We start from the raw sequence: 141,218 nt of genomic DNA, 5'->3' as shown, positions 1-141,218 counted from the left end.
GGGCTCCGAGCTGCTCCGACAGCAGGTGGATGTGGTCGATTTCCGACACGGAGGCCAGTGGACGCAGAGGGTGACTGTTGCTCATGGTCGACGGCTGTCAGAGTTACATCTGGCACAGGAATGCACACGTTAAAACGAAAGCAAAACAGGCAGTGACGGAAAAAAATTAACCTTATGTTAGCTGAAGGTAAATGCTAACTGGAATGCACTGAAGGAAAATGGCTTCTGTAATCAAACACCGCTGACGTCAAATCTCATATTTTTAAAGTGTACGTTAAAAACACTCAGTCAGCAAAGTAAAACGACAGCAGTGAAAATACGATGTGAATAAACAGCTAGCTCGGCTGTGTTGTTTACAGCCGCTGGTGTCGCGGATATTTGACGCCTCGACTAATCGTTAGCTCGAAGCTAATTAATGTCTCTTTTCTCGCTTTAATCTGTGTTATAAACTTACTGAACAGCAACCATTAACTCCGGTATTGAGATAAAGTCGATCTCAAACACACAGTCGTTGTTATTTTTTCCAAAATGCAGGAAAAAATCAGCCGTTAACCCCCTAGCTCTTCCAACATTACACCAGCGGAAACCTCTTCGGGGGCAAAGGAAGAAACATCCGGTTCAGTTAAGATAGTTTCAAAATAAAGGCTCCCAACAAAGCGTGTGTATCATCACATTTAATAGTTTTATTTTCATATACTTGACAGTTACATTTTTAAACATTTTATTTAAAAAAACGTATTGAAAAACAAAAATCATGAGATCATACTGTACATGCATAAACACACTCAGAAAACATAAACATAAATACTGAAACATAAAAGATGCAAACTTCTAAGGAAAAAAGGAAAATAAAATTAACAATGTCAATCACTGATTCTAAAATAAAAATACTACATAGCAGCAAACTTCAGGGTGCACGGATTTATCGACTAATTCGAAAAAGTTGATTATAAAACATTGTAGAAAAATTCTATGCTTTGATGCTTCCTGTAATGCACGGCTATGTGTGCCGGTGTGTTAAAGATGTAGACGTGGGCGTTAAACTCACAGTTGCAATACAAACGTATTCAGGAGCATGTGAATAAAACGAGTGTTAAACAGAAACACGGAGAACACACCAGCAGCATTAATGATGATGACGCGGCCACAGTTTAACGTGGAGCTGGAGTCTGTTTACACACCGACAAAAGCAAAGAGCCGTTACCGAGACAGTGAGCTCAAACAGAGTGAAAAACGTGTGTATAGCGTCCAAAGGGAACCGTGTAGCTGCTCCATCCATCGCCCTTTATTTTACACTGTGTAAAATCAGCAGTTAGCCTCCAGCAGTTGTATTAAAATATTTAGATGAACTGTTAAGTTAACTTAGTCTGATATATGTTTATGTCAAGGACTGCGCTGGCAGACCGTGGGGATGTGGGGAAATAGGACCCAAAACTCAGGACTCTTCAGTGTAGACAGTGTATTTACTTGATATTATTTATATATTTTTTGCATTTAATACAATGTTTTCTTTAAAAATTTCAATTTCAATATGGCATATAAATATAATCAAAGGGTTTTGTTGGCAGGGTCTTTGTATGCAGTTAAACTTTAAAACATTGCATTTTCTAAAATGTAAACCAATGAGCAGTTTATTCTGAAAGATGTCTGTTTTTTCTCTCTTTTGAATAATTAGAATAGAATAGAATACAATAGAATAATCCTTTAATTGTCCCACAAGGGGAAATTTGGTTGTAACAGCAGCCAGAAAGACACGTATACAAACAAACAGTACACAGGACACAGAACAGAAACATGCACAATTTTTCTTACATATTTACATATGGACAATGGTTACTATAAACAGAGTACTGTAAATTGTTGTAAATTTACAGTAAATTATTATTGGCCATTAATAAAACAAAAGCATTTCTTATCCGATCACTCGATTAATTGATGGAAAGATAGCTGCAGCCCTAACATACTTTAAAGCTAATTCTGAGACTTTTAATATTAACTATTACATTTTAGTAATAGAAATAATAGAATAAAATAATAAAGAGCTATAGAATTCCAAACAGTCTGACCATAGTCACTAATTTTCATGATCTATCATAAGTGACCCTGTGAATGTGCATTCTGTAGGCTGTTCAACAACAAAGAAAGCAACTAAGGCAATAATTGAGACATTTGATATTGCTGTGTTCATTTTAGGCATAATGAGGACAGATGATAAACATATCCCCTATGAATTCCAAATTAAAAATTAATATTAATCCACAAAAATTATGCCATTTTACCTGCAGGTGGCATCACAACACGCTGAAACAGACATACCGCTCATTTCATTGTGTCTCATGGAAATGTCTCCAAAATAACAGAAAGGCCTAATCTATCTGCAGTGTTACTCATGTGTGCATGTAACTTCCTTCTTACTTCCTTATGGTGACATGATTCATATGGCCTTTTGATTTTCAGAGTTTCATTCATTCAGTCATTTTACTTCTTCTTTTTTTATTCTTAATTGCCTCCATCTCGCCCCATCCCAAGCATCCTCTTCTGTCACACCAATCCCCTGCATGTCCTCCTGCACTGCATTCCTAAATGTCCTCCATGCAACATTATTTATTCTGTTCTTGTAAGTCTTATATCCCTGACCCAACCCATGATTCCATTTCATTTCCCCTTTAAATATTAACGGAAATAAGACAAAACGGTTATATCATTATACACGTTAATATCTATTTTTTTTTAAATCCGTTTTCATAAATTACTGCCAATTTACAGGGACTCACACAGCTGAGTTGTTGCTTCCTCTTTTTAAATTGAGGAAACCCAATTTTCTTAAAGATGAGAAGCTTTTTCACAGAAGCAGCAATCTGATGTTTAAGTTCTCTTTTTCTTTACTTGATGGTAGCATAGAGGCTGCTGGCATCCGTGGAGGAAGCTTTAACAGTGGCGTAGGTAACTGTCTCACCTTCATCACTGTCATTTTTACCCCGAATCTGGAAGCACACAGAGCACAGGATAGTTCACCAGATGTAACACAACACAGTGAAAACATCATTTATAAATGCACCAATGAAGCTGAAACTCTGATCATATACATTACTTTGTTTTTATTGTGGGTCTTGTTGGCATAGGTGATGGAGGCGTAGGAAACACCATCTTCTGGATCCACCTACACAGTGAAGAGTGTTACTACTACTTTTAGCTTACTGCAATTACACATTCTTGAACAAATTGAAACAACAGCTGCTCTGGGTGTGGTGTGGGCAATCTTACTGTTTCCTGGCTGGTTTCTGGTGCACACTTAGTGACTGTAGGGTTTGAGGTCAGGCCCTGAAGAAATAAATATGTAAGAACTGATTTAATTCTGGTCTCTGAAGAATTTAAGCATCACTCGTCTAGTGTATGCGTTACATCTCCGCAGCTTTTAAGTTGCGTGAAATATAAATATATACAGTGGGGCAAAAAAGTATTTAGTCAGCCACCGATTGTGCAAGTTCCCCCACCTAAAATAATGACAGAGGTCAGTAATTTGCACCAGAGGTACACTTCAACTGTGAGAGACAGAATGTGAAAAAAAATCCATGAATCCACATGGTAGGATTTGTAAAGAATTTATTCGTAAATCAGGGTGGAAAATAAGTATTTGGTCAATAACAAAAATACAACTCAATACTTTGTAACATAACCTTTGTTGGCAATAACAGAGGTCAAACGTTTACTATAGGTCTTTACCAGGTTTGCACACAGTAGCTGGTATTTTGGCCCATTCCTCCATGCAGATCTTCTCGAGAGCAGTGATGTTTTGGGGCTGTCGCCGAGCAACACGGACTTTCAACTCCCGCCACAGATTTTCTATGGGGTTGAGGTCTGGAGACTGGCTAGGCCACTCCAGGACTTTCAAATGCTTCTTACGGAGCCACTCCTTTGTTGCCCGGGCGGTGTGTTTTGGATCATTGTCATGTTGGAAGACCCAGCCTCGTTTCATCTTCAAAGTTCTCACTGATGGAAGGAGGTTTTGGCTCAAAATCTCACGATACATGGCCCCATTCATTCTGTCCTTAACACGGATCAGTCGTCCTGTCCCCTTGGCAGAAAAACAGCCCCATAGCATGATGTTTCCACCCCCATGCTTCACAGTAGGTATGGTGTTCTTGGGATGCAACTCAGTATTCTTCGTCCTCCAAACACGACGAGTTGAGTTTATACCAAAAAGTTCTACTTTGGTTTCATCTGACCACATGACATTCTCCCAATCCTCTGCTGTATCATCCATGTGCTCTCTGGCAAACTTCAGACGGGCCTGGACATGCACTGGCTTCAGCAGCGGAACACGTCTGGCACTGCGGGATTTGATTCCCTGCCGTTGTAGTGTGTTACTGATGGTGACCTTTGTTACTTTGGTCCCAGCTCTCTGCAGGTCATTCACCAGGTCCCCCCGTGTGGTTCTGGGATCTTTGCTCACCGTTCTCATGATCATTTTGACCCCACGGGATGAGATCTTGCGTGGAGCCCCAGATCGAGGGAGATTATCAGTGGTCTTGTATGTCTTCCATTTTCTGATGATTGCTCCCACAGTTGATTTTTTCACACCAAGCTGCTTGCCTATTGTAGATTCACTCTTCCCAGTCTGGTGCAGGTCTACAATACTTTTCCTGGTGTCCTTCGAAAGCTCTTTGGTCTTGGCCATGGCGGAGTTTGGAGTCTGACTGTTTGAGGCTGTGGACAGGTGTCTTTTATACAGATGATGAGTTCAAACAGGTGCCATTCATACAGGTAACGAGTGGGGGACAGAAAAGCTTCTTACAGAAGACGTTACAGGTCTGTGAGAGCCAGAGATTTTCCTTGTTTGAGGTGACCAAATACTTATTTTCCACCCTGATTTACGAATAAATTCTTTACAATTCCTACCATGTGAATTCATGGATTTTGTTTTTCACATTCTGTCTCTCACAGTTGAAGTGTACCTCTGGTGCAAATTACTGACCTCTGTCATCATTTTAAGTGGGGGAACTTGCACAATCGGTGGCTGACTAAATACTTTTTTGCCCCACTGTATAAATAACATGGGAGCGTTGAAACATCTGCAACAAACTTTTTTTTAAATCCAGAGTTTAAATAGATAAAATGCAACACAACAGTCACACAATACACACCATATTTGAGGCCTTTAATATAATCTTTTTTGCAGTCAGAGAGAAATTCATCAGTTAGCAGGTTGTCATTTGAAGCATTAATAACTATAAAAGCAAAGCAAAAATGCTTTGTTCCCTCTTTCGTTCCTTTTCCTGATCTTTTGCTGCAAGAACCAGTGAGTTTTAATACAAAACCATTAACACTGTTTATCTTGCTGCATTGTTTCTCATCTAGAGAATACAAAATGTCTAAAAAAAAAAAAAAATTTCAACTCACAGCATTTCCATTTGCTTCTATTTTGTTCCCTGAAAAGATAAACAAACAAACAAACAAGGTTAGATGCTTCTCCACAAAGAAAATTCAGCCTTATTCAGATTTCTCACTAAGAGACATTTAATTTAATTTATCTCACCTTTGAGTCTCTTCAAACAGATTAGTTTCACAGCCACAATTAAAACTGCAACTAAAATGACAACCACAAGGATGTACGGCCACACCTGATCTGCACCTGAATACAAAAATATAAAGTATTTAGTTACACTAAATATTTTAATTATCTGAGATAATTTAAAACAAATAAAAAACAACATGTGCTTTAAAAAATGATAGATTGACATTCAGTTATTATTAGGAAAAGCAGAAAAGAAAACAAACAAATGACAAAACTCACCTGGGATACTAGGTGCGTATAATGTTGTTGCTGATGTTGTTGTTGCTGATGTTGTTGTTGCTGATGTTGTTGTTGCTGATGTTGTTGTTGCTGATGTTGTTGTTGATGATTTTGCTGTTACTGCTTCTTTACCTGAAAAAAGAACAAAATTCAGCCAGGTGTTTATTGTGTATATCAGTTTAAAAGGATTTTGAAAAGTTCTTCAGAATCTCTCCGGGTTTCTTACCTGATGACTGAGTGCTGAAGGTAAAAAGCTGCTCTTTTTTTTCTTCTGTTGTTACGCTACACTTAAAGTCATAAGTTGATATATGACTGTGTGCATCATTCAGAAAAGTCACAGCAGCAGAGCAGGAAGACTCCGATGTTTTTAAATTTGAGTAATCTCTATCCAGAGCTTCACTGATATGGATCCACTTCACTTTGTGTTTGCACCGTTCATATGTCCACACAGAGCAGTTTAAAGTCACCTCATCAGCTTTCTTCTGTTCAGTCACTGGTGAAGATGAAATTCAAGAGAAATACCAAATAAATATAAGTTTCCTTTTTTCAAAATGTAACTTGTCAGCATGTTGTTCTAACAGGATGGTTTGAGCTCAAAATATAGTGTTGCAAATACTCACTGCTAACAACAGACAGATAAACCACAGCATCTGGACCTTGCTGTTTCCCTGGATTGCCTCTAAACTGTCTGCAGGTGTAACGACCAACATCCTCAGCTGTGACCTTCTTTATAACCAGTGAGCATTCTGCTGTAACACTCAGTCTGTCTGATTTGGCTTTTTCTTTGATTTGTCCAAGATTAATCAGCTCTACTGCTGGTGTGCCTCTTGAATCAGTGAAGAGCCAGGTGGTAGTGTGACAGTTGTGATGATTGTTGATCACGTTTTTACAAGGCAAAGTGACATTATCGCCATCTCTGACAGTGAAGGAGAGCAAAAGATCTCCACTTAGTGCTCCTGAGGATATAACAGAGAATCGAAAATGTTACATTACACGAGTGCAGATAAGTTACACACTTAACATGTATTTACTTTTCATTTAATCTTTGTTTGCTTTGGTGAAATAAACAGCATCGCTGTCTATGCTACATAAAGATTCCATAAAGCAAAATTAGAAAGAAGAGTTTAAAAAAAACCCTTCTCTATTGTACATATTTCTTACCTGTAAACTGCAGTATGAGTATAAAAGGCACAGCCATTTTAATCCATCTAGATTGAACCGCCATGTCTCTCAGTCTCGCTTTTCTTCTTGAGCTTCTGAAACACAAATGTATCTTTTTCCTGTAACTGTGGAGCCATGACTTCCTCATCATGACTTTCAACATTCTTTTCTTACATTTCTGCGGTTGTTCTTATGCAACCGCTTTCATGTTCCCTATTAATAAAGAGCTACAGTTAGTATTACGTTTACACTGACCTGCTGTATCTGGAATGAAAATTAGTGAAAACATAGAAAACACACTTTGAGTTTCTGTGCTAAGTGTATTTAATTCAACTCCCAAACATGTTTTTAATCTGTCTACACTTTGCTGTAATTACATACAAACTTGAATGAATGTATTTATATTTATTTTCACATAAGTGTAACAGAATAAGGTTTATTACTACACACAATTATCATACAAAATTCAAAAATATATATCATGAGGGTACTTTATTTTCATACTTTACACACACACGCACGCACGCACGCACGCACGCACGCACGCACGCACACACAGTGACAGTTTGTTTTCAGTGTTTAAATGACTGGTTATCAAACAGAAACAGCTGATATCACATGTGGCCTTTGTCACGTGTGCTTGTGTTTAGAGCAGTTGCATCACATTAGATCGGTACCTCCCCTGCTTTATTTTGAGCCTACAGCACCCTCTGCTGGACAATAGAACTCGTTACAACAACAAACCTGGCAAAAGCAAAAGTCAAGATTCAAAGATTCAAAGTGTTTATTGTCATGTGTACAGAAGAAATAGCATTTCTCTGTGCAATGAAATTCTTCCTTTGCTGTCCATAAACAAATGCCAAATTAGGTTGAAGGAACAAGATAAATAAGGATAAAAATAAGACAAGACATTAAGATAAATAAAGATAAACATAAGGATAAAAATAATGAAAGATAAATAAATAAGTACAAAAGTAACTACGTGAAGACAAGTGAGGTATGCAGATGTCGATGTAGATGGATGTATAATGTATTTATGGAAATACAGTGGGTTGAAATAAAACGTAACATTATATTATTACTTTAAATAAAAGTGGGGAACTTGATCCTAAAACTAAACTTTTTTTTATTCTTTTATACAATCTGACAGAGTTAAACTAGTTATCAATTATATATATATATAAAAAAAATGAGGGCACTTGTAATTTAGCTATTCTGTGACAGATGTTTCTTACTTTTTGGTTTGTTGATTAGAGGCGGTGTTCATGGTGTAGCTGATGGAGGTGTAGGGAACAGCATAATCAGGATCAGCCTGCACAGTGAAGACAACATAAAGATTGCTCAGTAATGTGTAAAATGTAGAATCAACATATAAGAGAACAAGTACTAGTGGTCAGTAAAGTCAAAGTTATTCAGATTTCTTAACTCGTCTTGTGTAACCCCAACACTACGGATGTTGAGGATGTGCCACAAGCACTTGTTTATGAAGATCTGTATCTTGCTCGTAATGGGGTTGGTCATCCGTCACGTCTTGGACCCATACAGGAGGACTCCTTTCATATTGGTGTTAAAGATGCGGATCTTGCTGCGCTGAGATAAGGCTTTGGAGTTCCAGATGGGTCCCAGGACATTGAATGCAAGCCTTGCTTTGTTGATCCGGCTCCTAACGTCTTCATCTGCGCTGCCATCGCTGTTGTCTACACTTCCTAGGTAGGCGAAGCGGTCGGTTTCCACTAAGTCTTCTCCCTGTAGCTGCAGTGGATGTTTTTGTCGGTTGTTCAGCTGCATCACCTCTGTTTTTCTAAATTTGATCTTCAGGCCAGTCTTTTCTACCTCCTCAACGAGCCGGGTAAGCTTGGACTGTGCATGTTGCTGCTTATGGCACAGAAGGCTGACGTCTTCTGCAAAATCCAGGTCCTCCAGCTGTTTGGTGAAGGTCTACTGGATATCAGTAATGCTGCCTTCTGTGGTTCTTCTCATGACAATCAGGAAGAGTGTCAGTGACAGCATGCAGCCTTGCCTCACTCTGGTTTTCACTGCAAAGTGGTTGGTCAGTTTTCCGTTGGGGGTGATCTGGCAGGATGAGTCTTTGTATAGTTGTTTGATGATCTTTTTGAGCTTTTGTGGGATTCCATAGTGCTGCATCAGTTTTCAAATGGTCTCCCTGTTGAAGGCTTTTTCAAAGTCGATGATGATTGTGTACAAGGGAGACTGCCATTCAATAGACTGCTTGATGATGATGCGCAGAGTGGCTATGTGGTCTGTACATGATCTGTCTTGTCTAAATCCTGTCTGCTCTGATCTGAGTCTCTTGTCCAATGCCTCCTTCAGTCTCTCCAAGATGATTCTGGTCAACACCTTGTTGGGGATGCCTTTCCATTTTTCAAGGACTTGATGGCTTTGGTGATCTCTGCCTTGGTTGGTGGACAGGTGTTGATACAGAGGGGCTCTTTTGCTGGTGGTATGTCAGGGACTGTTTGCGGTGTTGGTGGATTCAGGATCTCTTCAAAATGTTCCACCCATCTTCTTCTTTGTTTCTTGTTCCTTGTGATGGTTTTCTCACTCTTGTCCTTGACTGGCTTACTTGGGTTGAAACTCTTTCCTGACAAGGTCCAGGTGATCTCATACACTCCCTTCATGTTGTTCTGCTTGGCTGCTGTTTCTGCCTCTTCTGTCATACTGTGCACAAATTGTCTTGTGTCCCGTCTGGCACTCTCCTTCACTTCTCGGTTCACTTCACAATATTGTGCTCTGAGGTGTGTTTTCTCCTGATAGTCTTGACATCTGTTAATTTTGTGCTTCACCTCCTTCCTCTTAGGATTATTTTGTTTAAATAATCCGTTGAAAATCCTGCAGCTCTATCAGGAAATAAATAATAAATCAAATATAATTTACTATGGCGTAGGGTAAGTTCATTATTCCTAGTAAAATAAAATATGACTGTATTCATCACTGTAACTTTACTGAAAGACTCTTTTCACTGATTTTCATGAAGAAAGCAGAATATGAACAGCGGCCTCTTGCGCCAAAGTCCAGCATCTGATTGTTGCTCTGTAGGAACATCAGACTTACCTCCCTCTTTCCTTCTTACACATCACTACATCTCTACATGATGTTGTCTACTGAATGCAAACAATTTAGTTTTTTAAATTTTACTTATTCTTGGAAAGAAAACTTTAGTATACTTATTATTTTAGCCTGTTTTCTTTTACTTGTTCGGCGTTAGTGATCTGATCATAGCCAAAGTAATCCATCACCGACCACTGATAGGCGCAGGGTACTGTTCAACACTGACCAGCACTGTTTTATCTTTTGGGGACACTCTCCAAGTAAAGGAATGGAAGTGACATCATCTTAAAATTACATCACACATTTTTTTTTTGTTTTTAATAACAGGATGAAGTTATTGTAAGAATTAAACTTCAAACACATGGATTATCTTTAGGCCGTTTTATTGTAACACTGAGGGCTGAGGAATTTCAAATTCCCGTGTATGATCTGTACATATGGTTTTTGACAATAAAGCTGACTTTGACTTTGATTAGTTACTTTTCCAATATACAGGTAAAATGAGCCACAAACTCAGTTTAAAAACAATTTCTTTAATTCACAATTACTCAGATTCAAAGTAAAATATTACAGAATACAAAATTAAAATAGATAAATGATGTTATGCAAATTAAGCAGCTCAACACAGAGATACTAAAAAAAGAGTTACAGTGACATCACACAAAGACATTAAAACATTCTTACCACTTATATTTCTTTAATTGTCTAGACTGACACTGTGAAATACACTGTGTGTACTGCATAGTCTATGTTAAGGGTATCTATTTAGAGTTTAATGCTAACTTGATGGCTAACTATTATACTGCATTACACAAATGTTTCAATGATAAAACACTAAAATGGGCTTTCCCCTTCAAACAATATTATGAATATACCTACTTCCATATATTGGTCATTTCAAGTTTATTCTCAAAACGCTCAATGTGCTTCAAAAAGAGGAAGAAGAAAAGTCCTGAGATTATACAGTGCATGACAGTTACTTAACAAACATATAAAAAAGCTATAGGATCGGTTTCAGATCAAACCAAATTTAATATTAGATAATCAGAATAAAATTCGAAAAATTTTAAGTCTTTAAATTAAGTCTTTATTTATTAAGGGAAATAAAGTCACCCAAGCCTACTATGTTAAATTAAAAATTTCTTGTTAAATTAAAAATTAACTGTAACTGCTGGTTACTCCCAGTTATCATCTGTCTGACAAAGTGAAGTAGATTAAAAGATCCCAAAAGGCAACGCATCATGCCACGATCTAAAGAAACATCTGAGAAACAAAGTCACTATTAGTCTCTAAAGGACTGCAAAGCCATTTCTAAGGCTTTGGGAGTACAGCGAGCCATGGTAAGAGACAATATCCACAAATGGAGAAAACTTGGAACAGTGGTGAACTTTCCCACAAGTGGCCAGCTGACCAAAGAGCTACTCCAAGAGCACATCACCAACTCATCTCATTGTCACAAAGGAACCAAGAACAGCATCTAAAGATCCACAGGCCTCACTTGTCTCACTTAAAGTCAGAGCTCATGATTCAACAATAAGAAACACACTGGGCAAACATGGGAGATTTCCAATGAGAAAACCACTGCTGACCAGAAAGAACATGAAGTCTCACAGACTTTTGGGAAACTATTCTGTGGACTGATGAGACAACAGTTGAACTTTTAGGAAGATCTGAGACCTGTTACACCTGGTATAAAACTAACACATTATTTAATAGAAAGATCATCACACCAACAATCATACACGGTGGTGGCAGTGATGTGGGGATACTTTGCTCCTTTAGGACGACTTGCTGTAATTGATGAAACCATAAATTCTGCTCTCTACCAGAAACTCCTGAATGTCTGGCCATCAGTTCATGCCTTGCAGCTCAACCTTACTTGGGTTACACAGCACGTTATGCAAACAATAATAAAAAAAAAACATTCACAGTGATGTAAATAAAATTTTTTCAGTTATCACAAACTCTCGACTGCCAAAGTAGATTTGAATAAACTTTCCCCTTAAAAATGAAAACATCATTTAAAAACTGTATTTTGTATTTACTAGGGTTGTCTTTGTCCAATTATTATATTATATTATATTATATTATATTATATTATATTATTATTGATGATCTGAAACATGTAAATGTGACAAATATGTAAAAACCGAAATGAAAGTTGAGAACATATATAGACAAGATAAACTTTCCCTCCATCACTGCCAAATCTGACATGGCATCAACTCCCGAGCAACTATTTCATTTCACCTGCAGATAGTATCACAACACACTGTAATAAATGTATGTAACAATATGTTTGTTTAATTGTCGTGCCAGCTTTCTCTTTTTCAACTGAGCAACCCAACAGCTCTTTTAGATGAGAAGCTTTTTGTTTACTTGATGGTGTCATAGAGGTTGCTGGGATCCATGGAGGAAGCTTTCACAGTGGAGTACGTAACTCTCTCACCTTCATTTTTGTCTCGAACCTGGAAGCACACACAACACAGGAAATATAATCACATCTCAGAAAGTAAAGAAGAATAAAAGATCTCCACTTAGTGCTCCTGAGAACAACACAGACAAACAAAAATGTGACCGTTAAATGTCTAAGCACAGATTATTTATACACTTACAACGCACGATAAAACTGGAAAAACCAACTGACGTTTTTAATCCTTCTGTTATAAACATGTTCATTTTATTTTTACCTATAAACTAAAGCACAAGCATAAAAAGCACAGACATTCAAATCTGTCTGAATGTAAACATCATATCTCTCAATCTCTTTTCTTCACGAGTTATTGACACAATAATTTAATGTTTTGCTGTAATTATACTGTAATATCACTTCCTCAATGTGAGTTTCAGCCTTCTTTCTCACATTTCTGCTGTTATTCTTATGCAATCAGGCTGTCACAGGTCTCATGTTCCTCATTTGGTAACATCTAGAGTTGGCATTAATCAATTAGGATGGTTCTCAGGAGGTTATGATGTCAACTCATTACCTCCATGTTTTGTGTTTTAGTGTATATTTTTTATACAGCACCTCCTTCTGAACAAAAAGGGGTTGTTACAACAACAAATCCTGAAATAAAATCCTAAAAAAATAGAGGAAATATCCTCCTGAGAACCAGCTTATTCATTTATTGTTATTAACTGACATCAATTGTACAACCAGCAGGACAGCTTACCTGCGTTTTACTGGTGGTTTTGTTGGTGTAGCTGATGGAGGCATAGGGAACAAGGTATTCAGGTGCAGCCTGCACAGTGAAGACAACATAGAGACTGCTCAGTAATGCTCAGATTCAACATATAAGAGAGCAAATACAAGTGCTGAGTAACTATTTAATCTCACAGATTCCTGAATGGTTCCTGGAGCAGACGGAGTCACTGCAGGGTTTAAATTCAGTTCCTGAAACAAACAAACAAAGAAGCCTCATAAACACAGCAGACTGTAAGCACACCAGGTCAGTTGGGTAAGCTGACAAAAACACTTATCTTCTGGCCTCATGATAAAAAATATAACACAGTAACTGTAGTGAACGGCCGTGGTATGAGTACACTAACAAAGTTTAAGAAATTATGATATAACTCACAGGATTTTCATTAGTCTCCATTTTTTTTCCTAAACAAAGAGAGAAATCAATTCAAGTTTTTAGAATTAAATTTCATTCTGGTTTTTCATTCCATTTGTTCATACAAGTTCAGGCTGGTGAAATCTCTCACCTTTAGCTCTCTTCCATCTGATGGCTATAACAGCACTTATTATCAGTGCTAATAACCCCAGCAGTACAACAATAAACATCCACCATCCTGGAGAAAAAGAAAAGCATTAAGATAATTTCAGCTGCAGATTCCTGTCTGTTTAGTGTCCTGCAGGTAAAAGAGAAGAGAACACTCAGCTATCAACAAATAAATAATAAATCAAATATACTTATTTTTATTTATACACTGTTGTGGTTGTGTTAAGGTCTGGAAACAACCTGCTTTAGTTCATTAAAAGTTCATCCTTCCTGAATAAAATAACATGCTGTCATGTCGCTCAGTCTTGAATACAGGGTTTATTGTTGTTTCTGGGATGTTCATGTTCTTTAGTTTTATATCTTTGATCATCTTTGCATTATGGTTCTGTATTCTGTGTTGCTTTCTGTAATTTCTTACTTTTCACTGGTTTTCTTTCATTTAACTCATATATAAGTTTGTTTGGTTTATTTCTTGCCTTTAGTGCTGTGCTCCTGTTTAACAGTTCTTTATGCTCATTCTGTGTGTTTGGTTTTGAGATGGGATTTATGTTTGAGCTGTTTATAGTCTAATGTTTACGTTCCTGTTATCTGTGCCTTTAGTCCCCTGACTGTTGATGGTAGGTTGTTTTTCCCACTTGCATTCCAATTGCGTCCCTCCGATCTTGTCTCCATGTTTGTTTATCCTCTCTGTGTATCAAGTTCATATGACTTAGTCCTGGTCTCATTGTTTGCTATTTGCTGTCTTATTTCAATAGTCTCTGACTGCTAGTGCTTTGTATTTAGTTCTGCTTCCCTTGTCTCTTCTTCTGTGATTGGTTTCAGCTGCTCTTCCACCTCTTGCATTGTTCCTTCATTATGCTGTATGTATATGTTGTATCAGTTTCCCTTTGCTGTTTGTCGTGTTCTTCCTAATGTTCTTATGTCCCTGTCCCAGGACCACCCAGCACAAATGTTCTCGAGTATATTTTTTTAGAAGGTTTCTAGTTGTTAGACTATTTGCTCCTGACCTGCTTTTTTTGATTTTGTAAGAGTAATAAATAAACTTTTAAGTTTATTCTTTATCTTCTGAGTCCTGTATTTTGGGTACAACTGCTGCCACACAGCTCGTTCCTGACATATAGCTATGGTCGTGGTCATGATTGTAACTTCACTGAACAACTGTTTTCACTGACTTTTAGTAGGAAGTAGAATATGAAGTTCAGCCTCTTGTGTCAAAGTTCAACATTTGGTTGTTGTTGTGGAAAAGCATCAAACTACCTTCCCTCTTTTCTTTTGTCCCATTACTACACATCTACAGGATTTCTTGTCTTCAAAACAAACAATTTAGTTTTAAGAAATGCTAATGGCATTTATTTATTTTTATTTTATTTTTTTCACAGACAGCAAATGAGTGCATTATTTTTTTACCATGTAATGAAATGTAATGATAGTTTGTGGACTTTTCCAACAAAAACAACTGAAAATATTAATCTTTTGGACGTGCACTTAGGCAACCTTATTTTTGCTTTGTTTTTGTTTTTTGTTTTTTATTGTGAAGACTTTGTGATCCTTTTATTAACAGGTGTTATATGAATAGAGTTTTACTTACTTTTCAATTCATCTTAGTATTTAATGCTCCGTGTGGTTCTTAGTTTATTTATTCTTGGTTAACATTTGTTCAAGTAGCTTGAGTCTCAAGTCTAGTTAAGGTTATTTGGTTTAGTCTGTTGTTCTTTTTCCTTCCCTTCTCTGTCAAGTTCATATGTTAGTCACTGTCTCAGTACTTAGTTACTTCCTGATTTATTTTGCTAATCTCTATTGTTATTTGGATTGGGTTTAGTTTTTTTACTCAGACCACACTTTCCACATTTGCAATCCATTATGACAGAACAATGTGAGCAAATAATAGACCAGCAGCCTTCAACCCCTCAGAAGTGATAAAGAGAGTCATATTTTGTGTGGTGGTGCCACGTGAGGAAGGGCTGGTGGGGTCTAGCGAGGAGTACAAAGAAGTAGTAGCGCATAAGTAACACAGCCTGATTTCAGGGATTCAATATCCCTGCCTGCTCAACAAAGAATTTGTTGTCACAACCATGCACCTCAACTCCCTGCTATTTTATCTTCTGAAGACACTCTCAAAGTAAAAAAAAGTAAATGAAACCTTAAAACACACAAAATAGTTTACTTTTTATAACAGATAAAGTTATCGTATGAACTGACTTGCATTCTCATGTGTTTCTTGATCAAATGATAGAATCCTGAAGATAAATTCCTGCACGTCTCCACCATGTGTCACTTGGCACTTCAACATCTCAGAACTCTTGGATGTGTAAATGTGATCAAATCTTGTAAAGATCACACTGGCTGAGCAGGCAGACTGTGACATCCTCAGGTCTTTGTTACCATAGAGCCACTTCACAGTGTATTTACATTCTTGATATGTGGACACAGAGCAGTTTAATGTCACTGTGTCATCATCCTTATGTTCAGTTACTGTTAAAGAAAAGAAAAGAGAACAAGAATAACATTTACAGTAATCATCACTGTAATTATAGTTATTGTAATGTTTCAGTTTGATGTTCAAACAATTTGAAAACATTATGATGAAATACTCACGGTTAACAACAGACAGCTCAGCTACAGAGTCTGAACCTTCTTTTTGTCCTGATTTGTTGAACCTTCTGCAGGTGTACTGACCAACATCCTCAGCTGTGAGCTTCTTTATAACCAGAGAACATTTTGCTGTAACACTCAGTCTGTCTGATTTATTTTTGGCCTCTTGGTGAATCTCCCCGTGTTCAAACAGTGTTATTGTTGCTGTGTTTGATTTACTGAAGAGCCAGGTAGTTCTGTCACATTTATCTTGATCATCTGTCACATTTTCACATGACAAAGTGACCTCACCTTCATCCCTGATAATAAACTCAACTGCTGCTGCTGTGAAGATAAAATCAAATCAACTGTGTAAACTTGACTTTTCTAATTTCATTTATAAATGTATTTGTATTCTTACCTGTTACTTGAAGCATTAGTAAAACTGATGAAAAGAATTTAATCCATTTGAACTGAGTCGTCATTGTCTGTCTTTCTCCTTCCTGCTTTTCACAAAAATGACAGTCACAGTCTCTGAAACAGAGCTTCATGTAGAGGCTGTGCTGACTTCCTGTGGTTATCATCTCACCACCTCACTGTAACTGTTAAAACGTTCAGAGTCCTTTCCCTGAGAATTCTAATTCACAGCATTCTGTTGTTTCTAATAACTACATGAACCAAAGAAAATTAGAGGTCAAAGGTCACACCAGACTGTCAAAAACCCTGCAAATTTAAAATGAGTCATTTGTGACGTGTTTGATGCCTTAAAAAAGGAGAAGATGATACATGCAGTTGTGTAAATACTTACTGCTCTTTTTTTTCCTGAGAACTGAAGGGGAAGTGTTTTGGTGAGAATGTGGGCACAACAGCAGCAGAGCTCTTTTACAGATGAATTTGAGTGGATTTCTGATTTCAGACTAATATACAGCACAGCTTAAAATAAGCTGTTCAACAGGAGGGAAAGTCTACAATCAACAAAAGTAAAACTGATAATATGATGCTAATGAAAGTTATAAGAGTGTTAGCACACAATGTCCAAAAACAGAGTAGAAGTTTGTTTATTTTAATAAAACACTAGGCAGGCAGAGTGGAGTGAATGCACACATTTATGCACAAGATCCAACACAGGCTCGGAAGCCATCCTTTGCTTTGGTTTGGAAAATACTTTCTTTTTTTTCCTCTGCAAGAGGATACTAGTAGCCATGACTGAGTTTCCATAGCTCCCCTCAGGTTAGTGTTCATTACAGAAGAGACTCCAGCCCAAACACTTATTAAGCTACCAGTTTAATGGGATTTTGTTCTTTGAGCCACCAATGTCCTATAAGTAGAGGTGTGTGTGGAGCATCAAAGGCACATAATTGATGTACTCGTGATGATTTCAAAAAATCAGAAAAAATAAAGATGAGTTCAGTGTGATGGGTGATCTGGGTTCTGAAGAAATTTCAGGTTGTTTAGCTAACTTGGTCTACAAGAAGCAGAGAAATCTCAACAATCATATGACCTCCTATGAACAAGCATACTAAGGGAGGATTCAGGGTCACTTGATTCAGCCCTAACTATATGCATTATCAAAATGGAAAGTTTTAAGCCTAATCTTATACGTAGAGAGGGTATCTGTGTCCTGAATCCAAACTGTGAGCTGGTTTCACAGAAGAGGGCCCTGAAAGCTAAATCTCTGCCTCACATTCTCCTTTTTAATACTCTTGGAATCACAAGTAAGCCCGCAGTCTGAGAGCAAAGTGCTGTAATGTGGTCATATGGTATTATAAGGTCATTAAGGTACGATGGGGTCTAATCATTCAAGACCTTGTATTATTGGTATTCTGATCACTTCCATGGCCACAAGTGTAACAAGTGACGTAATTGAGAATGACAGCAACTCAGCCACACATTGGATCAGCGCACTGAGGCACAGAGGTAGAGTCAATGGCTACTTACTTACAAATTTCATGTAGCCTTCAGATTAGGTCAAGAACAGTGTGTAGAGATCTTCATATTCTGGGTTTCCATGGCTGAGCAGTATCCAAGCCATACATAAGTGCAATACAAAGCATCGGACAGGGCTGGACTTGTAAACTGCCATACAGAGCATTTGTCTAGTTGGCCGACACACTTTTGACCGATGGGTCAATGAAAAGCCTCCGTGCACTGGCGCAGAATGGGAAGTATTAACCCCGATTCTTTTTCAATTTAGTTTCAGTCAGTTTGAAAATGTTTATGTTTTGTCTTTTTAATAAACATGGAGGCAAAAAAAATCAGCAAATTCAATATAGGTATTACACTGTATGTCCTCTGAGAGACTCTTGATGAAACTGTTCCTCAGCTGGGCGATGAGATTATCAAATAATAATCTCATCGCCCAGGTTTGAAGGGTGGTCAGCACCACTGACATACTTTTTGTCAGTGGGAAGTGTTTGGTGAGAATACAGCAGCTCTGGAGGTTTAACCCTCTAATGTTTACCACATATCTGAGCCATAAAGGATTAGCACACTAGTGATGGGATTTCCGGCTCTTTTTAGAGATCTGGCTCTTTCGGTTCATCTCACTAAAAAGAGCCGGCTCTTTCGGCTCCGAACCGGCTCTTCAGGTTGTTTTGTTGCTTTAATTAATTTATTATTAACAATAATATAAAATTATGCACAAAAGGAATTACTAATGTAAAAAAAGTGGTTTTATTTATATATGTTTATATATAAATATATGCGGTGGCCCCTAGAGACAAAACACGTACAAACTCCAAAACACATTTCTAGCATGAACTGAACTTCCAAAGCAGAGCTACTAGATCACTTAAATGACACAATTGAAAGCATATGTGTGTTGTTTGTGTATTTATACACAAGCATTCATATATATTCAAATAATTTTTAAAAAAAGTTCATTTACCCGTTACTACCACACACCAAATCCGGTCGTTGGTACTTCCTGGCTTGTGTAGCCACTAGGTAACAAAAGCTCAACACTGCGCCCAGCATCCTGGAGCACTTCTGTTGTCTTTTGTACGTGTTTTGAGTTTTTATATGCTTCTGAGTTTTTACGTGCTTCGGAGTTTGTACGTGTTTTTACGTGTTTTGAAGTTTGTACGTGCTTGAGGGTTTGTCCGTGCTTCAGAGTTTGTACGTGATTTGAAGTTTGTATGTGCTTTGTCTCTAGGGGCCACCGTAATTATACTTTTATTTATTCACTCCACATAAAATGTAATAAATAAAACATATAATACAAAAATCAACTATTCACATTTCAACTTTTAACTATTTAAATTTTCAGCTTTTTCGTTTTACAAATTTAAAGTGAAACAACACAAAACACTGCAAACCACAACACAATGAAATATAAATTAAAATATGAAAAAAAAAAGACGCGATGGCTCGCGATAAGGAGCCGGCTCGCGTCGTTCACGTCAAAGATCAGACTCTAAGAGCCATTTCGTTCGCGAACGACCCATCACTATAGCACGCTGAGTGTGTGACTGAACTGGTTTCCCACCATTTTGAAACACTCAGGTTAGTGTTGAGGAACAAAAATGAACTGTCAGAGCTTGATGTGTACTTGAAAAAGAAGTAGTGGTAAAGGGATGTGGAAATGTTAAAGCACTAGCTGTACATCAACTTCAAATAACGCCTTTAACAATAAGTGTGTGTGTGTCGGGGGGTGGGGGAGGAGGCATTTTCCTATATGGTTATTTCACACTCATGGGGGTCTTGTGGTTCACTTTGGCTTCATCCTTGCTGCTCGTTCAGGGCGGCATAGGTCAATGTGTGCACATGAATACAATAACAATATTTATAATTATAACAAAGTGCAACAATAATTAATGTGCAATAATAACAGTGTGCAATACACATACACTTATTCATAATTTTATTACTATTATTACTATTAACACTTGTTAATTTAAGTTACTATATCGTGTTGTGTTGTACGTTTTTCCCAAGGTTATAAATGTCCAGTTACTTCAGTCTGGTGCACGTAATCTCGAAATCCCATCTTGTGCGGCTGGAAAGGCTGCCTTCCAGAATGATTGGTCGCTGCTTTGTCGACCCCAGTCAAACCCAGAAATCACTGACACAAGTTTGTTCTGTTAATTTGAAATAAATCAGTCTTCACAAACAGATTTTCTGAGGTTTTTTATTTGCCGTTGCAAAGACAAACAACAACACAGAGTACAGCAGCAGTCTGTATTTCTTTAGATTAAGAATAAAAACAAGAATCGAATCATTTATAGAAACACCTTATCTACCTGCCACAGTCACAGAATACAGTCAGAACATTACATGTAGCTGAGTACAGGGAGTGCAGAATTATTAGGCAAGTTGTATTTTTGAGGAATAATTTTATTATTGAACAACAACCATGTTCTCAATGAACCCAAAAAATTCATTAATATCAAAGCTGAATCAAAGGAGCTTGCAAAGAAAAGCGTCTGGACTTCTTTAAGTTGCTTGAAGACGTTTCACCTCTCATCCGAGAAGCTTCTTCAGTTCTAAGGTCAAATGGTGGAGAGAAACTTACCCTGGATCCAGATGAAACCATGGTGTCCTTTGATGTAGTCTCTCTCTTCACTTGCATACCCACCACGGAGGCCGTGGAGACTGTCAGAAAACGACTACAAGAAGACAGCTCCTTGGAGGACAGGACCAACTTCACACCCGATCAGATCTGCACACTGTTAGACCTCTGCCTCACCACTACATATTTCAAGTACAACAAAGGCTTTTACAGACAAAAACATGGCTGTGCCATGGGCTCCCCCGTGTCACCTATTGTAGCCAACCTTTACATGGAGGAAGTGGAAAGGAAGGCTCTTGGCTCTTTCAAAGGAAGAGTACCCAGCCACTGGTACAGATATGTAGACGACACCTGGGTCAAAATCAAGACACAAGAAGTGGAATCCTTCACTGCGCACATTAACGCTGTGGATAAAAATATCAAGTTCACCAGGGAAGACACAAAGGACAACTGTTTGCCTTTCCTGGACTGCGCCGTGCACATTGAAGAGAATGGCAAACTCAACATCGAAGTTTACCGGAAGCCCATACACACGGACCAGTACCTCCTGTTTGACTCCCATCACCCTTTGGAACACAAACTTGGAGTAATTAGGACCCTACACCACCGGGCAGAACATGTTCCCTCTAAGCCTGAAGGAAAAAAGAAGGAACACACACATGTAAAGGAAGCACTCAAAACATGTGGCTATCCTAAATGGGCGTTCTTAAAGTCAGCAAAGAGGCACAGAAAAGAAGACCAGACACCAGCGAGGGAGGATAAGAAGGACAGACGAACAACATTGTCATCCCCCATGTAGCCGGTGTATCAGAGAAACTCAGGAGAGTTTTCTCCAAGCATGACATCCCAGTGTATTTCAGACCCAGCAACACGCTCAGACAGAATCTGGTTCACCCGAAAGACAAAACGCCAAAACACAGACTTAACAATGTAGTGTATGCTGTACAGTGCAGCGAGGAATGCTCAGACCTCTACATTGGAGAGACCAAACAGCCACTTCACAAGCGCATGGCACAACACAGAAGAGCCACCTCCACAGGACAAGACTCAGCAGTCCATCTGCATCTTAAGGATAAAGGACACTCTTTCGAGGATGCCAATGTTCACATTTTGGACAGAGAGGACAGATGGTTTGAAAGAGGAGTGAAAGAAGCCATCTATGTCCACTGTGAGCGACCATCTTTGAACAGAGGCGGGGGTTTACGACACCAACTCTCTGCCATCTATAATCCAGTTTTGAGATCCCTTTCCAGACGCCTTAACGCCCACTCACATCCTGGGCCATCTGACCTCAGGAATTCGCATGATAAGGTGGGGCCAGGTTTCACAATGAACACACCCGAAACTCTGGCTGATTGGGACCCACACCCAGTTTCACACCTTGGCTCAGGCGATTAGAGGATCATCAGGGGTCCTTTTGTCCCTCTGTGGGGGGATACTCCCACTAGGTTTATATCTGGGACTCTCCACCATTTGACCTTAGAACTGAAGAAGCTTCTCGGATGAGAGGTGAAACGTCTTCAAGCAACTTAAAGAAGTCCAGACGCTTTTCTTTGCAAGCTCCTTTGACTACGATGACCTGGATGACTGAGAACCTTCACAGACATCAAAGCTGAATGTTTTTGGAAGTAGTTTTTAGTTTGTTTTTAGTTTTAGCTATTTTAGGGGGATATCTGTGTGTGCAGGTGACTATTACTGTGCATAATTATTAGGCAACTTAACAAAAAACAAATATATACCCATTTCAATTATTTATTTTTACCAGTGAAACCAATATAACATCTCCACATTCACAGATATACATTTCTGACATTCAAAAACAAAACAAAAACAAATCAGCGACCAATATAGCCACCTTTCTTTGCAAGGACACTCAAAAGCCTGCCATCTATGGATTCTGTCAGTGTTTTGATCTGTTCACCATCAACATTGCGTGCAGCAGCAACCACAGCCTCCCAGACACTGTTCAGAGAGGTGTACTGTTTTCCCTCCTTGTAAATCTCACATTTGATGATGGACCACAGGTTCTCAATGGGGTTCAGATCAGGTGAACAAGGAGGCCATGTCATTAGTTTTTCTTCTTTTATACCCTTTCTTGCCAGCCACGCTGTGGAGTACTTGGACGCGTGTGATGGAGCATTGTCCTGCATGAAAATCATGTTTTTCTTGAAGGATGCAGACTTCTTCCTGTACCACTGCTTGAAGAAGGTATCTTCCAGAAACTGGCAGTAGGACTGGGAGTTGAGCTTGACTCCATCCTCAACCCGAAAAGGCCCCACAAGCTCATCTTTGATGATACCAGCCCAAACCAGTACTCCACCTCCACCTTGCTGGCGTCTGAGTCGGACTGGAGCTCTCTGCCCTTTACCAATCCAGCCACGGGCCCATCCATCTGGCCCATCAAGACTCACTCTCATTTCATCAGTCCATAAAACCTTAGAAAAACCAGTCTTGAGATATTTCTTGGCCCAGTCTTGATGTTTCAGCTTGTGTGTCTTGTTCAGTGGTGGTCGTCTTTCAGCCTTTCTTACCTTGGCCATGTCTGAGTATTGCACACCTTGTGCTTTTGGGCACTCCAGTGATGTTGCAGCTCTGAAATATGGCCAAACTGGTGGCAAGTGGCATCTTGGCAGCTGCACGCTTGACTTTTCTCAGTTCATGGGCAGTTATTTTGCGCCTTGGTTTTTCCACACGCTTCTTGCGACCCTGTTGACTATTTTGAAAGAAACGCTTGATTGTTCGATGATCACGCTTCAGAAGCTTTGCAATTTTGAGACTGCTGCATCCCTCTGCAAGATATCTCACTATTTGACTTTTCTGAGCCTGTCAAGTCCTTCTTTTGACCCATTTTGCCAAAGGAAAGGACGTTGCCTAATAATTATGCACACCTGATATAGGGTGTTGATGTCATTAGACCACACCCCTTCTCATTACAGAGATGCACATCACCTAATATGCTTAATTGGTAGTAGGCTTTCGAGCCTATACAGCTTGGAGTAAGACAACATGCATGAAGAGGATGATGTGGACAAAATACTCATTTGCCTAATAATTCTGCACTCCCTGTATGTCTTGTATTACGAAATAATATGGAGACAAACACACTGAGATGCATCGTTCATTTCAGTTAGGCCTGTATAACAAAGAGAAGCACAGAATCTTAACATTTTCCATCACATTACTGAAGTCTGACAGACGCAGAAGGATCAGTCAGTGTCCATCAGATCTTCTACTTCCATATTTCACTGTCGAAATTTTCATCATTACATACCTGTGACATACAGCATGATGACAAACTCATTCACTCTCTGGACATTAGACTTCAACATGATATAGCTTTTGTGATCTTTGGGCATCAATGTAGCACAAACTAAAAGTGATAAACTGTAAAGACATCCATGACATTACATTAACACCATTAAATAAATCACATTTTGTGCCTAAACTATAATGAACATGAGCATTGAATAAATAGAAGAATTCAACATGAAAACTGAACCCGTTATGAGTGTTGCTACACCCACAGCCACAATGATGAACCTCCACCAGCACCAGCCTGGAAAGAAAATAAAAAAACACATTAAAATACTTTAAATATAGTTTTCTGTTCTTTTCTCAACAAAAGCCCCCTCAACAATCAAATGGAAGATTCTGGTTATGTTTAGATAAAATCTATGTTGCTGTAGATCTATAACATCATGAACCTGACTTCTCTTTTTGCTTCTGCCCCCATTACAACCTCTCTGCAGGATATTCCTCAAAGTGTATAAATGCAAATGACATCTTAAAACCACACAGAATAGTTTAATAGTCGTAACAGATGAAGTTATTGAAAGCGCTGAATTTTATGAATACAGGTTTACTTACTTTTGAATTCTCTGTAGTATTTAATGCTCCGTGTGGTTCTTAGTTTGTTTGTACTTGGGTAACATTTGTTCAAGTAGCTTGAGTCTCAAGTCTGTTTTGAGGTTATTTGGTTTAGTCTTTTGTTCTTTTTCCTTCCCTTCTCTGTCAAGTTCGTATGTTAGTCATTGTCTCAGTACTTAGTGTCCGCCATGATATGTTGAGCTAATCTCTATTGTTTTTTAGATTGTGTTTAGTTTTTTTTGCTCAGACATCACACTCTCCCCATTGAATCCATTATGACAGAACAATGTGAGCAAATATTAGATCAGCAGCCTTCAACCCCTCAGAAGTGATAAAGAGAGTCATTTTTTGTGTGGTGGTGCCTCGGGAAGAAGAGCTGCTGGGGTCTAGCGAGGAGTACGAACAGTTAGTAGCACTTAAGTCACACGGCCTGATTTCAGGGATTCAATAGCTATTAGATTCCCTGCCTGCTCATAAGGAACACAAGACTAGTGTTTCTCTATCATGATAACGTAAGCCTGATTAAACACAGAACAGTGCTGCTATTTTGTCTTTTGAGGACACTCTCAAAGTAAAAATCAGTAAATGAAATCTTAAAATCACATAGAACAGTTTACATTTCATAACAGATGAAGTTACTGTAAGAACTAATTGCATTCTCACCTATTTCCTGGTCAAAAGATTGAATCCTGAAGATAAATTCCTGCACGTCTCCACCATGTGTCACTTGGCACTTCAACATCTCAGAACTCTTGGATGTGTAAATGTGATCAAATCTTGATCACACTGGCTGAGCAGGCAGACTGTGACATCCTCAGGTCTTTGTTACCATAGAGCCACTTGACAGTGTAGTATTTGCATTTTTTATATGTGGACACAGAGCAGTTTAATGTCACTGTGTCATCATCCTTATGTTCAGTTACTGTTAAAGAAAAGAGAACAAGAATAACATTTACAGTAATCATCACTGTAATTATAGTTATTGTAATGTTTCAGTTTGATGTTCAAACAATCTGAAAACATTATGATGAAATACTCACGGTTAACAACAGACAGCTCAGCTACAGAGTCTGAACCTTCTTTTTGTCCTGATTTGTTGAACCTTCTGCAGGTGTACTGACCAACATCCTCAGCTGTGAGCTTCTTTATAACCAGAGAACATTTTGCTGTAACACTCAGTCTGTCTGATTTATTTTTGGCCTCTTGGTGAATCTCCCCGTGTTCAAACAGTGTTATTGTCGCTGTGTTTGATTTACTGAAGAGCCAGGTAGTTCTGTCACATTTATCTTGATCATCTGTCACATTTTCACATGACAAAGTGACCTCACCTTCATCCCTGATAATAAACTCAACTGCTGCTGCTGTGAAGATAAAATCAAATTGTGTAAACTTGACTTTTCTAATTTCATTTATAAATGTATTTGTATTCTTACCTGTTACTTGAAGCATTAGTAAAACTGATGAAAAGACTTTAATTGTCACGGATTGCCGTGTGGAATTGTAGAAAGGGACCAAAAGGCGGCAGCTCTGGTGCAGGTGAGTGTTTATTCACAGAGGTGGGTAAGTACAAACAACGGTGGCGACAAAACATGAAACTGGAAACCTAAACTGGGTAAACTAATAAGACAAACCAGAAACGAGGATGCAGGGAGGTCCGGAGAAATACATACGGGAAGACGCAGGGAGACCGAGGGGAAACAACACAGACGAACCAGCAATTACTATGACAGAAGACACAACTTAAATACACTCAGAGAACACAGGGAGATTACATACAGGTGGGAACACAGCTGGGAGTGATCACGTGACGAGAGTAGGGAGACAAACTGAAACACTCACATAAGACGCAGACCTTCACAATAAAACAGGAAACACATACACGCAATGACATAACACACCAACTTAACACAGACTGGGGGACACAGAACATAGGAACATGAACCATGAAACAGAAGAGTATAAACACCCAAGGTAACCAAAACCACAGAATACTAATAAACTAAACAAACACGGAGTCGCAGACTCCGGATCATGACATTAATCCATTTGAACTGAGTCGTCATTGTCTGTCTTTCTCCTTCCTGCTTTTCACAAAAATGACAGTCACAGTCTCTGAAACAGAGCTTCATGTAGAGGCTGTTCTGACTTCCTGTGGTTATCATCTCACCACCTTCATAGCATTCTGTTGTTTCTAATAACTACATGAACTAAAGAAAATTAGAGGTCAAAGGTCACACCAGACTGTCAAAAACCCTGCAAATTTAAAATGAGTGTGTAGCTTATTTGTGACGTGTTTGATGCCTTAAAAAAGGAGAAGATGATGAATGCAATTGTGTAAATACTTACTGCTCTTTTTTTTCCTGAGAACTGAAGGGGAAGTGTTTTGGTGAGAATGTGGGCACAACAGCAGCAGAGCTCTGATGGTGTTAACCTCTAATGATGGCCAAACATCTGTGAGAAACACAGATCTGCCACAAACTGAATGTCCTCTAGACATTTTAAAAGTACACCAAGAGATAATTTGCATTTGCTTTGAATTTTACCAGTATTTGTATATTTGCTGATTTTTTTTCTTTTACAGATGAATTTGAGTGGATTTCTGATTTCAAACTAATATACAGCACAGCTTAAAATAAGCTGTTTGACAGAGTGAAAGTCTACAATCAACAAAAGTGAAACTGATAATATGATGATAATGAAAGTTGTAACAGTGTTAGCACACAATGTCCAAAAACAAAGTAGAAGTTTGTTTATTTTAATAAAACACTAAGTCCATATATGTGAATTAGCAAAAGTCATGACACCAAAGCAAGAGCAGTACTCACTCACAAGAGCAGGGCATAGAAGAGCATTTGTCTAGTTGGCCGACACACTTTTGACCGATGGGTCAATGAAAATCCTCTGCACACTGGCCCCACACACACTGACAGCAGCCCATTTGTTAATTTTCATTAGCCACAAAGGATTAGCACACTGAGTGTGTGACTGAACTGGTTTCCCACCATTTTGAAACACTCAGGTTAGTGTTGAGGAACAAAAATGAACTGTCAGAGCATGATGTGTACTTGAAAAAGAAGTAGTGGTAAAGGGATGTGGAAATGTTAAAGCACTAGCTGTACATCAACTTCAAATAACGCCTTTAACAATAAGTGTGTGTGTGTCGGGGGGTGGGGGAGGAGGCATTTTCCTATATGGTTATTTCACACTCACGGGGGTCTTGTGGTTCACTTTGGCTTCATCCTTGCTGCTTGTTCAAGGCGGCATAGGAGAGGGGGTCAATGTGTGCACATGTCCTTGTCTTTCTGTGTGCCACTAGTGGGTGTGTGACAGTGAATGAATGAATGTTGTGTGTGTTTGTGTGTGCATGGCTAGTCGTTGGTCTTAGGCTTGCTGGACCTTGGCCCAGGTGGGACATGGTCACCGCTTGGCGCTGGATGCTTTTGCCCCTCCCTGGGATGCAGATGCGTGTTGGTGGGGTGCATGGCTGTTGGTATGCTTCCTTGGTGGCTTGGGTTGGCCTGGACTTCGCCCTTGTCGGGGGCAGGTTTGTGCTGGGTGGTCCTGGGACCCCACTCTTGACTCATATCTGGGGCCTCCATTCTTCTCCTGCTGGAATGGGATCATGGATGTCCCTGGGATGTGTGGCCTCAGATCTTTGTTACTCTTGGGGGCTGTGGATGGCATGTTTGTCCTGGTTCCATCTCTTTCTGCTTCCAGGCTTCTGAGGGGCATCGCCGCAGCTTCCTGTCCTCATTATCATGTACATTTGTGACAAGGAAGCAGGAATTCTCTCTCTCTCACTCACACTCTACAGGAAGAATTTTGATTAATGTATTTGTGTATTTTCTCATTTTTTGTGTTCCAGTTGCTGTATGTGTGGATTTTTTTTGTCTCTGACAGATACAGCAGTTGTATATGTTGTGCATTTCTATTTGTTTCTATTCCACATAATGTAATATCTGAAATAACACAAAAAGATTAAATAAAGGTATAAAAAATGTTTGGCACCACCATGCATTTAGATCACAATTTAAAGCACATGGCACGATGGTGCCATGTGCTGGAGCCACTTGGGGGGCAGAGTCAAGGTTTTGATCCAAACAAAGATAAAACCTAGAATTTCACTGAGAAGATTTATCCATTTCATTCCCAGTGCAGTACATTATAGCTGGGGACTTCAGCCATGCCGACTTAAGGTCAGTATTTCCCAGATTTGAAGAGCATATTAAATGTGCAACAAGGGGGGAAAACACACTGGATAAAGCCTACGGCAACATCCAAAAAGGCTACAGAGCAACCCCTCTACCACATCTAGGTTTGTCAGACCACATGTGCATGCTGCTAATCCCTGCATACACTCCTGTTAGGAGGAGAGCCTCCCCAGCCACAAAGACTGTGAAAACCCTGTCAGAAGGTGCATCACATGCACACACAACATCAGTGCTCTCATATATTAACTTCTGTGTCAACAGTGCCACTGCGGATAAACGTTTCCAGGTGTATTCCAACCAGAAACCCTGGATGACTAAAGAGATCCAGGTCCTGCTGAAGCAACGTGATGTTGCTTTCAGATCCGTTGATGGTATGCAGTACAGTGCAGCCAGATCTGACCTGAAAAAAAAAAGGTATCAGAAAGGCCAAGGCAGCATACAAGTGGAGGATTGAAGACCACTTCAGCAACAACAACTTACAACAAGTATGGCAGGGAGTTCAGCACTTAACCAACTACAAACCTGGCAGTACCACGTTGACTGAGGGCAATGTGGCACTTGCAGAGGAGCTGAACCACTTCTTCACATGCCTTGAGGTGAAGGTACCAGAGGCAGCAGCAGCTAAAACATCGGACAGCAGCAGCAGCCCAAGCCTCATGGTGCAGGATTATGAGGTGGTGCGCACACTGAGGTCAGTGAACCCCAGGAAGGCCGCCGGTCAAGATGGGGTGACCGGAAGGTTTCCAAAAGAATATGCAGACCAGCTGGCCCGGGTCTTCACTAAGATCTTCAATGTTTCACTGTCTCAGTCCTGCATCTCGCTAAAGTCGGCCACAATTGTCCCACTGCCAAAGAGAACCAACATTAGCAGCCTCAATGTGACATTGCAACTGGTCCAACAACACATCATGTCCTGCCTGCCACCCACACTTGACCCGCTCCAGTTTGCATACAGAGCTAACAGATCAACTGAAGATGCCATTCCTACAATGCTCCACACCTCCATCTCTGACCTGGAACAACAGGGTGTTACGCCAGGCTGCTCTTTGTTGACTTTAGCTCTGCTTTCAATACGATACTCACAGACAGACTGATAGTTAAACTGCTGGATATCGGACTTCCTTCTACTACCGGCCGCTGGATCGGAGACTTCCTGTCAGACCGTGTACAGAGAGTTAAAGTGGGGCCTCATCCTTCCTCAGCCCTCAGCCTTAACACTGAAGGAGGAAGTCTGTGCTGCAGCCTGTCAGCATCAATGGGGAGTGTGTGGACATAGAGTCAGACCTCCAATGGAGCTAAAACACCTCGGTGGTTTTAAAGAAGGCCTAACAGTTTCTCCACTTTCTGAGAATCCTCAGAACAATGGACCTGAAGAGGGAGCTGCTGCTCGTCTTCTACCGCTGCTCCATTGACAGTGTACTTACATACTGCATCTCTGTATGGTTCTCCAGCTGCACCACCGCACACAAAAAGGCACTTCAGAGGGTCATTAATATGGCCCCAAAAATAATTGGACATCCTTCCCTCTCTGAAGGACCTGTACAGCACTCGCTGTCTCAAGAGGGCACGCAGCATCCTACGGGACTGTACACACCCAGCACACCGGGTGTTTAAGCTGCTGCTTTCTGGCAGGAGATTCCTGTTCAAACAGACTAAAGGACAGCTTTTACAGCAGGGCAATAGCCCCACAGTAATTGCTAACAGCTGACCTGATTGGCTACCTCCCTGGACTCCCTGGGGGGGGGGTAACAACAATAACTATAATAATATTTATAATTATGCAAATATTTATATATACAAAGTGCAACAATAATTAATGTGCAATAATAACAGTGTGCAATACACATACACTTATTCATAATTTTATTACTATTATTACTAATAACACTTATTAATTTAAGTTACTATATCGTGTTGTGTTGTACGTTTTTCCCAAGGTTATAAATGTCCAGTTACTTCAGTCTGGTGCACGTAATCTCGAAATCCCATCTTGTGCGGCTGGAAAGGCTGCCTTCCAGAATGATTGGTCGCTGCTTTGTCGACCCCAGTCAAACCCAGAAATCACTGACACAAGTTTGTTCTGTTAATTTGAAATAAATCAGTCTTCACAAACAGATTTTCTGAGGTTTTTTATTTGCCGTTGCAAAGACAAACAACAACACAGAGTACAGCAGCAGTATGTATTTCTTTAGATTAAGAATAAAAACAAGAATCGAATCATTTATAGAAACACCTTATCTACCTGCCACAGTCACAGAATACAATCAGAACATTACATGCAGCTGAGTATGTCTTGTATTACAAAATAATATGGAGACAAACACACTGAGATGCATCGTTCATTTCAGTTAGGCCTGTATAACAAAGAGAAGCACAGAATCTTAACATTTTCCATCACATTACTGAAGTCTGACAGACGCAGAAGGATCAGTCAGTGTCCATCAGATCTTCTACTTCCATATTTCACTGTCGAAATTTTCATCATTACATACCTGTGACATACAGCATGATGACAAACTCATTCACTCTCTGGACATTAGACTTCAACATGATATAGCTTTTGTGATCTTTGGGCATCAATGTAGCACAAACTAAAAGTGATAAACTGTAAAGACGTCCATGACATTACATTAACACCATTAGGCACAAAATGTGATTTATTTAAACTATAATGAACATGAGCATTGAATAAATAGAAGAATTTAACATGAAAACTGAACCTGAAGCTTCAGTTTGCTCTTTTTTTATATTATCTTTCCTATATGGAAATTTAAACATGCAGATGCATTTTGGTTTTCCACTGAAAATGTGATTTACAAATATTAGAGCTGTAAACATTTTTCAGAGATAAAAAGACAGAAAACACATTCTGAGTTTGTTTAGCTCAATGCAACAAAAACTCACCTCATTTTGATACGGCTGAACTTTTATTCCCTTAAAAAGACAAGAGAAGGAAACAAACTTAGCTTTCACAGAGAATATCCAGGTTTATCAAATCTTCCCATTTAAATGTGAATGTTCTCACCTGCCGATCTTGTCCAAATGTGGATGACCACAGCAGCTGTTATGAGTGTTGCTACACCCACAGCCACAATGATGAACCTCCACCAGCACCAGCCTGGAAAGAAAATAAAAAACACATTAAAATACTTTAAATATAGTTTTCTGTTCTTTTCTCAACAAAAGCCCCCTCAACAATCAAATGGAAGATTCTGGTTATGTTTAGATAAAATCTATGTTGCTGTAGATCTATAACATCATGAACCTGACTTCTCTTTTTGCTTCTGCCCCCATTACAACCTCTCTGCAGGATATTCCTCAAAGTGTATAAATGCAAATGACATCTTAAAACCACACAGAATAGTTTAGTCGTAACAGATGAAGTTATTGAAAGCGCTGAATTTTATGAATACAGGTTTACTTACTTTTGAATTCTCTGTAGTATTTAATGCTCCGTGTGGTTCTTAGTTTGTTTGTACTTGGGTAACATTTGTTCAAGTAGCTTGAGTCTCAAGTCTGTTTTGAGGTTATTTGGTTTAGTCTTTTGTTCTTTTTCCTTCCCTTCTCTGTCAAGTTCGTATGTTAGTCATTGTCTCAGTACTTAGTGTCCGCCATGATATGTTGAGCTAATCTCTATTGTTATTTAGATTGTGTTTAGTTTTTTTTGCTCAGACATCACACTCTCCCCCATTGAATCCATTATGACAGAACAATGTGAGCAAATATTAGATCAGCAGCCTTCAACCCCTCAGAAGTGATAAAGAGAGTCATTTTTTGTGTGGTGGTGCCTCGGGAAGAAGAGCTGCTGGGGTCTAGCGAGGAGTACGAACAGTTAGTAGCACTTAAGTCACACGGCCTGATTTCAGGGATTCAATAGCTATTAGATTCCCTGCCTGCTCATAAGGAACACAAGACTAGTGTTTCTCTATCATGATAACGTAAGCCTGATTAAACACAGAACAGTGCTGCTATTTTGTCTTTTGAGGACACTCTCAAAGTAAAAATCAGTAAATGAAATCTTAAAATCACATAGAACAGTTTACATTTCATAACAGATAAAGTTATTGTATGAACTGACTTGCATTCTCATGTGTTTCTTGATCAAATGATAGAATCCTGAAGATAAATTCCTGCACGTCTCCACCATGTGTCACTTGGCACTTCAACATCTCAGAACTCTTGGATGTGTAAATGTGATCAAATCTTGTAAAGATCACACTGGCTGAGCAGGCAGACTGTGACATCCTCAGGTCTTTGTTACCATAGAGCCACTTCACAGTGTATTTACATTCTTTATATGTGGACACAGAGCAGTTTAATGTCACTGTGTCATCATCCTTATGTTCAGTTACTGTTAAAGAAAAGAAAAGAGAACAAGAATAACATTTACAGTAATCATCACTGTAATTATAGTTATTGTAATGTTTCAGTTTGATGTTCTAACAATTTGAAAACATTATGATGAAATACTCACGGTTAACAACAGACAGCTCAGCTACAGAGTCTGAACCTTCTTTTTGTCCTGATTTGTTGAACCTTCTGCAGGTGTACTGACCAACATCCTCAGCTGTGAGCTTCTTTATAACCAGAGAACATTTTGCTGTAACACTCAGTCTGTCTGATTTATGTTTGGCCTCTTGGTGAATCTCCCCGTGTTCAAACAGTGTTATTGTTGCTGTGTTTGATTTACTGAAGAGCCAGTGAGTACTGTCACATTTATCTTGATCATCTGTCACATTTTCACATGACAAAGTGACCTCACCTTCATCCATGATAATAAACTCAACTGCTGCTGCTGTGAAGATAAAATCAAATCAACTGTGTAAACTTGACTTTTCTAATTTCATTTATAAATGTATTTGTATTCTTACCTGTTACTTGAAGCATTAGTAAAACTGATGAAAAGACTTTAATCCATTTGAACTGAGTCTTCATTGTCTGTCTTTCTCCTTCCTGCTTTTCACAAAAATGACAGTCACAGTCTCTGAAACAGAGCTTCATGTAGAGGCTGTGCTGACTTCCTGTGGTTATCATCTCACCACCTCACTGTAACTGTTCATAAAAATATAGAGAGTCCTTACTTTGACAATTTCAATTCTTAATCTTCTGTTGTTTATAATCATCATCTGAAGCAAACAATATTACAGAGGTCAGCGGTCACACCAGGCTGTCAATGACTCTGTAAATTTAAAATGAATAACTAACCACAGCCAAACAGTGCATTTGTCACAGTGATGTATTTGGTGCCTTAAAAAAGAGAAGATGATAAATGCGATTGTGTAAATACTTGTAGCTCTTATTACTTTTTCACCAGGATATGTTCTTATTTCGTTTTCAGAATTTATGCTGAGGAAGAGAAAACTTCAACAGAAATTGGCTGTTGATGTCTAAGAGTAGTCATGAAGTTAAGATGGCATTTCTTTGCTGTGACACATGTTTGTTCCTCATTGCATTATTTTCTTCTGAGAAATGAAGGGGAAGTGTTTTGGTGAGAATGTGGGTACAGCAACAGCAGCAGAGCTCTGATGGTGTTAACCTCTAATGATGGCCGGAGCAAAGTCAGAAACACAGATGCATCATACACTAAATGTCCTTTACACATTTTAAAGGTACACTAAGAGATAAATTGCATTTACTTTGAATTTAATGTGTGCATGTTTGCTTTTTTTTAATAGGTGAATTTAACTGGATTTCTGCACTCAAGCAAATTTAGAGCACAGCATAAAAGAAACTGTTCAACAGAGGGAAAGTCTACTATCAACAGAAAACGGTCTAGAAGTAACATTAGATTGTTGTTTATTTTCATAAGAGACTTTGACAAAGGTACCAGGTCCACAAATTACCCACTCCTGACTCAGGGAGTTAGTGATGAAGAATAACAATATAGCCACTGCCTGTGCTTTCAATGCTGTAAAACAAGCATGGAATAATTCACAGAATCTTGTTATCTGCCATCATCACAAAATACAATTAGAATATTCCATGCAAAGGATAATTTGTACAGCTGTGTGTATATTATAGGATTATATGGCGACATATTCTATGTTCTATTCAGCTTTATCACCTTTGGGATGAAATAGAGTGGAGACTCATAAGATCATAGATCATAAGATGGCGCCGGTGAGGTCGGCTGCCGTCACGACTGCTCCGACCACTTTTTCTTTGTCTTTGTTTTTTAAGTTAGTTTTCAGCGTTTCTAAATCGGCAAAATCATCACCATTGGGTACATTAGGTATGACAGTGACACTCTTGTTTCTATTGGTATACAATGTACTCACAATTCGAAGTTTTTAACTCCGGATCCGAGCTGGCCGAGTGAGATCTCGAGGGAGAACAAAGGGAAGCGGCGGCGGCCTAGAGGGAAGCGAGCCGGCGTCAGGAACAGGCTGAGAGCTCGTGCACACCGCACACCTCTGCCTAGCATCCTGCTCGCCAACGTCCAGTCACTGGAGAACAAGCTTGACGACCTCAGGGCCAGGATAAAGTTCCAGAGAGACATTCGGGACTGCAATCTCCTCTGCTTCACCGAGACATGGCTGAACCCAGCGGTGCCGGACCACGCCATCCAGCCGGCCGAGTTCTTCTCGGTTCACCGCATGGACAGGACACGGGACTCGGGGAAGTCAAGGGGAGGCGGCGTGTGTTTAATGGTGAACAACAACTGGTGCAACAGTGCGAACGTTGTTCCTCTCACACGCTCCTGCACACCAAATCTGGAACTACTGTCCATCATGTGTCGTCCTTTTTATCTACCTCGGGAATTTACATCGGTCATTGTAAGTGCCGTTTATATTCCACCACAAGCGGACACGGTCACCGCCTTATGCGAGCTGCATGAGGCACTCACACAGCACCAGACACAACACCGGGACGCTGCGCTTATTGTGACGGGGGACTTTAATAGCGCCAACCTCAAACGCGCAGCGCCGAACTTTTATCAACACATCACCTGCCCCACCAGGGGTGAAAGGACACTGGACCACTGTTACACTACGGTCAAGGACGGCTACAAGGCACAATCCCGCCCCCCGTTTGGCAAATCTGATCACGCCGCCATCTTCCTCATGCCAAAATACAAACAAAGGCTAAAACAGGAAGTTCCGGTTCAGAGGAAGGTCGCGCGCTGGACGGATCAATCGGTGGCCGCATTACAGGACGCACTCGATGACGCAGACTGGGGCATGTTCAGAAACAGCTCCGACGATGACGTCAACGTGTTTACGGAAGCGGTTGTGGGATTCATCGGGAAACTAGCGGATGATACCGTGGAGACAAAGACTATCACAACGTTTCCCAACCAGAAGCCGTGGGTGGATAAAACCATCCGCAACGCTCTGAGATCCCGCACCGCTGCCTACAACATGGGACTCATGACGGGGGACATGGACCCGTACAAAGCCGCGTCATATAACGTGCGGAGGGCGGTGAAAGAGGCGAAGCAGCGCTACGGGAGGAAACTAGAGTCACAACTCCAACAGAGTGACTCTAGGAGCCTGTGGCGGGGACTAAGGACAATAACGGACTATAAAGCACCAACAACCGGTATGACGAACGCGGCCGTGACTCTGGCAGACGAGCTGAACACTTTCTATGCTCGCTTCGAGGCTGCAGCTAAGGTCTCCAACAATGCTAGTGTTAGCGGCGCTAACGGCTGCAGACAGGAAGATACTGCCAGCACCGGAAACGTGCTCGTCATCTCCGAGCATGAAGTAAGGAGAGCCTTCAAGAGAGTGAACACCAGGAAAGCAGCAGGACCAGACGGCATCCCAGGTCGTATCCTCAGAGACTGCGCATACCAGCTAGCTCCTGTGTTCACTGAGATATTCAACATCTCTTTATCTCAGTCGGTGATCCCCACATGCTTCAAAGAGTCCATCATTGTTCCTGTCCCGAAGAAACCCCACCCTGCTTCTCTCAATGACTATCGCCCTGTAGCCCTCACCTCAGTAGTGATGAAGTGCTTTGAACGCCTGGTCAGAGACTTCATCATTTCTTCACTACCAGACACACTGGACCCACTACAGTTCGCTTACCGTCCAAATCGTTCCACAGACGATGCCATCTCTCATCTCCTCCACACATCACTCACTCACTTGGACACTAGAAGGGGGAATTATGTTAAAATGCTCTTCATAGACTACAGCTCTGCATTTAACACCATAATTCCCTCCACACTCACCACCAAGCTGGAGCATCTGGGACTCAGCTCATCTATGTGTCAGTGGATCTCCAACTTCCTAACTGGCAGACCACAGGCAGTAAGGATGGGCGGACATGTCTCAGCCTCCACCACTCTCAGCACTGGAGCCCCCCAGGGGTGTGTTCTGAGCCCCCTGCTGTACTCTTTGTACACATATGACTGTGTGGCCACTACCAGCTCCACCACCATCATCAAGTTTGCTGACGACACCGTCGTGGTGGGCCTGATCTCTGATAACAACGAGACGGCCTACCTGAAGGAGATTAGGAATCTGGAGAACTGGTGCCAGAGGAACAACCTCCTTCTAAACGTCAGTAAGACAAAGGAGCTGATAGTGGACTTCAGCACTAAGCAGGAGAGGAACTACCAGACCCCCGTCATCAACGAGTGCCCAGTGGAGAGAGTGGACAGCTTCAAATACCTCGGAGTTCACATCACGCAGGACCTGTCATGGTCCTGTCACATCAACACCGTGGTGAAAAAGGCCCGACAGCGTCTCTACCACCTCAGACGCTTGAGAGACTTCCAACTGCCCTCCAAGGTGCTCAGGAACTTTTACTCGTGCACCATAGAGAGCATCCTGGCGGGAAACATCTTAACCTGGTTCGGGAACAGCACCATGCAGGACAGACGAGCTCTACAGAGGGTTGTGCGGTCAGCTGAGCGCACCATCCGCTCCGAGCTCCCTGACCTGCACTCAATCTACAGCAGGCGGTGCCGGACCAAGGCCAGGAAGATCGTGAAGGACCTCAGCCATCCCAACAACAGACTGTTCTCTCTGTTGAGGTCAGGAAAGCGATTCCGCTCCCTGAAGACCAACACAGAGAGACTGAGGAGGAGCTTCTTCCCGCAGGCGATACGGTCTCTCAATCACACCACCACACAGTACTGACCCACACATATGGTTCTTACACACACACTGGACTTTCTGGACTTTGGTTTTGCACAACACTGGTCACTATATTCTTCATTTCCGGTTAATACTTGTACAGCTGCTGTTATTGTGTATATATTTATTTATATTTAGATTTCTTCATACATTCTTATATAGTTCTATATTGTGTATTGTGTATTTTGTTGTACAGTTATTTTATTTTCAACTTTAATTTATATATTTTATCTTATTCTCCCAGTTAAATTTACCCTTCATTCTAATTTGTGTTGTACAGTTATTTCATTTTTAACCTTAATTTATATTTTATTCCTTCCTAGTTAAATTTACCCTTTTTAATTTTTCATATTTATTTCCTTTCTTATTCATAGCCTTTTCCTTTTTTGTTTTCTTTAGGTCACGAGCAGTTGTCCAAGCATTTCACTACATATCGTACTGTGTATGACTGTGTACGTGACAAATAAAAATTTGAAATTTGAAATTTGAATTTGAATTTGAGACTCTTAGCCAGGACTTTTCATCAAACATCAATGTCTGACCTCAAAAATGGTCAAAAATTCCCAGAAACACTCTTAAACCTTGTGTAAGAATGCAGCGGGTTGCAGAGAGATGCAGAGAATCTTACCAAGGAGACCAGCATCCAGATAACTGAGCTGCAGGTGACTAAAGCGGCAACTTGACAAGGAAACTAGAGGTAAGTACAGTGAATGAACACAGAAACAGGATGCAACAATGCCTGGTTACCACCAGAGGTAGCTGACAAACTGGCAGAGAATAGATGACTGCGCTGGGCTTAAGCGCATTGTCATCAATGGATGGCAGGTGAGAAACCAGGGCAGACACAGGTAGACACAGGATGAGAGCGGAAAAACACCACACGCTTCCTCGGCTCATGACAATTTGGAGAGGAGAGCCGTGCGCTGGAGCATTCTGAAAAGTGTATTTTGGTAGTCAAGTTTCCTGTTGGTATCTGGATTACACCTTTTGAACAACATCTTTGTGATGCCCCTGATGAGGCTCAATATGTTAATACAGTGGGGCAAAAAAGTATTTAGTCAGCCACCAATTGTGCAAGTTCCCCCACTTAAAATGATGACAGAGGTCAGTAATTTGCACCAGAGGTACACTTCAACTGTGAGAGACAGAATGTGAAAAAAAAAATCCATGAATTCACATGGTAGGATTTGTAAAGAATTTATTCGTAAATCAGGGTGGAAAATAAGTATTTGGTCACCTCAAACAAGGAAAATCTCTGGCTCTCACAGACCTGTAACGTCTCCTGTAAGAAGCTTTTCTGTCCCCCACTCGTTATCTGTATGAATGGCACCTGTTTGAACTCATCATCTGTATAAAAGGTGTCTGGCCCATTGCTACGGGCCATTCGATCCCTATACAACCGTTGCAAGAGCTTGGTTCGCATTGCCGGCAATAAGTCGGACTCGTTCCCGGTGGGTGATGGGCTCTGCCAGGGTTGCCCTTTGTCTCCGGTTCTGTTCATAATTTTTATGGACAGGATTTCTAGGCGCAGCCAAGTGGCGGAGGGCTTTCGCTTTGGTGGCCTCAGAATCTCATCTCTGATTTTTGCAGATGATGTGGTTCTGTTGGCTTCATTGGGTGAGGGCCTCCAGCTCGCACTGGAATGGTTCGCAGCCGAGTGTGAAGCAGCGGGAATGAGGATCAGCACCTCCAAATCTGAGACCATGGTTCTCAGCCGGAAAAGGGTGGAGTGCCCACTCCGGGTCGGGGATGAGTTCCTGCCCCAAGTGGAGGAGTTCAAGTATCTCGGGGTCTTGTTCGCGAGTGATGGGAGAAGGGAGCCGGAGATCGACAGACGGATTGGGGCTGCAGCTGCAGTAATGCGGACGCTGCACCGGTCCGTCGTGGTGAAGAGGGAGCTGAGTGTAAAAGTGAAGCTCTCAATTTACCGGTCGATCCCTACCCTCAACTATGGCCACGAGCTGTGGGTAGTGACCGAAAGAACGAGATCGCGGATACAAGCGGCAGAAATGAGCTTCCTCCGAAGGGTGGCTGGCCTCTCCCTTAGAGATAGGGTGAGAAGTTCGGCCATCCGGGAGGGGCTCAGAGTAGAGCAGCTGCTGCTCCACATCGAAAGGAGCCAGCTGAGGTGGTTCGGGCATCTGACAAGGATGCCCCCTGGGCGCCTCCTGGGTGAGGTGTTCCAGGCATGTCCCACCGGGAGGAGGCCCCGGGGCAGACCCAGGACACGCTGGAGAGATTATATCTCTCGGCTGGCCTGGGAACGCCTTGGTATTCCCCCGGATAAGCTGGAGGAGGTGGCTGGGGAGAGGGAGGTCTGGGCCTCTTTGCTTAGGCTGCTGCCCCCGCGACCCGGCCCCGGATAAAGCGGATGAAGATGGATGGATGGATGGATGGATGGATGATAATCTCCTTCGATCTGGGGCTTCACGCAAGATCTCATCCCGTGGGGTCAAAATGATCATGAGAACGGTGAGCAAAGATCCCAGAACCACACGGGGGGACCTGGTGAATGACCTGCAGAGAGCTGGGACCAAAGTAACAAAGGTCACCATCAGTAACACACTACAACGGCAGGGAATCAAATCCCGCAGTGCCAGACGTGTTCCGCTGCTGAAGCCAGTGCATGTCCAGGCCCGTCTGAAGTTTGCCAGAGAGCACATGGATGATACAGCAGAGGATTGGGAGAATGTCATGTGGTCAGATGAAACCAAAGTAGAACTTTTTGGTATAAACTCAACTCGTCGTGTTTGGAGGAAGAAGAATACTGAGTTGCATCCCAAGAACACCATACCTACTGTGAAGCATGGGGGTGGAAACATCATGCTATGGGGCTGTTTTTCTGCCAAGGGGACAGGACGACTGATCCGTGTTAAGGACAGAATGAATGGGGCCATGTATCGTGAGATTTTGAGCCAAAACCTCCTTCCATCAGTGAGAATTTTGAAGATGAAACGAGGCTGGGTCTTCCAACATGACAATGATCCAAAACACACCGCCCGGGCAACAAAGGAGTGGCTCCGTAAGAAGCATTTGAAAGTCCTGGAGTGGCCTAGCCAGTCTCCAGACCTCAACCCCATAGAAAATCTGTGGCGGGAGTTGAAAGTCCGTGTTGCTCGGCGACAGCCCCAAAACATCACTGCTCTCGAGAAGATCTGCATGGAGGAATGGGCCAAAATACCAGCTACTGTGTGTGCAAACCTGGTAAAGACCTATAGTAAACGTTTGACCTCTGTTATTGCCAACAAAGGTTATGTTACAAAGTATTGAGTTGTATTTTTGTTATTGACCAAATACTTATTTTCCACCCTGATTTACGAATAAATTCTTTACAAATCCTACCATGTGGATTCATGGATTTTTTTTTTCACATTCTGTCTCTCACAGGCCACCAAAGCGAAAGCCCTCCACCACTTGGCTGCGCCTAGAAATCCTGTCCATAAAAATTATGAACAGAACCGGAGACAAAGGGCAGCCCTGGCGGAGCCCATCACCCACCGGGAACGAGTCCGACTTATTGCCGGCAATGCGAACCAAGCTCTTGCAACGGTTGTATAGGGATCGAATGGCCCGTAGCAATGGGCCAGACACCCCATACTCCCGCAACACCTCCCACAGGACACCCCGAGGGACACGGTCGAATGCCTTCTCCAAGTCCACAAAACACATGTAGACTGGTTGGGCAAACTCCCATGCACCCTCAAGTATCCTGGAGAGGATAAAGAGCAGGTCCAGTGTTCCGCGACCAGGACGAAAACCGCATTGTTCCTCCTGTATCCGAGGTTCGACTAGCGGACGAACTCTCCTTTCCAGCACCCTGGCATAGACTTTCCCAGGGAGGCTGAGGAGTGATTATCAGTGGTCTTGTATGTCTTCCATTTTCTGATGATTGCTCCCACAGTTGATTTTTTCACACCAAGCTGCTTGCCTATTGTAGATTCACTCTTCCCAGTCTGGTGCAGGTCTACAATACTTTTCCTGGTGTCCTTTGAAAGCTCTTTGGTCTTGGCCATGGCAGAGTTTGGAGTCTGACTGTTTGAGGCTGTGGACAGGTGTCTTTTATACAGATGATGAGTTCAAACAGGTGCCATTCATACAGGTAACGAGTGGGGGACAGAAAAGCTTCTTACAGAAGACGTTACAGGTCTGTGAGAGCCAGAGATTTTCCTTGTTTGAGGTGACCAAATACTTATTTTCCACCCTAATTTACGAATAAATTCTTTACAAATCCTACCATGTGGATTCATGGATTTTTTTTTTCACATTCTGTCTCTCACAGTTGAAGTGTACCTCTGGTGCAAATTACTGACCTCTGTCATCATTTTAAGTGGGGGAACTTGCACAATCGGTGGCTGACTAAATACTTTTTTGCCCCACTGTATGTAAATATGATCTCTGTGACTGAAAACACTACAGTCAGAGATGCTATAAGAGAAAGGCTTTATTGATAATGAAGGAGGAAAACCATTTAGGCTTCAGTCTATTCAGCTCAGCCGTACTGAACCGCAGAGCCAATGAAAAAGTGTAACTGTAGACTTTTGTGCTACCATACACTCCTGTTACAGTGTTGAGAAGTGCACTATAAATACCGAATAATCCTAATAATGGATGTGTCACAAAAATTAAATGCATCTTTTAATCCACTCCTAAACATTGAAAATAATTCACAATCACAGATTTTATTATATCATTAACATTTTAAATTTGACATGAAACACTGTGTTTATAAATGCTAATTTACATCCTAGAGGTTCACAGACAGTTTTAAATCTATGACAGTTTTTTAGAGCAGGGCACCATTAACTTTTATATATGTAGTGTTTCATGTCCACTGTAAAAGTGTTACTGCATGAATGTAAATATATTACCACCCCTGCCTACACATGCAGTGAAACCATATCAATATTGCTATTATGCCAATACCATTAGTCACTGGGATTTTAAGTCTCTTGGGATTGGGATCAAAAGTCTAATGGAAAGTGAAAGAGAAAGTTTTTTTGCTTTTTTGTTTTTGCTTTGAGCGGCGCAGCGGTTCGGCTTGTTCTGGATTCGATTGTAGTGGGAAATGAAGCTCGTCCCGGTGTTTGTGATCCTCGCTCACAGTAAGATCAGCTGGTCCTTGATTCATGATGTTTAGTGTAAAAATATATCAGCTGTTTAAATAGGAGTAAGAGCTTTCTGTCTCCCTCCTGCTGCTCCGCTCCGGTTTTTGTATCTGATTTAGAGCAGCTGTTCACAGGAGAGGGAAACGGAGAACGGCTTACATATGATCAAACCTTCAAAAACAAACTGAAATGATTGCTCAGAATTACTGAGAAGTTATTGATACAAAAAATCAGCTGTATTATTATTATTATTATTATTATTATTATTATTATTATTATTATTATTATTATTATTATTATTATTAAAATACATATTTGGCACAGGCCTGCTGGGTCAGTATATAGTGCACAAAGTAAGCTCCTTAAAGACTGGATGATCTGCTTCTCTATGTGTTTTTTTAGGTGGTACTCTTGTCTGTATAGTGTATTTGCCATACTGACTTCAAGAAATAGTGGGAAATCTCACACGTACCAGACTTTTTCCCCTGTTGTGTGCAATTCAGTGAGTTATTTCTGTTTTTGTTGGCTGCATTGTCAGTCGCTACAGAACAGAGGTCACGTTTTAATGCTTCTACTCATGAACTCTGGTGAACATGGTGAAGTCAGAATTACTTTCTCCAGCTTTGTCTTCATAATTAAACGTCTGTGACTGTTTTGACAGTAAGACAGGTTTACAGCCTGCTCCTCCTCAATGAGACATTTAATGCACATTACTGTGATCACTGTTTGCTTTAGCCGCATACTGTAAGACAATGATCAACACTGATCTTTGTCATGGAACCAAAAGTCAGATCTGTTTTCTGGAACAGAGCCCAACTGTTCTTCAGACCCAGGAAATCAGAACAGCTCAAGATTCCTATGGAAGTTCACCCACCCAGATCATATTTACAGATGGGAATTGATAAGAATTTACCTGTTCTGATTCCATTATTGATTCTTATTGGCTGCACTCTGAACAAACCTTTTGTAAACCAGTGTGGCTGTTTTTGTTGTACCATTGCTGCTCTTGCATGCTTTTTTCTATCTGTCTCTGTCTGACAGCAGAGTCTGTTTTTTGCAGTATACTTGGGTATCCACTGACAGCAATGTAATGTCATGCCAAGAAAAGCACTTCTCTGTAGTGATCACTGTTATTTGTGATTGAACTGATGTAATTTCATGACACGTCACAAAGTCAGAGTCTGTCTCAGCACTGAATTTGTGGTCATTTATTGGTTTGAATAACAGTAGGAAAAAGTAGCAGAATGCAGTTTCTCTGGAAGGACCTTGTGTGGGTGGGTGAGGTTGGGTGATGTTAAAGCTTGTTTGTCCAAATATGCCCTGGATTCAAGATTCAAGAAGTTTACTGTCATGTACACAGCAAAACACAGTAGTTGCACAGAGAAGTGAAATTCTTCATTTGTGGGTTCCCTTCACACAACTAAATAGCAACTAACTAAAATAAAGAATAAACGTAACTCTGAGCATAGAAAATAATAAATAACGTAAAACAAGTGATATGTTTGCATATGATAAATATGCAATAATAAGATGTTTATATTGTATGAAGTTGTGTTATGTTGTATATAAATGTACAAAATTGCAAATTTACAGGTTAAAGATAATTACAGTTCAACAATCAGTCAGTGATTCAGTAGCCTGATGGCCTGTGGATAGAAACTGGTTTTTAGTCTGGTTGTCCCTGCTTTTACCCTCCTGTAATGCTGCCAGATGGCAGGAGTGTGAACAGTGTGGGTGGGTGCGGTCCTTGATGATGTTGTGTGCCCTCTTCCTGACCCGAGTGTTGTAAATGCCCTGTAGTGGTTCCAGTTCTTCTCTAATTTTTGCATTCATTTTTCATACTGAAAGAAACATTTCTGAAAAGTCAGGTTCATTCATCCACACATTTAATTCCTATAATATTTTGACTATTTTAGGTTGAAGCGAAATGGAAGCAAAAAAGAAATTAAGCAAGAAATCCCCCCCCCCCCCCCCCCCCCCCCCCAAAAAAATAAAATAAAATAAAATAAAATAAAACAAACTGAGCATTGAAACCAAACTGGATTGTAGAGACTTGTACAGACAGACTTTATCTTATTAGATGCAGATAGTTTTCTTCTCACAGTCATGTAGGCACCAGCCTGAGATGAAGACACAACGTGCATCATAACTATTAACACAGCTTACAGTGAGTTGTTTTCCATCCGCACACTACAAGGTTACACACACACCAACAGTACACAGAAGTTAAATAAGGTGAAACACAAATTTTTCCCTATAGTGACAGAGAAACAAGAAAACTGGATGTACTTATTGTTTGTTAGTTAGTGAGCCTGATCTGGATCTCCTCGCCTCTAAATATGTGTTTTCTGTGGAACAGAAACTGAGTGAACATGTTTCTGTATCCCCAGTTTCCCAGCATGCCTCAGGGGTGGAGGTGGAGGTCTATGAGGGGGAGGACTCTGCGCTACTGCCCTGTCAGGTTCCTGCTCCTTTATTTAAAGACGATGTAGTTGTTTGGAGACGTGATGATCTGAATCCTGCAATCATCCACACTCTCATCAAGGAACACGATGACATTATAAACCAAAACCCTCGTTACACCAGCAGAACATCAGTCCAGAAGGAAGCCCTGCAGACTGGAGACCTGAGCCTCACTCTGAGAAACCCTACAGTCTCTGACAGTGGAACCTACATCTGCACCACCCGCAGCTTCGGAGAGGACAGGAACACAACTGAAGTACAGTTGAAGGTCAAAGGTCAGGCTATGAAAAGTGTCTTTGCCCATCAACAGTGACCAGAGCTGATGAAAAAAACTACCCAACAACAGTAATAGCCTGACAAACAGTTTTCAACCAACTGCAACGTTTATTGAAGGTTCCCTCCAGAAAAGATGTCATCATGCTTACCTCTGAATAAAAGAGGTAAGCGTGATAAAAAGTAAAAAACAAAACAAAACAGTAGCCTTAGGAAAAAAAACAGAGTAGCAGAACATTTAATCTTGATCATTTAATGCGTTTTAATAATTTACAAATCAGTGTTCATCGATATAATATACAAACAGACAATATACATGTCTGATAAGTAAGCTAGAAGTTTAGACAAAAACATGCCAGTCCTTTTTCTTGCTGGCAGTCAAAACAACAAAACAAAATAGGTCCCAAAGTGGAATCCTGCAGGATGCCACATTTCCCCATCGAATCTAAAAAATCATTTTTTAAAATTTCAGAAATCTAAAATACTGCTGGAACAAGTGAAACTACTGTGGGTGATGTTCAGGTTGCTTGTGTTTTTTACAGGACCTTCTCCAGTCTGGGTCAAAGTTGTCCCAGCTGTCCTGATTCCCCTGGTTCTCTTGGCTGCTGCTGTTGCTGTCTTCATGAGCCTTGTATATAAAAGGATGAAGAAAACTGCAGGTAGTGTGTGTGTTTGTGTGTTGCAGACCTGGCCAGCTCCTGTGGGGATGTTGAGAGTTTCAATTTAAAATCTGATGACACGTACTGGTACTGACTTTCAGGAACAATGGAAATGTGCAGAGCTTCAGTAACTACAGAGCGATACTATGAAGATATGGGAAATAGTTGTTGATGCTAGGCTAAGAAGAAGAGTGTTGATCAGTGAGCAGCAGTAGGACTTCATGCCAAGAGAGAGTGCTATAGATGTGGTGTTTGGTGTACGCTGTAAGAGGCAGATGATCCATTTTGAGACCCCTAAAGGAAGAAGACTAATTTATACCCACAAGCTCTGCCTTCAGTTCCTCACTGATGTTGTTTACAGTTTTGTTTCTCAAGTTATGAATGTTGTCCGTGCAGTTGCCTTCACAAGAACAAAAGCTGCCCTTGATAAGAAGCAAACATATTCATGGAGGAATGCTATACTGATAAAATCTCCTACAAGAGGTCAAAGACATGTAGAATGAAGTGGGAAAATTTTTTTTTTTTAAACTAAAAAAAAAAGAAGACATCTTTAAGCTTGAATGGAGAAGACAGACATTTTCTGTCAGATATCAATAAATCCAGCACCAGTCAGGCATTATATGTATCCTATACTTTTATCTTCACACATAAAACCTGAATATATGATAGGATGAATTAACACATTGGTTATGGTTCTTTCATTTTGTTTTTTTTTTACATATCTGATTAACAGATTTTTGGCACGCCTTTCCTGAAACAGTCTTCCCACAGATCTCTATCCCCTCCCAGTCTTCCGTGCAATAGGTGATTATGTGAGCTCCACTAAGCCACACAGCCTGCTGTTATCCACATTATAGAAAGACGTTTCTTTTTTTTTATTTTTTTTTTTAAAGTGATTTACTGCTGCTGTTTGCTACAGTTGATGTTCTTCTCTGCTCTCTCAGTTTGCCAGCTCAAAGCAGTGGATGTGACAGAGGGTGCAGAAAGTGTCCTGCACCTGAGAGAGGACATCATAGTGGAGTGGAAACGTATCCAAGATAAAGAAGTCAAGGCAATCGTATATGAGCAGGGTCGGACACAGCATCATAAAAACAACAAATCGTTCCGACGCCGCACAGAGATGAAGAAAGACCCACAGACTACAGGAAATGCCAGTCTGACTCTGAGAAATATTAGCTGTGAAGATGGAGGTGTTTACATCTGCACCGTCTGCGACAATGAGGGAAAGACCCTGGAGCAGCAAGTGGTGGTGCTCTTGGTTCATGGTCAGTATAAGAGAATTTGACCTAAAAGCTCCTGCTGAACACATTCATGTCCATTAGTAATATTGACAGTTATATTTCTGTGAAGGTTAGTGACCTCACATGAAAATGCTGTTAGTGTGATAAAAACACAAGAACTGATGTATACTTTGACAGAAAATAAAAAGAGCAGTCACCTTAATCGGAGTCATGTGACTTCATGCATTTACCAGGACTCTGTGATCTGACTCACTGTTGTGTTTCTCCTCTGCAGAGGGATGGCTGAAAACCATCAGAGGTTTGTTCCACATTGGCACAGAAAACAATGAAGACTCCGCCACTCCACTTTCTCTTCTTCCAAAGTAACTCTGTTTACTGCAGTCAGTATGAGTTATCTGAAGCTTTTGGTTGATTGTTGCTTTGATTATCAGAGAAACTACTGTTTGATTTCTTCATTCAACCATTTCTATTTACACTCTGTAGACAGAAAGTGTCTTCTGTGGTCTGTGCACTACATTTTGGACTGGCTGTATTCTCTTGACAAGAACAACTTGTTACTTTAACTTATCCAAAACATTAATTTGCCTTTATAGGCTATAGTGTGAGTGTGTGTGAACAGATAAAAATGCTCAGATTAGAGCACTGCAGAAATGTGTGTGACTGGTAGAATAATGACTTGTAGTAGAAAGCTATTTAATGCTCAACTTGAATATAGGAAGGTTCTGTATAAGTACCAGTTCACTATGCATAAATGCACAGGAAAGCTCAGATGTCCAAGTTTTCCAACAGCACTTGAACAAAGCTTGAACAGTCAGAGTCTTAAAAGAGGATTTTTAAAAGAAAGAAAAGTCAGTAGATAATAATTGATACTAAAAAGACCAACAGCGCCTCCTTCAACTGACACATTCCAACAGACAGGCACACAGCCCCGCCCCTCACTAGCAGCTAAACAGTGAGGTTTCAGCAGTGAGTAAAGCTCCTGTTTTAATAGTGTTGAAATATTGAAGAGTTAACATAAATGTTAACCTGGCTGCTCATTAGCAATTACCTGATAGCCACTTTACCTGTCTGTTTTGTTAAGGTAGTGGCTATGGCTACTAAATTAGATCATTTTTAATAACAATATACTATATAATGTTAAAACTGCACACAAATATATTGTAACCTGTGTGTGTCTGGTAACCCGTGCACACATTTTTTACCAATCTGTAAGTGAAAGAAAAGAATGTCACAAATATTTGTAGACATTTGTATCCACAGAAAACCTTTTAGCAGTTAGTCATCACATCTGTGTAAAATCTGTTTGAGTCATTCATGTTTAATTAGTTGGTGATGTGTCAATTTTTAATAATAGTTACACAAAAATCACTGCACATGAGTTGTATGGGTCATTTTTGCACATTTGTTACTAGCCTAATTCCTCTCTGTATGGCTCTTCATCCCCAAAGCAGCCTAAAGTTTTGTGTTTAAGTGTAAGAAATATTCTATAAGATTGAGAAAACAAAAACTGATTGAAAGACTAAAGTGCTTCATGTTAGGGTTAAAAGACAAACGGGATAATTAACAAAGATACTAACAACACAAACTGTGCACATTAATTTATAAAATATATGTAAAAAACTGCGAATGGGGAAAAAATGGCAATGAATTGAACCATTAAATGTTGGACAAGGGTCATATAATTGGCTATTCATTCGAGGCTATGCTCCTTTTTAATCAGTGGAGTAGATATGGACATTGTTTAAAAAAAAAAAAAAAGGTCAATGACTCTAACTGAAGTACTATGTAGCTGTCACGGTTCTGTGTCCGTTGGACCCAGTATTTTGAGTTTATTATGTTTTGGATTAATTTTGCATCATGGATTGTTTTCTTGTTCTCTTGTTGTGCTTGTGATGATTATTATTTGAGTTTCATGTTTCTGTTATCCATGTTTTAGGAATTGTGGTTTCTTGCATAGTTCAGTTCATTTTTCAGTTAGAAAAAGCATGAAACTTGTTATCAGAGGTAGAGATTCCTAACAAAGAGTTTTGCACTTTCATTTGATAACACATACTGTTTATGTATATTTAACATCACATGCTGACACAAAGGATTATGGTATAACTATAATTAACACAGCTTGTGTAGTCTTTAAATAGATGAGTGTTTTTAAGAGCACATTATTTTTTCTAATTCAGCAGTTAATATAAGCACTGTATGTTTATTTCAAAGATAATAATTTATAACACTCCTTGTAATTCATTAAAATCAGATCAACTTTTATTTTCAAAGGTAAATAAAGTATATCAGCCAACATACTGGACAATGTTCTGCTGAACAACACACATATTACCAATATTGTAGCTGGTGTTATCTGGTAAGATGGTGTTGAGTTTTTTGGTCTAAATAACCCAAAATGTGATGTCCACATATGTGGACGTCAGGTCCAAGGAGGTTAAGGATGGTTTGTTTGTCCGTCTAGGCATTTCTGCTTGAATTACTGTCATGAATTTAGGTCAGGGGTCCCCAACTCCAGGCCTCGAGGGCCAGTGTCCTGCAGGTTTTAGATCTCACCCTGGGTCTACACACCTGAATCAAATGATTAGTTCATTACCAGGCCTCTGGAGAACTGCAAAACATGTTGAGGAGGTAATTTAGCCATTCGAATTAGCTGTGTTCGATCAAAGACACATTTAAAACCTGCAGGACACTGGCCCTCGAGGCTTGGAGTTGGGGACCCCTGATTTAGGTGATCCAAATACAATTGCCTGAAGAAAGTGTTTAACATTGTCCAAACTTCCCTCAAGTACAGTGGCTATCGATGTGGGTTGGAGATGCAATGACCTTGAACCTGCAGGTGACCACACCATCTGTGACGAAGGGCTCATCTCTTCTTTTTGCTATAGATTTCCTGCATGGAAACAATTGCATGCTTTACAAACTAAACTTGCTCTACCCATTTCATTTATCTGCGACCGGGTCGCGGGGACAGCAGTCTAAGCAGAAAACTTCAGACCTCCCTCTCCAGCTTATCCATGGTAACTCCTTCAGGTCCTGGGTCTGATCGAGGGCCTCCTCCCGGTGGTACACGGCCAGTACACCTCACCAGGGAGACGCCTAGAAGGAATCCTTGTCAGATGCCAGAACCACCTTAGCCAGGTCAGGAATCAGGATGAGGAAGAAATTAGGTCAGATCAGTGCAGGTTTTCGCACAGTACATTGCACATTTACTGTGATATTGTCAGGTATGTTGTATAATTTATGTACACCTTCTCCATCCCATTTCATCTGTCTGTTTTCTGTGCCAAGTTTTTTTCTGTTTAAATGGAAACACAAAGACGTACTTTTGTTTATATTTAGTGTATAAAGTGTATATCTATTTTCTTACTGTTCTTATATCTATTTGGTTTTTTGCACTGATGTAATTGGAGCCTCGTAGTCTCGTCTCTCTATATACTATACTGTATATAGCGGAAATGACAGATGTTTACTTTGACTTTTTTTTAAAATCTTTTGTACAGAGCAGAATCCCTTTTGTCACAGATATGTTTATTAATATACATTGGATGTCCCTGGGCACACAAAGTAGGCTTAACTAGGAAAAACAGCAGCTTAAAAAGGATTTTTGACTGAGGATAATGGTGTCAGACTTTCCCATTTTAATGCAGACATTTAAAGCTATTGCAAAGCTTGTTGACTTTGGGAATGATGCTGTTCAGCGGTGGCTGCAGTTCCCTGGCAGAGAGGGCTCTGTTCCTGATGGAAGAGATGAAGGAACAACCTGTTAGTCCATCAAATGTGTGTAGTAGCACTGAGACAGAGACAAGAATCTCAGTCTGCAGCTGTGACTTAATGTCATGGTCCTGAGTCTGAGGACTCAGTGTTTTGTGTTTCCTTATGCTTTTGTTCATTCCGAGTGTGTATTCTGTTGTGATTTTGCCATTTGTTAGGTTTCTGTTCTTTGCCTGCCTGCTCCCACTTCTCTGTGTTCCCTCTGTCTGTCCATGGTGTTATTGTGTCTGCTCATGAGTCTGCCTGTCAAGTTCAGTGTCCTGTCTGATTCTCTGTGTCTGTTAGTTTCCTGTTTTATTCTGAAAGTTCATGTCTCATGTCAGTGTGTTCAGTTTTACCTCTCCCCTGTCTCGTTAGCCTTATTGCTCCCAGCTGTGTCTCCCTCCTGTGGCCCATTCCCTGATTACTCCCCGTGTATTTAAGCCCTGTGTTTTCCTGTGCTCTCTGTCGCGTCGTCTGTTTAGTTCCATGTCAGTCTGCATTATTCTGTTACCTGGTATTCATTCTGCGTCTCTCTGCCATCTCTTTGTGCATTTCGCTCCTCCTCCCGTGAGTGTTTGGTTTAAGTTTTGTTCTTTAGTTTTCCCAGTTTAGGTTTGTTTACTCCCCGCTCTGCTCTTCCTTTTTTGTCACCTTCTCACCGCTGTAAATAAACACTCACTCGCACCCCAGTCGGTACCTGCATTTTGGATCCTTTTTTCAATACACCACACGACTGCTGTGCAGCCGTGACACTTAAGACATAATACCTGTCCGGGTTGCATGTGTAAACTTTGTGAGAAAGCCATCGCTCAGGGAAATGTGTAAAAGCTGGTGAGCCTTTAGAACAAGTGTAGCTATTGTGTGGCAATCAAAACAAAATGTGAATATTAAATCAAAATGCCTGACTTTCATAAAAATGTGTTTCTCTCAAGTCTCTTTTTTTCTAATGAAAATGAGCTACATTCAAGTCAAAATTATTACAAAATAAATGAATAAAGTTGTATTTTTTGTTTAGTTTTTGTGTGTTTGAAGTCTCCTCTTTGATGTGTTGACTATGCGTGTACAATAGAAGGACAGCCTTTCTAAAAGGGGGGAACAGCAGGGGGTAATTACGGAAGCAGAAAGATGTGTAGTTCTGATTAAATCAGCTCTTCCTCACACAGAGTGATAAAACTAAGCTCAAGGATTCTGAGACAAAGCACATAAATGTTGAAAAACCATTAAAAATACTGGTCACTTCAAAAAACAAAACAAGAAGCTTTTTACAGCTGATGCAGGAAATTATTTTTATAAAAGTCACTTTGGTTTTCAAAGTAGGAGAGTATCACAGTTTCAGTATCCAAACTGTGACTGAAGCAAGAGCACGAGTCTCTGTTTAAAAGGTTGAGTATGAAGGTAAAAAGAAATATACAGCATGTTGATGTGCTGATATGTGAGATCTGCCAGAAGCAGGAGGCTCGGTCAAACTTCATCAGAAGATTGGACATTTTCATAGTTCACTGCTCCATCATCAACCTCATCTTTGCACATCTGTAAAATACAGAACAATGAACGTCATTAAAACTGTAACTGCATTTTGCATTTAGCACAATCAGACTAATAAGCCGACAAAGTAAAGATTTTCTTTTATCCTGATGGGTTCTACTTGTTCATGAGCCAGAAAATACAGTTTTATCCAAAATTCAGTGTGATCGCCTATTTATTGTGTATACTTTGTCCGAAAAAAGTTAACAAACTCACCGTGTTTTCCTCCATCTGTGCTTTTTTCCCTAAAAGGACCAAGTAAGGAGTCAACTTTAGCTTCCACAAACAAAATCTTGTTCATATATGATTATTCTCACCAACTCTTATCCAGATGTTGACGATCACAACAGCAGCATTAAGTGCTGCTAAACCCAGAGCCACAATGATGAGCCTGTACAAGGACCAGCCTGGGAAGATAAAGAAAACACGAAAAGCATATTTGAAATGTATTTTTCTTTGCAAAACACACAACACAAACCTCAAACTTTTCGTTCTGAAATTCAGAAAGCGGAGGAAAAATGATACAGAGGACAAGTTGGCATTACTTTGTAATTTTCTTGAACCTTCCATGCTTTCCAACTCTTTTGTCCCCAGACCTGCTCTTACTGTATTTCCAATTGTGATTTCCAATTTAACTGTTGTTGTTGTAATTGTTTGTTTGTTCACCTAAATGAAAAAAGAAGACTCAGTGGCCCTTTCACTAATAAATTGTCTGTATAAATTGTCTGTCAGTTAAAACTTTAAGTTGTTAAAATAAGCAAATAATGTGAAGTTACTTTCAAAATTTTATCATAATCATTAAAATCTCTCCTCGGTCACTCAGGCGCAGCTGGGGGCCGGCGGAGCTCACGGGCGCGTCACTGCAACCCCCCCTGGCTTCTGCTCCGCGGCTGCTGAGTGAGCCCTCATCTGGGACTCTCCTCAGCTCTTACTGGAACAGTGGCGCGGCTGCCCCTCTGTTGGTCTTCCATGGTCTCTTGTGTTCTGGGGGCCTCTGGATGTCTGGAGTTTTGATCTCCTCCATACCCGCTTCACACCCTGGAGGACGGGGCTGTGGCCCCCCCACACTCCCTAGCAGATCATTACATGGAGAAACCTTTGGAATGCAAGCATGCTGATCCACACAGGTATGCACACATGGGTATTCACAGACGCGGACTAAAGCTTTCTTGGCTGCTGCCTCAAAGCACACTGTGCGCTGTCTATCTTGCGTGCTGCACAATATCGTTTATTACTTAGTAAATACTGATATCTATGACTAGCTAGTTTATTGTGATGGTGCTTTGCTTTCTCTATTATTATGTTGCTCTTTGTTGTTTGCTGTCTCCTCTGTTTGTTTGTTTGTTTGTTTTTTCTCCATACAGGTGACCCAGGAGTTTTTTTTTTTTTTTTGTCTCTCTTCCCCCCCCTTCTCACAGTCTCTTCTCCCCTTGGGTTTTCTTTCTTTCTCTCCCCCTCTCTCTCTCATTCATTCCCCCTGTCCTATTTATTAAAAAAAAAAAAAAAAAAAAAAAAAATGACAAAGGATGAACTGAAGCTCTGCCATCACGTAATGTCGCATACTGCTGTTTCTGATGTCATTTATAAAAAAAAAAAAAAAAAAAAAAAATCTCTCCTCCTTTCTTACCTGATGAATGAGGGCTGAAGGTAAAAAGCTGCTCTTTGCCATCTTCTGTTGTTACGTTACACTTAAAGTCAGAGTTAGATATGTGACTGTATAAAGAATTTACAAAAGTCACAGTAGCAGAGCAGGACGACTGTAATGTTTGTATGTTTGAGTAATCTCTATTCAGACCTTCACTGTAATGGATCCACTTCACTTTGTGTTCACAATGTCCATGTACCTGCACAGAGCAGTTTAAAGTCACCTGATCCCTGCTCTTCTGTTCAGTCACTGGTGAAGATAAACGCAAGAAGAATTAAAAAGTATGAATACATTTCTTTTCACTAAATGTAATGTTTCATGATGTTGCTCTAACAACACAGTTTGAACTTCAACATATTGTGGTGTAAATACTCACTGATGACATCAGACAGATAAACCACAGCATCTGGACCTTGCTGTTTCCCTGGATTGCCTCTAAACTGTCTGCAGGTGTAACGACCAACATCCTCAGCTGTGACCTTCTTTATAACCAGTGAACATTCTGCTGTAACACTCAGTCTGTCTGATTTGACTGTTTCTTTGATTTGTCCAAGATTAACCAGCTCTACTGCTGCTTTTCCTCTTGAATCAGTGAAGAGCCAGGTGGTAGTGTCACAGCTGTGATGGTTTTTGATCATGTTTTCACAAGGCAAAGTGACTTTATCTCCATCTCTGACAGTGAAGGAGAGTGAAAGATCTCCACTTAGATCTCCTGAGAATATAACAGAAAAAAAAAACCAATACTTGTCTGAACGGAGACGATTTACATTCTTATTACAAAAGAACTAACAAAAAACTTGATTTGGGTTGTCAAACAAAAGCACAGCTCTCTTGGATTTCAAAATAAAGTAAAACTCAAAAGAAGAAAAAAAATCTCTTACGTGTTACATGTATCCTTACCTTCAAACTGAAGCACAAATATAAAAAAAACACAGACCTTGTAATACATCTAGATACACGGAGAGCTTCCTTTAATTAGTGAATCATAATGTCCTCATAAAGACTTTCAGCTTACTCTTAACAACCAGTTCAAAACAAGTTCAGCTGATTTGCTCCACAAAGACTCCAAAGGAGGAATATAAAAATAAATGCAGAAAGCAAACAGAAAGTATCACAGCATAAAAGCTAAAGTAGGTAAAAGAAAATTGATGTAGAAATTACACCTAATAATTGAGACAAAACAAGAGTTTGGTGACTATTGTAACTGAACATACTTATCAATATCAGACGTCTATCATTAAGACAGTGAATTATTCAAAACTACTTCATGCATCTGTTAATCTTAACAATAATCTATTCAGTAAGTTAGATGCTGATAAAGTGTTACAGTAGGAAGAGGTTTTCAAAGCTAATTAATTTTCATATCTGAAAATGTGTGTTTGAAATTTGTTGTTGAGATTAAGTAAAATAGCAAAAAGGTTTTAGTTGTAAATAAAGGTTTCCTTACCTGAAAAAAGAAGCAACAGAAACAGAGAAATGTTGAAGAATTTGTGTTCAATCATCACGTTTTGTTCTGGTTTTCCTTCTCATTTTGTCACATCTATAACTGGCAAACTCTGTTGTACTTGTCAAAGACACATGCCTATCTAGTTTACTTCCTGTCTCCTCCTCATTCAGGCTGTGGTCATTTTCAATGTTATGGTTATTTCTTGTATTTATTTTTTAATGTAGATCATATGAATTCCCTCAGTTTTTCAAATGTGTAGACCCCTTTTCAACCAAACTGACACTGCAGTCTTACTAATTTTGGTGGAGGTAAATAAGAGTAATTTTATAGGATATTAAATAATGTGTTGTAGAGTTTTATCTCCACTAAAGCCACAGCACACTTCCTGTCCACTGCCATATATCAAAGTATGTATTTGTACCAATTGTCTTGTGCAAACTCATATTGCTTGTTCAGTGTTTAACAGAATCCATGTTGGTGATGGTAAGCAAGACTTTGCTCTTAATGATTTAGCTTGTTTAATTCATTTTTAATGAGCAGCAGCAGAGCGGGGGAGGTGTTATCCACAAATGACCAGAATAAACATAAGTGGGAATATTTTGTATTTTAGATTGTTTTACTTTCTTGCAACCTAAAAAAATGTATTTAGTTCTCAGGTCCTAGTTGCTTTGGCTTTATTCCTCCCTTAGTGTAAAAGCTAGTTCTGTTCATGTGGATGCAGTGGCATGTTTTCACATTTTCAGTGCCACTCATTCAAGTGACTGCTTTAGTCTCATCCTTTCCCCATCCTTATAACACTGGATTTGCATAATGACTGAAACTAGCACCCCTGTTTAGCTTTCTCATTTCCTGTCTTATTTTGTTGAGCATGTGTTTGTATAGGAATTTCTTTTACTTATGTATTAATCACATTATTTTATTGTATAATGCCTTGGTGCCACTGGATTTTAACATGTCTGACACCCATACTGTAAGACAAATGGTGGAGGTGTTGTAAGGAAGTGTGAAGGGAGTGTGAACCTTAATGTGTGAAACAGCTGTGTACTGCCTTTTGTTCCTGAAGAAGGTATTTGAAGAAGAACTGAGAGCCATGCTAGGCTCAGTGAGACTCTGCTGACCTGCCCCGCGGTCATGTAGGCTCTCCACAAGCTTGGTTTTCTGTTCTTTGTGTGTTTGGATTAAAGAATGTTTGCTACCGCTCACCGCTCGTCTGCAGGCTTTATTTAAATGGAAAACCTCCACATGTTCCATGTGTGCATCGTCTTGGGTTTTGCTTCCTTTGTTCCTTTGTTTTCCTTTACTCCAAAGTGACCTTATCTCCGTCTCTGACAGTAAAGGAAAGAGAAAGATCTACTGAGAATATGCCAGAGAAGTAGAAATGTCACCATTACTTTTCAGAGTGCAGATTAATGACATACTTAAGCAGAGAGAGTTTGAATTTGGATGTTTATTTTTTTCATTTTTTGGACTGCAACAATTTTAATTTGCTTTGCTTAAAGAAACATCACTGGCATCTTATTTACATAAAGAACACTCATTTATGAAAAAATAAAATATGAAAAAAAAAGTTCTTCATTTTCTATTGTATTGTTTTTTTAAACCAGTTAGTGTATGTGTCTATTTGGTAGCTTAGTTTCTTGCAATTATTATACAGCACCTCCTTCTGGACAACAGTAATTGTTACAAAAATAAATGAAGCTGGTTGTTACATGGGGAACTTCAGCCTAACATCTTCCATTATACACTCCAGTAGACATAAAACTAATAACAAAACAGTGATGTTGATTGAAAAGTGTGTATCCAAAACAAAAGCCAAACTTTTATTGGGGCAAGGAAAAAACCAACAGGGACCAGATAACAATATCCATCAAACAAAGCTGAATATACAACAGGAAATCTCATAAGCAGACAGACAGTAAGCATCGAACAGAATGAGTGGTTATACCCACAGGAAATGAAAGGGAAACAAACACTGCCGCAACTAATCGATTAAGCAAGTATACACTCCAGTAGCAACGTGTGTTTAAATACACAACAGGTAATGAAGGAAGGTAAACTAGATGGGAAAACAAACACTGCTGCGACTAATCAAGGAGGCAAATACAAAGGAAGTGAAATTTATTAGAAAGTGCAGGCAACAAAAATAAAACTGTAAATAAAAGAGAACAATCCAAAAAAGACAGAACAGAAAATATAATAGAAAATATAATATATAAATCTAAATAATATAATATCCAATATAATTCCAAACTGAAAACACTGTTGTTGGGTTTCCTATTGTTGTATTTTGTCTATACACCCTTGTGGTTAAAAAAACACCTAAGGTCCAAAAACGTTTGCAGGTTCAGGGAAAGTTCATTAGTCCTGGTTAAAGTAATATACTTGGGTATGGTTGTGGTCATGACTGTAACTTTACTGAACAACTGTTTTCACTGACTTCACAGATGACAATAAGCTTGTCATGTAATGAAATAAATGTATTTGTTCAATGTTATTGATCTGATCAAGGTCTAAATAATCCAACACTAAACTTTGGTCGGAGCAGGTGCTTAAATCTGTTCAACACTGACCTGTGCTGTTATTTACTTTTTTAGGCCACTCTCCAAGTCAGTCAATGGGAAAAACATCCACCGTCCACCTTTTCCACCATGTGTCACTTTGCACTTCAAAATCTCCAACAATTGTTGGATTGGTAAATATGATCAGATGTTGTAAAGGTCACACTAGCTGAGCAGGTAGACTGTGATATCCACACGCCATTGTCATTGTTATATAGTCATTTCACAGTGTATTTGTATTCTTCATATGTGGACACAGAGCAGTTTAATGTCACTGTGTGTGTAGCCTGTGTGTCCTTTAGATATTCTAAACTTGCAGTGGATATTGTCTCCTTTCACTTTAACTCTCATATGTATGTGTCCTGATTTATGATCAATCTCAGGTGTCTTGAACTGAATTTCTTCATTTAGATAAGTTTAAGCCCTTTGTGAAAAAACCTGCTCACCAGAGGGAAGGTTTGTTGTCAGTAGAGAAATGCAACCAACATAATAAAACTTTCTCATTCATTCATGTAAAATTGTGTTTTTCATACAGGTAAAGACATATCCTCCCACTCTGATGCCTGATTCCATTTAATCCTGCTTTTGATGCTTAGAGCAATGAGACACAAATGTTTGAATAATTGTTTATGGAAAAAATGAAACTAAACTTATAAATTACTGCAGTTTTAGAAAATTTACAGGCAAATAGCAAAATAAACACATCTATGTACATCATTTCAAAACTTTGAACAAAAGATAAAATAAAACTGAAAGCCTTTCAAATGTTACAAATTCTGCTCTTTAAGCACTCACACAACTGCTTCCTCCTTTTAAACTGAGCAAACCAATAATTCTTATAGGGACGAAGCTTTTTCACAGAAGCAATGACCTGATGATTAAGTTTCCTTTTTGTTTACTCTATGGTAGCATAGAGGCTGCTGGGATCTGTGGAGGAAGCTTTCACAGTGGAGTAGGTAACTGTCTCATCACTCTCACATTTATCCCGAACCTGGAAGCACACAGACCACAGGATGTTTCACCACATGTAACACAACACAGTGAAAACATCATTTACTAATGCACTGATGAAGCCAGAAACATATCATATGCATTACTTTATTTTCACTGTTAGCCTTGTTGGTGTAGCTGATGGAGATGTAGGAAACACCATCTTCATGATCCGCCTACACAGTAAAGAAAACATGATTACTGCCCTCTGAGATGCAGGAGGATCTACACTGACCCGTCTCTGCCAACGATGTCAAAATGTTTTACCACTTCTTTTGGCTTAGTTTGACAGCAACAGTTCACTTCCCTTCAGTTTGAAATCTATCTCTTGCACAGTCTCATGTTGTAAAGTTAGTTTTATAATGTTGAAGAACAAATGCAAACAGCAGAAGTTGTGAGTTTGACCTTATTATTTTCTAAATGACTGAAGGATTTGAAGTCAAGCCTGAATAAATATATGCATTACATCAGTGCAACTTCCAGTTACTTTTGAGTGTTTAAACATCTGCAACAATCATAGATAGATAATGATATAAAACACATAAAATGCAACACAAAAGTCCAACTACCAGTACCATAGGGTCTTTTTTGTGACCAGAAAGGAGTTTGCACATAGGCTGAGGTCATTTTTGGAGTTAATAATTATAAAATCAAAGCAAAAATGAATTTTGCACCCTCTTTTTTCTTTTCTTGATCTTTTGCTGCACCAACCACTGCATCACTTCTGATCTAGAATTAAAATGTTTAGTAAAGATTATTTTTAAACTCACATTTTCATTGGCTTGTGTTTTGGTCCCTGAAAAGAAAAGAAAAACAGGATTACACACTTGACCACAGAGAAGATTCAGCTTTAATATTTAATGTGGGATTTTCTCTCACCTCTCTTCAGTACAATCAGTTTCACAGCAAAGATTAAAAGTGCTGCTGAAATAACAGCCACGAGGATGTACGGCCACACCAGAGCTGCACCTGAACACAAATATCTGAAGCGTTTCATTTACTGTTCAATGTCTAAGAGGTAGAAAAGTTGCAAATATGACATGCATGTGACTTAACAAAAAACTATTCAATCATTGCTTTGAACCCCCCCCCCCCAAAAAAAAAGAAAAAAAAGAAAAATCACCTGGGTCATCAGTCTGTGATGTTGTTCTTGATGTTCTTGTTGTTCTTGTTGTTGCTGATGTTACTGTATCTTCATCATTCAAACAAAAGATCAAATTCAGCTAATTAAAAGTTCTTTCCTCACATCAGTTGAAAGTAATTTTCTCAACCGAATCTCTCCTGGTTTCTTACCTGATGACTGAGGCCTGAAGGTAAAAAGCTGCTCTTTGTTTTCTTCTGTTGTTACGCTACACTTAAAGTCAGAGTTAGATATGTGACTGTATGATGACTTTATAAAAGTAACAGCAGCAGAGCAGGACGACTGTAATGTTTTTAAATTTGAGTAATCTCTATTCAGACCTCCACTGTCATGGATCCACTTCAGTTTGTGTTTACACCGTTCATATGTCCACACAGAGCAGTTTAAAGTCACTTGATCAGTGTTCTTCTGTTCAGTCACTGTTGAAGATTTGAAGAAAAAAGCAAACAAACAAACATTTAAAAAAAAAAATAAATGTAAGGTGTTAGCATATTGTTTAGTTGTTCACAGCTTGTAAATACTGGTGGTCTGGTGTGGTGTGGTGTAAATACTCACTGATGACATCAGACAGATAAACCACAGCATCTGGACCTTGCTGTTTCCCTGGATTGCCTCTAAACTGTCTGCAGGTGTAACGACCAACATCCTCAGCTGTGACCTTCTTTATAACCAGTGAGCATTCTGCTGTAACACTCAGTCTGTCTGATTTGGCCTTTTCTTTGATCTGTCCATGATTAACCAGCTCTACTGCTGGTGTGCTTCTTGATTCAATGAAGAGCCAGTTGATAGCGTTACAGTTGTGATGATTCTTCATCACATTTTCACAAGGCAAAGTGACTTTATCTCCATCTCTGACAGTGAAGGAGAGTGAAAGATCTCCACTTAGTGTTCCTGAGAACACGACAAAGAATCAAAAAGGTAACACTGCATGTCAGAGCACAGATAATTTTGCACAGTTATGCACACATGTATGCATTTGTATCTTTTTCATTTTCACTAGTGCACTGAGCTGGAAATGTTTTTAAATCTTTCTCTTATACACATGTTGGATGTATCCTTACCAACTGAAGCACAGGTACAGCAATAAAAACACTTTAAGCTAAATCGATTTAACCATCATTTCTCATAGTCTCTCTTTTCTCACTTTCTTCTTGAGCTTCTGAAAAATAAGTGTATCAGCTTCCCTGTTATTAGTGAGGTAATACATTCATAGAACTCAGAATCTGCTGAGATGATAATAATAATAATGTCCTCAGTGTAAACTTTTGTAATCTCATTTATAAACGTATCTGTATTCCTACCTGTTAATTGAAGCATTAGTATCACTGATAAAAACATGTGAATCCATCTGAATTCAGCCATCATGCTTCTCGGTATTTCTCCTTCCTGTTTCTCACAGTAATGACAGTCGCAGACTTTAAAGTTGTGCTCCCTGTGGCGGTTCCTGTGGTTGTTATCTCACTATCTCACGCTAACTGTTCAGGAAGTCCTTTCTCTGACAATTTCTGTTGTTTATAAAATGGCTGGGGAACGAAACAATATTAAAGAGGTCAAAGGTCACTGCAGGCCATCAAACCCTGTAAAACTAAAACGAGCACGTAGAACAGACAGCCGAATGTTGCTCAGTGACTTATGATAATCCCACTGTCCGTTTGTGAAGGTAAGATTATGTCTTCTTGCTCTGATACTTGTTGGTCCCTCACTGTGTCTGTGAAGTGTTGTTTTTCTGAGAAGTGAAGGGGCAGAGTTGGTGAGAATGTAGAAGTGTTACCGTCAGAAACAGACGCTTCACACACTAAATGTCCTTTAGACATTTAAACTAAGTGTAACAGCAAACTGTTCTCACAGCTGAGGGTGTTGGTTATTACACTTTCAGAAAGTTCAACATATTGTTTTTTTTTTTTTTGTGGCTCATGCCTATGTTGTTAATAGTAAACATTTCAATCATATAATTTTCAGCTCAGACTGTCTCATTAAAACACAAACTGGAAGATTACTGTAAATTTCATTCTCTCTTTTTTTATTCGTGACTGAAAGTAAGGCCAACAGGGTAGAAACATTAATCTGCATAGATGTGCAGAAGCAACAAACTCACAGGCTCAACTGTTGTCACTTCATTGGTACATCATTTCTTCCTCATTACATCTTATTTAAGTGTCTCTTTCTGAGAACTGAAGGGGAAGTGCTTTGGTGCAAATGTGGATACGACAGCCCCAGCATAACTCTGCAGGTTTTAACCTCTAATTGTCATGTACTGGCTGTGTGGAGGCAGGAGAAGACCCAAACGCAAAACTCACAGAGACTGGAACTGAACTCAAAAATGCTGCTTTATTGCAGAAGTGCAAAGTAACAGAACAAAACCAGGAATATAAACTAAAGCCCGAGGGAACAGAAAGCCACACAGGTTCGGGGAAGAGACATTGACGACGCAACACTGACCTGATGGAGACACGCACATAAATACACAGAGGGTTAACGAGGGAAGTGGGAGCACACGGGGAACACAGCTGACACAGATAATCATAACGAGACAGGGCAGGAGTGAACACAACATACTGACGAGAGACTGTCAAAGTAAAATAGGAAGTACACAGAGGTACAGACAGGAGGAGAGAGAGAGCACGGGGAGAACACAGACATAACGGGCTGGGGAAAACATGGAATAAAACACAAGGAGAGACGAGGGCTCACAGATACACACAGGAGGTAACCAAATAAGGAACATCTTAACTAAATAACCTAGGAACCAAGGCATAAATAGGGAACAAAATACAAAACACACAAAAACTTAGAATACTGGGCCAACATGGCCCAGGACCATGACACTAATGACGACCAGACACAGGTCAAAAAACCACAGAGTGTCTTTTAGATATTTTAAAACTGCAGAAGATGAATGATTCTTTATGTTTAAACATTTCAGTATCCAATCATGCTTTTTAGGGGAAAAGTTTACAACAAGTGGGACATGCAAAGTATAAATTATCACCTTCTATTCCAGTTTACAAGAGATTTATTTTCAGTAGAGCAATGCAATCCACAGAATGAAATGTTCACACTCCCCAATGAAAGCCTTGACATGAGATAGGATACACAAAGCTGCCACATAAACACTGCAGACAGTCCAAATGAGTTGTTTCAGATATCACAGATATGTTTTTATTCATGCTTCCTCTAACTTCCTCAGAGGTCACTTGTCCTTGTATAGATGGAGATAAGCTTTTGGGCAGTGCTTTGAGTCTTTAAGTTATTCCTTTAAATATGTTATGTAATAGGATTATCATTTGGTTACCTTAAGTTTAGTTTATGTTTTACTTAAGTCATCTGTGTTAGTCTGTCATGTTTCTTGTCTTCTTGTTCATATTGTCAAGCTTGTGTTGCCATGTCTGGATTCCACTCTGTTTCTTGTTTTACTGTGAAAGTCCCTGTCCTATGTGCAGTGTTCCTTGTCTCGTTAGGTCTGATTTGTCCCAGCTGTGTTCCCACCTGTTCCACATCCCCTCATTATCTCTGTGTGTACTGAAGTCCTCTGTCCTACTTTGTTCAGTGTCAGGTTGTCTTTTGTCCTTTGCACCACCATGTTCCATCTATCATGTGTCACGTATCCACGTCATGTTTTGGGTTTTTTATGTTTATCTTTAATTTCCCCAGTTTAGGTTATTGTTTAGCATCACCTCTGCCTTTTGTTTTGCAATGTCTTACCAGCCTTAATAAACGTCTCGCTTTCTGTTAAGCTTGAGTTTTGTTTTAGAGTGTCTGCGCTTGGGTTCACCTCCTTTATTCACACAGTCAGCTTTGCAGCCTGACTGTGACAGGCAGGTCTCAAAGTTGTGGCTGAATGGCATATTTAAATGTACTTTAAAGTCAAATAGAGAAGCTAACAGGATAGGGCAAAAATCCAATCCAAATTTACATTTGTAGTCATGAAAGCACAAACCGGTCACAGGATGCTGGGAAGGGTTGTCAAAGAGTTCAAAGGAGAGAAATGAACGAAGATAGGGTGTACTTATGGAACTGGGACAGGTAGAAGTGGTTGTTCTTAAAATAACATGAGAGTTAAAGACTGGAAACAAGACACCAAAAGTGACTGAAGTGAGAGATGCAAAATAGACTTTCTGCTTAGAATTTTTATTTATTTTAAAGATTGCATTATGTTCAAACCCATTAAAGATAACAGTGTGTGTGATTACATCATCATCAATCAAAACTCATTTGAGCGCAGACCAGATTCGACCACATACAAATGACTTTGTATCCAGGCTCAGGCTCATAAAACTAAGCTCAAAACTCTAAACTAACTTTCTGCAGCTGAGAAAGAAAGAAATGAAAAATGGCTTTGAAATCTATTACCCAAGATTACCCAAGTGCCTATTACCCAAGTGCCAACAGGAGTGTTTTGGAAATAATAGTGAGAGCATGTTTTTCAAATTCAGAAATGATCAGCAAATGCAGATGTAAAAGAAAAATATTTGTATGTGTATTTCTTTTTACAACAACCATGCTGTACAGGAGGCTTCTGCAGAAAGAGAAAACAACATGTCAAACGTGTTTCTATTTTTGTGGTCCAGAAAACCCCCAAAAGCTACCCCTGCCTGCTGAAAACTGATGAAAAACAATGTACACCTCCAAAAAACACAGTACAAGGAGAAAGAGCTTTTTACCGCTGATGCAGGCAGGTATTTTAGAAAAGTCACTGTGGTTCTAAAAAGATCATATCAAGATTTCAAATTGTTGTCCAAACTGTGACTAAGGCAAAAACAACGATTCTCTTTTTAAAAGCTTCTGCTCCTCGTGCAAATATAAAGCTTGTTGATGTGCTGATCAGTGAGATCTGATAGAAGCTGGAGGGTTGGTCAAGCTACTTCAGTAGACTGGACTTTTTCATTGTTCACCATCTTTACACACCTGTAAAATACAAAATCATAAACCCGTGCTTCTTCAGAGCTTCATGTCTGGTTTATCAACCCTTCTTGCTTATGTGTGAACATTCTCACCAGCTCTTGTCCAGATGTTGATGACCACAACAGCTGCTATAAGTGCTGCTAAACCCAGAGGCACTATGATGAGCCTGTACCAGCATGAGCCTGGAGACAGAGCATGAAAAGCATGAAAATAATATTTTAAATGTCATTTTCTGATTGTTTTTGTTTTTTAATGTAGATGAATACAGAGGAAAAAAAACATGTATCTGAAATTAAAACATTTCATTCTAAAATAAAATATTGAAAAAAAAAAAGCTGAATATTGTTGGTTACCTTGTAATTTTGTTGAATCATCCATGATTTCCAGCTCTTTTGTTGTGTTTCCAGTTGTAGTTTCTGATTTTATTGTTGTTGCAGTATTTGATTTCTCACCTGAATAAAATTCAGTGGACCTTTCATTAGGAAACTAAATTCAGTCAGTTAAAGCTTCAGATCAATAAAATGAGCGGATATTTTAGGTAATTAGTCAGATTAATGCAAAGTTATTTTGAAAAGTTCTTCAGAATCTCTCCTGGTTTCTTACCTGATGACTGAGTGCTGAAGGTAAAAAGCTGCTCTTTGTTATCTTCTGTTGTTACGCTACAGTTAAAGTCATAAGTTGATATATGACTGTATGCATCATTCAGAAAAGTCACAGCAGCAGAGCAGGGAGACTCCGATGTTTTTAAATTTGAGTAATCTCTATCCAGAGCTTCACTGATATGGATCCACTTCACTTTGTGTTTGCACCGTTCATATGTCCACACAGAGCAGTTTAAAGTCACCTCAACAGCTTTCTTGTGTTCAGTCACTGGTGAAGATGAAATTCAAGAGAAATACCAAATAAATATAAGTTTCCTTTTTTCAAAATGTAACTTGTCAGCATGTTGTTCTAACAGGATGGTTTGAGCTCAAAATATAGTGTTGCAAATACTCACTGCTAACAACAGACAGATAAACCACAGCATCTGGACCTTGCTGTCTCCCTGGATTGCCTCTAAACTGTCTGCAGGTGTAACGACCAACATCCTCAGCTGTGACCTTCTTTATAACCAGTGAGCATTCTGCTGTAACACTCAGTCTGTCTGATTTGGCTTTTTCTTTGATTTGTCCAAGATAAACCAGCTCTACTGTTGGTGTGACTCTTGAATCAGTCAAGAGCCAGACAGTAGTGTCACAGTTGTGATGATTGTTGATGAGATTTACACAAGGCAAAGTGACTTTATCTCCATCTCTGACAGTGAAGGAGAGCAAAAGATCTCCACTATTTACTCCTGAGAACATGACAGAATCAAAAATGTTAACACTACATTTTTCAAGAGTGCATCAAACTCAGTTTTCATTGTTCACAGAAACACCACAGCTTTGTGTGCTAAATAAAAATGATATTACTAAAATTAAAAAGAAGAATAGTTTTCAAATCCTAAGACGATGTACAGTGTACAAATCATCCTTACCTCCAAACTGAAGCATGAGTACAAAGAACAGAAACATTTCTATCCATCTAAATGTAACCATCGTGTCTCTCAGTCTCTCCTTTCTTCTCAGGCTTCTAAAGCATAAGCGTGTCTTCTTCCTGTAGTTTTCGATCTATGACTTCCTCATTATGACTTTTAGCTTTCTTTCTCACATTTCTGCCATTATTCTTACACAACCAGACTGTCACAGCTTCCATGTTCCTCATTTATTAACAGCCAGTTGTTGTTAAAGTGACTCCTAAAATTCATCTCTTAGATAGTTAAGTAAGGTTTGGTTGTCCTGTCCACTTTACTTTATTTACTTCTGCAATATGAGAAACTGAATCATAATGCTCAGAGTTTACGCACACCGCCAAACCAAAAGGGCTCATATCAGACGCCACAGATACAATTGCAATGAGAAGCAGCACACACTTTGAAAACCATGTTTTTTCTTTTCCTTGTGTGGTGGAATAACAGTTTTCCTGCTGCATCGAGCAGAGGGAGTAGCAGGAAATGCATCTTGAGTGGGTGAAACCCCTCTCTCCCATTTGTCCAATCGAAAAGTTTACAGAGACGAACAAATCATAAATCCCAAAGAGATGATTTTCACAAAGCACAGGGATTTAGAGGAGTGTTAATCACAGGATGTTTTCCATTGCGATTCTATATTGTTGAATACGGAATAATTAACTAATTCAGCTTTGAAACACACACTCAAACAGTTCTGAGATATAGATGTTTAAATGACTGCAAGCAGAAACAGCTGATGTAACATGTGACTTTTATTATGTCTGGGGATGTTAGATCATTTCTTCCACTGCTTCACATTTTGTTATAATGAATATACAGCACCCCCTTCTGGATAAAGGGATTGCTACAGTAATAAATTCTGAACTTTGTCAAACTGGAGACAATTTATGGATAAAACATAGTGTAACACTCTGTATTAGAAATGTAAATGAGCAGTATAATATCCTTTTTGTTAAACATGGAGAACTTAAGCCTATTAGAAACATTTTTACACAATCTGATACAAATAACAGGTTGAAAAGGGCCTGAGCGCAACCATAACCAGTGTAACGTAAGAAAGCTTGTATGAGCTGTAGCTGTTTCGTCAACACGTGTCTCTCACTGGTTTGTTAACGGCAGCATAGAGGCTGCTGGGATCACTGGAGGGTGCAGCAGAAGTGATGTGACTTTTCATGGTGATGTAGGTCACTGTGTCATCATCTTCATCATCATCATCTTGACCTACAACCTGAAAGTGAATACACAAAAAACAAAATAATTAAGACCATAATAATGTAGGGTAAGGCAGATATGATAATAGTATTATAATCTTAATATTTATTCTTAACACTCAGATATCAACATTTACCTTGCTCTTTCATGGGAATTTTTATTGTTATTAACTGACATCACCTGAATAACCAACAGGACAGCTTACCTGAGCTTTACTGGTGGTGTTGTTAGTGTAGCTGATGGAGGAATAGGGAACAGCGTATTCAGATTCAGCCTGCACAGATACGACAACATAGAGACTGCTCAGTAATGCTTAGATTCAACATATGGGAGAACAAATACAAGTGGTGAGTAGGGATGGGTACCGGTGTCCGGTGCCATGATGGCACTGGTTCTGTCATAAACGGTAGTAACCAGACCGAAAAGCAGCGCACATTTCGGTGCTTTATTTCGGTGCTTTTTTTTCCTGAGCTGTGATACACTTCTAGCCAATCATTTTACGTTTCCGAGGATAGTAGGCGGGCCCAGGTACGTACATTCTTTTAGAGCAGAGCTACAGATTAAAAATGTCCAAGGCGAAGCGGTCAAAAGTCTGGCTGTACTTCACAGCAAAATATGCAAACTCAGCAGCAACAAGTGCTTTAAGCTGATACTGGGATACTGTCAAAGGAAGTAACACATCAAATCCGATGAAATACCTGGCGACGCATAGCGTTTTTTTTTTAAAAGGCCAGAAATGCGCTGTATTTGATAGCTTGCTGCGAGACCTCACACCGAGCACATCTACTGTGGGTGTGGTGCCTGTTATCAGACCCGGAGTTAGCAACATCCCCAAAAAACACGAAGAGGAGAGTCCTGGCCCCTAGCACTGCCAGTGTAGCAGAAATGATGAGGATGATGATGGCAGCAGCAGCAGCCGTTCGTCTCTGCGTGAGTAGCTTAATGTTGTTCGTGTATAATTTATGTTGAGTAGGCTAACCACGTTATTAAATTAATGCATGTAAGGTGAACTAGCAAACACCATCGTAGCTACATGCGGCTGTCTTCTTGTTTGATGGCAGATACTCCCTTCACTCTGGCCAAAAAGGCTAAAATGACCAAAGAAAAAGTGGAAAACAGCTAAACATGAGAGGTTTTTGGATAAAGTTTGTGTTTTTTCCATTGTTTAAGCACTGCTTCCAGCCAAGAGTGATACCATATATGCCCCATAGCTGCAGAAAAGGCTAACATTGTTATCTTTTTACAAAAAACCAGCTGAACATGAGAGGTTTTTGGACCAATTTTGTGTTCTCCATTCTTTAAGCACTGGTTTGAGCACCGTTTGAGCACCGGCACCGTTTCAAAAGTACTGATTTGGCACCAGTATCGGATAAAACCTAAACGATACCCATCCCTAGTGGTGAGTAAGTATTTGAGCTCACAGAGTCCTGAATGGTTCCTGGAGCAGACAGAGTCACTGCAGGGTTTAAACTGAGTTCCTGAAACAAATAAAACAGACAAAGAAGCCTCATAAACACAGCAGACTATAATCACATCAGTGAGAAAGACTGATTACTCGTATATAGCATGAAAGTGTTATAACTCACAGCATTTTCATTCATCTGTGATTTGTGTCCTGAAAAAGAGAAAAATCAATTCAAGCTTTTAGAATGAAAGTCCATCCTGGTTTCTGCAGTCTCCCTGGTGATGAAAGCTCAGTCTTGTGAAAGCTCTCACCTTTAACTCTCTTCCATATGATGCCTATGAAAGCACTCATTATGAGTACTGTTAACCCCAGCGCTACAACAATAAACTTCCACACACCTGAAGAAAAAGAAAAACATTAAACACATTATGTCTGCAGGTTCTTGTCTTTTTAAAATCCTGATGTATAAAAATCAAATGTGTTTTAGGTTGTATAAAATTACTCGGTTAAGATCATTGTATTTGCTTAAAATGACCAACAAAGAAATATTGTTCTGGTTATAATGTTATTTCACTGACAGAAATGTTTTTTAAAAAATAAGCTTTTTTATAAACTGGAACAGAAAATGAACAGCAGCCTCATTAAGCTGACTTCCCCTTTTCCTTCTTTCCATTAATACATCTCCACAGGATGTTTTCTTTTACAGCTTATTTTTGGGAACTTGCTGAAGTGAAGTAAGTGTATCGTGTATAAGAATCCAACGCTGACTGTTGGTAGGAGCGGGCTTCTGCAGTCTGTTAAATTGTGCTTCTTTTGCAGTGCTTTTCTACTTTACCTGACTTCAAAGCGCTTTATACAACTCGCCTTATTCACCCAATCATACAAGCACTTTTTCTATGATCATATCCCCCAAAAAATTCTTTGTTTGTTTATAACAGGATGAAGTTATTGTAAGGACTGAAATGTTTACGTATCCCTTCTCTGACCAGAAGATTGACTGAAGATAAACTCCTGCACGTTTCCACCATGTGCTACTTGGCACTTCAACATCTCAGAGTTCTTGGATGTGTAAATATGATCAGATGTTGCAAAGGTCACACTGCAGGCAGACTGTGACATCCTCAGGTCTTTGTTACCATAGAGCCACTTCACAGTGTATTTACATTCTTTATATGTGGACACAGAGCACTTCAATGTCACTGTGTCATCATCCTTATATTCAGTTACTGTTAAAAAAGAGAGAACAAGAATAACATTTACAGTAATCATCACTGTAGTTATAGTTATTGTAATGTTTCAGTTTGATGTTCTAATAATCTGAAAACATTATGATGGAAATACTCACGGTTAACAACAGACAGCTCAGCTACAGAGTCTGAACCTTCTTTTTGTCCTGATTTGTTGAACCTTCTGCAGGTGTACTGACCAACATCCTCAGCTGTGAGCTTCTTTATAACCAGAGAACATTTTGCTGTAACACTCAGTCTGTCTGATTTATTTTTGACCCCTTGGTGAATCTTCCCGTTTTCAAACAGTGTTACTACGGCTCTATTTGACTGACTTAAGAGCCAGGTAGTTCTGTCACATTTATCTTGATCATCTGTCACATTTTCACATGACAAAGTGACCTCACCTTCATCCCTGATAATAAACTCAGAGTAGTCAGCTGCTGCTGCTGTGAAGAAAAGAATAAAATCAATAATGTCAACAAACTAAGCTTTTGTAATCTCATTTATAAACGTTTAAATATTCTTACCTGACAATTGAAGCATTAGTATCACTGATGAAAACATTTGAATCCACCTGAATTCAGCCATTCTCCGTCTTTCTCCTTCCTGTTTCTCACATTAAAAATTAATCTCTGAAATAGTCCTTCTTGTAGAGATGCTGTGTCCACTTCCTGTGATTTATGCTAATATTATGCTGATAGAGAGGGCCAGGTGAAGAGGACAACTATCTGCTGTTGATGTCCAAGCTGTAACAGATAAGATGTTTTCTTTCTTGCTCTAACACGTGTTGGTTCCTCATTGCATTTCTGAAATAGTTTTTCCTCTGAGAAGCAAAAGGGAAGTCTTTTAGTAGGAATGTGAGTACATCAGCAGCAGAATTTTTAGCACTTAATGATGACCAAAAAGAGAAACACAGATCGTTTCCACACTCAGTGTCCTTTAGATATTTTAAAGCTGCAGGAGACCATCTGCATTCACTTTGGACTGTAATATATAAAAAGATCATTTGTGTGGATTCTCAGGACTGTTTGATGAAATGTAACTGAAAAGGTATATAGACAAGCTAATGGGACAAACCTTTCACTGGAACAGCTGGTACAACATGTGACTTTTATTATATTACTTTCACTGCAGATTAAACATCTTCACTGCTACACCAGTCTGTTAAAATGTGGGCTATATGCTTTCAAATCATGGCTGGATAAACGTTCTCAAACACTCTTTAATGTTTTTGTTAATTTATATGCTTTTAAAAATATAACAATATTTTTTAATCAAGACAGTTACCATAACAGAGCAGGTAAACTAACTCTAGCCTCCAAACACGCTAAACGTCACTAATGTCTCACATATGAAAACTCGCTCTCTCTCTTTCTTTCGCTCGCCCGCTGTCCGTTGCGGGTGTCACCCCTAAAAACTTCCCCTTCTCCCTAAACAACCAAATGTCACATGTTGCCTTATCATTTTTTTTGATTGGCTGACATGGTAAACTGGTATATAGCTTGAACTCCGCACTTTTGACCCAAGTTGAAATGGAGACTCTGACGTGCTGCATCTTGTAGCTGTGTCCTCTTAAACTGGTCATGTGATTTTGACGCGTCCCGCGACCCCAGAGGGTTAAATTAGTTAAAATGAATTCACAGATGCAGAATTTGTTCTACAATTCATCATTTAAGTAGAATCCTTTATTTCAATGTGTGTGGCTCTTGTGGTCCTCCATACTTTACACCCATAATGGTAACAGGCAGTGGCGAGAACATAACTGCTAGCGACCATTTCAAATATCGTTAAAAAGAGTAAGTTACTTTGACCATTTTTAACGTAAGTTAAATACAAAAAATTCCCACTAAAACTCAAATTAAATGATGCCACAGTAAATAGCCCACAAAATGACGATTTCCGTTGAACAGTAGTGCCTTTTATCCGTATGTTAAAAACCGGTTAATTCTTTTAGGAAAAAACAACAACAAAACAACGTTAAATAAAGCTTACATTTCAAGCACTTACAGATTAATTCCTAAAGGCAAATTTAATATCGAAACAGCTGGTATTTCAGTGCTCTAATGGAAACTTGTTCATGTCACATAACATTGACATCCACTTCTTAACCCTCTTTATAAAAAGTACACACAATCTTTAAACCCTTGTTTAATATAATCACTCACCACTGTAGACGGTAGATTTTTCACTACATACAAGCTTAACTGAGAAGCTGAAGCGCAGTCGATGATCTTTTAGGGAGCGGAGTCAGATTGATGTACTGTTAACGTGGGGATGTGTCGTGAGGAGGTGCCGTTCACACGTCTGGAGTTTTTCTTTCTTTATCCTGAGTCAAGATTGTTCTACTTTAAGAGAGATGAGTGGATAACTGAATGGGGGACAGAAAGCCCGTCATCAGTTGCCTTTAAGGCTAGCTTCACATATAGCAACAGCAAATGGATGCTCTAATTCCCCTGCACAATGTTGCTGAAGTCAATAAAAATGGCAACAAGGCAAATTAATCACTGTGGAAAAAAAGAAAGACAAATTTATACCGTTATTGGAACAAACTATGGAAAATAAAAACATTTAATGGCAGATTATTATTGCTTTTACTTACACTTATTATTTAATCTACTCATCTGTTTACTGAGATTATATTTTGGCCTTTATAATGGTTTGGATGTCAATACCAAACATTTAGAATCAGAAAAATAAAATGAAATCTTACAAGTTTTTTCTGCTAATTTTTATTTCCCAATGTATTAATTATTGCCAGATAAACCTTGTTCCTTTCCTCCTTCTTTTATTAGGTACACTTCCTTTTTCTTCATGCTTGCTTCTTTCTTGACACACATGCAACACAGCCGAGCCTGAACTGTTATGCTCGTACGAAACAGACAGGCAGCGCTTATGGTGACAATTCTAGAGTCTATTAGGGTCCTTCAACCAACAAAATCCCATGTGAAGTGTGTGAAATGGTAGCTGACATCGCTACTGTTTTCAAAATACAAATATAAAATATGACAAAAATGTAATTCATGAATGGATAAGTTGTCCTAATGTAGTTATCTTAAGCAAACATTGCTTATTTGCTTGAGGCAATGAATTTGCATATATATATATATATAAATAAATACCAATTTTTATTTAAAATAAACAAAACATAATAAATGTCATGAACTAGCTGTGTGCTGGTAAGAGAAGACCCAAATGCAGACTCACAGAGGCAAAGAGCAAACTCAAAAAAACACAGCTTTATTTGCTGGCTGGGAGAAACAATACAAAACTACACTGGAAAAATAAACTAAGCACTAGGGATGGGTACCGGTGTCCGGTGCCATGATGGCACCGGTTCTGACATAAACGGTAGTAGCCAGACCGAAAAGCAGCGCACATTTCGGTGCTTTATTTCGGTGCTTTTTTTTCCTGAGCTGTGATACACTTCTAGCCAATCATTTTACGTTTCCGAGGATAGTAGGCGGGTCCAGGTACGTACGTTCTGTTAGAGCAGAGCTACAGATTAAAAATGTCCAAGGCGAAGCGGTCAAAAGTCTGGCTGTACTTCACAGCAAAATATGCAAACTCAGCAGCAACAAGTGCTTTAAGCTGATACTGTGATACTGTCAAAGGAGGTAACACCAAGAATTAAACAGCTGGCGACGCATAGCGTTTTTTTTAAAAGCCCAGAAATGCGCCGTATTTGATAGCTTGCTGCTAGACCTCACACCGTGCACGTCGGGTGGGTTGCCAGTTATCGGACCCAGAGCAACATCCCCCAAAAACCTGAAGAATAGAGTCCTGGCCCCTAGCCCTGCCAGTGTAGCAGAAATGATGAGGATGATGATGCAGCAGCAGCCGTTCTTCTCTGCGTGAGTAGCTAATTTACGTTGAGTAGGCTAACCACGTTATTACATTAATGCATGTAAGGTGAACTAGCAAACATCATCATAGCTGCATGCGGCTGTCTTCTTGTTTGATGGCAGATGCTCCCTTCACCCTGGCCAAAAAGGCTAAAATGACCAAAGAAAAAGTGGGAAACAGCTAAACATGAGAGGTTTTGGACAAAGTTTGTGTTTTTTCCATTGTTTAAGCACTGCTTCCAGCCAAGAGTGATGCCATATATGCCACATAGCTGCAGAAAAGGCACACATTGTTATCTTTTTACAAAAAAAACCAGCTGAACATGAGAGGTTTTTGGACCAATTTTGTGTTCTCCATTCTTTAAGCACCGGTTCAAGCACCGTTTAAGCACCGGCACCGTTTCAAAAGTACCGATTTGGCACCGGTATCGGATAAAACCTAAACGATACCCATCCCTACTAAGCACACAGAGAGGTGCACACAGGTAAACACACACCGTACAACACAACACAGAACAAGGAAAACACAGGGCTTAAATACACTGAGGGATAACGAGGGAATGAGACACAAGAGCAAGGTGCAGGTGGGAGTAATCAAACATGAAAAGATCAAAGCAAAACCACAAACACTGACATGAGACAAGGGAACGTCACAGTAACAGGAAATATAACACAAAGACGCTGACTTGACACTGAACAAACTGAACACGGAGCAGAGAGACAGGAGTGACAAAAGACACAACTCACTGGGGAGGCAGAAGGAACATGGAGACAAGGGTAACTAGACACGGGACACAGGGAAGGCAAAGTAACAGGAAACCTATACATGAACTACAATAAACAAAGAACATAACTAAAACCAACAAAAACACTGGGTCAGAGACCCAGTACCGTGACAATAAAACTCACGTGCTGGAGCCTTTATTGGCTGCTTGGGATTTTACATAATGGAAAAACACTTTTTAATATCATAAAATCATCAGGCCTAAACTGCAGATATACAAACACATATATGTACACTGATAAAGCAATAAACAATCTATGAAAAAATATAGTGCAACATTCTGGGTTGGAAATTAAAAATTAAAATACAGATTATATTATCACTGTTGTTAAATCCTGGGAACTTTAACAAAACAGAAACCGTCTTTCATTACACAAGAATGGAAAGAAAGAAAGAAGTTATCAAAGAAAAAGAGATTCTGTGTTTTTTCCTGTTTTTTAGTCTTTTGGTTTGTTGATGCTAGCATAGAGGTTGCTGGGAGCAGGTCCAGGAGAAGAGACTGGACATATAATGTAGGTCAAAGCTTCACCTTCTTCATCGTCTTTATGGGGAGCCTGAAAAAGAATACACAGCTTTTTTCTTTTTTTCCTTTTTGTTTCCTAACCTGCCCTGTCTGGGAGCTTTAACAAACCTTTTTGTTACAAACACATTTACTTTCCCAAGAAGAATTCTACTCTCTACAGCTCCTCTTGTGAGCCAATTTCTTTTTATTTTAATATTTTTTGTTTTTACATATGAACAGATAAGGACAAAATTACTAGCCTCTCGATGAAATGTAAAATTTTTGTCAAAATTTCCCAAGGGTTTTTCTTTAAATCAAACATAAATAATTTCCTCTTGCACACCATAACATAACTATTTCAGAAAAACACAAAAATGTCCATGTTCAATATTTTCACTTCACTGAAAAGCTTTGAGCCAGAGGCCGGCTGTCTAGGAATGTAACCACAGCAGACCCCACTACATGAACATGCTTTGCATTATCTTTATTCATTGGTTGCTGTACAAACCCTTAGCTGCAGTTTCTTTGCGCACAGCCTGACACACCAACAACCACGACAGGAGTTAGCCCACACTTTAAATTGGCGAGGTGTGTTGCCACTCAGGTGCATCCACCACCCCTGCAGAGGCACTGCAGACCACGCCCTGCAACAAGGTTCTTACTCCTTACTATATATGGATGCTTGGCCAGGGTTCCTCTGCTTAAAGAGTGAGAACGTGTTGCACCAGAGGATACTCCAGGAGATAGGTCAATAACTACGCCAGATCTTCCAGCCATGTGCCCTAAAACCAATGGGTAAGCAGTAACTACTGACAGGGATCAGTAGGAGGAGAAACCCCGCCACCTTAACAATCAAATTACCTGAAGACCTGGACAGCTGTAGGTGGTCTCAGTGTAGCTGAGGGAGGTGTAGAGAACAACATCTTGAAGATCAGCCTGCACAGTGAAGACAACATAAAGACTGCTCAGTAATGTATAAAATGCAGATTCAACATATAAGTGAACAAATACATGTTTGATCTCACAGATTCCTGAATGGTTCCTGGAGCAGACGAAGTTACTGCAGAGTTTAAATTCTGTTCCTGAAACAAACAGGCAAATATGTGTGTATATATATATATATATATATATATATATATATATATATATATATATATATATATATATATGGCATAGATATGGATATTCATTGATCCTTATGTGAGCTTTTATCAGGTTTGCCATGAATTAGTGTTTTGATCCTGATGAGTGCCGCCTCTTCATGAGGAGAACTGTGAGCTCTAAAATTTCTGTATAATCCGACATGTTTGTGTTATTGGGAAAGGTTGTTTTATTGCAGACATTCCAGCTTAATTTTCTATTTATTATCTGTCTTGTCCTAATGTGTCGTGCTGTTTTGTTGTTCTCATGGCACAAATGAAGGAAAAAATCTAAAATTATCTGTTTCATTCTGATTAATAAACTCACCATGTTTTCATCCATCTGTGCTTTTTTCCCTAAAAAATAGAAAATAAGGAGTCAACTTTAACTTCCACAAACAGAATCCAGGTTTATCAACCTTTCTGTTTATATGTGAATAAATCCCACCAGCTCTTATCCAGATGCTGACGACAACAACAGCTGCTATAAGTGCTACTAAACCCAGGGCCACAATGGCAAGCCTGTACCAGGACCAGTCTGGGAAGAGAGTGAAAACATGAAAAGTATATTTTAAATGTATGTTTAAGTACATGATCTGAAATATCAGAGCATGCCTTTAATATTTACTGAAGTCTGTAGAAAGAGAGAGATATTGTTGCCATTACCTGGTAATTTTCTCAAACCATTCATGATTTCCAGCTGTTTTGTTGTCAGACCTCCTTTAATGCCAGATTCAGTCATTATTTCCAATTTAATTGTTGCTGCTGCATATATTTCTTCACCAAAAACAAAAGAATAAAATCGAAAGGATCTTTCATTCTGTATGTTCTATAACAGTTAAATGATTTGTTTATGTATCTTCATCTGAACAAAGAAACAAAACTCTGGCAACTACTCATTAGGAAGCTGTAAGAGTTTGCTTTGTATATGTAATATTGTAAATTAAAACCCATAAATGAAGTCATTACTAACACCAGTCTGAATGACTTTTGATTAAACTTTGCTCATTCACTAACAACAACTAACATTTTCTCCTAAAATTCAGAAAGAAAAAGACTTTGCTGAAAAATTGATACAGAATATTGTTGACATTACCTGGTAAGTTTGTTGAACCATCCATTTCCAGCACTTTTATTGTAGTCACTGTGTCTAATTTAACTGTTGTTGCTGTATTTGTTTCTTCACCTGAACAAAAAACAAAATTCAGTGGCCCTTTCATTAGAAAACTTTCTGTATATTCAGTCGATTAAATCTTCAGATTAATAAAACAAGATAATATCTTAGGTATTTAGACAAAATAATGTGAATTCATTTAATAAGCTCTTCAGAACCTCTCCTGGTTTCTTACCTGATGAATGATGGCTGAAGGTAAAAAGCTGCTCTTTGTTATTTTCTGTTCTTTTTAAGCTACACTTAAAGTCAGAACTTGATATGTGACCATATGTAAGGTTCAGAAATGTCACAGTAGCAGAGCAGGAAGAATGTGATGTTTTTAAATTTGAGTAATCTCTATCCAGATCTCTTCTGTTATGGATCCACTTCACTTTGTGTCTACACCGATCAAATGTCCACACAGAGCAGCTTAAAGTCACCTCATCAGCGTTCTTCTTTTCGGTCACTGGTGAAGATGAATTGCAAGAGAAAAACGAAGCAAGAACACATATTTATTTTCATATATAATGAAAATATGCTGTTCCAATGACACCACTTGAACTAAAATATATTGTGGTGTAAATACTTACTGACAACAACAGACAGATAAACCACAGCATCTGGACCTTGCTGTCTCCCTGGATTACCTCTAAACTGTCTGCAGGTGTAACGACCAACATCCTCAGCTGTGACCTTCTTTATAACCAGTGAACATTCTGCTGTAACACTCAGTCTGTCTGATTTGGCTTCTTCTTTGATTTGTCCAAGATTAACCAGCTCTACTGCTGGTGTGCCTCTTGAATCTCTGAAGATCCAGGTGATAGTGTCACAGTTGTGATGAATGTTGAACCGATTTTTACAAGGCAAAGTGACTTTATCTCCATCTCTGACAGTGAAGGCAAGCGAAAGATCTTCACTAAGTGCTCCTGAGAACATGAAAGAGAAACAAAAATATTACCATTACTTGTGCAAATGCAGATAATTTACATTCTTGTGCACAGAAAAAATGTGTGCACCAAACTCAGTTTTGCTGTAACAAAAGCACAGCTGTCTACATAAAGATTTCAGAATAAAGTAAATTTGAAAAGAAGTTGGAAAAAAATTGTTACATGTTAAATGTATCTTTACCTTTAAACAGAAGCACCCCCCCCCAAACATTTTAATACTTGTAGGTACATGTAGATCTTCCTTTCCTACAGTTGCATTATGCATAATGCACTGTGAGCCTGGTTTGAAGTAGAAATGCTGAGTAGGGAAAACAGTGTCCCATGGGTCACAGTGGCCAAAAATATATTATATCAAATGGTAAATGGGCTAGTTCTTATATAGCGTTTTTCTACTCTGAGTTCTCAAAGCACTTTATATGCTTTTTGTGGTTTAATACATGAAATAAAAAATTTTTTAGGGTGGTTTACCTAAACAGTTCTCATATTTCGCATAAATCGCATCATTTTGTGCAATTACTGTTGATTTAAAAAGTAAAGAAATATAAATAATGAGACTGGACTAAAATAAAGTCTTTACTCTAATATGCAGTGTCTTTGTTTATTTTCAGATCTGAAAATGTATTTTTAAAATTTGTTGTTGATATTAAGTAAAAATTATGTTTTAGAGTATTTGTAAAGGATACCTTACCTGAATAAAGAAGCAACAAAAACAGAGAAATGTTGAATAATTTGTGATCAATCATCGCCTTTTGTTCATCTTGTCACAACTGCAACTTGCGAACTCTGTTGTACTTGTCAAAGACAAATGTCTATCTTCTTTACTTCCTGTCTCCTCTTCATTCACGCTGTAGTTATTTTTAATGTTGGTAGGTCATATGTATTCCCTTAGTTTTTACAAACGTGTAGATATGAAAGAAAAAATGAACATACATCCTTCTTTAACCAAACTGAGACAGCAGTCTTACTTACTTTAATTGAGGTAAATTAGAGTAAATCTACAGGATATTAAAATATGTGCTGTAGAGGTTTATCTCCACTGAAGCCACAGCACACTTCCTGTCCACTGCCATATATAGAAATATGTACTTGTACCAGCAATGACATTACATTGTGCAGTGTGACATTCTGTCTTGTGCAAACTCATATTGCATATTGCTTCAGTGTTTATTAAACAACAGAATCCATGCTGATGACAGTGATCAAGACTGTGTTCTCAATGATTTACCTTGTTTGCTGGTGCTGATGTAAAGACCAGTGGTAACCGTAGCATCAAATGTGTAAACCTGAGATTGTGTTGTAACAATGTTACATTGTACATGAAAGCTGTATTGGATCTGATTGCCTAATTCAGTAGTGTTCAGCATGGTGATGGCTTGCTTGGGGATAAAAACTGTTGCTTAGTCTGTTAGTTTCAGGTAGACATTCAAACAGTACATGACCAGGGTGAGCTGGGTCTTGAAGGATTCGATTAATGTTCTTGAGACAATGGGAGCTGTGCAATTTTTCAAGTGAGGGGAGAGGACAGCTGACTATCTGCTAGGCCAGCGGTCCCCAACCTTTTTTGTGCCACGGACTGGCCTTTAAGGTGTCGAGGATAAACACAACAAAATAAAACCAGTACCGGTACCAAAAAAAAGAAGATTTATTCATAACACACAGGGAAAGACCCAGGGTAACCCAGTTAACGATAAAAATGATGAAAAAAAAAAGAAGATAAAACTGATAAAAACCATGAAAACCATAAACTTCACACCTGAGTCTCAACTCTCGCGGCTAGGTACCAAATGACTCACGGACCGGTCCCGGCAGCGATAAGAGGACACCAACAGTTTCTCAGGGATGTTATTCTTTCTGAGAACCCTCAGAAAGTAGTTTGTTTGTTTGTTTGTTTGTTTGTTTGTTTGTTTGTTTGTTTGTTTGTTTGTTTGTTTCTTTCTTTCTTTCTTTCTTTCTTTCTTTCTTTCTTTCTTTCTTTCTTTCTTTCTTTCTTTCTTTCTTTCTTTCTTTCTTTCTTTCTTTCCAACCTCAGTAGTGTGTGTTTGGCAAGTCTGGTCCTTCCTGCTGTTGACTCCCAAGAAGCAGAAGTCTGAGACTCTTGCCATACAGACCCTGTTGATGGTGACTGGCAGGATGTCATCTGCAACAAGTTCCTTGGTCTTTACGGTGTTCAGGAGCAAGTTGTTGTCCACGCTGTCAGCCACTGGGCCATAGGCAGATGCATCCCCCCCAGAAATTAGTCCTCAGGCTACAATCAGTCTTACGGTCAGTAAGACTAAAATAGTGCTTCTACTTAGAAAAATCCAACATTTCACTTCCTTAGTCACTTCCTCATTTTATGTTCCACTTCTATTTTTATTTAAAAGGGAGTTGTTCCATCTTTGCTGGATTGCTCTGCTCGTTTCTCTGCTGGAGAAACTCTTGATGGAGAGCAGTGGGCTGGTTTGTGTTCTTAGAAGAGAATCTGTGTGGACTTGTGGAAAACACTAACTTGTAGAAACCAAGAACTTCTCTAGTGTTGATCTTCTATTTGAACTCTAATTTAATGTAAATAAATGGCCTGAACTTCTATGATCGAGTCCTGCATTTGAGTGTTGCCTGTTTAGTGATCCCTGAAAGTTTTCTTTCTGAAAGCATCCTGATGAGACTATTCAACACTGTTTATTTCTTTATTTGCATATTACATTATGTGTGTACACTAATATTCAAAGCCCAATAAGCTCATCAACAAATACGAGATGCAAAGGAACAGATGTAAAGCATAAAACAGATACATTTATTACTGATATAGTTGATATAAAGACAAACTAGCATGAGTTATAGCCAGTGTTACCAGTCCCATTCTGAAGAAATCACGATGTCAATGAAAGCTCCACAGAGGCAAAAAATAAATTGCTGAAGAGGAGCTGGTCAGGTGCTCCAAAAAAGCACTACCATCCCTTTCAGACCTCAACATTGGAGTCAACTAAAATTGTCCATAACAAGAACACATAGATTTTAACAACTGAACAAAAAATAATTTGCACAGAGGTGTTCTAACTAAGAGATAAAATGAATGTTAACATGGTTGTCCAACTACAAAACAAGAGTTGATGTTGACATTGATGTTTTTGGTCAGTGGGTCTGACAGAAGCAGCACGGTCAGTCAAACTCCATCAGAAGAGCAGACATTTTCACAGTTTACTGCTCCATCGTTTTCATTATTACACACCTTTAAAAAACAAAATGGCATTCTCACACATCAATACCATCTGACAAGTCTACATTTTGTGATCTTTGGGCATCCATTACTCTGCTTTTAGTGATTATTACCCAACAAAATGAGATTATAAAGGTATATTTGTCATTACAGTTTATTCATTTTGTAGACAACCTTGTCCAAGTCACTTCAGAAAATAAGTGCATTAAAGGTCAAGTTAGCATGCACTTGGTCCACAAAGAAAGAATGTAATAAATATTTAATAAGTCTACTTTAAAAACTCACAGTGTTTGTATCCATTTTTGCTGGTTTCCCTGACAAGACAAGACAAGACAAGGACTCAACTTTTGCTTCCACAAACAAAATTCAAGTTAATCCATCCTGCTTGGTAATATTCTGACACTTAACTCTTTTGTATATGATGATGATGACCACAACAGCTATTAGGAGTGCTAAACCCACAGCCACAATGATAAACATCCACCAGTCTGGTAAAGAATGTAAACAAGAGTCTAAGGAGCTTGGAAATAAAGCGACTGGATGTAAAATTCCTTAAAGATGTTTCAACTCTCATCTAAGATGCTTCTTCAGTTCATGCAAACAATATAACACAAACAAGAGAAATCTGTTTGCTGATTTATGTTCTGTTTAAAACAAATTAACATAAGAGGGGGAAAAGAGGCAGCACATGTCACAACTCGGGCTACATCATCAAATTACTGTTTTATTGATCTGCATCTTCTTCCTTAATAATGAATATTGGCTAATCCTGTATTGCAATCCTTAAGCTTAAATTTCAAACTAACATTTTAACTACTGATTTTTAACTACTGATTTTATCTATTGTTCTGATTTTATCTGTTTTGATTTTACATACTGTTTTGTTTGTTTGTTATTTAGTTAGTTTGTTTGCTTGCTTGTTTTAATCAATTTTAAATCATGCTTTTTATTTGTTTTTGTTTCTAATGTCTCTGTAAAGCACTTTGAATCACCTTGTTGTTGAATTGTGCTATACAAATAAACTTGCCTTGCCTTGCAATGATATTAAGAGCTACTTATTAATATCAGTTTGAAGCTACTTCCACTTACATAGATACAAGCAACATAAAACATTGCATATAAAGGAGTGACATGAATACACGAACAAAAATCAGTTTAGGAAAAAGTAGATATCAAAATAGAAAAACAGTACATTTCTTCAAAAATGTCATTTAGATGATTTTAAATGGTTATTCTTACCTGTTTTCTTACTCTTACTTGGCGACAGTAATCTTACAGATGTACCACATGTCTGTGTACAAGATATCTGTCATTACCCGGGATTCTGAGAGATAAATTGTTTCTTTCTTTTTTCTTTTTTAATCTAGGTTTACAGTCTCTCTTTGTCAAAAACATGCAGACTACTGTTAATCTCTCAGTGCTGTTGTTTGACCCAAAGGTAAATACAACTCATCAAGACAACCTGGTTGTGTCTATCTCAGTTTATTTCAGATTTCATCAACAACTCTGTCACTTGGAATAGACTCCACCCAGCTATGATTCTAATCTAGATATATGCTTAACAAAATCTGTGGATGTGTGACCTCTGGGTATCAAGAACTGATGAAAACATTCCTCCTGTCACATACTCCTGTTTTTGTCCTTTGTTTCTCAGCCGTCATCCTGTGTTCTTTCTCTCCTCTGCCTCATTTTACAGTTTTATCTCACTCGAAATGTGTCTCCCACCATGTGAAGATGAAACGGATGATGTTAAATATTCCCATGTAATTAATTTGTCTAAGAACCCGGAGCGTTAAACCCCAGCAATACACATAGAAACTCCTGATCGATCTCTCTGACTCAAAGCTTCCCTGATAGTACAAATGTCCTCCATCTGTAATGGAGTCTATTTTGTCTAGCAGCTCGTGGACTTGGAGCCTCTCATCCATCTCTTCATTGTTGAACACGTGGTACAGACCGCTGCAGTTTTTAAGCAGTTCCTTCAGGTTGTTGTCTTTGCTGACAAACTTCTCTATGTCAATGGTGTTTTTCAGTCGGTCTCCATATGTGAACAGGACCATGGTGTGTTTGGAAACGTCAGGACTCAGCATTGTCTGCAGGCTTTTCAGCCCTTCCTGCTCTTGTTTGGTGAATCTTCCGAGCTGGAGGACGAGGAGGAAAACGTGAGGACCTGGAAAGCTCAGCTTGAGTGCTTTTAACATCTCTGCTTTCACCATGTTTATAGACAACCGAGTGCTGAAGAGTCCAGGAGTGTCGACCACAGAGATTCTGCGACCCTGAACATCAGCTTCTACTTTCTGACTACACAGAGTCACTGGGCTGGAACTGATCTTACAGTCAAACGCCTTCTTTCCCAGGATGGTGTTTCCCGCTGAACTCTTCCCCACTCTCTCCTGCCCCACCAGCACCACCCTGAGGCGTGAGCCTGAAACAACACAGGTCATCAGGTGGCGTTACACCAGTGTATCAGTATGCTCACCACCTGTGCACATAATAGCTCATTTTATAAACAGCAGATAACAATAAAAAGCATTTCAGACAGCATGTGCTTTTTCTCTTGATGTAATTTATTTTAAAAGGATCACTTTAACATTTTTTAGACTTAATAATCCAGAGGGGCACATTTGACCAAACGTCCGGCCTGTTCCAGCCTGTTTGCTTTGATCACCTTTGAGTCCATCAGTGGCAAACAAAGTGACACACACACACACACACACACACACACACACACACACACACACACACACACACACACACACACACACACACACACACACACACACACAGAGTTATCAATCAGTTATTGCTTTTGAATATAGGAACATAATTAAAAGGTTCAGTGTGGATAATGTGTTCTACTGACATACAACATAAGGACATGTCAAGGGCTGCAGACAAAGAAATCATAAAAATAATTAATGAAACAAGATGCTAATCTATATCTGTATCTGAGCAGCAATCAGCCTTATGATAAAGATAATATGGTGACAGAACAGGAAAAATAAACAATATTTATGAAATATAGTTTAAAGTTTATCTAAATTTTTCATAGGGCTGGAATGATCTAACTAATTACTGCAATCCTTTGTGTTTTACTGTATGTTGCATCCTGTTTCATCTTTCACTCTGAAATATATATCTTGTTTGGGAACCCCGGCATATGCAGCTGCAACAGCAGCTCCAAAAGCAGCTCCAACTCCAACTCCAGCAGCCGCTCCAGCAGCAGCTCCAGCAGCAGCAACTCCAGCAGCAGCTGCACCAGCAGCAGCTAAACCTAGACCTCCAGCAGTAGCTCCAATAAAAACACCCTTTAGAACAGCCCGAATAAAGGAGTTGTCTTCCTCTGCCTTTCTTCTTGCTTCTTCAAGATTCATGTCTGGATATTTTTCCAGAAGTTCTTTAATCTTTTGTTTTATGGCTCTCTCGGCCTCTTGGAACATTTCGTTGGTGTAGAAGCCTCCTCCATTTAGTTGAATCATTGCACTGATCTTCAGCAGCAGCTCTTTAAGCTGAGAGGGATCTCTGTCATCATTGTCAAAAACATGATGATTTCTGTGACACTGACTGATGAAGCGGCGGAGATCTGGATTCTCATTAATTAATTTTTCTATGGAGGAATGTCTTTTCTTCAGCTCATCTCCATGGGTAAACAGTACCATGGTGTAACGTGATGCCTCTTTTCCAAATAGTGTCTGAATGATTTTCACTGATTTTTGTTCTTCTTTTGTGAATCTGGTTGGCTGGAGCACAACCAAAAAAACATGTGGCCCAGGAGCAGCAAAGGACATGCATCGAGCAATCTCTCTCCTCACCTGCTCTTCAGATTGTTTTGTGTCACCCAGTCCTGGTGTATCAATTACAGCCAGTTTAAGGCCACCAAACTCTCCCATCTTTTTCTCACACACTTCTGTCACTGAGGAAGAAGTCAGCTCAGATTTAAAAGCATCTCTTCCTAAGATGGTGTTTCCTGCTGCACTCTTCCCAACTCCAGTTTTCCCAACAAGTACAATCCTGAGATCTGTGAGAGAACACAATGATGTTACCTGTTTACCCCCATCAGTTTATTTATCTACAGTGGTCCCTCGCCATAACAGGGTTTACCTTTCAAGGTCTTGCTCTTTCGCTGATTTTTTTTTTGCAATTTTGCAAGCTTTTTCTTTTCTTTTCCCCCCCACATAAATGTGTTCGGCATCCTGATTGGCTGTAAACAACTGTCAATCAGTCTCCTAGTGCCATGTCTCCTGTACAGTACAGAATGCGTTCAGCTTGTCAAATTTACATAAATCTTCGATCGCTAGCAGTGTGACTCTGAAGTGCTGTACTGTGTGTTTGTAGTTTTTCTCCCCAACAAACACAACAATGTTGATGAAACATTTTGCACCATCAAAGGCACCTGCGGTAGCCCTCAAAAGGCAGAGGAAGATGCTAACCAACGCACAAAAAGTTGGATCTTTTGACATGCTAAAGGAAGCTAAAAGTTACCGTATTTTTCGGACCATAAGGCACACCAGGTTATGAGGCGCATTAAACGAAACAAAACAGTCCAATAAGTCAAACTTTACTCAACTCGTTCTTCTTGCTTCGTCTACTTCTGTCCCATTGATTCATTAATATTGAATTCTCTCACAGCTGCTCTATTCCCATGTCCTGCACCTGAAAACAGGGTTTAATCTTTGGTTTCATTCCATAATACTGGACTTATTTTTCTACGAAGGTTTGAACTTCGAGGGTGTTTAAACAAGAGAGAAAAGTGCCTGTCTGAGAAAAGTGTATAAAGTGTGTAGTGAGGGGTTTTACAGCCTTAAAACATCTACAGTGGCTTGCAAAAGTATTCGGCCCCCTTGAACTTTTCCACATTTTGTCACATTACAGCCACAAACATGAATCGATTTTATTGGAATTCCACATGAAAGACCAACACAAAGTGGTGTACACGTGAGAAGTGGAACGAAAATCATACATGATTTCAAACATTTTTCACAAATAAATAACTGCAAAGTGGGGTGTGTGTAATTATTCAGCCCCCTTTGGTCTGAGTGCAGTCACTTGCCCATAGGCATTGCCTGATGACTAAATAGAGTGCACCTGTGTGTAATCTAATGTCAGTACATACAGCTGCTCTGTGACGGCCTCAGAGGTTGTCTAAGAGAATATTGGGAGCAGCAACACCATGAAGTCCAAAGAACACACCAGACAGGTGAGAGATAAAGTTATTGAGAAATTTAAAGCTTAGGCTACAAAAAGATTTCCCAAGGCTTGAACATCCCACGGAGCACTGTTCAAGCGATCATTCAGAAATGGAAGGAGTATGGCACAACTGTAAACCTACCAAGACAAGGCCGTCCACCTAAACTCACAGGCCGAACAAGGAGAGCGCTGATCAGAAATGCAGCCAAGAGGCCCATGGTGACTCTGGACGAGCTGCCGAGATCTACAGCTCAGGTGGGGGAATCTGTCCATATTAGTCGTGCACTGCACAAAGTTGGCCTTTATGGAAGAGTGGCAAGAAGAAAACCATTGTTAACAGAAAACCATAAGAAGTCCCGTTTGCACTTTGCCACAAGCCATGTGGGGGACACAGCAAAAATGTGGAAGAAGGTGCTCTGGTCAGATGAAAATAGGAACTTTTTGGTCAAAATGCAAAACACTATGTGTGGCGGAAAACTAACACTGCACATGACTCTGAACACACCATCCCCTACTGTCAAATATGGTGGTGGCAGCATCATGCTCTGGGGGTGCTTCTATTCAGCAGGGACAGGGAAGCTGGTCAGAGTTGATGGGAAGATGGATGGAGCCAAATACAGGGCAATCTTGGAAGAAAACCTCTTGGAGTCTGCAAAAGACTTGAGACTGGGGCGGAGGTTCACCTTCCAGCAGGACAACGACCCTAAACATAAAGCCAGGGCAACAATGGATGGTTTAAAACAAAACATATCCATGTGTTAGAATGGCCCAGTCAAAGTCCAGATCCCCCCCAGGCCACCCCGCTGGACACGCCACTGTCTACACAATGTTGATTCTTGGCTCCACCTTGCACTACAGCAATAACCTCCTCATTAGGTTGGCAGATAATACAACTGTGGTGGGTCTTATTAGTAACACTGATGAGTAGGGATGGGTACCGGTATCCGGTGCCATTATGGCACCGGTTCTGACATAAACGGTAATAACCAGACCGAAAAGCAGCGCACATTTCGGTGCTTCATTTCGGTGCTTTTTTTTCCCTGAGATGTCATACACTTCGGATTCTAGCCAATCATTTTACCTTTGCGAGCGTAGTAGGCGGGTCCAGGTACGTACGTTCTTTTAGAGCAGAGCTACAGATTAAAAATGCCCAAAGCGAAGCAGTCAAAAGTCTGGCTGTACTTCACAGCAAAAGATGCAAACTCAGCAGCCTGCAACAAGTGCTTTAAGGTGATACTGTGAAAAGGAGGTAACACCTCGAATCTGATGAAACACCTGGCGACGCATAGGGTTTTTTTAAAAGCCGAGAAATGCGCCGTATTTGATAGCTTGCTGCGAGACCTCACACCGTGCGCATCTACTGCGGGTGTGGTGCCTGTTATTGACCCGGAGTTAGCAACATGCACCCGAAGAGGAGAGTCCTGGCCCCTAGCCCTGCCAGTGTAGCAGAAATGATGACGGATGATGATGGCAGCAGCAGCCGTTCTTCTCTGCATGAGTAGCTTAATGTTGTTCGTGTGTAATTTACATTGAGTAGGCTAACCACGTTATTAAATTAATGCATGTAAGGTGAACTAGCAAACATCATCATAGCTACATGCGGCTGTCTTCTTGTTTGATGGCAGATACTCCCTTCACCCTGGCCAAAAAGGCTAAAATGACCAAAGAAAAAGTGGAAAACAGTTAAACATGAAAGGTTTTGGACAAAGTTTGTGTTTTTTTTTTTTTTCCATTGTTTAAGCACTGCTTCCAGCCAAGAGTGATACCATATATGCCCTATAGCTGCAGGGGATAACCCTTTTTATAAAAAACAGCTGAACATGAGAGGTTTTTGGACAAAGTTTGTGTTCTTGATTCTTTAAGCACCGGTTCGTGCACCGTTTAAGTGCAGGGATAGTTCAGTAGGTAGAGTAGTGGCCCCATGATCGGAAGGTCGGGGGTTCAACTCCACTGAACGGCTACCCTGAGGTACCCCTGAGCAAGGTACCGTCCCTACACACTGCTCCCCGGGCGCTGCATTGATGGCTGCCCACTGCTTCACTGGGTGAATGGGTTAAATGCAGAGGAACTATTTCCCCATGGGGACTAACACGCACACTTTACTTTACTTTAAGCACCGGCACCGTTTCAAAAGTACCGGTTTGGCACTGGTATCAGATAAAACCTAAACGATACCCATCCCTACTGATGAGATAAACTACAGGAAGAAGGTGAATCAGTTGGTTACTCAAAATAAATGGTGCTGCTGTGAAGAAGGTGAGCAGCACAAAAATTTCTGGGTGTGCACATTACACAGGACCTCTCCTGAACATGCAACACTGCATCACTGGCCAAGAAAGCACAGCAATGCCTCTACTTCTTCTGTAAACTGAGGAAAGCAGGATCCCCAGTACCCATCCTGTGCACTTTCTATCATGTCACCATTTTCAAAACAAAGTTGGCATATCATCCTGCAAACCCTGACTACAAATCTGTAGAACTCTGCCTATGGTTCCTAAGTGCTGACAGGGTGATCTTCTTGTAGTGTTGATCTTCTTGGGATGTCCACTTCATGGCCTGTCTCTGACATAGCCTTCAATTTGGAGATGGTAGTAGGACTTATTCCAAATAGTGATGCAGCTTGAAACTGCCCAATGGCACAGGCACTAGTCTTATGAATGATTATCGTCACCTGAAGTACCAGAAGCTCAAAACTAGAGTTAACAGCAGAATAAGCAATTTGGTATTGAGAGAGGAGATTTAGCAAGTTTTTCATTAGTTTTTTTTTTAAAACATAATTAATATTTTTTTATGCAACCCCCCCCAAAAAAAACCCCTGTACAGTAACTATAACTGGAGTTTTTGCAGTTGCAGTAGTTAGACTAAAAAAATGTGTCAGACAGATGGAGGAAATGCTCTGAAGCTGAGGTTTGAATTATTATTATTTATTGGTTTTTTTGCCTGTCCCGTTTGGTTCTTTTGCCATCAGAATTATTGTCTAAAAGCAAAGAAAGATGCCCAACGGATTTCCTTTACCAAATGGACCATCCCAGCCTTGCCGTATTGGTCTATTTGATTCACCTTTTATTGTTTATTTTATTTTATTTTCACTTGCTAAATACAGGATGGACTTGACTGGGGAAAAGAAAGGGGAGAAAGAATAAGGGAAACAAAAACAGCGTTGAAAAGGAACTGTGATAAAGGGCTAAAAACAAAAACCAACAAAACAAACAGACAAAAAATACATATATCAATCACCTGGATCACCTGTTGAGAAAGAAAAAAGAGAAAACAAGCAAAAAAAAAACAAACCCCAGACAGTAAGGTTTGAATTAGACACAAAGATTCAAATATTTTGGGTAGAGCTCAGAGTGACATGACTTTGTTTGCTCTTTTTTTTTTTTTTCCCAGAACAGATTTTTTTCCTGGATTGCTGTGCACTGAATATGAAAGCCAGATCAGTTTCTTTTTATCCCTGTGGTTACACAAGGCCACAAAAAGCACTTTTTTTTCCTCTCTTGGCTCTTGGCGAAGGCGGTCGCACTTTTCTCCTCTCCTCCTTCCCCTTATCTTCCCTGCTTAGCCTCTTGTGTCCTTGTCCTGTCTCGTGTGTATTACTTTCCCTGGAACAGTCTCTCACTGTCGTTCTCTAAAACCTAAAAGAGAATTATGGATTTGATCAACTGGTCTCTGAATGCTATTGACACCCTTTTCTCAACAAGAAGACTGGGCTTGGGAGAGCCCGAGTGCCCTGGAGGGACATTCCCTGCCGGATACACGATGGACGGGTGGCAGAAATGGAGGATCGTGTGCCTGGCGGGACTGTCGATCGAGGACGCTGAAGATATCTGATCGGAGCTGGCTTGACCCTGGCTTATCAGAGAATTAATTCAAACACCCCCCCCCCCCCCCCCCCCCCCCCCCCAGGCTGCCCGCTGGAGATTGAAACGATGGGACGAGGTGCGACTTCTCACACCGGACGCAGCATGGTTAACACCTTGGAGACGCTTACAGCTGCCGTAAAGACTCAAAATAACACCATTGAGCGTATATTGGGATACATCAAAGAGAGGCCTGCTCAAAATGAGACCCTTGAGCGAAAGTTGGAACACATCGCAGAACGGCTCACTGCAGTTGTGGGGTCTCAGAATCAAAAGAATGACAACACCACGGGACGGAAGTTTGATACCCTCATGGGGAGGCTCGCGGTTCTCCAACGGGAAATTGAGAGACCAGTGTCGGAGTGTTAAGAACAGCTTTGAAATTCTCCTGAGCTGCTCGCATAAAAGAAAAATCAACAACATCAACATGCAGACACCACGGCGCCAGCTGCGGGCCCAAGGCTGGAGCCGAACAAAAGCTCCCAGATAACGACTGTGTGTTGACTATTCTTCCCATTCCATGCAAGGCCACATGGGTTGGCTGGCAGACTGTATACTTAGCCTGATAGGGCGGAGGACACTGTCTCAGCTGAACTCTGGACACGCGCACACACATATACTTACACTGATAAGCACGCACTCATCCCCCTCCCTTTCAAAATGCTTGTTTCCTGTGTGCCGCGCTGGAATGGTAGCGCTGTGCAGGATGACTGCTGTGTTTCCTTCGGATTTCTCCTCACCCCCTACCCAACCTTGTGGCTTGTCAATGTTGTACTGTGGACATTTATGTGCTCTCTGTGCAGAGGAGTTTTTTTTGTTTCCTGTTCTCATGCTGTCCTCCCATAGGTGCCCAGCATGAGTATAGGTCTCTTTTTCCTCTTCTACTTTCCCATTGTTGTGTACTTTTTCAGTGTTTTCCTGTAACGCTGCCGATCTCCGACCTGTATTCCCATGTGATGTCTATGTTGTGTGCGTAAGTCGGGGGGGTTTCTATTCCACTGCGGGGCAACCTGCATGTGGCCAATAGAGTCTTTCATTCAACAATGAGCTATTATACGAAAACCCGCTGAGAACATGTGAGTCCCCACATGTCGTTTTCACGTCCCACGTCTCAGACAAAGTAAAACGTGAGACACATTTCGTTTGATGTGGTGTCCAACTTGTGTCGTTTAGTTTATTTCAGTGTTTAATTTTTTAGAACACATGTTATACTTGTTTTAGCAGCTCATTTTTAACTAAAACTGTTATTAAGAATATTATGATATAGGATTTTAGTGCTGTTTGTGGATATTCTGAAGACTGATGTAAAGTTGTCTTCAGAAACGATCAAGTTATGTGTTTTTAATATTCATTTCAGCTGCATCCTAAACTCTATTTTATATATTATTCCAGTGTAACAAACAAATCAGTCTAGTCTTTACTGGAACCTTTCAAAATAATTCACAGTTGAAACACTCCAACTCACAACAGAGCATCCCTCCATCAGGTCCAACCTACTATCAGTGGCTCTAAGGTGCCTGTGCTGATAGCTCTAGGTCTAACAAACTGCATTCAAAACAGGTGGGTTATGTGGTGGCTAACTGTCCAAAGATATAAAGGGCATAACAAACTTAAAAAAAAAATTAAAAGAGGACCATGTGAGACATGTAAATCAGAAATTCTAGTAAAGTTTTTTTGTTTTTTTTTCTCTTCTTTTTTAAATCTCTAGTAAATGGCCACACAGAGACCAAGTTCACGCGCTATTTGCAAGCCACACATTCTGGAAACGACATTCAACCTGCAGCCATTTTGTTAAGGGCAACTGCCATTAGTGAAGCTAGACTGAAAAGTAATAGCCTGGACTGAAGTCTTAAAAACAATGGAGACATACCTTTTTATGATTTAATTTTAACCTTGCCGTTTTTTCTCTCTCTCTCTTTTTTTTTTTTTTTTTAAACCTTGGATACTTCTTTTCTTAAAGAAAACTAATAAAATAGAGATCGCCCCGTGCTTTAATTCTGAGATGTTTATTATAGAAATTAATTTTAAATGAGAGTGAAAGTGATAAAAGTACTCACCTTCCAATGCAGGTTTGCCAGCCATGTTTTTGTTTTTTGTTGTTTGTTATTTCCTAAGCAGTTGATCAAGTGTGTTCACTTTCTGGGGGTGACATTGAATAGTTTCGTTTCACTGAAAGAGCTGTAATATAGTCTGACCGTAAACTCCTCCCCAAGTGACACAAACAAGAGGTGGAGTAAATAACAGAGCTGCACCCAAATCACGGTATGGCAGTGTAGGAAGTCAGAGACTCAAAAAATCACCCGTTTCTCTGAATCCGACTTAGTATTGATGATCACCCCCTGTGATTTATTTAGGCTTCTTCATCTATTAGTCGGTCAAAGGTTCGCTGTTATTTATTCACACACAGGAACAGAATAGACAAAAGATTCTGTAAACGAGAAATCCATTTTCCAAATCTGACTTGGGGGAGATATTACAGTGTTTAGAGATGATATATGTAAAATAAAATAGATGTAGTGATATCATAAAACGCCTCAGCAAGCGTGGTGTGAGACGAGTATTAATTAACTCTATTCACAATGAAAGTATATCACTCTATATTTAAACAGATAAAAATAAAGGCAAAGTATGTAAATACTTAAGAGCCCGTTCCCTTCCCTCTCCACCCTCCTTTATCTTTGAAGTTTCTGCTCTCCTTCGCTCTCTGGCGCCTTTTCCCTTGAGGCTTTTAGTAGGTGCAGCAGGTGAGCTGTTGTACACTTGTTTTCCATTTTCTTGTTTACCTCACTATTTAAAGTTACAGTAGGTAAAAAACAAATCTTCACTACATCAGTTCAGCTGCTGAATTTGAACAGTTTAAAGTCAGACAGATGTGATTCACAGATTTGACCTAATAGTCAGGACACCGTGTATTTTCAGTAACGTCAGCCCCTCCTTTGCTCACGCCTTATGTAAACAGCCGTCCATAAGTAGCCTGTTTGAATTTTTACAGTCCTTAGGAGAAATTGGGGAGGGAGATGACTCCCGGGCATTCCTGAGTCTTTCGGGCCACGGCAAAGGCGGCCCGAGGAGGAGTGGGCACTGCGGCTGCTGCCTCTGTTAGTGTGTCTCAGCTTGCCCACCTTTTCGCTGATGTTTGTGAAGGGACCAGCTGGTTGACGCAGCGAGGGAGGTAGTAGTAATGCTGCCAGAGGACCATTTGACCGCGCGACCCATAACGCCATGAGGGCAGCCACGACCCTGAGGAGATGTTTCTCCGCAGGGCAGCAGGGTGCACCAAGGTCGTTATCTCCAACTCCCGACACAATTTGATTCCCCTGCGTCAGGAGCGCGCACCGGGCAGGGACAGCGGATCCAGTTGACTCCGCCTTCATTCCAACCTGCGAGACGTGGAAATAGTGATGTTTTACTTTTGTGCATGCGGGGGGGTTGTTACGTTATGGTTCAGTGTATGGATTACAACAGAGCGTTCTGCCATAGCTCTTTTCTTCCACAGACTACTTCCTACGAAACTTTATACATTTCAATGAAATTGTAAAGCTGAAGGATCAAGATTACTCAATTTTTTTGGGCTAGCAGCATGAACGTAAAACTGTTAAAGACTCAACTTGAAATGCAGACAAAATTAAAGAAATAAAATTGTTAACATTATAAGGCAGATTATACACAATTACTCTTCAGTGTACCCATGGAAAACTTGCTGTCACTGTGAAAACGTTTTACAAGGCAAACAACGAAAAGCTTTTTTGTACATGTGGGCTTTCCACACAGAGCTGGTGGAACCATTGCATACACCTGTCCCACTGAATCTGTCAAAAAAAAAAAATAGGGCCAGCCTTAAATTTCTGAGGATTTCTTGTAACCGCTTGACAACAAGAATTTATGATTAAGTTTCCCCAGCTGTCATCAGTGTCGCGTTCTCTCGCTGCAGTAGTGGCAGGTAAATACCCCATTGTTAAGAAACAATTCACAAAGACGCAGACTTGACACTGAACTAAACCTACACTAAACACGAGGGCACATGACACAAAACCTAAGGACAAAACCTTAAACCAGAATAAACTGAAACATAGACTCATAATAATAATCAACAAAGCATAACAAGACAATCAGGATACCACCATAATAAAGAAAAATATAGGAAACTGAAAATCCTGGGTCAAAATGACCCAGAGCCGTGACACATAACTTTTCAGAGATGACATTTTTCTTTTCAGTTGTGTAGCTAGTAACTGGGAATCAAAGTAGCTAACCTCTCCAAATTACTGTTATATCAGTTAACAACAGCTTATCAGATAACAAGCTTAAACATGAAAAAGTACATCAGTTTATTGATTTGTTTAAATAAAACAGCTCATTCATTATTTCTGTAATACATCCAACTTTCATAAATGTCTACATATTTAAAATATTACAAATATTTCAACTGATTGGAGTATAAGTTTTCATTTTGCATTAAAATAAACAAATAATAATAAAAAATAAATATTAACAATTAAATAAAAAATACTGTTAGGACTTACTAACAAACAGTGTTATTATTACACCTGAAAAGCATGAATTCTGGGATCTCCAAAAGTTGATTCTGTTCATCTGGTTGTAGCGTTTTCAGTGGGAGAAACGTTTCGTCACTCATCCAAGTGACTTCTTCAGTCTGAGCAGACTGCAGGTTTCCCCAATCTTATATAAGATTTCATACACACACTCAACACACACAATGAAACTACACGAAATGAGTATACCACTAAACTTGAAGTAAAATTATGAAAATTCAAAGAAAGAAAGTATAGAAATACAAAAAGCCTAAATTTAAAACCTAAAATATCAGTAAAGCCTAAAACACAACCTTCACTGTCTTGGGTCAAAAAAGGTTCGGTAATATTAAGGGGACACATTTGCAACCCGAAGTTCATTCCACTTTTGTGACCTGTCATTAAACAAACAGGTAAACAAATCAATAGGATTGCAACGAGGACTGAATGGATCCAAGTACAAGTGAATAAGATTTATTGAGACTTTTTGGAATAAAGTATAAATGTTATTGTCCTTCAAAATGCCTTATATGTGCTACTTTTCCAGCTTTGTAATATGTAGATTTTGTTGTGTAGCCTCTTATTTGTGATTGTCTCTGATCACTCTGTTTTGTTTCTGACATAACAGAATGAGAGCGAAGCGCTCCATTTATGAGCAAATTAACCTTATAGCAGCTTTATCCAAAAAGCAGTATGGATTTGTGTGGATTGTTATGTGTAGTCAGAAATGTTTTGCATTAATATAAGAGGAATTGAATATCTCATTAAACTCCAAAAAAACAGATCTGCAGGAAAAATATCAAATCATAAGTAAAGAAATATTAATACTTAAGCAAAAGACACAGCAAAAGTATGTCTCTTTCTGCAATTTCACACAAATCTGTTATTGTTTCAAGCTGTTGATGGTAGCATAGATGTTTAGAGGTTTGGGATAAGAACAGGGGGAAGCTTTCACCATACTGTAGGTAACTGCTTCATCTTCATCTCTGCCATTTTTTGCCAGAACCTAGAGGTTAATTTACATTGTGATTAGTTTTATAATGTATACAGTCACTTGCCATTTTGTTAGGCTCACCTGTTTGACTGCTCAATAATGCAAATAATCACATAATCATATGTCAGCAATTGTGCATTTGCTAAAATAATGTAGTAGTTTTTTGTCGACATGGTCAAGGTGATTTCCTGAGGTTTACACTGAGCATCAGAATGGCAAAGAAAGGTAATTTAATTGATGTAGCATGATTGTTGGTGGCGGACAGGCTGCTCTGAGCCATTCAGAAACTATTGATGCACTAGGATTTTCCTTTATAGACAAAAGTCATTAAAAAGAGAGGAACTCCACTGAGCAGCAGTTCTCTGAGCAAAAGGCCTTGTTGATATGAGAGGTCAAAGGCCAGTTTGCGTCTAGCTGATGGAAAGGCATCAGTAACTCAAATAACCAATTATTAAAACCAAAGTAACCAAAACGAAAATAGAAAATTGGAAAAATGTTGCCTGTTCTAAAGAGTCTTAATTTGTGCTTTTAAATTTGAAAAGCAGGGTCTTTGGTTTAAACAAAAGCATGGCACCATCCTGTTTCAGTCTGGTGGTGGGTATATTGATGTGAGGGATATTCTGATCTTGGGCCTTTTCTTTATGCCAAAGCCAAACTGTTGTTGCTGACCATGTCTTTTTTCTTTTTTTTACCCATCTTTTGATAGTTGCTTCCATCAGGATAATGTGCCATGTTATCCAGCTCAAATCACCTCACATTTGTTTCTAGAATAAGAAATTGGGTTCAGTGTACACCTTTGGGATGTGGTGGAGTGGGAGATGTCATCAAGGCTCTGCAGCAACAGTGTGATGCTATCATTTAAATATGAATCAAAATTCATGAGGAATGTTTGCCACTAAGAATTAAGGCAAAAAGGGGGCCCAGCTATGTAAAAGCAAAGTGTACATAAATCTGCCCGGTCCATGTAATTGATAACAATAAGGTTACCAAAGTTTTAGTAGTACTCTTGGTGAAGGTGATGGAGGCATAGCGAACAGCATCTTCAGGATCAGCCGACACAGAGACAACAACATAATGACTGCTGGGTTGATTCCACACTTCAGAGAGGAAGCAGTGCATAACTCTTTGCTATTACAGAGAGCTGAATAGTTGTGAAAGCAGACTGAGTCAGTATAAGGTCATTTTTCTGTTTTCTTCTTCTCTTTTTAAAAAAGAAATTGGATATCATCATAAATTAAAAGAAAAAAATTGCTGAATTTATTTTAATTTAATAAAACATTAAAAGATAAAATACAATTTTAAGTTCGCATGTGCTTAGTTTATCCCAGATTGGGATACAAAAAGTCTTTAGCAGTCATAGCCTATAACAAGCTTATAATTAAAGCAAAACTTACAGTGATTTCCCTGGTCTGCAATCTGTTTTCAGAAAAAGAGAAACCCAATAGAGTCTTCAGGCTGCTTAGATATTTTTATTTATAAAAGGTTCATCTTGTGGAGGCTCTTACCTTTAAATTTCTTCCACTGGATGGATGGATGGATGGATGGATGGATGGATATAACAAGAACTACACATATTAGGAGTGCTACTACACCCACTAACGCAGCAATCACCTTCCCCCATTCTGAAGAAGAGGACAACATTTTAAAAAATTTCCAGTTTCTGTTCTGTTCATTGGCTAAAAATAAAATACTTTTTTTTGTTTTGTTTTTTTCCAGGCAAAGAAATGTTTAATCATCTTCTTGTGAGTAAAGAGATTCTTGTTGAGCAACAACATGATGTAAGACTTAGATGTGACTTAGAACATTAACTTTTAATAGGAAATGTGTCAAAATACAACATTTGAATTTCTTGGAAGGACAGTAGCAGAGTTTATATCGATACTGATTATTCTATATGGAAATTACTTGGATTGCAAATTGAGACGAAGAGCCCAATGACAACATTAACTTATATAGAGAGTCATCAGTACACAGGAGTACAGGAACTGCAATATTTTTAAAATTAAAAAAATAAAATAGAAACGAATCAAAACAAATACCAAATTCTCACCTCTTTCCATACCTTCATATTGTCATCATCATCATTTTTCACTTGGCACTTGAATAAATCATAATTCTTTGATGTGTAAACATTATGAGAAGTTGTAAATGTCACACTGGCTGAGCAGGCAGACTGTGACGTCTTCAAGCCTTTGTTATTATTATCAGTGGATTTATCTTCATACAGCCACTTCACTGTGTATCAGCATTGCTCATACATTGACACAGAGCAGGTCAAGGTCACCATGTTGCCTTCTTTACGTTCGCTCACTGATGATAAAAGAAAAGAAAAAATAAGGAGAATTTTCGGCAGTCCTCAGAGTAACTATGATTTTTACAGTAATATGATGTTGAACTGAGCCGTTTTGAGCTGATAGTATTATGATGGAAATACCCACTGTTAACAGGAAAGAGTCTGTTTATAAAACCTGGACCTTCTTGTTTTCCTGATTTGTTGAACATTCTGCAGGTGTAATCACCAACATCCTCAGCTGTGACATTTATCGCCAGCGAACAGTTTACAGTCACACTTAGTCTGGGTGATTTATTCTTAGCATTTGCATGCATCTTCCCATTTTCAAACAGTGTCACTGCGCTCGGCTTTCTAGATGTAGTGAAGAGCCAGGTAGTGCTGTTACATTTTTCCTGATCATCTTTCACATTTCCACAAGACAAAGTGACTTTATCTCCAACTCTGACAGGACAGAGTCCTGAACTTCTGTTGCTGGTAAAATCAGAAACAAATGCAAAAATGATTATATAATATGATTATGATTATAATAATTTTAGATACATCAGTTTTTAAATAGTATTTCTCATTTTGACAAAGAAATTATTTGAGGGGGGCCTGAATGACTAAATAGAATGATACTTATACTATATAGCATCTTTTTTAATTCAATCTTTTTCACTTAATTAAACTGAAAGTGGTTTCTCCCTGGCGACGAAGACACTCTAAACTTGGGCAAACGTTTTGTGTTTACATCTCTTTCAACCAAGTAAAAGTTTGAAATTCTACTTGTAAATGTACACGTATCCTTACCTGATAATTGAAGTATAAGTACCATTAGAGAAAGAAAACATTTGAATCCCTCTGCATTCCACCATTGTGTCTCTTGGGTTTTCTTCTTGTTTGTCACACTGTGTCTAAAAAAGTCCCTCCTATAAAGATATGTACCAGTCATTTCTGTCTACATGATTTTTACTTAAAAGGTAGAAAAGCCAAATGGCTGCTCTCTGGGACTCTAAGTGTCAATAGTCCCATGAATGACTATCCTCCACCTAAAACCGTGGTCCATAAGAAGAAAAATCTTATTTCTGTTATTGAAACAATGGAAACACACACTCTTAATTGATTTACATGGCACTATTGCATGTCAAGTTTGAATTCTTCTCTGTATTTTGCTTGCGCTGTCTGTGTTCTCTCATTTTCCCCTTTAAACATAACCAGTTGTGTTAGAGCAGCGGTCCCCAACCTTTTTTGCGCCACGGACCGGTTTATGCCCGACAATATTTTCACGGACCGGCCTTTAAGGTGTTGCGGATAAATACAACAAAATAAAACTAGTACCGGTACTGAAAAAAAGAAGATTTATTCATAACACACGTGAAAAGACCCAGGAAAACCGAGTTAACGATAAAAACGATAACAAAATAACGCTGAAAACCGATAAAAACCCTGAAAACCATACATTTCACACCTGAGCCTCAACTCTCGCGACCCGGCATCAAACGACTCACGGACTGGTACCGGTCCGAGGCCCAGGGGTTGGGGACCGCTGTGTTAGAGGACTGCCCATCCCAGGGCCTGGCTCTATTGGATGTGTCTTACTGTTCAACAATTATATTTGATGTAATGCGGAATTTCACTTTGGTCAAAATAGGTGTTCAACAAATCAGTGTGCTTGGTTACCTTATCAGCTTGTGATTTCCATCAATGTGCCACAATGAGTTTGGACCTGCAACCTGATATGTTCTTCGTTCTGGTCTCCGCAAAACTGCTCTAAGGGCAGCTGCTCCAGGATTTATTCGTAACATGCTTGCTCGAACCCTCCTTCGCTGTTCACGTAGTTCACGTACTCGCGGGGAGGCTCTGACAGCCTCAGGACCAATTTGTTCATTGCCAGCGACAATGTCCTGCACATGTTCATCCAAGGCACTGTCAGTCAGTTCCGCATACATTGATGCACGGGTGAAATGATACTGTCTGAAATAAGACAAAAAAACACGAGTATTTTATTACTACCATAACAACACACTAGTTAGTGCACATTCAAATATACAAATTTTTACAACTTCACAATACCATTTAATTTGAATAAACAGTGAGTGTGTGTCACAAAGTCACACTGGTTTCAAAAGTCACTGACCGTAGATGTCTTCGAATTGTACGAAGTGAAACATTCAAAATATCAGCCATCTGAGGTGCAGTGAATCCACTTGACTTCAGGAATGAAAGCTGTTCCCGAGTGATAAGGTAAAGGGATCTACCTCTACCTCTGGTGCCTGGTATCCAAAAGAGCCTGAAAATATATAAGCGTTTGGTGTATTTGGAAAATAGGTTAAGACAGAGTCATAATTTATTTCACACTTTTGATGAGTCAAGGAATCGACACAATATGTGCTTACCTTGTTGGCCATGCTGAGTAGACAGTTCAACCTCCTGAATCAATTCAGCCAAGTCACGCAGAAGTTGATCTGCTGCAGTTACACTGATCAGTCTTCCTCTTGCCCACCGAAGGCTTCTCTGCATTGTCTCCAACCTCAAAGATATCAAAAAATTACTTCTTAATTCATGTTATATTTTCAGGCCATATTCCCCTTAAACATTTTATGCAAGTTAAAATGTTAGATGTTTTCCATCATGCTTTGATCATACCTCCTTAACGCTAACTGTAGCACATCTGGCCCAACATTGTCCATCAGCAGCCGCCGTGTGCAGTCATTAAGAATGTTCTTGCACCTTGAGATGAATATCCTCCAGGCCATACTTTGTACTGTGATCCCACAAAGACAAAAATTGAAATTATTACTTTCAACAGGTTTATATATTTAAATAAATCAAAAATTTCATGTTAGTCTTCTGAAAATTGTGACTGAGCACTTTTGGAAACACTCTGTCATCCCTGTAAGTATTGGGACTGTGAACAGTTATAGAATACATCTGAAATAAATGTCAGATTCTAACAGGTTATAGTTCTGTTAATAGAGCTTTTGAATCTACGTTTCATACATATTTCTATCTTTAATAACAGTATGTCAACGATGTCAACCAATATTTTCATATTTCAAACACACACCCAAGTTAAAAATTTGAATCTCCACATCTTCTACTCTGCATATCTGAAAAATCAGTTTTGATAATGTTACAAATCCATTGTCAAATGTTCCCATCTATGTCATTTATCTTTGTTTATTTTAAATGCTGTCATTAGTTTTTATTTTTTTTCCAACTTATTAACAAAATGAAAATGGTCTACATTGTTTTGTTCACTTAAATAAAACGACATTTTTGTATCGTACTCTGGGTTCTTGAAGACCATGCTGTCTTTTAACTTTATTCTTTATTTTCTGCATATACTGTTTATTATTCATTTCTTTACTCGTTGAGGCTGTTCTCCTGCCATTCTGTGTTCCTAGTGCAAAGTCTGCATTACTGTGTCCTATCTTTAGTTGGTTACTACTTTATATTGTTGACGTCTAGTCTTTTGTGCACTTGCTTTTGCTTCCACTGGTCATACTTGTTTGATTCAATTCACCTGTGTCTTGTTTCTCCCAGCTGCGTCCTCTCTCCCTAATCAAGTATTTAAGCCCTCAGCTTTCCTCAGCTCTTTACTCTGTTGTTCTGTTTCAAGTTGTACACTTTGTTTGTCTACCTTGTGGCTTTCTGTGCATTAGTTTTGGATTCTAGGAACTTTTTAAAATAATCAGTATTATTATCTCTCTTCACTGTGGATTTGCCACACTCATATTTAAGGTCAGTTTTCAGTTCATGGAGTTTGTCTTTCAGTCTGCAGTAGGGCTGCCACGATTACGTCGACTATCAAAATTGTCAACATCGTTTGAAGCTTTGTAAGATCACAAAAGACACAGGAATAAGTAGTAGGATTTAAGAGTGTAATAACGGACGGAAACAGAAGATGGCAGCACTGCATGTACAAGGATGCCAGCTGCCGTTAAACCCTGAAGAAGAAGCTCTGTCCCAGAATTCATAGCGCAGCCCTGCTCAGTTTCCAACAATGGCAGCAGCTAGTTAGTTTTAATGTTACTCTTATTATTCTTTCTGGGTCACAAAATAAACGTTTAACATATTTTCAGGCGAGAATGTAGCTGTGTAAACCTCAAATATCTGCTCAGTTTATCAAGACACCACATATTTTCAAAAGCACTCCGACGTTTTCGGAGACGTCTGTTACCCACTAGCTCGATAGCTAGCCGGGGGCAAGGCTCACTAGAGCCCGTGAGAACACCGGACTCCTGGCACATCGTTTTCAAACCCACCGCCATCTTTCGCTACTCAGGATAAATATATATAAGTCACTTAGATAAGTTAAAGATGATATTGTTTGGCTTTTTTTAGTATTTTATTTGTTCCTGAGTAAATCTGTTTGGCTGAGATTAAAGTTATAGTTTTTACACAGCTGAATAAACGTCAAGCAGACTGATTATCAGAAGTGTGAGATGCTGGAGAATATACTCTGGTATCCTGTTATATTTTAGATAGGAAGGAGTTTATTTACAACATTAACATTTCAACCCTGACCATAACTACGGATCAGATGAAAAAATCAACATCAATTCAATGTCGTCTTGCTATCTGGGATGGCAGTGCAGTACCGTGTAGCCTAACGGACCAAGGTTAGCATGATTTTTTTTTTTTTGCTTACTACAAAGCTAACATGTAACATGCGCTTAAAAGGACAAAGTAATGTTTCGGAATCATCGCTTAGCTTTTAGTTAGCAAAGTCGAACAGTAATTGAGATTAACTAGGGTACTTACGGTCAAATGTGTTTTTTGTTGGTGCAGAGATTTCGCATCACACAACACAAATACGAGGTTAACTGTGATTGGTTACCACAAATTCTGATCACAGGTTGTGGTAAGGGGTGGATAAAAAAAAACAAAAACCCCACAACCTTCAGTCTTGCTGATCCAATCACAAACAATGTACCTTCTCCCGCCGTACTTTGAATTTTCGGGATGCTATCTATATATGTATCTATATATCTATATATATATCTGCCCAGCCTTTTGGCGGACTTTTTATGGACAGTCATGTCTAAACGGAGCGCTGCATTTCGACGGAGAGTGTCCTGAATTCGTATTTGAGGTAAGAGACAAACGACTGGAGGTCCATTGTGCGTCAAAACAATGATTTTATTGAAACACATATATGTGGGAAGCCGAGCACGATCACTCAAACAGCATCGATCTTTCCAGAACAATAAATGAGGAGTCATATATATAACATCATGGTTTCAGGAAATATAACGCCCCTTGTGCGTCCAAGCTAGGGATGCACCGATACCACTTTTTTGGAAACGAGTACTTGCATTTCAGTACTCGCCGATACAGAGTACTTAATAAAAACATGATTTAAATTTGCAGGTAACAGCTTTAGTCTTATAATTTAACAAAAAACAAACAAACAAGGGACTAGTTTGGAATTAAGAACATTTATTTAAAATGAAAAGCATGTTGTATGCAACATATTACTGAATAAATAATTATAAAAAAACAAAATTTAATTTTAAATTTGTTCGTCTGTTTCTCTGTTTAGAAGTCTCACTAGTACAGTCACAGCTGGGATGACATCAGAGGCTAGTGCGTCGTAGCTGCTCACTGCTCAAGAGCCCATTGGTGAGCGGTGAGATAGTCAGGGAGTTCGTGCACTCGCTTTTGCTCAATGAGGGACTGGAGCATGTAATACGTGCTGTTCCAGTGCGTCTGTACGTCCTGTTGCAGTCTCTTTATTGGCTGGTTGAGCTGTCCCTGAATGTCCTCGAGGCGGGAGTAGGCTAAGGCGGAATGTTTAAAATGCCCAACTATTTTCCGTCCCACTGCTACAGCATCAGCTATGCTTCTCTGTGCTAATAAGCGTGGGTAAATAAGCGTGGGTAAACTCTTTGTACTCGTTGTTGTGTTGGGATTTTCCACTTCCCCTGCCAGTGGCGGACTCCCTCAGACATCGGTGCGTTGGTGGTTCTTTGTGTCTGGGGATGGGTGTCCAGGTACACACCGGCTCACTCCTTGGCGGCCGCTTATCGGAGCCTGGGGCTCGCTCGGGCCACTTCGGAGGTGGGGTGCCCCCGGCCTCTCGGCCTGGGTCTCGGTCACTCAGGCACAGCTGGCTGCCGGCGGAGCTCACGGGCACGTCACTGCAACTCCCCCTGGCTTCTGCTCCGCGGCTGCTGGGTGAGCCCTCATCTGGGACTCTCCTCAGCTCTTTCTGGGACAGTGGCGGCTGCCCCTCTGTTGGTCTTCCTTGGTCTCTTGTGTTCTGGGGGCCTCTGGATGTCTGGAGTTTTGATCTCCTCCATACCTGCTTCATGCCCTGGAGGACGGGGCTATGGCCCCCCCACACCCTCTAGCAGATCATTACATGAAGGAACCTTTTAAAAAAACAAGCGCGTCCATGCTCACAGGTGTACACACGGGTGATCACACCCACAAACTACACCCTTTTTGGCTCCTACCTCAAAGCACACTGTGTTCTGTTGATCTTATGTGCTGCACAATAATGTTTAATATTTAGTATTTACTGTCATATTCCCATATATCATTGTGATGTTGTTTATTCTATTACTCTTGTTCTCTTCTGCTTGTTTTCTTTTTTCTTTCTCAACAGGTGATCCAGGTGATCGATATATGCTTTTTTTTCTCTGCCCGTTCTGTTGGTTTTTGTTTTTTGCCCTTCTCCCCCGTCCCTCTTCTCACCTGTTTCTCTTTCCCCTTCTTTCCCCCAGTCAAGTCTGTCCCGTATTCAACAAGTGAAAATAAAATAAACAATAAAAGGTGAATCAAATGGACCATTATGGCAAGGCTGGGATGGTCAGTTTGGTAAAGTAAATCCGTTGGGCATCTTTCTTTGCCTTTAGACAATAATTCTGATGGCAAAAGAGCCAAACGGGACAGGCAAAAAAAAAAAAGACGTTTCACCTCTCATCCGAGAAGCTTCTTCAGTTCTAAGGTCAAATGGTGGAGAGTCCCAGATATAAACCTAGTGGGAGTATCCCCCCACAGAAGGACAAAAGGACCCCCTGATGATCCTCTAATCGCCTGAGCCAAGGTGTGAAACTGGGTGTGGGTCCCAATCAGCCAGAGTTTCGGGTGAGTTCATTGTGAAACCTGGCCCCACCTTATCATGCGAATTCCTGAGATCAGATGGCCCAGGATGTGAGTGGGCGTTAAGGCGTCTGGGAAGGGAACTCAAAACTGGATTATAGATGGCAGAGAGTTGGTGTCGTAAACCCCCGCCTCTGTTCAAAGATGGTCGCTCACAGTGGACATAGATGGCTTCTTTCACTCCTCTTTCAAACCATCTGTCCTCTCTGTCCAAAATGTGAACATTGGCATCCTCGAAAGAGTGTCCTTTATCCTTAAGATGCAGATGGACTGCTGAGTCGTGTCCTGTGGAGGTGGCTCTTCTGTGTTGTGCCATGCGCTTGTGAAGTGGCTGTTTGGTCTCTCCGATGTAGAGGTCTGGGCATTCCTCGCTGCACTGTACAGCATACACCACATTGTTAAGTCTGTGTTTTGGCGTTTTGTCTTTCGGGTGAACCAGTTTTTGTCTGAGCGTGTTGCTGGGTCTGAAATACACCGGGATGTCATGCTTGGAGAAAACTCTCCTGAGTTTTTCTGATACACCGGCTACATAGGGGATGACAATGTTGTTGCGTCTGTCCTTCTTATCCTCGCTGGTGTCTGATCTTCTTTTCTGTTCCTCTTTGCTGACTTTAAGAACGCCCATTTAGGATAGCCGCACGTTTTGAGTGCTTCCTTTACATGTGTGTGTTCCTTCTTTTTTCCTTCAGGCTTAGAGGGAACATGTTCTGCCCGGTGGTGTAGGGTCCTAATTACTCCAAGTTTGTGGGAGTCAAACAGGAGGTACTGGTTCGTGTGTGTGGGCTTCCGGTAAACTTCGATGTTGAGTTTGCCGTTCTCTTCAATGTGCACGGCGCAGTCCAGGAAAGGCAAACGGTTGTCCTTTGTGTCTTCCCTAGTGAACTTGATGTTTTTATCCACAGCGTTAATGTGCGCAGTGAAGGATTCCACTTCTTGTGTCTTGATTTTGACCCAGGTGTTGTCTACATATCTGTACCAGTGGCTGGGTACTCTTCCTTTGAAGGAATGTGAAGAACTCATCAATATTTATTTTCATATTAATTATTTGGAGTGATGGGTTTGAAAAAAGAGAATTACATCATGGTGTCAGTTGTTTACAAATTGTAGAATTTGGCATTCGATTTTTAGCACTTTTGTAATCTTTATTTCCTTGCACCAATAAGTTGATGTTGAGACACTACAATGTGACAATTTACCCTTTTCCGTTTTTAGGGAAAGTTCTAAATGGCATTGCCAGCTAATTTGGTTTAAATTTGATTACAGATGCCACTCCTGCTACTCGGGTGGTCGTTCCTGTAAACCTAAATGCCACTGAATTCAGGCAGGCACTACGGGACAATATTGCATACATACCTTTGCAGTTCGATCTATGCAAAGTGAATGGACAGCGGCTCATTCTTCCTCTTGAAGAAGAGATGCCCCAAGAAATTAGAGCAAGAAACCTACTGGGTCGCTCCAATCTTTATATCCGTCCAAAGGTATTCAAATGTTCCACTGGGGTGGCTGATATGGCATAATTGTCACTATTACTGTAACTCAGTGGCGCTCCAGTCACCCTAGTATTGTATAAGACATCTTTAACATGTTACTGCTCAGAATAATAAATGCTGTGATTTTCCCCAAAGGATTTGAGACATTCATCTGCAGTGTTGCCAACTTAGCGACTTTGTGGCTATATTTAGCGAGTTTTCAGACCCCCTTAGCGACTTTTTTTCTAAAAAGCGACTTGCGACAAATCTGGCGACTTTTTCTTGTATTACTGGAGACTTATTTATGACGACTTTTTGACGTGAAAACACGTATCGCGCTTACTCTCAACAAGCAGCGGTGCTGCGGTGGGCACCTCACCCGTGCCAAAGCGCTCCCAGGCGGAGGATAGTCCTCCCCCAGCTGCTATCAGGGCATGAGACGTTCACACCTGTGCGTCCAAAAGGCAAATGAATCGCGCATGAGCGAAGCCGCTGCGCTGCTTCATTTTAAGTGTGGCTGTTTTGGTTCTTGTCTTTGACTTGTCCTCTGTTCTTGTTTGTCATTTGTTGTTCCATTTCATTTATATTTAAATACTCTGGTGTTTTAGATTACAGAAGCCAATGAGGACTCAACTGGTGGAGAAGTTGTGCAGTCTGAAATGGCAATGAAAGTGTTTGACAACTGCCTTTGGACTGTAGCACTATAAATGCATTACACCCTCTCATCATCAATATTTACCATATTACAGTGTGCTGCATGACACCGAGACACCTGACCATGGCAGGCACAATGTACAGGAGCCAGAGGTTTTCAGGTAAATGGCACTCTGTTTGTTTATGAGTTGGAATTTTAATCTTAAACTATTGCACAATTTTATTTATTTTTTTGGTAAAACAACTGTTGTACAAACTAATTCTATCATTATTATAACTTGGATCATTTTGTGTAGTCTAGATCAATAAATATCTGCATTGGGGTCTTCTTCCTGCTATGAAATATTTCTGCTATTGCTTTGCAGTGGTCTGCATGAAAACCATACAGTTCATTCTAGTAGGCATGGTCTCCAGGAACCAGAGGTTAACAGGCAAGTGGTAGTTGTTGAACAACATGCCAAAACTTAAGTGTAAACTGGAACTTATAAAGCACACACCATAGGTAAATAGACACTCAATTAGTACAATATACGGGGTGAGACCAGCGAATATTAAAATTTTAAAGGTTGCATGTATTGAACTGATAACATTTATGTGCTCTGAATATAGACCAATGGTTCAATTGCCTCATTCGGTTTCTGTTTTGCTTTTTCATGTTTTTCAGATATGTTGATGTCGTGATATTGGTATTTTTAATTGCTGAAAATGCATCGATAACACTTTAGTCAGCCTGACCATTCAGACACTTGGAACTACAAATCACCCAAACTATTCCCAGTAAATGGGCACTGTAGTGGCAGTTCCTTATGTTTCACAAAAAAAGTAAAAGAAGACACTGCTGCCCTGTGATAATCTTTTGTGCGCAGGGAAAACTGCACTGTCAAAACTTGAAAGTTGCATTGTATAGTTTATTGATCCATTTTGGCAACCAATAACAAGATCCATTTTTGTTGCTTCATGCTGCTTGTCTCTCGAATTAAAAAAAAAAAAAAAAAAAAACCCAAAAAACAAAAGGCCCATCTCAGTGCATGCTGGTCTTATACCAGTCTCTTAAGTTATCAAAAATAGCCCTGAAATTCTTCCTGGCTGACTTGATAAGATAAACAACAAAACAATGAAGTGAGCATTAACCTACAAATAAATAATGATTAACCCAAAAATAGAAGTAAACTAACAACAAACTTTATATTTTAATATTTTGAAATTTGTTAAAATACAAATGGCTCCAACAGATGCAATCAAGGACCACATGGCCATTTTAAGTGGCTGTATCTATACAGTAAAAGAATGTGAAATCAGATTCTTTGATCAGATGAGTCATTCCATTTCAGTATATATACATGATATTAAAAAAATCAAATGCATTTGTTCTGTTTAGGGAAGAGTTTTACATCGACTCTGCAGAGTCAGAAGTATCAGACCTGGATGAGGCTGTCCTGTATGGAAGCCCATTTCCGCCACTAAAAAAAAAAAAAAAAAGCTAGTATCCATAACTCGAAATTTCGAGTTACTTTTCTCAAAATTTCGAGTTAGCTCTGCCAATCAAAAATATACGTGAATGAGGTCGCTTTCTTGTTACCCGGAAGCATATGGCGCAGGACCGCGCACTCAAAAACGGATCCCAACAAATTAAAGTATGTTTGCTGATAGTAACACCATGTGATTCAGCTAATAACACAGGGATTTCATCATTTGTGAAGCCAGGCTGAAAACACTCAGCAATCTGTGCATTCACGACTGGATGTAATACCGGTAGCTTAGCTGTAGCATTTGTAGCTGAGGGCTTCAGCTTCCGGGTAACATGGAAATGACGTCATTTACGTAGATTACTGATTGGCAGCGCTAACTCGAAATTTCGAGTTGCTTTTCTCAAAATTTTGAGTTAATATGTCGAAATTTCGAGAAAATAACTCGAAATTTCAAGAAAATAACTCGAAATTTCGAGAAAGTAACTCGAAATTTTGAGTTATGGATCCTTTTTTTTTTTTTAGTGGCAGAAACGGGCTTCCATAGTCCTGGCTTCCCCTGAACAAAATGACTCACATGTATGTCTCATGAACAACACTGCCAGAACTGCTGTGTATGTGTTTCATGTAGTCATGACCTTTCTCCCCCCCTTTTCTTCAGGACGAGATGGACCTTGTGACTGTGTTGAAAGATTTCCAGGAAACGCATCTTGACACCAGCAATTATTGTACAATAATAGCCCGACGAAGGAAAATCCTACATAGTGCCTGCATGGCACTTTCTAAGTCATATTTTGCCTGGCATAAATTGCCAAATATTGAATTTGTTGGTGAAATGGCCGATGATTATGGAGGCCCAAGGCGGGAATTTTTTCGGTAACCCATTCCCATCTCTCTCACACAATAATAGAATGCGTGAATGTGTTTTTTGTTGTTGCAAAGATGAAATCACAATTTGACTCTTTTTTGTTTGTTTTTTTACTACGTTTTCCTGCAGCTTACTTATGGTCGAAACTCAGAATTCCCTAGGGATTTTTGAGGGGAAGCCTGGCAGTCTGTTGTTCAGCTATAGTCAGCAGTTGCTGTCAAGCAACAAGTTTTATACGGCTGGTAAACTGATTGCTTGGTCGATAGCACACGATGGGCCAGGGCCACGGTGTATCAACAGACACCTGTTCTGTATGATGTGTGGCCAGAAGACATCTCTTGATGACTTCGATGTAGAGGTCTTCATGGATGAAGACATCAAACAGAACATAGAAAAGGTAAAGCTGTGTGCATGCTGAGGTGTAATTAAATTCAATGAAACACAACGCATAGCTTAACTCATCAGTGGAGCGTCTCAAAATGTAAGTACACTTAGTGAATGCTTTAAACGTATGTATTTATGGAGGTGCCTGATTTTCAAGGTTTCCAACTGCAGCACCCCAGAAGACCTGGCAGACTTGAAAAGTCACCTTGGGGACTGGATTGCAGGCTGTGGTATCCCTGACATCTACACTGCCACACTACTAGATGTTAAGAGGATAAGGGGCGAGATTGTATCTCATTTTGCCAAAAGTGGCCACCTACAGATTAGGTCTGTAATTTTTATTATTTTTATGGGTTTTTTGCCATTTTTTCTGCATAAAGTTTTAAAGTAACTTCAGTTCTTTCCATAAATATAAAATAATTATTACTTTTTTATTTTTTAACCCTTTAAACACCAGTTTGTCCACTGCACCAGCTGGACGACAAACTCAAATCTCGCAATTTTATATAATTGCATTGCTACTGAAATTTCTTGTATTATTAATAGTAGAGTCTGGGGCATATAATTGATTCACATCAACATTGATTATAATGCATTGTTATTTTAGTGCAGAGAGAGCAAAAACAAAAACTCCCTCTCAGCTTGTTCGTGGCCAAAAATGGCCACCCCTTGTTTACATTTACAAAATGCTATAAAATTCATATATATATTAAGAAAAATGTCCAGCTTTTTTTACTTGATTTTTTAGATTAGCATCAGGGCTATTCATCAAAATCAAAATTTCATTCAAATTCTGAATTTTAACCCTTTAAATACCAGTTAGAGCACATAATCATAACAACTCATAAATAGAGAAAATCATAAAATCCCTTTTTTTTTTCTAAATAATATATGCCAACCATGATGAAGGTTAGATGCATAGCAATAATTAACAGCACCAATGACATTTATGCAACATTGTTTTTTTCTGCAGTGGCAGAAAAACCAAAAAAATTCCCTCTCAGCTTGTTCGTGGCCAAAAATGGCCACCCCTTGTTTACATTTACAGAATACTATAAAATTATTCTATATTAAAACATTTTTCTACTTAGACCAACTTTATTTTTTAAATGAAAACCAGTCCTAGTCATGAAAACCAAAATATAATTCAAATTCAGAAATTATACCCTTTGAATACCAGTCAAATTATATGTTACTACTATGTTTTTTGGGGGGCAATAAAGTTCACATTTTTTCAGCAGTTGAATGACGAAACTTTTTTTTTTTTTTTAAATCATTGCAGGTCAGTGCCAGTAACAAAAATTATTATTATTAATATTAATATTTTGTATTATTCCTGTGAGTAATGACCCCAAAAAAAGAAACTCCCACTTTGTTAGTCATGCCAAAAACGGCCTTTTATTGCTTGTTTGTACAAAATAATGCTCTTTCTGTGTGTGTGTGTGTATGTGTGTGTGTGCACGCGATCTTTGCAGACACTCTTTCCACAGCTGGAGCAAGTGGTTGCCGTTCTTCTTCTGTTTATACACAGTTCGCACCTTTTCCTCATTTTGTTGATGGGCTGTGGGTCATACTCTGATTCTGACTGCTGTATCTCAGCAACAATAGCAGCGGCTGCTTTTGAGCGTGGGGCACAAGGCCATCTTGCAATTTCTGGAGTCACCAGCATATGGCCCAGCTCCTCCAGGAACACCCTTCGTTGGTAGGTTTTGGTGGACTCCCACTCAGGATGCACTGCTTTCCACAGGACAAAGGCATTGTATGCTGAGACGTCCAGAAGATTGTAGAACAGAGCCAGTGACCAGCGACTGGTTTTCCTCCGACAACTGTAGGTGCCAACAACCTTGTCTAGGTTATCCACTCCACCTTTACACCTATTGTAGTCAAGGATTGCTGCTGGCTTCTTCTTTTCCCCATCACTGACTGCTGGTTCCCTATGCTTTGTGCTCAAAAGAAGCACATTCTTCCCTCGCTTGGGCATGTAGGAGACAGCCATGGTTTGGTGAAGGCAAAGAGAGATGAAAGAATCTTCCTCTGTCGCAGCTGAACAAGCTGGGGAGGGAGCTCTGGTTTGTTTCTCCGGATTGTGCCAAGCAGAGCTAGTTTTCTTCTGAGCAGCTCCTCTGCCAAGCTGAATGAAGTAAAGAAGTTGTCACAAGTGACAGTGTGTCCTTGGAAGCCCCTCTGTCAGTTGTAGCACAACTCTCATTCCCTGATTAACTTCCCGGGAACTTCCAGGTGATTTTCGTGTGTAAATTTCCATCTTCCAGGCATAGGAGGTTGCCACATCACAGGTCACCCAGATTTTAATGCCATATTTTGTAGGCTTGCTGGGCATATACTGTCGAAATCCACATCGACCTTTGAATGCAACCAGCTGCTCATCGACACACACATCAACTCCTGGATTGAACAGCAGGGGGAGACGAGCAACCCACTTTTCCCACAGGACCCGAAATGCAGCAAGCTTATCGCTCCTGAAACGTCCCGGGCGGATGAGCTTGTCATCAAAGCGGACGTTAGCACTGATCTGGGAGTAGCGGTAGAGGGGCATTGTAGCACGAAATATTGCCCGTCCGGTCTTGTGAGCCCACAAACCACGCGTTGTTTCATCTCTTGGGCGGTAGACACCAGCTAGAATCAAAATTCCGATGTAGGCTCTCATCTCCACATCATCCACATCCCTCCAATCCTCACACTTTCGCCTCCCATACAGGTTTGTGTGGGTGCACAGCAGCTGAATGATCTCTTCTGTCACAAACAGGTCAAATGCAGATCTCAGGGTGCTAATGCGGGCAACTGCGTACAGGGTGGGCCCTGGAGTGATACTAGTGGGTACTGGATTGTAGCGCATGGTCTCCTCAGCAGTGGGAAACCACTCAATATTCCCAGAACGAGACATCCACTCAGCCACCGGCGCCCCGGTCTCTGCCGCTTCTCCTACCTTCTCTGCCATTAGCCGCTCTGCCTCGACTGCTGTCTCTGTATCATTCTCACTTGCTGAAGAAGAGGAATCGGGCACTGGATGGTAATCCTCATCACTGGTAGTGATGCTGTCATTCTCTGAGGAGACTGAAGAAGATGCCTCTTCTTCAGATGCAGAGGATTCCTCGTCATCTTCGCTTTCTGAGCGCATCACATAGTCAAGTGCTTGAAGCAGTGAATATGACCGTCTTGCCATCTTGCCAGAGCAAAAATGATCTTGAAGCTGCTGGGTTTATTTATAGCTTTACAAATGACTGCACCTGTATAAACCCCAGGACAGAATTAGAAATGGTCCCAGTTTGTTGTTGTTTATGCTACAGCTACAGCTTTGAACTTTGCAGAGTGTCCTGTGAGTTCTTTCTGTTTTTTTTTTGCAGGCAAAAAACGGTGTTTCCGTCTGTCTTTGAATGCCGCTTTTTACGTCACTCGGATGGTGCGTTCAGGGCGCCATCCGAGTGACGTAAAAAGCTGCGTTTGTCGGAACAGAACACCTTTTTTTCGGCGTTTAGAATAATTAAAAGGCGTTTTTTACGCCATTTCTTAACCAAACGGGTTAGAAAAGTGGCAATTTTTGGCACTAATGGCTTGCCAAAACAGGGACTAGCAGTAACGTGGATCTGTCGGGCGTGCTTCCCCATGACACCAGGAAAAGAGATCGCCACTTTCAAAATAAAAGCTCATCTAAAAAATACATGCAGGGCTTTAGGACTCGAACTTAAAAAAAAAAAACTACATAAAAAATAAAAAACACCAGTAATTTTATACGTTTTAAATTGTAAGTTTGAGACTTATAAAATTGTACTGATAATTTCATAATTCAAATTAGACAAGAATTGGGTCTGATCACCAACAAAAACCGCCCTAAAGTAAAGAGACAAAATCAACACAAGGCAGTACAATTGGGAACACAACAATCATAGTTAGCCAATCAGGCGGGTGGCAACAGATTACATCACAATTTGTAACATAAAAGACCAGCGGTCCCTTTCCTGGTCTTTCTGAAGAAACTTCCAGTCACAGTCATTCAGTCATCTCTTCTACTTTACTCTTAGTGGTATTAAGAACATAAAACGTAAGTATTGATATTGGAGCGTTTTTTTTTAGTGCCTTTGTACTATGTACAACAAATAATGTAGTGAAAGATAAAAGATCTAGCCATTTAAGTTCCTGTGAATATAAAGACCCCTAAAATTTGGCCTGACTTTTCTTTCGGCCTATGAATGTTTTATATATGTGTATCTTCATTTTTCTCTCGAAGAAAAAAAATCACTTTTGATAAATTCACATTTAGTATTGATAGCAATGTATTTGTAGGTGTCATAGTTTGATGAACTTATTGTTTCAGGGATATTTAATTGAAAAAAACCACCTGAATGTATTCATGAAACTGGCATCTGTTTTTTTTATGAAATATTAAGATCTTACAGAATCAGACAAATCTTCCAGATCTATAACAGTTTTATAAACTTTAAGACGTTAAGTTTGGGCTGTTAGTATGAAAAAATTGCTTAAGGCTGGCACTCTGCCCTGGCAACCGCCTCCCAGCTTTGCAAGCCAATTACTTTCCCAGTTACTCTATACAGCAGCTGAGTAACCAATAGGAGTATAGCTAAGTATTTATCGTATTCATAGCCCTGTATTGTCATGAAATTGTACTGTGCCGGAAGACAATTTACATAGCAGACAGGAGGAATAGTTGACAGGAACATATATAAAACAGAAATCTATTCAGCCCCAATGTTTTCACTGCCTGGTGCAAAGGGTAGTGGTCATCTCCCACAGAGCTGTTTCTGGTCAAAATATTGCCATTTTCTGCCCAGTTAAGGAGGGCGGGATTGACCTAAAAGCAGGGACAGTAATTCTATAATTCTATTGGCTCAAATGATTAAAAAGGGGAGCCAATATGAACTAAAGCCACAGAGACCAAGCAGGTGCACTATGTTTGTGTGTGTGTGCGCGCGTCCGTGCCGTGTGTGGGATGGGCAGGCAGGCAGGCAATCTTTGACTAGGTCTTCAGTAAGATATCTGTAATGTTGCTGTTTTTCACTTCCTTTTTCAGATAATCTTCCTATGATGATTACTTGTTTTCTATTGTCCACTGTAACCTATTTTCAAGTATTATTTTAATTAATAATTATTTTATTTATTATCTGAAAAACTTAAGTGTGGAAAAGAAAATTGTGATTTTTTTTTCTGCGTTCCATCCAAAGTGAATTGGATAGACTTACATGTGCTGTAATATTTGTATGTATTTTATTAAGGCTCATACGCGTTAAATTAATTGTCAGACCAACATTTTGTAAAGATAATTTGTGTTTTCACAGAAATATTGAAATGTTTTCGCGTATGTAAATATCAAGCAGGAACCTCAGAAACACACTTGGGGTTGAGGAAGTTAATGATGTGTTTGTTTCATATCAAAATGTGAAGAGACAACATAAAAGCAACAGGTGTTACTCTATTCTATCAGAACTGGATCCAGCAGAAATGTATGAACCTGTTAATGTGTTTCTTTTGCTTTTTTTCCCCAGAATGGCCTTAATGAAATTGACCAATAACCGGCCTGAGACGCCGTACTTCAGGCCCCCACCCATTCACATCCGGGTGTTAAAATCTTGTGACCAGCTAAAGGTGATTCAATTCAATTTTATTTGTATAGCATCAAATCACAGACACACAGGAGTAAGATCATAGAAATACATTTCTTTATTTATGTATTTATCAGGTGATCAGCTGGGATATCCAAGATGGAGGGGTCAAACCACTGTTAACCAAAAAAAAAAAATACGGTGGCAACAATCACTGACGGAGAGACAGTGGCAAAAAATTACTTTGTTTGAAGAATTCTCATCCAAAGTCAAAGAGGGCATGTCTTCCATGATGAGGGGACATGAGCTGAGGGGCCAAGCTCCCCCTTATCTAATCAACATTACGGCGAGGACACAGTTCTTTAAAGCTCCTGCCCTTGCAGTCACAGAGGCCCTCATCACAAAGGCAGAGGAGCTTCTTGATTCACCTTCCCCAGCCAACACCACTGAAGATGAGCCCAACGTTTGGAGGGCTTATTATAGTGGAAGGGGAGGTTCTGCAGGTAAATATTTGTGGTTCCATCAGAATTGATACTGCTTTAGGTTTTCAAAGAAACCATTACTTTTTTGTCTTTAAAAGTAAAAATAATAATTTTTGTTGTTGTTGTCAAACAAACACAAAATTGTGAGAACAAGATCAACCGCTATTATTTTGTAAATGGTTGTAGATTTATCATTAACAACAATAATAAAATAATAGATGTAGTAAGTCAAGAAAGAAGCACCTAGATGTACACACACAGATTTATGTAATCACTATAACTGACATTATATTTTAATTGAATTTTCAGTGTTCTGCAGTGAGGAAGGTTTTCGCAGGCAAACAACAGGTGCCTATACGAACGCTCCAGCTAAAGCAGGTAATGGTGCAACTAAAGTGTAGTATTGAAAATGGTGAAAATAGGCATATTTGAGATTTGTATTAGTTAATGAATAAATCTTTCATTCTGTCATGTTTGTGATTTCAGGATGGGCATACCATGACTGTCTCCTTGTGGAGGGAGGCATCAATTGACAATGTTCATGTGGGAGATCAGATAAAGGTCTCCCATGTCAAAGTAAACCACTCTGCCTATGGTGTACAGCTCCAGACGACCTCCTATACTAAGATTGAGGTATGGAGAATCCATATGTTTGTACCAACATGTAATAGCAATGTCATTTAACAAAATGTTTAGAATTATAGGTGGTCCAAAAGATTGACTCTGTTCATCTGGATGTAGCATTTTCAGGTGGGAGAAACGTTTCGTCACTCATCCACGTGACTTCTTCAGTCTCAGACTGCAGGTTTCTGAGGTCTTTGATCAGGGCCCATGACAATTTGTATATTATTGATCAATGAACTGACCTTCCAGCCTATTGTTCCTTCAGTGGCAAGACAAGGCAAGTTTATTTATATAGCACAATTCAACAACAAGGTGATTCAAAGTGCTTTACAGAGACATTAAAAAACAAAAACAATAAAAGGAGCATGATTTAAAATCGATTAAAAAAACAAAACAAAAAAAAACAGTAGATAAAATCAGTAGTTAAAATGTACGTTTTGAAATTTAAGCTTAAAGGTGTGGATTTGGTGCTCTGATCTGAGGCTTTCTGGGAGTGTGGAGCATAAAAGCTGAATGCAGCTTCTCCGTGTCTGGTTCTGACTCTGGGAACTGATAAAAAACCGGATCCAGATAACCTGAGGGATCTGGAAGGTCCATACTGGGTCAGGAGGTTACTGATGTATTTTGGTCCTAAACCATTCAGAGCTTTATAGACCAGCATCAGAACTTTAAAATGAAGACATGCACAACCACAAGAGATTTGTTAGGCATTACTTTATTTGCAAATTAGATTTTTTTCAAACATAATAAATGTCTGCTAAGACATTGAGCAGCATCAGTAAAGCACATATTAAATTTTCCAAACACATGACTTACAACAAACCTAACTTCAACTCATTTTAAAAGAGTTTTTTCTTAAATAGAACAAGTTCAAGCTTTTGCAGCTGAAAAAAAAAGGTTTATATGTGTGAAGGAACTAACTTACAGAAGTGTTTCAGGATAAAAGGTGAATCAAATGGACCATTACGGAAACGTAACGCTGTTACAGTCCTGCAGCCTAACTGAAGAATTCAAACTGAGTGGCATGGTTCAGGGTTTTGTTTCTTTCTTTCTTTGGGATAATGACACTAATGATTGTGGGCACAAAAAGCTGAAATGGTTTGAAATCTCATTGTGTACTTTCAGTTCTCTGTTCCCAATCCCCCAGAAGACCTTAGACTCTAAGGTCTTCTGGGGGATTGGGAACTGAAATGATACAAAACAAATGCTCTAAGGCTTAGAGCATTTGTTTTGTATCATTTAAGTTCTAAATTATCAGACATGGTGCCAACTCACAAAGTGCAACAGGAGAATTGTATTATAATTTTTCATGTATCTGCTCAGTGATGCAAAAGAGAGAATGCCTTTCAAGTGGTTGAGCATTATCACAATAAAATGATTCATGGCAGAGTCTGTAACTGCTCAGTTATAGAAATAGACACCTGGTTTTACTGACTTCTCTACCTTAGTACCACAAAGTGCAGTTGCATGAAACAAGTGACTCTGATGCTTTTTTCCCCAGCCACCTGACTGTAATTGTTTTGTGTAATATTTAACTGTCATATAGTAAATCTAATCAGGGACTTTTCTTTTTATGATTGTAAATATTTATTTTATTACAGTTACTATTTTGCATCATTTTGTTGTTTTTTTGTTTTTAAAGCTTTTACAAAGCTTCATCTTTCATGAGGTGACGTATCTGATGATGAGTTTTTTGGTGTTCTGATAATCTTAGTTTCTAAATGTGCCAAATGTAGTGTTTGTAATTCAATAAACTTTCATGGGAGAAAAAAAAAAAAGAAGTGTTTCAGGAAACCATAATAAAAAGTATAAAATACTGAAATGCCTATTATGGATATATTTGATATCAAGAAGAAGACAGATGTGTCGGTCGCGAACGAAATGGCTCTTAGAGGCGGATCTTTGACGTGAACGACGCGAGCCGGCTTCTTATCGCGAGCTGTGTTTTTTTTTTTTTTTTTTCTTCCTTCTCTCACCCTGCTCTCTCGCACTTTTTTTCCGCTTCACTCCGCACGCGAGCCTTGTGCTTTGTGCTGGGCAGAGGGGGAAGGGGCGGTAGTTACACTCGCAGTAGCACAGGAACAGAGCGGGAGGGAAAGAGGAAGAGAGCCAGGGACAACAATGTCACATTAGGGCTACGTCCACACGTACCCGGGTATTTTTGAAAACGCAGATTTTTCTATGCGTTTGCACCTATCGTCCACACGTAAACGCCGGTTTTGGTGACTGAAAACGGATATTTTTAAAAACTCCGGCCAGAGTGGATATTTTCTAAAACTCAGTTTTTGCATTTACGTGTGGACGAGAAAAACAGAGAAAATGCAGCGTCAAAGATGTGCGCCTTTTTTGACGTCACACTGTGCTCCACGTTATTGTTTTGGTGAAATGAATTTCTACAATACTGTTACTGTTAATTGTAGTCTCTGCAGTGTATAAATGCTTACATATACACACATAGTTACTGTCCCTCCACACATACGACTCTGCTTCTATGCCCCAGCTTTGTTTACTTTTTCCCACCGAGGCTTCTAGACTTCTGATTGGCCAACATTTCTACACGGTTAGGAATATATCGCCACCTGCTGCTTTGGCATGTTCCTAACAGCGTTTTCCTTCTAGTGATGGGATTTCCGGCTCTTTTTAGAGTGATTCGGTTCGGATCACTAAAAAGAGCCGGCTCTTTCGGCTCCGAACCGGCTCTTCGGGTTGTTTTGTTGCTTTAATTAATTTATTATTAACAATAATATAAAATTATGCACAAAAGGAATTACTAACGTAAAAACAAGTGGTTTCATTTATATATGTTTATATATAAATATATGCGGTGGCCCCTAGAGACAAAACACGTACAAACTCCAAAACACATTTCTAGCATGAACTGAACTTCCAAAGCAGAGCTACTAGATCACTTAAATTACACAATTGAAAGCATGTGTGTATTGTTTGTGTATTTATACACAGGCACTCATATATATATTCAAATAATTTAAAAAAAAGTTCATTTACCTGTTATTACCACACACCAAATCCGGTCGTTGGTACTTGCTGGCTTGTGTAGCCACAAGATAACAAAGGCTCAACACTGCGCCCAGCATCCTGGAACACTTCTGTTGTCTTTTGTACATGTTTTGAGTTTTTATGTGCTTCTGAGTTTTTATATGCTTCTGAGTTTTTACGTGCTTCGGAGTTTGTACGTGTTTTTACATGTTTTGGAGTTTTTACGTGTTTTGGAGTTTGTACGTGTTTTTACGTGTTTTGGAGTTTGTACATGCTTCAGAGTTCGTACGTGATTTGAAGTTTGTATGTGCTTTGTCTCTAGGGGCCACCGTAAATATACTTTTATTTATTCACTCCACATAAAATGTAATAAATAAATAATATAATACAAAAATCAACTATTCACATTTCAAGTTTTAACTATTTAAATTTTCAGCTTTTTCCTTTCACAAATTTAAAGTGAAAAGAACACAAAACACTGCAAACCACAACACAATTAAATATAAATAATAATATGAAAACTAAAAGAACATGCATATTCTCTGTCATATGGACCTGCATGAATAAACTTTCTCAATCCTTTATCATCTGCAACCGAAAATAGTTGTGGATGATTACTATACCTTTCTAATGTTGTTGTCCCTGCCTCTCTTTCTCTCTCTCTGGCTCTGTTCCTGTGCTACTGAGTGTAACTACCGCCCCTCCCCCCTCTGCCCAGCGTAAAGCACAAGGCCCGCGTGCAGAGTGAAGCGGAAAAAAAGTGCGAGAGAGAGGCTGAGAGAAAAAAAAAAAAAACCCCACGTGACGGCTCGCGATAAGGAGCCGGCTCGCGTCGTTCACGTCAAAGAGCCGGCTCTAAGAGCCATTTCGTTCGCGAACGACCCATCACTATTTCCTTCATTTCTGCGTTTACGTGTGGACGGGACTATTTTTTAAAACGAAAACGGAAAATCTTTGTTTTCAAAAATACCCCGTGTACGTGTGGACGTAGCCTACAAAGGTATAGAAATCACCCACAACTATTTTCAGTTAAGGATGATAAAGGATTCAGAAAGTTTATTTATGCCTATATGACAGAGAATATGCATCTTCTTTTTGTTTTCATATTTTAATTTATATTTAATTGTGTTGTGGTTTGCAGCGTTTTGTGTTGTTTCATTTAAATTTGTTTAAAAGGAAAAAGCTGAAAATTTAAGTAGTTAAAAGTTGAACTTTGAATAGTTGGTTTTTCTATTATATGATTTATTTATTACATTTTATGTGGAGTGAATAACTAAAAGTATATTTACGGTGGCCCCTAGAGACAAAGCACGTACATACTTCAAAACACGTACAAACTCCAAAACACGTGCAAACTCCAAACACGTAAAACTGAGAAGCACGTAAAAACTCCAAAACATGTACAAACTCAGAAGCACATACAAAATACAACAGAAGTGCTCCAGAATGTTAGGCCCAGTGTTGAGCTTTTGTTACCTAGAGGCTACACAAGCCAGCAAGTACCAACGACCAAGCCGGGTAGTATGTCACAAGCTCCCTTGGTGGAGTGAAACTCTGCCGTCTGCTCCTTGCTATGTAAAATATAACCGGGCGCTGGCGTAAACTCTCGACCGTCTCACACTTTGTTTAATTAGTTTTCTGTTTGATGTTTATTCAGCTGTGTGAAAACCCCGGAGGAACCCTCCTGAGGGATTAATAAAGTTTAATTTAATTTAATTTAATTTAATCAAGTGACTTATATATCATGTTTAACCCGAGTAGCGAAAGACCGCGGGGGTTTGAAGACGTGTGTCGGTCGGCTCAGATATTTGAAGTTTACACAGCTACATTCTCACCTGAAAATATGTTAAAAGTTTTTTTGCGACCCAGAAAGAGAAATAAGATTAATATTAAAACTAAGTAGCTGCCGCCATTGTTGGAAACTGGAATTGGCTGGGCCGTGCTATGAATTCTGCGATATGCTTTTTCAATTTTGTTGGTCCAGGTGGAAAATCGGGAGAAATTCAGGAGAATGGTGGCTCCATGAGATTTTCAGGAGGGGCACTGAAATTAGGGATTCTCCCGGAAAAATCGGGAGGGTTGGCATGTATGGTTGTGGCAACACCACTAACCTTGTCAAACACCTCAGAGTAAATCATATCACAGAATATGAGGAGTGTATGTTGAGGCAAACTGAAGAGGAGGACAAGGACAGGTGCTGCTAGGGCGAGACAGACGTTTCTCACGGAGTCCTTTAGTGCTGCAGGCAGGCAAGGTGTTCAAATAGTGCACAACTTCAGTTTTTTTTATTTCTATATGATGAACTCTGCATTATTAAGTGATAAGAACAAGTAATCTGATGTCCTGTAATCATTATGACGCTATAATTTGAGATACAATAAATAAAATAAGTTTTTGTACAAAGTATGGTATCGGATCAGTATCGTCGATACCACCCTGAATATTACTTGGTATCAGATTGGAAAGGAAATCAGTGGTTGTCAGGGCTCTGTGTGCGGGCAGGCGGAGGGGAGGATCTAAGCGCAGGACTCGAACACAGAATTGTAAATCAAAACCTCAGCTTTATTGCTGACATGAGAACCAAACATGAAGTGAATACAGAAACCAAAAAAACACACACACACACACACACACACACACACACACACACACACACACACACACACACACACACACACACAGAGGCATAATCTGAAGGTACGACACGTGTGGACGCGGGAAAACACAGGGCTTAAATACACAGGGTAGTAATGAGGGAATGGGCAACAGAAGGGGGACACAGCTGGGAGAGATCAGGGCTAACGAGACGTGGGGGAACCAAGCTGCACACACTAACATAAGACAAAGACTTTAACAATAAAACAGGAAACATGAATTACTAAACAAGAACGCAGACTCGACACTGAGAGACAAAATAACATGGAATACATACATGGAACTCAAACAATACATGAAACCACAAATCCTTAAGCACGGATAAAAAGAAAAAAGAAACTAATAATAAGCATCATTATCACTACAAGAGAACAAGAAAACAATCCATGAAGCAGAATTAAACCAAAATATAATAAACTCAAAATACTGGGTCCAACGGACCCAGAACCGTGACAATGGTATCGCACATCACTACCGAAAACGTTTGTCTAGGCTTGTATCTCACTTTTTTCATTTCAAACAATCAACATAAAATTTCACAGACATATTTTTATACGGTTTTTAAGGCTGTGGTGTTCATTTTTAAGCCCAGCGGCAGCAGCAACACTGGGCTGACACTAATTAGCTAGCAAGATTATAAACCTGGTGCTAAACTAAGAGAAGCCACAAAATCAGTTTGAATAAGAGTAAAAGTGTACTCACCAAGTCAGTGTATCAGGTAAAGATCCACAGCAATTATAACAATAATCTCTTGAGCTGAAGCTTCTCCAGGTTTGCTCAACATATTCCAGAAAAAATGCTGGCCCCATGAACATGTGGACTGATCCGTGCTAGGGAGGAGGACAGTAGTGATGTGGCATTTTCAAACCACATCGTTTCATCCTTCCGCACTGAGAAGCAACATTTCCAGCTTACCTAGCTTTTCTAAGTAAAGAAAACTCAAATAAATTGAGTTGATCACCATTTTTGCATGAAGAGTACTGGTAAGTTACTTAAATTGAGTTCTAATAACAAATTGATAAAAATTGAGTTCTGCCTACGTAATATTTTTATTAGTATGTCTTTTTTTAATTCTATACTTCTGTTTAGAATATACTTCTGTTTCTATATGTAATGTAGTATCATGTTCTCATTGTGTTTTTTTTCTCCTTTAATGCAGCACAAACAGGTAAGAAAGGCAGTATTGTGTCCCCATTATTGCTTTCTTGTCATCTTTTTGAGTGTGTGGTGCGAGTTGGATATGAATTTCAGTTGACTGCCATTGCCATTCCAGAATGCAGATTCTGCTCTGTAGTCTCTTGCATGAGACTGGTTCAGACCATTTTGCTTCCTGGCTTGATCCTGATTGGAAAAAAGACCAGTTAACTAAGTGGCATGGATGTGTGGACTGATTTCAAATGTGCAGTAGTGATGTGCGGATCGATCCTGAAATATCGATTCCTCCGATACCAGTCATTTATGTTCTAGAATCGATTCTCACATTAAAATATCGATATTTTAGTAATTATGGGTAAATTTGTAGTTCATCATTAACAGGAGCACAGTGGAAAGAAACTATAACATTCGGATTGTCTACATTCAAAGGAACTACTTCCTCTTCCGCCTTTCATAGTCATGTGCGAAATATGGCTGTATAAATGTCTCGCAGCCGCTAGTGCGCACTCACAACAATGGCTGAGCGTAATTGTGCGGACGTATTTTACCTCCACAAACAGCTGAGACGTGGTTTGCGATACATGTGGCAAAAAAGTGAGGTGTTGTGGCCATACTTGCCAACCTTGAGACCTCAGAATTATGGAGACATTCAAAAGGGCTGGGGGGGGGGCTGGGTTAAATACATTTTACAGGGTTTATTTATCGGATAAAATACGTTAAATGTCACCGTTATTATTAGAGATGGCACGATACCACTTTTTTTATATCCGATACCGATACCAATATCATAAATTTGGATATCTGCCGATACCGATATGAATCAGATATAGTGTTTTTTAATCAACAAAATTGTTTTTTTTAGATATCTTGCTGCATTTTGTATAAGTTCATACTCAAGTTTAAAACAACAACTACACTAAAGCTATTCTGTTATACCTGTATGCAAAAAAAAGTTTCATAGTTCAGCAATACTGATCAATCTAATAAACTTAAACCTACACCATCCTCCCTATTCTGGTATTTTAAAGAGTACTTAGCGTAAATATTAAGCAACCTAACTAATAGGGTTACAACTCCCAGCAACAACAAAAATAAATAAATAAAAATAGGGAACCACCCCTCATGCTCCACCTCATGATGCCTAATTGACGTAATCAACCTTAATTTGATGCAGTGTGAAAAAAAAATGCACAGAAATCAATTATTTTTCAAGAAATATTAAATAGATTCAACATCTTTCTTCAACAAAATTGCAGACTGCACAGATGGTACCTTCCCAAAGGAAAAAGTACTATAGCTTATGTTAGATTATAATATTATTTTATGCCATGTTATACCCCTAATTAAAGATTGTGAATTATTATGTAGTTTTAGTTTGCATTATTCTCCTGAATCAGAAGAAGCTGATAACTATTGCATTAGTTAAACTGATTTGCATTACATTAAACTGCTGACTTGTTGTGAATGAATGATATTGTTTTATGATGCATTATACTGCTGAGTTATAAGAAATCTAATTTGTCTGAGTAGAAGAGAACAGAGTGTGCTGGAGTTTTCTGCCCTATTTCAGCAGGAGCAGATAAACAGGGAGCCAAGGTCGTAGCTTAGGCGCTGTGTGAGAGAAAGCATGTGAATGTTTAGGCTTTGTATGATAAGGTGGAGGCACCAGAGGCTATAAAAGTTTGAGCAATGCTCCACCATTTTGAGATTTTCGCTCTGTACCACTGCTCCTTGTTAGACTGTGTGAAGCACAGTAAACAATTCAGTGGAGGCTTTGAGCCATAAACAGACATCACGCACAGACATTGTTTTCATTATCAAAGTGCTTCAGACCATGTCCTCTAAATCTACACAAATGGTGGAGCATTGCTCAAACTTTTATAGCCTCTGGTGCCTCCACCTTATCATACAAAGCCTAAACATTCACATGCTTTCTCTCACACAGCGCCTAAGCTACGACCTTGGCTCCCTGTTTATCTGCTCCTGCTGAAATAGGGCCGAAAACTCCAGCACACTCTGTTCTCTTCTACTCAGACAAATTAGATTTCTTATAACTCAGCAGTATAATGCATCATAAAACAATATCATTCATTCACAACAAGTCAGCAGTTTAATGTAATGCAAATCAGTTTAACTAATGCAATAGTTATCAGCTTCTTCTGATTCAGGAGAATAATGCAAACTAAAACTACATAATAATTCACAATCTTTAATTAGGGGTATAACATGGCATAAAATAATATTATAATCTAACATTGTGAATGAATGATATTGTTTTATGATGCATTATACTGCTGAGTTATAAGAAATCTAATTTGTCTGAGTAGAAGAGAACAGAGTGTGCTGGAGTTTTCGGCCCTATTTCAGCAGGAGCAGATAAACAGGGAGCCAAGGTCGTAGCTTAGGCGCTGTGTGAGAGAAAGCATGTGAATGTTTAGGCTTTGTATGATAAGGTGGAGGCACCAGAGGCTATAAAAGTTTGAGCAATGCTCCACCATTTTGAGATTTTGAGGCTGTCTGCATCAGTGTCCATCTCCCACGTGTGTGATCATTAAATCATCGTTTGACTCAACCCGACCGGACCAGTGTTGTTATTGTGGTTTTTCTCTTGTCTCCATCCCCAATATTTTGAACCTTAACAACAACAAGTCAGCAGTTTAATGTAATGCAAATCAGTTTAACTAATGCAATAGTTATCAGCTTCTTCTGATTCAGGAGAATAATGCAAACTAAAACTACATAATAATTCACAATCTTTAATTAGGGGTATAACATGGCATAAAATAATATTATAATCTAACACTTACTAGGGTATATATATTAGACTTAATAGTCACTATATACATTAATTGACTTCTATTCATTTTACATCAAATTAAAACTTTGGGTGTCAGATAATTATTTATTAAAAGCTAGACATTTTAAATGAGAATAAGAAAGAAAAGTATGTCTTTGTGCCCCCTTTCCCCTGTTCATGCCCTATCGGCCCCCCTGGCTAAACTTTGCTAGATCCGCCCCTGCACAGTTACCAGCCGTCAGCTACGTAGAAAAAGATCCTGGTGTAGAAAGTAATATTAAATAAATTCTAACAACAGCTGATCAAGCTTAAACGTGCTGCTGTTGTTCAGCCGTTGGTTTCCTCTTTCTGGTGCAAAGTGGGCCAAAAACAAGCAAGACAGACGGACTCGCGACAGAAAAGCCGATCAGCTGATCATTAAGCAGTTTCATGATTGAAGTAGCAGCAGGAGAGGGAGGAAGAGAGAAGAGGCAGTCGCTCCATAAATCGGTTGTTAAGCTTAACGCAGGAATGCTTTACATTCAGAGATGGACTTACACACTTGCTTTACTTCTCTCGGGGATAACTTTGTCGGAGATGAAATGCCGGGTTGCTAGCGAAGCTCCACATGCTATCCAGACCACCGACAGGTCCCGCATGCCACAGCCGCTCTATCACGTGACTACACTGCTCCGACGTGCTAACGTTCTGAGGCGAGTTACGGCGTGTTGCAAGTTTTGTGAGGTGCTTTCGTGATATTTAATGGATCGGATTACATTTTTTATTTTTCTCCGATATGACGAGCGTATGTCGAGACGAACTGAAGAGGAGGACAGGGATGTGAGTGAAGTTGGCCCCCCCCCACCTTCTTCAAATCCAACAAAAGTGGTATCAAACGTTTGTGCTACGTCTGTGCTGGTTTGTGCTGCTAAATTTTTCATTTGTGCTGCTATCATTTTAAAGATATTAATTGAAATTTCTATAGGTCATCAGAGGTCAACCAGCCCCCCCACATTAATTACATTTAAAAAAATGGGTGTCAATCAACTGTGCTACGTTTGTGCTGGTTTGTGCTGCAAAAATTGTCGTTTTTGCCGCTTTCATTTTAAAGATATTAATGAAAATGTAAAGGTCAAAAGGTCAACCAGCTCCCCCACATTATCCAAATCAAACAAAATTGATGTCAAACGTTTGTGCTACGTTTGTGCTGGTTTGTGCTGCAAAAATTGTCATTTGTGCCGCTTTCATTTTAAAGATATTAATGAAAATGTAAAGGTCAAAAGGTCAACCAGCTCCCCCACATTAATGGAATTGAACAAAATTGATGTCAAATGTTTGTGCTACGTTTGTGCTGGTTTGTGCTGATAAAATTGTCGTTTGTGCTGCTATCATTTTAAAGATATTCAAGAAAATTTCTAGAGGTCATCAGAGGTCAACCAGCCCCCCCACATTAATGGAATCAAACAAAACTGGTGTCAATCAACTGTGCTACGTTTGTGCTGGTTTGTGCTGCTAAAATTGTCGTTTGTGCCACTTTCATTTTAAAGATATTGATAAAAATTTCTAGAGGTCATCAGAGGTCAACCAGCCCCCCCACAGTAATGGAATCGAACAAAACTGGTGTCAAACGTTTGTGCTACGTTTGTGCTGCAAAAATTGTCATTTGTGCTGCCTCTGTTTTAAAGATATTTATGAAAATGCAAACGTCAAAAGGTAGTGCTGTTTGTAGTGCTATTATTTTAAATATATTAATAAAATTCCATCCATTTGCGTATCCTTTTAAGGGTCGCAGGGGGTGCTGGAATATATCCCAGCTGTCATAGGGCAAGAGGCAGGGTACATCCTGGACAGGTTGCCAGTCTGTCACAGGGCCAACACACAGGGACAGACAGCCATTCACACTCACATTCACACCTATGGGCAATTCGGATTAACCAATTAACCTATCACCACAAGCTGCATGCCTTTGGAGAGAGCCCGGAGAGAACCCACGCAAACACGGGGAGAGAACCTGCAAACTCCACACAGAAAGACCCTGACGTGATGGTGGAATTGAACTCAGGACCTTCTTGCTGTGCGGCAACAGTGCTAACTACCGTGCTGCCGTAATAATAACATTAAACAACATTTATGAAGAAATTTAAAGGGGCATGCCAGTAGGTGCGTTTATAATTAGATAAGGTGTTTTGAGCCAATAAGCTGGTTGTGGATCACTGACTACCATGTTTCTTAACATTACCTTACTCCATCTAGTGTGCTACCAGCAGGGTATATGCTAAAATGCTAATGGTTGTTAAAACATTAACCTAATAATTAGGGGTGCAACGATACACAAAATTCACGGTTCGGTTCGGTTCGATACTTTGGTGTCACGGTTCGATATTTTTTTCGATACAAAAAAATGTTCACGCCTTTTTAATGTCATTTATTAAAATTATAAATATATATTTTAACTCAAAAGTACAGTTTTTAAATTTAACCCTAACCCTTGTGCGTGTTTTTTATTTTGACAGCGAATGCGCACCTGCGGACCACTTATGTGCAGCCCTGGTTATATAGCTCATCATATCACAGCCACAGAAATTCTTTTGTCCATGAAACCATAAAGCTGCACTTTCTTTTTGCCTTATAGTCTCATTTGTCATAACTTTTCCGTTTTGTGGTAAGCTTTTCTTTGGCTGTCACTTCTTCACCCTGACCTGTCTTATTTGGCTCAGCAGAACTGAAATATATATCCTGCTGCTTTTACACACGCACTCACATAACGCTCAGCGATTCTCTGCGCGATCAACCTCTCACATGTTTAAGCTGCGGGAGATTTCACTTGTCATGTTTGCATAGTAAGCTAACGATTGATAAGACGATGTCAGAGGAATTGGTGCGCAAATTATCATCACTCACCAATCAGTGCTGTCCGAGCGATTGCAAAGTGAAAGCAAAAAAACAAGCACAAATTCAAACGCGATTTCAATATGTCACATATTGACAGTGGCTCACCGATGCCAATGACATAATTACCCAGCTACATTTCCGAAAAAATGTAAAAGCATTGACATATATTTTTCCTTCCTACAATAACCCGACGGGCAGGACAGAGATAGATTTTGGTGGCTCGACTGGAAAAATCGCTAGCCCCGGGACGTCAGGCTAGCGATATTGCAAGCCCTGTATCTGATTGAAGAATCATGCATCTTTGGAAAAGAGAGTTTATTACAGAGAAATGGCTCTTTCCAAAATAAAAGCTATACTATACGCTTCTTCTGGGCTATATTCTCAGCAGCATATTAAACATATCAGGTCCCCATAAGGAGACTCATGTGCTAACGGCTGTCTAAATGACTCGGCTAAAGTTTGTAGCATGCATGCTTGTTGTTTTTGCACTAGGATGATGTAAATGTGCAGTCATATTCGTTGTGTTCCCACTAGTGCTTTCAGGTTAATCTCGTTGAAATGACGTTAACGCCACAACACGGCAAATCTCCATTAACGAGCTACCCCTGATAGCCCCGTGCATGGGGCTAGACAGCCAACACATTAACGAGCTAACTGCGCTAACACACTAGTTCCCACACATGTAATTGAGCATTGCGTGGCACATCCAACATACTGTTTTACTTTAGTCCATGACGCGCTTACCTTCAGGGTCATACATCACATGAAAACCAAAATAATTCCAAACGCCAGATCTGAATGAGGGTGGGGGAGGTTCAATTTGCCATGTTGCAAGGAGAGCTTAACTTCTGTCTCGCTAGCTTTCCCTGCGCTCTTCCTTCTGACGATGCTGTCTGTGTCGTTACACTGTCGAGCGCTCAGTGGATCTGCGCTCGACAGTGTAGCCTAGGCGGAGTAGTCAAACGCAGATTCACTGAGCGCTCAACACAGACAGCATCGTCAGAAGGAAAGTTGATAAAATAAATTACAAATTTTGTATTGTTCGATATATGCGTACCGAACCGAAAGCACTGTATCGAACGGTTCAATATCGATACGAATATCGTTGCACCCCTACTAATAATATGTGAACTGTAGCTTTTAAGTCAAATGCTAATATTAACAAAAGTGCTGTCATAAAAAAAAAAAAAAAGAACAAAGCAGCTCTCCTTTTCAAAACAAAGACTGCAAGACTTTCAATGTGGAACTCCCATTTGAACAGTGGATACATATGATTCCACATAAAGTCACATACAAAAAGAATACTTTCAAGAAAAGGGAATACACAATTTTGAAGCCAGGTACATGGACTCATGTTGTAAACCAGGGAATCTGGAAAGAGGTTAAAAGTACATGCACCATTACTTTTAAACGAGCCAAGGTGTACCCCAGAACTGTATCTTGTTTTATTAAAATCAGAGACTTTTGCAAAGAGTGTAGTGGCCAGCTGTACATTACATGTGATAAGGAACCTGAAAATCACTGCTCAATGGTGCTGAAGTGTGTAATGGCAAACACGGATGAATGCATGCACACTGGCTTTTCTAAGAGAGCCATGTCCGGAAGTCTGAGGGCACAAGTAACAAAAGAACTTTGTGAAGGCAGACTGCAGCCCCATGTGTGGAGAGCATCAGAGGCAGCAAAGCTGATGGACTTTGGTGATCCAGAGCCAAGCCATCTACCAAATTTGACAACTCTGTGCAAAGCCAAACACAAACAAAATCAACTAGAAGTTGCTCATAAAAACCCAATACTGTCTCTCCACTCATTAAAATACAGTTCCCCTCACAGTGTAAGCATTTGGGACATTGGATTAGACAAGTTCTTCTGTCACTACTGGAGTCACACTCAAATGCTGATGTACAAGACTGAAAAGCACCCCATAGTCGCCTTTGATGCGACTGGCTCAGTTGTAAAAAAGCTTCTCAGGCCTAATGGTTTGTCTGGAAATATCTTCCTGTATCAAGGTGTGCTAACAGGAAGGGACAACTCTCACGTTCCAGTGGTGCAAATGTTGTCAGAGAGACATGATGTCCAGGCAATCACAAGATGGTTATCGGAATGGATTCATGCTGGAGCACCAATCCCAAAGGAGGCCATCTGTGATTTCTCCTTAGCTTTACTTGGTGCTTTAGTTAAGGCTTTAACACATCATTCAGATTTGAAGAGCTACATTAATGAATGCTTTGGTGTCTTGCTTCGGAAAAAATCCTACAAACTACCACCATGTTTCATCAGAGTGGATGTGGCACACTTAATCAAAATGATTTGCCAGTGGGACTGTTTGAGAAAAAAGCCTCATCGGGTGAGGGATTTCTACATGCGATCAATGGCACAACTTGTCAAGTCCCAATCCTTGGAAGAAGCAAAGGTCCTAATACGCAGCATTGCTATTGTGGCATTAAGTGAGACAGAAGGCTGTGACAGTTTTGGAAACCCCATTATGTCATAAGTGTCCAAATCAAATCTGAAAAGAAAAATTGCAGATGAGACTATGGCTGTTTCTGATGACAAGGAAGAAGAAGACATTAGATTGGATCCATGCACAGAAATAAACACTGACTTAAGGCAGTGAGTGGCAGATATTTGTGAGGGGAGCAGGTGCCATGCTGAAGAGCATGGTGATCGAGACTATGCACTATCTACCTGAGCTCGTCCCACACCTAATTAGATTGGGAGGATACCTACCACTCTGGACTGGAGTAATGGTTCCCCTATTTCAGAGCGAAAAACTCACTGCAACTTCAGCTAATGTTGAAGCAGAGTTCAAGAACATTAAACATGGTCTGTTCAAGCATGAAAATCTCCCTATGAGGATAGATAAATTCATTGCACGTCATCTTGGTTTTATTGAAGGGAACATGCGGATCTGTTCTGCAAAACAAATATGAAAAGAAGCAGAGGTTGCCAGACAGGATGGTACAGTGAAGCGTCAGTATCCACACAAAGCCTTTGTGGAGCAGGAAGTGGATGATAACCCCTCTCAGGAGCCCAAAATTGACACAGACATGGACATTGAAGAAACAGCAGCTTTGGAAAACTGGAGATGCCTTGCAGTTCCACCAAAGAAGAGGAAATTGACCTCATACCTCTCCCCTTGAACACCTGTGCCTTTGATGCCTTCTGTCAAAGTCTGTGCTGTGCTTACTGTGACAGTCGTACTGCTCAAAACATGTTGAATAGTTCAGAGGAGAACAAAGTATTCCAGCTTGTGAAATCCCTTGCTTCAAAGGGTGTCACTCAACATGCCTATTCATTGAGGGCAGAGGTGCTGAGCTCAATATTCTGCCCTGTTCAGTTGAAGACTGGTGTTCATCGTGTTGATGCACAATGCCATGTGTCCACAGTAATTCAAAAAACAATGACGGAAAATCCAAGTGTTCACTTCACAAGACAGTGTTCCTCCCAGTACTGCAAACTTTACACACCAAACACAAGGCAAATACCTTTTGTTTCCATTGATCTGTCAGTCCTCTCAGCTTCTGGCATAGCTCACCTTCAGTCTGCTGTTGAACAAGGGCTCAACCTTCCAGCATCGCCATGCCTAAGACCAATCGAAAGTCCTGATGCATCTCCAACAGCATTTAAAACAGATTCATCAGGAAAGCAACTTTGCACAGGGACTGTTTGTCACAGTTTCACCCTGAGAGACCTTGTATGGATTGACACAGACCTTGGAAAATGCTCTACAGAAACTCTGGAGCACAGTTTTCACAGTCCAAAAAGGTTTTTGCTTACTGAATTCCCATCGCAGTCATTACATTTCAGGAGGGCCCAACACCAGAAACACTCGGGCATTATATGACATTCTGTAACAGGACCCCGTACATTTGGGAGATGTATGATGACCTAAGAAAGGATGTAACCATAGCATCTGAAAACACCAGCGTATGTCCGCACGCTGTGCTCTACACAAAGGAATGATGGCAAGATCTCATGAAAGAAAGTCCTTTTCTAGTTTGTGAGTTAGATGATGGAAATAGCTGTTATTTTTCAGTTATTGTATTAGACTTGTGAGGCTCAGACAGTTCCATGTATTTACCTTTTCTAACAGGACATATATATACTACATTGTTCTCGTAGTTTTGTATTTTGTTACCAGCAAATAAAGTTTTTTCTCCAACCGAATGCATTAATTATTTTAAATGCTATATTTAACCTAGTTTTTAAATAAGTTATAGCAGTTTGATTACTAGGTTTAAGAGTGTGATCATAAGAAAAAAATATCCAATGCTGGTTAATATCTCTCAATTTCTTTACAGTAAAGAAAGTGGCTGGTTGAGCTTTAGAAACTTTTGGTAATATCTTTAAAATGAAAGCGGCACAAACGACAATTTTAGCAGCACAAGCCAGCACAAACGTAGCACAGTTGATTGACACCAGTTTTGTTTGATTCCATTAATGTGTGTGTGTGGGGGGGGGGGCTGGTTGACCTCTAGAAATTTTCTTGAATATCTTTAAAATGATAGCAGCACAAACGACAATTTTAGCAGCACAAACCAGCACAGACGTAGCACAAACGTTTGACATCAATTTTGTTTGATTTGGGTAATGTGGGGGGGCTGGTTGACCTATTGACCTTTACATTTTCATTAATATCTTTAAAACAGAGGCAGCGCAAACGACAATTTTTGCAGCACAAACCAGCACAAACGTAGCACAGTTGATTGACACCCATTTTGTTTGATTTAATTAATGTGGGGGGGGGGGGCTGGTTGACCTCTGATGACCTATAGAAATTTTTATTAATATCTTTAAAATGATGGTAGCACAAACGAAAATTTTTGCAGCACAAACCAGCACAAACGTTTGATACCACTTTTGTTGGATTTGAAGAAGGTGGGGGGCCACATGTTCAAATAGCACAACTCTGCATTATTAAGTGATAAGAACAAGTAATCTGATGTCCTGTAATCATTATGACGCTATAATTTGAGATACAATAAATAAAATAAGTTTTTGTACAAAGTATCGGTATCGGATCAGTATCGTCGATACCACCCTGAATATTACTTGGTATCGGATCGGAAAGGAAATCAGTGGTATCGCACATCACTAATGTGCAGTCTACACCTGTTCCTTTCAGTACACAGTCCACAAAAATAAAAATCTTTAAATTCAACCAACTTTGATTTAGATGTTTGTACTACCACTTTGAAGTTATGAAACCGATACACTTCACTCCTGAAACAATTACAGGAAATATATCTCAAAATCCACTGAAGACTTGCACACTGCTCAATGAGGCCTATTAATCAACCCAAAATCCTGGCAAAACATTTTACTCTTTAATCCATCGTGTTTGTAGATAAGTCTGTGAGCTTACTCTTTATTCTGCCTGTAAGCTAGATTTACCTTTCTTATTCGCACACATTATTCACACACACTGTGTGTACATTGTTGTACAGACATTAGTTAGCTCAGCGGTTCCCAAACTATTTTGCTAGGCCCCCCTTTTTTTCTTCAAGAAAAATGTACGCGCGTGCATGCACAAGCACATCCTCCAACTACACACAACCATATTTTGCTCCATTGCTGTTTATTTCACACCTCAAACATTTAGTAAACAATTAACAAATACAAGTAAACTGCAATAAATTACAGGTAGTAATAAAATACACTACTAACTGTTTTACGCTACGTCCACACCTACACGGGAATTTTTTTGAAAACGCAGCTGTTTCGTCCACTGAGATTTTTTTAAAACTCCTTTTTTACTTTTCCGTGTGGACGAGGAATACAGAGTTCGTCACGCGACGTCAAAGGTATGTGACTTTTTTCACATCACACTGTGCGCCACGTTATTGTTTACATGAGATGAATTACAGAATGGCAGATAGAGACAAAATACTGTTAATCTGACTATTTGCAGGTTTACACGCTTACATATACACATGCAGTTACTGTCCCTCCATTTACAAAGGCAGAGGCGTCACGGTGTAATTATTTTACGTGTAGTTGTTTTTTTCCTGTGTAATAATATTCAACATTGCTATCAATACATTTTTCAAAAAATGCCTCTCTGTGCAAAATGGGTTTAAAAACATAAACAACTGTAGGATACTGTTAGTCCGTGATTTGAACCGAGGGAACAAATCGTGGCAGGATCAGCCTGATATTATTTGTATCCTTTGTATCCCACTGTAACTTTACTGTATATAAAGAGCTAACATCTCCAAAATGTCATGAGTAGTTAGTCATTACAAGAAGTGTTTGTGAACTAAAAGAATGTGGGATACTGTTTGTCCGTGATTTGGAGAGCCCAGCCCGTGCTCCCCATGAAGGGAAAAGCAATTCTGCAGGGGAGACCTACCTCGGCACTTGTGCAGGTGAAACCAAAAGGAAGATATGCTTCACCATATTTTCTAGTCTTTGGCTTAGAATGGAGTTGGTTTGGAAACATATTCAGCTATGCTTTATCTCTTGCTTTGAGTTTGTGTGGGCGCCCCATGCTAGCAGTGTCCAAGCGTTTTGTTTTTTTTCCCTTTTCATACCGCATTTACTTTATTAATGAAAATATTTTCATCCAATCGAATTCAACTATCATGTTTCTATACGCATCTTCTTCATGTCAACAGTTACAGAGTAAAATAGAACTGATTTCTTGCAGTCTTCATATCTTTAAAAAAAAAAATTAATATATCCTCATACAGCCACTTAACTTTGTATTTGCATTTCAGAATAGAGCGGGTTAACATGACTGCAATGTTTTTTTTATATATATTCAGTGCCTGGTGGAAGGAAAAAAAAAAGGATAAAACATTTCAGAAAACCTCAATGTAGAGATTATTATTATGATATTGTATTATGACCCAAGAAAATAATAAGAATAATCAGAAGAGAACTGCTGGATGATGGATATTTTAAGATAAGATAAGATAAGATAACCTTTATTAGTCCCACACGTGGGAAATTTGTTTTGTCACAGCAGGAAGTGGACAGTGCAAAAGTTATGACGCATTTATTATGACATGATGAGATATTTTGAGCAATTAACATTTTGACTCTTAATCACACAGATAACAGCAGAAATCTCTTGATCTTCTTTTTGTCCCTGAACTTTCTACTGGTTTAAAGACCAGCATCCTCAGCTGTGACCTTCTCTGTCTAAGACACGCTGTCTGATTTTTTTTTTTTTTAATGTTAGTGAATCTTCCCAAATCAAGCAATGTTACTATTGCTGCGTTAGAACTACTGAAGGGAGTGTTAGTTTAGGTAAATTTTTCCTAATAATCTTTCACATTTTTGCAAAACAAAGTGACTGCTGCTGTAAAAGTGATAGATGGCAATATGTTAACAGTGCTGAAAGTTTGAAGGTACATTGTTTCAGCCAGCAGGGGGCAGTTGTTATGATGAGAACAGGACAGGAAGCTAATATGATGACAACAGGAACTTCCTGGGTTGACAGTTCCCCCACAAAGTCAATTAATCAAAAATGTTGATCTACCCCCTTCTAATCACGTATTGCAGTAATCGTGTTAATAGCATCAAATATTTGGATATCAGAAACATTAAATATGCAACATGAAAGGCACTATGAAAGCTGCTGTTTTATACCAGGAGTTTCAGGTAAGTCTGGATGAACTCTCTCATCTTTGTTTCTGGGTCTTCTCCTGCTTTCTCCAGGATGCCTTAAAACAAGTAGTCCATCATCCCTCAATCACAGTTTCTTCCAAGAGTCTCGGTGAGGGAATTTACCAACTCTGAGGTCTGCATTTTCTGCAAAAAGTGATTCCACCTGCTGCTGGCTGAACTCCACTGAGTTTTCCACTGTAGAGAATTTCCAGTAAGGACAGGCATGTGTCAGAACTGGACAATTCCTTATCTATAGATTCCGAGTCCACCTTATCACTGGTGTATGTAGAGCAGGGGTGTCCAACTTAAGGCCTCAAGGGCCGGTGTCCTGCAGGTTTTACATATCACCCTGGGTCAACACACCTGAATCGAATGATTAGTTCATTACCAGGCCTCTGGAGAACTTCAAGACATGTTGAGGAGGTAATTTAGCCATTTAAATCAGCTTTGTTGGATCAAGGACACATCTAAAACCTGCAGGACACTGGCCCTTGAGGCCTGGAGTTGGACACCCCTGATGTAGAGGCTGCTCTTGGGAATTCGTCAAGGCAGTTTTTTTTGGTGGGTGTAGCTCCTTTGCTGCTGAAGGGAATCCATGTCTTTATACGAAATACTTCTCAGATCTTCATTATTGTACTCCAGAGTGCTGAAGTTTATGAAATTATAGCTAGATTTTTGTTTTATTACCTTAAAGGCTGGCAGAGAAAACTAATGACTGAAAAATGTTTGTAATCATTAACGTGCCGCCATGTTCAATACTGTTGAGATTCCCACATCACTACAGTACGGTGCTACAGTTTGAGTAACATTTAATTCAAACTTACAGATTTTCCCTTTCCATATCTGAAAGCATTGTCTACCTACAAAACAAAGATCCAAACAAGGAACTTTGCTTTGGGACTGCAGTACATTTTCAAAAGTGGAATCATTTATCAAACTGTAAAAAGCTCTAAAATGGCTTTAAAAAGTAAGAGGTGAAAAGGCAAGTGGCTGTATTCAAATGACACACAAGTTTAAGAATGGAAATAGGAGGCCTGACTGGAAGAACATAAGATACAAAACAACAACAGAGTTCTTAAGCATTTCTTTATTTGCAAATTGCGTTATGCTAAAATATTATAACTATAAGACTCAAAGCTCATTAGAGCACATCTTTAAAAACATGACTTACAAAAACTTCCCCTAATTCATTTCCAACTACTTCTTACTGACAGTCATAAAAATAAGTTCAAGTTTTTACAGTTGAAAAATTCCTCAACTCAGGTCTAAATTATATTAACCTTTACATGTCGAAGTGCTTGCACGAATGGATATAAAGCACAAAATATAAAATATAAAAATATAACAAATATTTATTATTGATATATTTGATGTCAAGGTTAAGACAGGTGAGCACATATGATCAGTGTTGGTCAAGTTACTTGAAAAAAGTAATCAGTAACTGATTACTTCCCTAAAAAGTAATCCCATTACTTTACTGATTACTTATTTTCAAAAGTAATTAATTACTTAGTTACTTTTTAAAAACACGATTTACAACCTGAATAGATGATAAAGCAATAGCTCTTTCAGCCCAATTCTACTTTTTTGCATAATCCATCATACAGAATGTAATCAAATGGAAAAGTCTCTTTTTAAAACTTGTTTTATTAGTTTTAACCTTTTAACTTTATGCATCAAGCAAAAATTTAATTATATGCAACATTCACTGACTGGAAGAAATTTGTTTAATATTTAAACCTATTTTCTACACATTCCAGCACATAAAATAAAATATTTTTTGTGTTTACACTCTCCCTTTCAAATAGATGCAAGTAAAACACAGCAGAAAATAAATAAAGTCAAAGACTAGCGGTCCTGTTGCTCTATTTTGACCTGTAAAGCAGGAGTGGGGTCGGCGGATGTTTGCCCTGGTGCAGGTGTGCCGCAGCGGTCAGTTGAAGAATCCGCGAGTTTCTCTGTGAATTTCCCATTACGTCGTAGCGCACGCGGTGCTTGCTTGGAAGTTTAGGGGTTACAAGTAACACGTTACTGCCCATCTCTGCATATCATACTGTTAGGTTTTGTATTGTTGATTGTCATTTATGCTTAGAAATATTTAACCATGTATGCTTAGAGGTGTATAATTAATTGTGTAGTGATAGGTTGTGTGATCTTTAGCAGGCTGCAAAGGCTTGGTGTGTATTCCACACTAGAATGCACACCCACATCCTGGGAGCACGAGAGAGGTCGTACCTTCCCTTATTGTTTTATGGTAGGATTAATGTAGCTACGTCTGTTCTAGTCTAAGTGCTTTTTGTTTAGATGAACTGTTGGATTTTCCAGACCAGCAGGTTAAGGAAGTCGTTTATGGGGTCACACTCTGACCACACACACACACACACACACACACACACAGTATTCTTTGTTTACATGTATACCTATGTAAGATGCTATATGTTAATGACCCTATGCATATTCATGTAACCACAATAAAAGGAGTGCTATGGGGAGCCTGGCTGAGAGTCTGACGGAGGTCAAGTGGTGGAACGACACTTGGCTCCAGGCAGGACTCCCTCATGCATGAGTAACATGAAGAACTTTGCCTACTTGTGTCTTGCTTTGCAGTGTAATTATATTGTCTTCAACGTTCCAGCGGATGGGTTCAAGCTACAAACCTATCAGATACATTCTGCAGACCATCTCCATTCTGACATTTGTACATGGAGAGATATTTTTTGATACAGCTGCTTTGGTGAATATCAGTAGATATTCTGTACAACTGCTTTTTAAAGAACTAGGCTGTGCCTTGGAGTGCCACAGAGGCAAAAAGATCCATTGGGTTCCTTAAAATATGTTAATAGGCTTTAAGACAGTTTACCCATTCAGGGTATGAAGATCTATTAATGCCCATTGCCTACTTAAATAGGAGCATTTTATTCCTTTTCCAAATCAAGGAATAAAAGTGCCTCAGCCTGAATTGTTTTGTCATGTATTGGTCGTAATATTTTGATTA

General features: G+C 39.5%; 13 protein-coding genes and 2 long non-coding RNA genes across 16 annotated transcripts in view; 2 read left to right on the top strand and 13 right to left on the bottom strand.

Moving 5' to 3' along the window:
* btbd9 (BTB (POZ) domain containing 9) overlaps positions 1-608 on the bottom strand; it is a 10,060-nt gene extending 9,452 nt beyond the window's left edge. The window contains exons 1-2 of the mRNA XM_086265024.1: positions 455-608; positions 1-109 (exon numbers count right to left, since the gene is read on the bottom strand). The exon at positions 1-109 is cut by the window's left edge and continues 100 nt beyond it. Coding sequence (XP_086121150.1) covers positions 1-85 — 85 coding nt within the window. The 5' untranslated portion in view covers positions 86-109; positions 455-608. The remainder of the gene's footprint in view (positions 110-454) is intronic.
* Positions 609-2,476: 1,868 nt separating this feature from the next.
* On the bottom strand, positions 2,477-7,039 carry LOC147313075 (uncharacterized). The gene is made up of 9 exons (XM_086263906.1): positions 6,956-7,039; positions 6,415-6,750; positions 6,021-6,287; positions 5,795-5,926; positions 5,537-5,632; positions 5,401-5,429; positions 3,265-3,321; positions 3,092-3,160; positions 2,477-2,984 (listed from the first exon to the last, which is right to left on the bottom strand). The coding sequence occupies exons 1-9, from the start codon at positions 7,017-7,019 to the stop codon at positions 2,883-2,885; spliced, it is 1,152 nt and encodes a 383-aa protein (XP_086120032.1). The 5' UTR covers positions 7,020-7,039; the 3' UTR covers positions 2,477-2,882.
* A 5,218-nt stretch (positions 7,040-12,257) lies between these two features.
* Positions 12,258-16,904, bottom strand: LOC147313074 (uncharacterized). The gene is made up of 8 exons (XM_086263938.1): positions 16,742-16,904; positions 16,345-16,665; positions 15,949-16,221; positions 13,733-13,819; positions 13,603-13,631; positions 13,362-13,418; positions 13,198-13,266; positions 12,258-12,492 (listed from the first exon to the last, which is right to left on the bottom strand). The coding sequence occupies exons 1-8, from the start codon at positions 16,902-16,904 to the stop codon at positions 12,400-12,402; spliced, it is 1,092 nt and encodes a 363-aa protein (XP_086120064.1). The 3' UTR covers positions 12,258-12,399.
* A 7,023-nt stretch (positions 16,905-23,927) lies between these two features.
* On the bottom strand, positions 23,928-26,043 carry LOC147313073 (uncharacterized). Its single transcript, XR_015125105.1, has 3 exons — positions 25,738-26,043; positions 25,361-25,619; positions 23,928-24,386 (listed from the first exon to the last, which is right to left on the bottom strand). It is a non-coding gene; the product is annotated as an uncharacterized LOC147313073 (long non-coding RNA).
* A 5,100-nt stretch (positions 26,044-31,143) lies between these two features.
* LOC147313072 (uncharacterized) lies at positions 31,144-33,942 on the bottom strand. Its single transcript, XM_086264047.1, has 6 exons — positions 33,780-33,942; positions 33,383-33,703; positions 32,987-33,259; positions 31,934-32,026; positions 31,813-31,842; positions 31,144-31,400 (listed from the first exon to the last, which is right to left on the bottom strand). The coding sequence occupies exons 1-5, from the start codon at positions 33,940-33,942 to the stop codon at positions 31,814-31,816; spliced, it is 879 nt and encodes a 292-aa protein (XP_086120173.1). The 3' UTR covers positions 31,144-31,400; position 31,813.
* Positions 33,943-43,062: 9,120 nt separating this feature from the next.
* Positions 43,063-48,261, top strand: LOC147313071 (uncharacterized). Its single transcript, XM_086264162.1, has 5 exons — positions 43,063-43,099; positions 45,493-45,840; positions 46,381-46,500; positions 47,442-47,762; positions 48,013-48,261. Exons 1-5 carry the CDS (start codon positions 43,063-43,065, stop codon positions 48,102-48,104), a joined length of 918 nt encoding a protein of 305 aa, XP_086120288.1. The 3' UTR covers positions 48,105-48,261.
* Positions 48,262-52,845: 4,584 nt separating this feature from the next.
* LOC147313070 (uncharacterized) lies at positions 52,846-56,465 on the bottom strand. The gene is made up of 7 exons (XM_086263903.1): positions 56,108-56,465; positions 55,037-55,372; positions 54,642-54,909; positions 53,561-53,676; positions 53,333-53,422; positions 53,232-53,260; positions 52,846-53,021 (listed from the first exon to the last, which is right to left on the bottom strand). Exons 1-7 carry the CDS (start codon positions 56,160-56,162, stop codon positions 52,953-52,955), a joined length of 963 nt encoding a protein of 320 aa, XP_086120029.1. The 5' UTR covers positions 56,163-56,465; the 3' UTR covers positions 52,846-52,952.
* A 4,321-nt stretch (positions 56,466-60,786) lies between these two features.
* On the bottom strand, positions 60,787-62,161 carry LOC147313069 (uncharacterized). The gene is made up of 4 exons (XM_086264519.1): positions 62,098-62,161; positions 61,352-61,687; positions 60,927-61,215; positions 60,787-60,847 (listed from the first exon to the last, which is right to left on the bottom strand). Exons 1-4 carry the CDS (start codon positions 62,159-62,161, stop codon positions 60,787-60,789), a joined length of 750 nt encoding a protein of 249 aa, XP_086120645.1.
* A 2,772-nt stretch (positions 62,162-64,933) lies between these two features.
* LOC147313068 (uncharacterized) lies at positions 64,934-67,275 on the bottom strand. The gene is made up of 6 exons (XM_086265021.1): positions 67,215-67,275; positions 66,696-67,031; positions 66,302-66,568; positions 66,052-66,150; positions 65,791-65,880; positions 64,934-65,701 (listed from the first exon to the last, which is right to left on the bottom strand). The coding sequence occupies exons 1-6, from the start codon at positions 67,273-67,275 to the stop codon at positions 65,694-65,696; spliced, it is 861 nt and encodes a 286-aa protein (XP_086121147.1). The 3' UTR covers positions 64,934-65,693.
* A 912-nt stretch (positions 67,276-68,187) lies between these two features.
* On the bottom strand, positions 68,188-71,847 carry LOC147313067 (uncharacterized). 2 transcript variants are annotated; one of them, XM_086265018.1, is made up of 8 exons: positions 71,621-71,847; positions 71,210-71,539; positions 70,851-71,090; positions 70,176-70,262; positions 70,046-70,074; positions 69,881-69,937; positions 68,665-68,733; positions 68,188-68,475 (listed from the first exon to the last, which is right to left on the bottom strand). In XM_086265018.1, exons 1-8 carry the CDS (start codon positions 71,679-71,681, stop codon positions 68,332-68,334), a joined length of 1,017 nt encoding a protein of 338 aa, XP_086121144.1. In that variant the 5' UTR covers positions 71,682-71,847; the 3' UTR covers positions 68,188-68,331. The 2 variants fall into 2 exon arrangements, with proteins under 2 accessions (XP_086121144.1, XP_086121145.1); XM_086265019.1 differs by having other exon boundaries at positions 71,210-71,536.
* Positions 71,848-75,253: 3,406 nt separating this feature from the next.
* LOC147313066 (uncharacterized) lies at positions 75,254-80,343 on the bottom strand. Its single transcript, XM_086265017.1, has 10 exons — positions 80,149-80,343; positions 79,104-79,439; positions 78,710-78,979; positions 78,457-78,546; positions 78,027-78,137; positions 77,809-77,898; positions 77,689-77,717; positions 77,247-77,303; positions 77,083-77,157; positions 75,254-76,273 (listed from the first exon to the last, which is right to left on the bottom strand). The coding sequence occupies exons 1-10, from the start codon at positions 80,201-80,203 to the stop codon at positions 76,157-76,159; spliced, it is 1,230 nt and encodes a 409-aa protein (XP_086121143.1). The 5' UTR covers positions 80,204-80,343; the 3' UTR covers positions 75,254-76,156.
* Positions 80,344-81,516: 1,173 nt separating this feature from the next.
* LOC147313065 (GTPase IMAP family member 7-like) lies at positions 81,517-85,109 on the bottom strand. Its single transcript, XM_086265022.1, has one exon. The coding sequence runs from the start codon at positions 85,098-85,100 to the stop codon at positions 84,360-84,362; it is 741 nt and encodes a 246-aa protein (XP_086121148.1). The 5' UTR covers positions 85,101-85,109; the 3' UTR covers positions 81,517-84,359.
* Positions 85,110-85,747: 638 nt separating this feature from the next.
* LOC147313064 (GTPase IMAP family member 9-like) lies at positions 85,748-94,015 on the bottom strand. The gene is made up of 2 exons (XM_086265020.1): positions 93,761-94,015; positions 85,748-86,674 (listed from the first exon to the last, which is right to left on the bottom strand). The coding sequence occupies exons 1-2, from the start codon at positions 93,783-93,785 to the stop codon at positions 85,749-85,751; spliced, it is 951 nt and encodes a 316-aa protein (XP_086121146.1). The 5' UTR covers positions 93,786-94,015; the 3' UTR covers position 85,748.
* A 5,823-nt stretch (positions 94,016-99,838) lies between these two features.
* Positions 99,839-102,265, bottom strand: LOC147313063 (uncharacterized). Its single transcript, XR_015125142.1, has 4 exons — positions 102,148-102,265; positions 101,898-102,031; positions 101,639-101,791; positions 99,839-101,475 (listed from the first exon to the last, which is right to left on the bottom strand). It is a non-coding gene; the product is annotated as an uncharacterized LOC147313063 (long non-coding RNA).
* A 5,729-nt stretch (positions 102,266-107,994) lies between these two features.
* Positions 107,995-111,865, top strand: LOC147313062 (uncharacterized). The gene is made up of 8 exons (XM_086264517.1): positions 107,995-108,092; positions 108,833-108,898; positions 109,103-109,175; positions 110,123-110,170; positions 110,735-110,782; positions 110,865-111,079; positions 111,201-111,468; positions 111,613-111,865. The coding sequence occupies exons 1-8, from the start codon at positions 107,995-107,997 to the stop codon at positions 111,844-111,846; spliced, it is 1,050 nt and encodes a 349-aa protein (XP_086120643.1). The 3' UTR covers positions 111,847-111,865.
* The last annotated feature ends 29,353 nt before the right edge of the window (positions 111,866-141,218 follow it).

This window comes from Aulonocara sp. 'chitande type north' Nkhata Bay, linkage group LG15 (genome assembly GCF_057382095.1).
Source record: "Aulonocara sp. 'chitande type north' Nkhata Bay isolate Kocher_YH1m ecotype deep benthic linkage group LG15, A_spYH_male_GT1.1, whole genome shotgun sequence".
NCBI lineage: Eukaryota > Metazoa > Chordata > Actinopteri > Cichliformes > Cichlidae > Aulonocara > Aulonocara sp. 'chitande type north' Nkhata Bay.
The sequence above is the reverse complement of the archived record's forward strand: the minus strand, read 5'-3'. Positions and strand labels throughout refer to the sequence as shown.

Excerpts from the sequence above, each read along its gene's own strand:
- LOC147313075 (XM_086263906.1), bottom strand. The coding sequence starts at position 7,019 with ATGGCGGTTCAATCTAGATGGATTAAAATGGCTGTGCCTTTTATACTC. Across the intron at positions 6,751-6,955 it reads ACTCATACTGCAGTTTACAG|GAGCACTAAGTGGAGATCTT; the intron begins GTAAGAAATATG and ends TTATATCCTCAG. Across the intron at positions 5,430-5,536 it reads CTGTTTGAAGAGACTCAAAG|GGAACAAAATAGAAGCAAAT; the intron begins GTGAGATAAATT and ends TTATCTTTTCAG.
- LOC147313074 (XM_086263938.1), bottom strand. The coding sequence starts at position 16,904 with ATGATAACCACAGGAAGTCAGCACAGCCTCTACATGAAGCTCTGTTTC. Across the intron at positions 16,666-16,741 it reads ACTAATGCTTCAAGTAACAG|CAGCAGCAGTTGAGTTTATT; the intron begins GTAAGAATACAA and ends TTATCTTCACAG. Across the intron at positions 13,632-13,732 it reads CAGATGGAAGAGAGCTAAAG|GAAAAAAAATGGAGACTAAT; the intron begins GTGAGAGATTTC and ends CTCTTTGTTTAG.
- LOC147313072 (XM_086264047.1), bottom strand. The coding sequence starts at position 33,942 with ATGATAACCACAGGAAGTCAGCACAGCCTCTACATGAAGCTCTGTTTC. Across the intron at positions 33,260-33,382 it reads TGAGCTGTCTGTTGTTAACC|TAACTGAACATAAGGATGAT; the intron begins GTGAGTATTTCA and ends TTTCTTTAACAG. Across the intron at positions 31,843-31,933 it reads CATTTGGACAAGATCGGCAG|GGAATAAAAGTTCAGCCGTA; the intron begins GTGAGAACATTC and ends TGTCTTTTTAAG.
- LOC147313071 (XM_086264162.1), top strand. The coding sequence starts at position 43,063 with ATGAAGCTCGTCCCGGTGTTTGTGATCCTCGCTCACA. Across the intron at positions 43,100-45,492 it reads GTTTGTGATCCTCGCTCACA|TTTCCCAGCATGCCTCAGGG; the intron begins GTAAGATCAGCT and ends CTGTATCCCCAG. Across the intron at positions 45,841-46,380 it reads AGTACAGTTGAAGGTCAAAG|GACCTTCTCCAGTCTGGGTC; the intron begins GTCAGGCTATGA and ends TGTTTTTTACAG.
- LOC147313070 (XM_086263903.1), bottom strand. The coding sequence starts at position 56,162 with ATGATTGAACACAAATTCTTCAACATTTCTCTGTTTCTGTTGCTTCTT. Across the intron at positions 55,373-56,107 it reads TCTGTTGCTTCTTTTTTCAG|GAGATCTAAGTGGAGATCTT; the intron begins GTAAGGAAACCT and ends TTATATTCTCAG. Across the intron at positions 53,022-53,231 it reads CACAGATGGAGGAAAACACG|ATGTGCAAAGATGAGGTTGA; the intron begins GTGAGTTTGTTA and ends TGTATTTTACAG.
- LOC147313069 (XM_086264519.1), bottom strand. The coding sequence starts at position 62,161 with ATGATGGCTGAATTCAGATGGATTCACATGTTTTTATCAGTGATACTA. Across the intron at positions 61,688-62,097 it reads ACTAATGCTTCAATTAACAG|GAACACTAAGTGGAGATCTT; the intron begins GTAGGAATACAG and ends TCGTGTTCTCAG. Across the intron at positions 60,848-60,926 it reads AAGAAACCAGGAGAGATTCG|ATACAGTAACATCAGCAACA; the intron begins GTTGAGAAAATT and ends TGAATGATGAAG.
- LOC147313068 (XM_086265021.1), bottom strand. The coding sequence starts at position 67,275 with ATGGTTACATTTAGATGGATAGAAATGTTTCTGTTCTTTGTACTCATG. Across the intron at positions 67,032-67,214 it reads ACTCATGCTTCAGTTTGGAG|GAGTAAATAGTGGAGATCTT; the intron begins GTAAGGATGATT and ends TCATGTTCTCAG. Across the intron at positions 66,151-66,301 it reads CTTCAGCACTCAGTCATCAG|GTGAGAAATCAAATACTGCA; the intron begins GTAAGAAACCAG and ends AATTTTATTCAG.
- LOC147313067 (XM_086265018.1), bottom strand. The coding sequence starts at position 71,681 with ATGGCTGAATTCAGGTGGATTCAAATGTTTTCATCAGTGATACTAATG. Across the intron at positions 70,075-70,175 it reads CATATGGAAGAGAGTTAAAG|GACACAAATCACAGATGAAT; the intron begins GTGAGAGCTTTC and ends TCTCTTTTTCAG. Across the intron at positions 69,938-70,045 it reads CACAGATGAATGAAAATGCT|GAACTCAGTTTAAACCCTGC; the intron begins GTGAGTTATAAC and ends TATTTGTTTCAG.
- LOC147313066 (XM_086265017.1), bottom strand. The coding sequence starts at position 80,203 with ATGATTGATCACAAATTATTCAACATTTCTCTGTTTTTGTTGCTTCTT. Across the intron at positions 78,547-78,709 it reads CTTCAGCCATCATTCATCAG|GTGAAGAAACAAATACAGCA; the intron begins GTAAGAAACCAG and ends TTTTTTGTTCAG. Across the intron at positions 77,899-78,026 it reads TGGTTTGAGAAAATTACCAG|ACTGGTCCTGGTACAGGCTT; the intron begins GTAATGGCAACA and ends CTCTCTTCCCAG.
- LOC147313065 (XM_086265022.1), bottom strand. The coding sequence starts at position 85,100 with ATGACCTGTGTTGTTTCAGGCTCACGCCTCAGGGTGGTGCTGGTGGGG.
- LOC147313064 (XM_086265020.1), bottom strand. The coding sequence starts at position 93,785 with ATGGCTGGCAAACCTGCATTGGAAG. Across the intron at positions 86,675-93,760 it reads TGGCAAACCTGCATTGGAAG|ATCTCAGGATTGTACTTGTT; the intron begins GTGAGTACTTTT and ends GTTCTCTCACAG.
- LOC147313062 (XM_086264517.1), top strand. The coding sequence starts at position 107,995 with ATGGACAGCGGCTCATTCTTCCTCTTGAAGAAGAGATGCCCCAAGAAA. Across the intron at positions 110,783-110,864 it reads CTGAACAAAATGACTCACAT|GACGAGATGGACCTTGTGAC; the intron begins GTATGTCTCATG and ends CCTTTTCTTCAG. Across the intron at positions 111,080-111,200 it reads CCAAGGCGGGAATTTTTTCG|CTTACTTATGGTCGAAACTC; the intron begins GTAACCCATTCC and ends GTTTTCCTGCAG.